This window comes from Notolepis coatsorum, assembly GCF_963971535.1.
Source record: "Notolepis coatsorum genome assembly, chromosome: 8".
NCBI lineage: Eukaryota > Metazoa > Chordata > Actinopteri > Aulopiformes > Paralepididae > Notolepis > Notolepis coatsorum.
Window position 1 is genome coordinate 25,246,743 of NC_140172.1, and position 144,179 is coordinate 25,390,921.

Consider the following 144,179-nt stretch of genomic DNA (forward strand, 5'->3'; position numbering starts at 1 on the left):
GTATCACTGTACATATTAATACTACAACTCTGTACATACATCTGATTAGCACTATTACTCAGTAGTACTCATTTATATATGTTATACCCAGTACATTGTATATTACTATTGCACTTTACTGTTACATTTGCACTCTGATTGGATGCCAAACTTCTTTTTGTACTGTACTTGTGCTGTATAATCACGATGAATTAGAATCTAATCTAGACACAGGACCAGTAGCACTGACAAGTAGCCATTGCAGTCTCATCATCACTGTCACTCACTCACTCACTCACTCACTCACTCACTCACTCACTCACTCACTCACTCACTCACTCACTCACTCACTCACTCACTCATTCACTCACTCACTCACTCACTCACTCACTCACTCACTCACTCACTCACTCACTCACTCAGATTAGCCACCCTGCTATAACCGTAACCGATCCATAATGTGGAATATGTATTTTACTATTGCGTTGAGGGTGAGCAGAGAGGGTCATTTTCTATCATCCCTGGTCATTTGGTTCAGTTGCCACTGGGCGGTTCCCGGTCATGTCTGCAGTGGTGAGGGATTCCCCTCAGCTAAATGGGCGAGGCAGCAGACACACCCCGCTGCCCACTACTGCAGAGAGGGACTATGGGTGACGGGCGGACCTCTCTGACTAGGCATATATGCGAGGGGTGGAGCCAAGCGGCCCCCCTCTGACATTACCACCACCTGAGAGCAGCGGTCACTACAGCCTGGCACACTGACAGGCCTCCAAAACCTTACTTGTTGACTCATTATAGGAGTGGACTCTGTCAGACAGGCTCAGTCAACGTGGCTAACATCGTAGCCTATTTCACTGCATCCCCCTCCAACATTAAACATGTAGCCTCTCCACGTGCAACAAGGCCATGCCTTACATGGTGGGGGGGGGGGGGGGGTAGCACTGGCCTTTCACCAATCACGACACAGGGATGTGAGGAGATTTTGGCCTAGCCAGACAGCATCCATTGAACATATGCAGAGACTACTGTGGTAGCCTATATCAATGATATATATGACAGGCCGACGTAAATCTATCTAAATCTAGTATTAAATGCTGTCTATAAAATGGTGCAATACAGGTAGGCCCGCTGCACACAGTCGGATGCTGCGACACCACGCCTTGTGTGAGAACCTGCTCGCCGGAGGAGGTGGAGGTGGAGGTGGAGGTGGAGGATGAGGTGGAGGTGGAGGATGAGGAGGTGGATGAGGAGGAGGTGGAGGATGAGGTGGAGGTGGAGGTGGAGGATGAGGTGGAGGATGAGGTGGAGGATGAGGTGGAGGATGAGGTGGAGGTGGAGGATGAGGTGGAGGTGGAGGATGAGGTGGAGGATGAGGTGGAGGATGAGGTGGAGGTGGAGGATGAGGTGGAGGATGAGGTGGAGGATGAGGAGGAGGTGGAGGATGAGGTGGAGGATGAGGTGGAGGATGAGGAGGAGGTGGAGGATGAGGTGGAGGATGAGGTGGAGGTGGAGGATGAGGAGGAGGATGAGGAGGAGGTGGAGGATGAGGTGGAGGATGAGGTGGAGGATGAGGAGGAGGTGGAGGATGAGGTGGAGGATGAGGTGGAGGTGGAGGATGAGGTGGAGGATGAGGTGGAGGATGAGGAGGAGGATGAGGAGGAGGTGGAGGATGAGGTGGAGGATGAGGTGGAGGATGGATGAGGAGGTGGAGGAGGAGGATGAGGAGGAGGTGGAGGATGAGGTGGAGGATGAGGAGGAGGTGGAGGATGATGTGGAGGATGGATGAGGAGGAGGAGGTGGAGGATGAGGTGGAGGATGGATGAGGAGGAGGAGGTGGAGGTGGAGGATGAGGTGGAGGATGAGGAGGAGGTGGAGGATGGATGAGGAGGAGGAGGTGGAGGATGGATGAGGAGGAGGAGGTGGAGGTGGAGGTGGAGGATGAGGTGGAGGAGGAGGAGGAGGTGTAGGATGAGGTGGAGGATGAGGAGAAGGTGGAGGATGAGGAGGAGGTGGAGGAGGAGGAGGATGGATGAGGAGGAGGTGGAGGATGAGGAGGAGGAGGTGGAGGAGGAGGAGGATGAGGAGGAGGATGGATGAGGAGGAGGTGGAGGATGAGGAGGTGGAGGAGGAGGTGGAGGATGAGGAGGATGAGGATGAGGTGGAGGATGAGGAGGAGGAGGTGGAGGATGAGGAGGAGGTGGAGGAGGTGGAGGAGGAGGAGGAGGAGGAGGAGGAGGAGGAGGAGGAGGATGCCTCGCTAGCGTTACGCCTGTGGTGGTATCGATGAAACAGCCCGGCCAGACAGCGGCACTCTTTGCACCACACGTATAGGCCTCAGCCGTTCACTGCAATATGACAACCATAGAAGACTCTGGAACGGTTTATAAATAATACCCACGTTTGAGAATTGAATACCTCTTTTTTTTTTTTTTTTTTTTTTTTTTTACACAGACTGATGTTGCGCAAATCGATGCCGCGATCAACCTCGTCAACTTACATGTAACGCACATCGTAACGGATAGCATGGATGACATTAAATATCAGCCTTATAATCCGTCATAAAACATCATATGTGGTATAATAATCATAACCGTACCCTTATAGTACGCTGTCCTTCGCAACATAGCTACTACTATCTATGCGCATCATTTGACGTGATCATGATGTTAGTACAGTAGTCGCCCTCCCGGTATCTTCATCGTTTAATTCGTTTTGCTTCACTTCATTCTGTCAAACAATCTTATCAAATTCTTATCTTGTCGTCACTAAAGAAGATAAGGATTTAACAGGTTATTTATCTCAATCATTTTATTGCCATGCAGCCTGGCTGTGCGCGTAAAGGCACCGCCCCAAGACCAGACCCCCCCAGACAGACAGACAGACAGACAGACACCAAGTCACATCTGCAGTATTAATGTACAATAACTCAGTGTTTCTAGATAGACAAATATATTGAATGTTAATAAACGTGATTTCTTTGAACATCACTAAAGAGGCCGATTGGGCAACATTGTGCTATACGGCCTTATAGAGTTATATCAAATAATGTTGCAGCTGAAATGGCATGTTGTCTGTCAGTCCCTACTACTACCCTGTTCGGGATGATGGCTTTCTCATAATGATGGTCTTTATTAATGATCACTTTCATACACACCACCACATGTGTTCTTCTGGCTCATGCGATTGAACGTGGTATCGCGAGGAAGCAATATCGCGATCTATAGTTGGCCTTTCCATAATAATGTCATCATCATAATCATATTCCGTTACAACACGCATCTCAAACAGTAGGACACCGGCCTACGAAATATACAGTAGGTTGTATGTATGAGGTTGTTTATGGAAAAAGAGAATGGTGATGATTCCAGAGGTATATGAGGCTACTTACCGATTTCATTGCAGCTGCCATATCATCATATCTTTCTGCCTGCTCGGCAAGCCTGGCTTTCTGCACCAGTTGTTCACGGTCTACCATTTTAGATGTCGGTGATACACTGTTATCCTATACTTTTCTTGCTAAATGGTAGGTAATAATAATGTGACTTGCAAACAGTGAATGCAGTGAGACGGTAGTCGCAGGTCTTCTCGCTGCAGCTGCTCTGTGCCCTGTGTGCGCGGTGCCGCTGGTGGAGCCCCCCCCTCAGAGACCCTCTCCTCCTCCCTGCTCGTCACCAGGCAACAAGGCGTGTCTTCTTCACACAGTGACGTAACGCTCCTTGTTGGGACAGGAGGCGAGGCCCAGACAACGCAATGGAGCTAGATGTCTTCTCAAAGTCCCTGCTATAGTCAGCTCGATAAGGATAAGGTTATAATAATGACTCTGCGATTATTATACCGCGTGCTCTCTCATGTAACCAACCGAGGGCCCCTGGTCTGCAGATCGCTGCATGCTCGGCCCCTCTGTCAAGTCAGTGTGCAGGAGATAGTAGATATATGTCCATCAAAAATATGATTTTTTTTTAATAATTAAAAAAACACCAATTATTTCTTGAGATTATGGATTTGGGACATGCACATTTTTTGAACTACAAAAATAATTACCAACCTTCCAGTGGCAGAAAACGGTCTTCCTCCTCGAGCATCTCTTTGGCGGCTGCCCAATAGAGCAGCTAAACGAATAGGGATTTAGAAATGTCAGGCGTTTTCAGTCTATGATTAAAAGCAATACACACCCTATCCTATGGACTTTAACTTCTCTGATCTTCCACATTGCTCTTCTCTGTGTCTTGCCTCGCCGGGTCATAGGCTCATAGGCTAGCCTACCTAGGCCTATACACTAGCCTACTGTTGATGAAGAACAGCAGCAGGTAGACTATGCCTTTGTAAATGCAAAGATAGACTGTTTGTGCAAAACACATGAGAAGACCGCCTGCTGATTTCTATCTGCCTCTAATCATTATTGTTTTATATCTTATGCGTTCTAGCTGCTGTATGACAAGACAATATCTAAATATCTGAGAGACTATTATTGTAATAAATCCACAGCTTCCGGTAGCAGTGATACTCCAATCATGTGAACCACAGCTGTTAGGGGATGAGTGATTTTGTTGACTCTGATAACAGAGGCCACCAAATGGCTACTGGGTTGGTCTGGTAATCCAGGCAAGACAAGACCCGTCAGCTTAGCCCTCAGAGAGTGAGATACACCCTGCACACCCTCAATGATAATGTTCTTAAATATCTACACCAACTCATTGTATAATGAGCTAGTTTTAGCAAAGGTTTTCCTGTCACTTCTGATCAAATCCTTGTCGGTGGACATATACGCTTTTTTCGAACATAATTCTATCCCCTGAATATAGTTACACTGTCTGTATAGGATCAATATAATTAAATGATAAGCAGTTAAGACGTGATTGAGTGCAGTGTACATTTCTATCACAGAATAATATAAACGGAACAATATAATGTGCAAAGAAAAGTCATGGGAGTTCGTCAGACATCTCTCACGAATACCATTAATCATCTACACAAAATCACAGATGAGTTATGCATCATTTCCATTGGAGTGAAATTTATTCCCAGTTAAATATATTAACAGCTCACAGTCACATTGTTTTAACATTCAACTTGACGCAGAAGCTGTTTCGACATCACTTGTGTGGGGATTTCAACAGGGAGATGGAGTCAGTCCTCTGGGATATTGTTTATACAATCTGCACCATTCTAGAACTCTGGGGTTAGTTGTACACATACATTATATCTGGGCCCCAAATAGTCAGAAGCGTTGAGAAGAGTTTTGTTCCAAAACTAAATATCTACCATCTGGGGAAAATAATAATCTGTCATACATAATAAAATGACTTCTACCACAACAATAATACTCATTGAAGTATTTGGTGTCATGGTATTTCCATAATCTTTTTAGTCACTAACATCATGGTACAATGATTTAAATTGGGTTTTGCCGTATTACTATGAATTACTAGGATCCTAGTTGCTGCAGATTTATTCGCCTATATTTTTTTTTAAATATTTGAGCGACATTATATCAGGTAACAATTGTTTTCCCATAATGGATATACAGCAGTTTGGAACTAAACCCTATTTTCTTCTTTTTTTTCCTTTTCAAACCTGAGATTTGTTGTGCCATGAGTGGCCCATACCGAGTAATTCTGTGTTTCACTTCAAAATTAGATTTGCCAGCTCCCATCCCTATCGCCCCATTCATAAGTACAGTACTGAAAACACTATCTCAAAATATTTTTAATCCCTTTTTTTTTTTTTTTTTTAATAGAAGAACTTCCGGTGCGGACCCTGTGTCGTTTAGATGTATATTCTAGCAGTTCACCATACATTATACTGAGTACCAACCATCCATTTAGATTTATATTCTAGCAGTTCACCATACATTATACTGAGTACCAACCATCCATTTAGATTTATATTCTAGCAGTTCACCATACATTATACTGAGTACCAACCATCCATTTAGATTTATATTCTAGCAGTTCACCATACATTATACTGAGTACCAACCATCCATTTAGATGTATATTCTAACAGTTCACCATACATTATACTGAGTACCAACCATCCATTTAGATTTATATTCTAGCAGTTCACCATACATTATACTGAGTACCAACCATCCATTTAGATTTATATTCTAGCAGTTCACCATACATTATACTGAGTACCAACCATCCATTTAGATGTATATTCTAACAGTTCACCTACATTATACTGAGTACCAACCATCCATTTTCACGAGATTGCTAGTTTGAATTGTCTACATAAACTTACAAATACACAATACATTTACATAGATACACATGTACATTCCATTTATCTCACACCGTTGATTAAATGAAATATACACACTGGAAGTAAACACACAAGTATTCGATTCCTAATACAATGGCACAACTTCCAGAACTGCATATAGACACTTTAAAACAGAAATTACTGTATTAGTAAAGGTGGTAAAAGTTTACGTCATCCAACAAACAACCTTTGGAATTAGCAGTCTGTGAGAGGAATCACAACGAATATCAAGCCATCAACAGGTGGCCTGTTGGGATGTTAGATCCTAATGTGAAAAACTGTGATTTTATATTTCTTTATGCTCATTTTATGCCTGTCTTTTTTCTGTTGTGAAGCACTTTGAGCTGCAGTTTCTGTATGAAAGGTGCTATACAAATTAAGTGTATTATTATTATTATTATTATTATTATTATTATATAAAAAATTCAAAATACAGGCCAGAAATTCAGCCAGGGGTTGTGCTCCATGATAGGAAAGATATCAGGCAAACATAACTGCTCTGTATGTAAGTATAGGAATGTGGGTGATGTTGAATGTAATATTAACCCGTTCAAGTGCACAATCACACATGAGATTAGAAATTTGAGAACTAGAAATTGTAATTATTATGTAGCAATGGCTTATTGGCATTTGAAAACTATAGAGAAAACTGAATTTTATTAAACTTTTTTTTGACGCCATTTTCTGTAGGCTTGGAAGTCTGTATGGTCGGAACTATCTTCAGGTCTACTCAGTAATAAATATAAACAACTACAAATACGAGAAAAAAAAACTAAATTTAAATTTGCAAGCACCGGTCTGTCTGCACCCATGGTTCTCACACCTGGTCATGTCCAATCTGTCTAATGCAGCAGACAAAGAACATTGGCTGGCTGCCACAGTGAAATGTGTATTTGCTGTGCTTCCCCACAGCGCTGTGCTGGTTTGTGCTGGAGAGCACGACACGGTAGTGGGCTGACTCTGTTTACCTATACAATGAATAATGAATGGACTTCCTTCAGCGTACCTGACTCAGTCATCAAAGAATTCACTACCATGCCGGCTGGCATGTAAGGGGTATGGTAAATATTTTAGAATTTTGTGAGAAATCCTTTTTAAACAAAAACAACAAAGCAGAGACAGAAAGATGCTTAAAAGCTTTGGTTTCCATTGCTTATATATAAAAAAAAAAAAAAGTGTACATTGTATTTTATATCATATATTTTTAATAAAGTGCTTAATAGGAATAGATAGTTATAGTATGAAATCATATATGGTAGCTGTTGGGAGTCTTCCTCCGGCATTGCGTGAGCTGTTATTTACATAATGTACACAAGTCCCAGGGCTCCACGAAAAAAACCCTGCCCGACCTCCTCGCTCAAGGTCGGAGGTCGGAGGTCAGCGTGGGTTCGTGGCTGAAATCACGACAGCGAGCAGGTGACCCCGGCGTCCTCGGAGTGGTCGCAGTTGTGCACCGGCCAGGAGATATGAGAGCACTCCTGGAGCGAGGGCTCCGCGCCGCTGCACTTGAGATTGTCCAGGAGGATGACGCCCGTGCCGGGCCCGAAGAAGGCCTGCGACCGGGCCGCCGTGGCCTCGCCGCACAGCATCTGGCGACACACCACCTGGGCGTCGGGGTAGTCCCAGGCGTCGTCGCACACCGTGCCCCAGCCGCTCCCCGAGAACATCTCCACCCGGCCCTCGCACCGGTGTACACCCCCCGCCAGCCTCAGCGCTCCTGCACGCACACACACACACATTCAAACACGCACACACATGCAAACACGCACACACGTACACATACACACGCGCGCGCACATATACATTATACACATATACATATACGTACACATACACATGTACACACACACACACACACACACACATGCAAGCACGCACAGACGTACACACACACACACGCGCGCACATATACACATATACATATACATATACACAGACACACACACACACATGTACATACACACACACACACACACACACAGAAGAGACACCTTAGATATAAGGACAGACATACAGTACATACAGTACATACCATACAGCCACAATGCATTATACTGTGTTGTAATGGTGTAGTGTATGGACCTTAGACGTTTAACCCTTTCACTACCACACCGTCTGTAGTGTGGTAGTGAAAGGGTTAACCTTCTGTCGTGTGGTTGTGAAAGGGTTAACCCTTTATCACGTGGAAGTGGAAGGGTTAACCTTCTCGTTCTGTATTGTGGCAGTGAAAGGGATAAGGGACGGAAAAGGTTTGGTATAATGAATTATGATGTGTTAAAAACCATATGGACCACTTGAAGTGCTCCCTGCTTATAGCAGGGAATGCCTCTTTGTGAAGTGGTTTATGATTAATTATGAGCATCCACGTTAGAACTTCATAGATGCACGATTTACAGCCCCAATCTCTGATCGTTGGAGCTCAAAACAAAACGTGAAAAAAAAAACACATGCTCCCAAATCTCAACAATGGTGTTTAGAGCTCATTTATAACTGTTTATTGTCAATACTTTAGTACCAAAAGAAACGACTACTAAACATTGTTATAGTTCTGACCGGATTTTGAAGAAGACATAAACCGGTGCTACTGCATACATTAGAGCCATCTTGAGTACATTGAAGCTAGGTTTGACTGTGTATGTGCAGATTCACAACACATACCTGCACTGGGTGGTCTGGTTGTTGGTATCGTCTCCGTTGCTCCAAATTCAAATGTACGTGGAATGGAATGTTGGAAGACTAGGGGAAAGAGGGGAAAGAGTTCTTCAAACCTTTGTGCATAGTAGAATTCAGCTATATATAATCATAACCCAAGTAATCAACCCAGGGTCCTTATCATTGTCCAGGTGGTCAATATACAGTAGGGGAGAGGGGTGGGGCGTCTCTGACCTTTTTGCTCTGAACACTTTATTTAACCAAGATAGGTCAGTGCCCTGACCGGGACGCGTGAATATTAAAGGCAACCAACTTGTGTTCAGCTTTTCGTTCAGCGTTTCTCTGATTGGCCACACGGCCAATCAATCAATCCACTAGCACGCGGCCTTGCGGCAAGAGAGACAAGAGAGACAAGAGAGTCGCGGCAGAGAGCCGCGCATGCGCATGAGGCTCCCCCAGGTCCTTGTGTTTGAGACAGCCATATTAGACACATAGCCATAATTTAAGATAATAGTTTCCACAGCTCCAGTTAACCTAATTTATACCGTAATGAATCATTAAAAAATATACCGTTAACTGGAATATGTTGTTTCTTTACACATATGTTGGATTATGTAATTGGGTTGTCATGACAAAACAATAAAAATCGCTACTTTACATCAGGGTGAACGCTGAACCGAGTCAAGCCGCGGGCGGCGCACTGAAGCCGGTGAATGAACAACCGCTTTGCCCCGCTGGCTCTAGTTAACCTAATTTATACCGTAATGAATCATTAAAAAATATTCCGTTAACTGGAATATGTTGTTTCTTTACACATATGTTGGATTATGTAATTGGGTTGTCATGACAAAACAATAAAAATCGCTACTTTACATCAGGGTGAACGCTGAACCGAGTCAAGCCGCGGGCGGCGCACTGAAGCCGGTGAATGAACAACCGCATTGCCCCGCTGGCTCTAGTTAACCTAATTTATACCGTAATGAATCATTAAAAAATATTCCGTTAACTGGAATATGTTGTTTCTTTACACATATGTTGGATTATGTAATTGGGTTGTCATGACAAAACAATAAAAATCGCTACTTTACATCAGGGTGAACGCTGAACCGAGTCAAGCCGCGGGCGGCGCACTGAAGCCGGTGAATGAACAACCGCATTGCCCCGCTGGCTCTAGTTAACCTAATTTATACCGTAATGAATCATTAAAAAATATTCCGTTAACTGGAATATGTTGTTTCTTTACACATATGTTGGATTATGTAATTGGGTTGTCATGACAAAACAATAAAAATCGCTACTTTACATCAGGGTGAACGTTGTTACACTGCCACCACCCACTTCAATGACAGAGCTCTCATATTTGCGAATACATAAACTATATCTTAAATTATGGCTATGTGTCTAGTCTAGTCTAGTATATATATAGTCGTAACAGTGTTTATTATTGCGAGTCCTAACAGTGTTTATTATTTCATAACTGTATGGGCTTTGTTTATACATGTACAGTGACGAGTGAATCTACCGTTGGTTGTTAAAAACGCGAAACATAATAATCAGTCAGCAGCGCTCCACGCTCCACTGCTACCACAGCCCAACACAAGTGCGTTGGAACAGCAGCCCAACACTACAGAAGTTGGTTGCCCGCGCTGCCGCGCTGCCGCGCTTGCTCTTTGGATTTCATTTGGGACGTGGGACGGCTGCGCTTGCCTGCGCGTGGGGGCGGGGGGGCGCGGCCAATCAGAGAAAAGCCGAACACAAGTTGGTTGCCTTTAATATTCACGCGACCGGGACACTTCCATTCTTCCTTTTTGCCCTAATGTCACACCAAGGGCCTCTCTGGTCAGCCCAAGTGTTCCTCTGGTCAGCCCAAGTCCCTCTGGTCAGCCCAAGTGCCCCTCTGGTCAGCCCCCCAAGTGCCCCTCTGGTCAGCCCAAGTGTTCCTCTGGTCAGCCCCCCAAGTGCCCCTCTGGTCAGCCCCCCAAGTGCCCCTCTGGTCAGCCCAAGGGCCTCTCTGGTCAGCCCAAGTGTTCCTCTGGTCAGCCCCCCAAGTGCCCCTCTGGTCAGCCCCCCAAGTGCCCCTCTGGTCAGCCCAAGTGTTCCTCTGGTCAGCCCCCCAAGTGCCCCTCTGGTCAGCCCCCCAAGTGCCCCTCTGGTCAGCCCCCCAAGTGCCCCTCTGGTCAGCCCAAGTGTTCTTCTGGTCAGCCCCCCAAGTGCCCCTCTGGTCAGCCCCCCAAGTGCCCCTCTGGTCAGCCCAAGGGCCTCTCTGGTCAGCCCAAGTGTTCCTCTGGTCAGCCCCCCAAGTGCCCCTCTGGTCAGCCCCCCAAGTGCCTCTCTGGTCAGCCCCCCAAGTGCCCCTCTGGTCAGCCCCCCAAGTGCCCCTCTGGTCAGCCCCCCAAGTGCCTCTCTGGTCAGCCCCCCAAGTGCCCCTCTGGTCAGCCCAAGGGCCTCTCTGGTCAGCCCAAGTGTTCCTCTGGTCAGCCCCCCAAGTGCCCCTCTGGTCAGCCCATGTGCCCCTCTGGTCAGCCCCCCAAGTGCCCCTCTGGTCAGCCCAAGTGCCCCTCTGGTCAGCCCATGTGCCCCTCTGGTCAGCCCATGTGCCCCTCTGGTCAGCCCCCCAAGTACCCCTCTGGTCAGCCCAAGTGCCCCTCTGGTCAGCCCAAGTGTTCCTCTGGTCAGCGCCCAAGTGCCTCTCTGGTCAGCCCCCCAAGTGCCCCTCTGGTCAGCCCCCCAAGTGCCCCTCTGGTCAGCCCCCCAAGTGCCCCTCTGGTCAGCGCCCAAGTGCCTCTCTGGTCAGCCCCCCAAGTGCCCCTCTGGTCAGCCCATGTGCCCCTCTGGTCAGCCCAAGTGTTCCTCTGGTCAGCCCCCCAAGTGCCCCTCTGGTCAGCCCAAGTGCCCCTCTGGTCAGCCCAAGTGTTCCTCTGGTCAGCCCAAGTGCCTCTCTGGTCAGCCCCCCCAAGTGCCCCTCTGGTCAGCCCATGTGCCCCTCTGGTCAGCCCATGTGCCCCTCTGGTCAGCCCCCCAAGTACCTCTCTGGTCAGCCCAAGTGCCTCTCTGGTCAGCCCCCCCAAGTGCCCCTCTGGTCAGCCCATGTGCCTCTCTGGTCAGTCCCCCAAGTGCCTCTCTGGTCAGCCCCCCAAGTACCTCTCTGGTCAGCCCAAGTGCCCCTCTGGTCAGCCCAAGTGTTCCTCTGGTCAGCGCCCAAGTGCCCCTCTGGTCAGCCCAAGTGCCCCTCTGGTCAGCCCAAGTGTTCCTCTGGTCAGCGCCCAAGTGCCTCTCTGGTCAGCCCCCCAAGTGCCCCTCTGGTCAGCCCCCCAAGTGCCCCTCTGGTCAGCCCCCCAAGTGCCCCTCTGGTCAGCCCCCCAAGTGCCCCTCTCGTCAGCCCAAGTGCCCCTCTGGTCAGCGCCCAAGTGCCCCTCTGGTCAGCCCAAGTGCCCCTCTGGTCAGCGCCCAAGTGCCCCTCTCGTCAGCCCAAGTGCCCCTCTCGTCAGCCCAAGTGTTCCTCTGGTCAGCCCCCCAAGTGCCCCTCTGGTCAGCCCCCCAAGTGCCCCTCTGGTCAGCGCCCAAGTGCCCCTCTCGTCAGCCCAAGTGCCCCAAAGTGGCCTTGAACTTGGAACTTGTGCTAGTTTTTCGACCATAGAGAGGCACCCTAATAGCTTGGCTGATGCAGACTAGCACCCAGACTCCACCCCTCTGTGCACGCTACTGATCCTCGTGCTATATTCTTCTTAGACCAAGATACACAGACATGATTCTTAGCAATTTCATCAACAATTATGTTGGTGGAATATACCAACCTCTTTTACAAGTAAGTACCTAAGCAGCTCTTTTACAAGTTAAGTTAAGTCATTTATTTATAAATTTTTTACCCAGGGCCCAGGGACGGTGCACATTAATCAACATAATTCCATATCCACATCAATGTAAATGTGCCAGAATTAGCGAATAAGCTAGTTTTCATCTGTAGTCCCTGCCTAACATGCACATCTTTATGGTGTGGGAGGAAACCAGAGTACCTGGAGGAAACCCACACGAACACATGGAGAACATGCTAACTCCACACAGAAAGGCCCCCTGCTGGGGTTTGAACCCAGGACCTTCTTGCTGTGAGGCAGCAGTGCTGACCACTGTACCACTGTGCCGCCCTAGTCTTAGCTAGGTAGCTGTGTTCCTAAATATGCAATATGATGCCGATAGTTCACCTGTCGATAGTTAATAATGTCAGAAATGTCATGATATATATCTGTATGTTGCGCATGTCATTAATGTCATTATGAATTGAAAATGGGGGACCCTGATGTAAACAAGACGAAAGTATTTCTCTGGTCTGCATCGTATTGAGCGGTACTGTACCCATTCTGCAATCTGTTAATAAAGTTTTCAATCAATCAATCAATCAATCAAATCTGACTGACCAATCCCCATTCCTGGTGAGAGTAATGGCAGCCGTTACAATTTAGAGGTACAGTACAGTCACATTTCCCTTTCAACGTTGATTAAATGATATGCAGTCTAAACTGGGGGGGGGGGGGGGGGGGGGTCACTCTTTTTCCTCACTCCTGCGTGATCAAGTGTTTCTGATTTAGCCGTAAAGGAGTTGCAGTTGGGCCTGCAGGGCGCCCAGTGATGCTGATCGCCCCCGACTCTTCCACTCTACGCTCTGCGCTCTCTGGGCTACGTGCTCAGAGCCGCTCTCACACAGACAGCTCAGGAGGGAGGGTAGAGACACTGTTAACTACAAGAGGAGGTGCGTGCGTGCACGTGTGTGTGTGTGTGTGTGTGTGTGTGTGTGTGTGTGTGTGTGTGTGTGTGTGTGTGTGTGTGTACGTGTGTACGTGTGTACGTGTGTACGTGTGTGTGCGATCATACAGATGCACCATTTAAAGTGAATTTATTTATTCATGTGTACATGATTGATTGATTGATATTTTAAATTTTTGTGTCTTACATGCCCAGCCCATTATGGGCTTACAAGACACATAGACAATAAGTATATAGTATTATATACTTAACAATAAGTATATAGACCAAGATGGCCACAAAAAAATAAAACAAAATAAAACATAACAAGCTGTAAACAATGTACTTCAAAGAAACAAGAGGAATTCATATAAAATTATATAGGATATAATGTGTTTTGTCTAGAGTGCCATGCTTTCTCCAAAAATCCTGCAAAACTGAAAATCTCCTCCACAAAAAAACCAACTCAACATACAACTAACTCTCAGACTGCCAAAACAAATGTACATACTGTATATGTAAGCCCATGCTGATGTATTGTATATTTATTATATGTAGGCTATATACTAGGGCTGGGCGATTAATCGAGTTTCAATTTCAATTATGATTTTGGCTTCCCACGATCGATCATGAAAACAAGATAATCAAGATAAAATGATTATTTTGTATTTTGCAGCCGATTGTGGCAGCCAGTGCACTACAACCTAATTGGTGATTTATTATTTTTAGATATTATTATTTGTTTTATTTTCACTTATTTATTTATTTTCATTTATTTCTTGTATTTCAGTATTTAAAATCCAAATGCATTGTGTTAGAAAGAAACACCAGTAGTTAATAAACACATAATGATATTCTCAAATCAATGAGTAATCATGTTTGATAAAATCGTGATTTCAATATCAATAAAAATGATCATGATTATGTTTTTGCCATAATTGAGCAGCCATACTACAGTATATACACTGTATATTTCTCACGAGATGTACTTTTATACTATAATAATAATACACCGTAGCCCTACTTCCTGTCTTACCTGTCTTGTGTTTGTACTTTATTTTTTTTTGTATCCACTTTTTCTCCTATTTTTTTCTTTTTCTCCCATCCCAATTCCATTGTGCCAATTCTTCCCTCCCCTGTCTTGAACGTTGCTCGCATATGCCCCCCACTGGCCGGTTGTAGGGAGGATAGAAGCCTTGCATCACATGTCCCCTCCGATACACGAGGAGGCAGCCTGTCACATCTTTTCACCTGCCAGCGCGGACTCTCATTGGCGAGGTGTAACGCGCGGGAGGCTCACACTACCCCCGCCATTTTTCCTGACTTTGCTGTGCAGGCGTCCCCCAACCGACCTGTAGGAGTCGCTGTCCACAACGTCCAGATTACCACCCATCGACTTCCCACCCGCTAACTCTGCCAATTGAGTTAGTATGACGGCCGGCCCAAGCCGGAGGCAACGCCGACAGCCGGATTCGAACCCGGTGTCTCTTGCGTTGGTGACGAGCGCAATGTCCGCTGCGCCACCCAGCCGCCAATGTGTTTGTACTTTTTTTTATATTATATTGTATTTGTATCTATACTTTAAGTGTACCTATAACTTAGTGTATATAGGGCTGTGAACTATGCATCCCCCACCCTGTACCCCCCCCCCCCCCCCCCCCCCATGCTGCTTTGACACCCGAATGTCCCCAAGGGGATCAATAAGGGATCATATTATCTCACGTTCACAGATGACCCCGGCGTCCTCGTGGTGGCCACAGTTGTGCTGGCCCCAGCCCAGGTGGAAGCAGTCGGCCAGGTCCCGCTCGCTGCCCGCGCAGTCCACGTTGTCCAGGAGCGTGGGCCCCGAGCCGTAGCCGAAGTAGGCCAGGCCCCTGGCGGAGACGGGGGGGCCGCAGCCCAGCTGCCGGCACACCACCAGGGCGTCGGTCATGTCCCAGTCGTCGTCACACACCGTGCCCCACAGGTTGTTGTGGAACACCTCCACGCGGCCCTTACAGCTACTGTTGCCGTTCACCACGCGGATGGTCTGCCGCTCTGCAAACAGGGGGGGAGAAGGAGTTAAGAGGTGATTGATTGATTGAAAACTTTATTAACAGATTGCAGAATGGGTACAATACAGTACGGCTCAATACACACAATTGTTAAGGGGATGCAGACCAGAGAAAGACTTTTGTCTTGTTTACATCAGGGTCCCCCATTTTCAATTCATAGTGACATTTATGACATACGCAACATACAGATATATATCATGACATTTCTGACATACATGACATACAGGTATACAGTACTGTTACATTTGTGACATACACGACCCTCCCCTATCTGCCGTCCAGGTCCCATAACACCCCCTCAACCCCCTACACCTAATGGGAATTACATTTTCGGCTCTCAATGTTATGATTATTTTCTGTTTATCATGGGTATATGAAATTCTCAGACATTAACATTTCTATTTGGCTTAGTCTGTTGGGTAAATTAAGCCTGTCAGTGTTGTGTGTCAAATGAAGGCTTGGGTAGGGTCTAATACATATTTTCTTAAATAAAAGAATGTCTGAATCCAGATCTTTTAATGTTTTACTTTTGAAGTGTGTATAAATTAAACATTACAAAAAGTTAACATTTTCTTTGCTAAAAAAGACACTTTCCCTGTTTATGAAGTGGGGTTACATACCGTGTAGCTCTGCTCAGCGCCATATTGCACATATCTCACTTCAGTACTTGTGCACTGAATAAAAACTTACAATGTACCTTTACATACCAACATCCGTCTGGCCACACCCCCATCCGCTACCTATATAAGCAGGGGTGTGGCCATGCACTCACCTCCTTCTTCACTTTCACCACAAGAAAGTGCCTTGTATACCAATCACTTTAAAACGATGAAGAAAGAAGAAAGAAGAGCAAGGAGATACGTTGACGTTATATCTTTGTTTTCTCTCTCACTTTTTTTCAAGAAAATATGGCGATAATGTCTTTGTCACTGGGGTGTCTGGAAGATGATGATCATTCTGACCTCCACCGGCTTTTTCGTATTAGGGGCTTGCGTCGCTGGTCTAATCCCCACCTGCAGTCCTCTATGCTGCGGCTGGATAGGTATTGAACCTCCGGTTCTACAGCTGGACTGTGCAGGAAGCGTCGGCTGTTGTGAGAAACTGGCTGCCTCTGGGTGAGTGATGTTTTGCTATGCGAGTGCCGGTTGTGTTGCTATGGGGGTTAGCTGCACAATTTTACGAAGGCCGGCCCCAGACTAGTGTCCTTTGTTTGGCCTCTTAGGCGGCGGACGGAGGGTCCTGGTTTGAAGCCCATGATAGTCAAGCTAGTGGGCCGCGACCGAGGTCTGTGGTTGAAACCTGGACTCTCTGGACGAGCGGATTCTTCTCTGTCCCGTGAAGGCCCCATCTTTCAAATGAGTGGAAGTTTAAACCCTAAACACGAGGAAAAGTGGGTTTGGATCTTCGCTATCGGAAGCTCCATGCTCAAGTCGGCTGCAGCCCATAAGGGAATTGTGCCGACTCCGCTGTATGTCTGTTAAATCACTGTTCTGAAAACGGTGTTGACTTTTCTCTTTCTCTTCTCTCTTAGGATGAGGAGGGAGTCAGACGGCGGCCTGTCTGAAGTGTGGCTTATTATGTTCTTGTGTACAGTTCAGGTGATAGCTGCTTAGCTTGCGTGCTAGCTGGGTGGCCTACCTGTTGGCCAGTTAGCTGTTAGCTGCGGCGCTAGCTCGTTGCGTTCACTAGGCTAGGAACGTTAGCTTGTTGCTATCAGTCGGCCTGATTTGGATGTTAGCTTAATGCTACACTGTTGTACATTGCTGTGTGAATAACAAGCCTTAACACTCTGACTACGACGTCATCTTTGACAGAGGATGTTAGTCGACCCTACACCGTGTGCCCTGCCAGCGAGGACTTCGTCAACATGGAGAACGTAGCGGCTGGTTGGCGCAGCGGACATTGCCCTTGTCACCAACGCAAGAGACGCCGGGTTCGACTCCGGCTGTCGCCGTTGACCAGTGTTTGCAGTCCTCTCAGCACTCAGGGTGTAGGTAGGAGTCCTGCTGGATGCTTAACACCTCTTCTTTCCTTCCCTTCTAAATGTTTTGTAATAACGATGTTTCCAAAACGTATGTTGCTGCGCTACATTTGGGGATACGACATGTGTTGTGTGTGAATTGTCTTGTCACTGGTATAGGTTTCTCTCTACCTAGAAAATCGGTGTTGTTTTTTACGTGAGTAAAAATGAACTGGTTTAGTTGTGATGAGAACTTGTGGGTTCATGTAACGTTAGTAACGTGGTTGAGCTCACAACTAAGTGGGTTGTTTACCCTGCAAAGCTATGCTTAGTGACATGTGATCGAGGAGTAAGTCCTTCTCTCAGCCTGTGATGACAATAAACAGGTAGCGTGTTCACATATTAACAGGGCAGTACCTGTTCAACCTGGTCGTATCAAGGGTAAGGTGGGAAGGGGTGATCCCCCCGGTTTCCCTGGTTTGATTGATTGATTGATTGATTGATTGATTGAAAAGTTTATTAACAGATTGCAGAATGGGTACAGTACAGTACAGCTCAATACATACTGTTGTGAAGGGCCAGATTAAAGCTGAGAATCTACATTTATTGTTTTATATACCTTGTATATTATTTATATATACACGTTATATCCCTTTACGCCTGCGTTTGAATCCTAGTAATATTCGCTTTCCTTATTGGATAACGCTATCGGCGCCAGACCGCAAGCCCCCAAAGTCAGGTTCAAAGGCGAGTCCGGGCAATGTCGCAACATGCCCGGAGACAGCGCATTGATTCGAGACGAGAACTGAGGTTCGGCACTAGAAGCCACTTAAGTATATATACGGCGGCAGGTGCGTTCGCTGTTCATCGTTCATCACGCAGTGTGATTCTAATGTAGTGAGAAGCAGTTCGTCTAACAGAGCGTTGAGAACCACGTGCGAAGTGAATAGTAAAAGTGTCAGATTTAATGCAGTAACGTCAAGTTCGACTTAGCTTAATGTGAAGTAAAGAGTCGTTAATTATTGTGTATCGTGCCAACAGCAGTTAGTTTGTGTGCAGCATTACCCAGCAGTTCGTTCGTTTAGCTAGTGGACCTTAGCCAGGGTGCGTGGATTAAATACATTGGTGCCAGTACCCGAGGAGGCCTAGTCGGAGAACCTACTGGACATGTGCACATTGGAACCGACAGCGGCGATTGCAGAACCAGTATTGGTTGGATTATATTGATTGTGGAACGTACCCTTGGAGAAGAGCATCGTTAATCTCCACTGTCGTTTGGATTTAACCACCTTGAGGATCTACATTCGGGCTGGCCTCATGGACCGAGGCTAGCTGGCTATCATCATTGCTATCGTGCAATTGGATTACAGTTATTGCTTTGATGCTGAGCTTTGGATTACAAGGACTGGATTCTGTACGTGAACCCCCTTCTTCTTCAATTGATCAGACTGAGTATCCGAACATTCCTCTCTCCTCCAGAGCTTACAACTCTGGGAGGAACCCATTGTCTCCAGCGGTACCAGCGTTTCCCCCTATAATTGCCATCCTACGCCAGGCGGCGTTAGCCTAGTACCCCATCGTAGGAATTATTCTATTCCCACTGACCTCTGCTACTGACTGACTTATGCATATTCTTCGCCATACAAGCGCGACCCTAATTCTCATATCTGTACATTTACTGCATAATAATAAATACCCTCAATGATATTTCTTTGTCCCGTGCCGTGTTATTATGAGTGTCTGCCATATTTAGATGTACTGTCTGGCCAGTAATACTAAGTACATAACTAGCAGTGGTTTAATCTATCACAATCTTTAATACAGTCAGGGTTTTGTAACCCCTCAGTTACAATTGGTCCTTCGAGCCGGAGGGTATCAGTAATCTTTAATATCATATTAATATTGATATGGCCAGCGGCGGACACTCTCCAGACGGCTCTCCCAAACTAGAGCACCCTAGGCGCAAACGTCAGCCACCTCCACACCTGGAGGACTACGCTTTTGTTTTACCTCCTAGCTTATCTAAAAAGACGTTAAGCACGGATAAAACTGATAGTTTAAGCATGCCCAATCCTATCAACTTGTCGGCCCCACCAGTAGAGACCCCAGTGGGTTCAAACGAAACTGACTTAGCTCACGGGGGGGAACAAGCGGGACATGACGTGACTATACCCCAAGACAGCGCCACCGGGATAGACCCCGGTTTCCGGGGGGATCCAGTCCCTTCTGGGTCTGGGTCCTACTTCGCGCTCCGCTGCTACGGCCTTGCCACAGGGTTGAGCTTTGCTCTTGACCCCGTGATTTTGGGGGTGGTAACGAGGTTTGTTCCTTCCGTTCGTTCCCTGGTGGCATGCGGGTTGTGTGTGTGCGTAGTCGTGGGTACGCCCCACGGTCTGCTCACCCTGTGCGTTAAGTTGCTCAAGTTCCTCTTCGCACGGTCGGATCCGTCTCCCTCCCGTCCTCCAATAGAGAGGGTCGGGGGGGCTCGGGTCCTCCCCGGTTCTGATGGTTGTGGGGGGCCTCAGTGGGGTACATTTGTCGAGCTTAAGCTCTGCTCAGCTCCTGTGGTGCAATATGGCGCTGAGCAGAGCTACACGATATGTAACGTACGGTTATGTATATAACCATAGTTACATGAGTGTAGTGACGCTCAGCGCCAAGACGCCACTGCGGCCCTTGATCTTGCCTTGTGGTGAAAGATTGAGAAGGAGGTGAGTGCATGGCCACACCCCTGCTTATATAGGTAGCGGATGGGGGTGTGGCCAGACGGATGTTGGTATGTAAAGGTACATTGTGAGTTTTTATTCAGTGCACAGGTACTGAATAGCAACACAACCGGCACTCGCATAGCAAAACATCACTCACCCAGAGGCAGCCAGTTTCTCACAACAGCCGACGCCTCCTGCACAGTCCAGCTGTGGAACCGGAGGTTCAATACCTATCCAGCCGCAGCATAGAGGACTGCAGGTGGGGATTAGACCAGCGACACAAGCCCCTAATACGAAAAAGCCGGTGGAGGTCAGAATGATCATCATCTTCCAGACACCCCAGTGACAAAGACATTATCGCCGTATTTTCTCGAAAAAAGTGAGAGAGAAAACAAAGATATAACGTCAACGTATCTCCTTGCTCTTCTTTCTTCTTTCTTCATCGTTTTAAAGTGATTGGTATATAAGGCACTTTCTTGTGGTGAAAGTGAAGAAGGAGGTGAGTGCATGGCCACACCCCTGCTTATATAGGTAGCGGATGGGGGTGTGGCCAGATGGATGTTGGTATGTAAAGGTACATTGTGAGTTTTTATTGAGTGCACAAGTACTGAAGTGAGATATGTGCAATATGGCGCTGAGCGTCACTACACTCATGTAACTATGGTTATATACGTAACCGTACGTTTCTGCATGTAGGCCCCTCTCCAGTCAAGTTGTTGTCCTGATATTAAACTAGCCCCCCCTTTTGTACCTCAGTTTTGTACCTCATTGTCTGCATGTGTACCTCACTGTTTACACATTTTACTCACTGTACTTAGATTGTATTTAGGCTGTACTTTAGATTGTATATTGTATTGTATATTGTATATTCCTCTTTTACTTACTTTTTTACTTACTTATTTACTGTATGAAGCACACTATCAGGGGCTCATACAGAACCAAGCATTTCACCGTACATGTATTTTATTGTGACAACTAATAAACAAACTTGAACTTGAAACCTTTGAGCATGTCAACGCCCCCCTTTCAACAATTCTGCATGCCCCCCGATTCTCTCTGAAGGGGGGAGGGGGGGGGGGGGGGGGGTACCGCCCCCGTTGAGAGACTCTAAGTTAGACTGTAGTGTTTTTTTATTTTTATTTTTTTTAGTAGAAGAAGACAACTTGCTAATAGAGGTTTCACAAGGAATGTTTTCGTAACGGTCTCTCTTCCAACATGGCTGCCTGTAACCATTAGTAATCACTTTCAAAAGAAAATGCCTCATTTCTGGTACAACGTAGGTATATGTTTTATTGGAAAGGAATGATATTACTGTTCCATTGCGACTTGTTTACAATATCCAGTAATAAGACACCAAATTATAAAATTCACGATGATATTATTTCTCGACACATAACAACCGTTGTTTTGCACATAGCAACCGCTGTATCTTCCAATGTGGAGGACAAATGGGCATTACAAACATCCTGTGAAAGGCCTCTATTACTGAAGGGCACATAATCCAATGCTGTATCATAAGAAGAGTGTGCGTACTGTGAGTCAAGTCATAGTATTCACAGAACGTTTCGCCACAGCTCAATGGCCACGTTTGTGATTTAATTAGGCCTGTCCCCGACTAAGGATTTGTATAGTCGACTTTGATTGTGGGGGGTGCTTAATGTCTGAAGGAGTCGACTGAAGGCTTCTTGTCCTGCGAAAGCATGCAATTGGTCCACTGATGGATACATCTTGATATTTGTCTAGTCTAGTGTGTTCATTAGATGGGTGAAATCCTCTTTCAGTGCCTCTGTGACCGTTTTCTTAGGCAGTTAGCCATGGTATGCGCACCATTAGCCTCTTTTGGAAAGAATGATTTAAAAAAATCAATTATATATTATTATTATTATTTTTTTTAAACTTTGACCAGTCAACTGGTTCTTTTCGCGTTTATCGCTTTTTTCCTGGTCAAGTATGACCGACAGAAACAGGTTGAATGGGGGTATAGATGGGGGGAAAGACACTCTGAGAAAGTACGGCTTGTCCGGGAGTCGAACTCGCTACCCCAGATCCGTGACGCGCACGGTTGTCCCCGACGCCGAAATAGCGTTCGAGGTACGCGTGAGCTACTGGAGCTCCCATATATATATATATATATATATATATATATATATATTATTATTATATTATTATACATTCGACTAAGAGGTTGGCAGTCGACTCTGGCTCATTTCGATCGATTAGTTGACTATTCGACTAGTGGAGGTCAGCCCTAGATTTAATGATAATCCCCTGTTATTTGATCACAGTCACCCTGTTGTTTGCCTACCAAGATGTCCGTGATGGAATACTATGAATTGATGATGCGTTTGTAATGGGAAATTGCTGGAATTGCAGGTGATTGTGTGTGTAGGGAAGTAGAAATTGCTTTGTCCATTGACCATATTCACACGGCGACCATTCCCAATCAGAGCATGACATAAGAGCAAAATGGCCACCGTGTGAATAGGTCTATTGTGAGTTTTTCTTACCTCTAGTTGTCATAACAGCCGTGGTGGACACTGCCGTAGTTTCAGTGACTGCCATAGTACCATCTGTTGCTAAAGGGGTAAAGAGAACACATAGTAGAATAACTTTATCACATCATTAATAGTATCTATTAAAGTGACCCTATGTCATTTATCACATCATTAAGTATCTATTAAAGTGACCCTATGTCATTTGGGGAAGGACAATTGACATTTCTGTTTGAAATTTGAAGGCTACTGCCTTGAAAGTTACTGTTTCACTGTAGTTTACATGACATCTTTCTAGGCTGAGTGTATTTTTGCTTCACACACACACCACAAAATACTTAGTTCTGATTCATGATGATGACACAAGGCACATATTTTAAGAACTCTATGAGTAATTTTCCTCCCAAAACTACACATATTGTATACTAATAAGTAATAAAATATACATGTATATCCTGAAGAAGACATTCTTTCTCATCACTATGTACTATTATGGTACTACTATTGAAGGACCCTCACCACCCCAACAATAGCCTGTTCAAGCTGCTGTGGTCAGGCAAGTGCCTCCGCATACATACAGCAAGAACAGAGAGGCTAAGGCTCAGCTTCTTCCCCCAGGCCATCAGAACACTGAACACTGATCTCTCCACACACAAGCACACATGAACACACACACAAGCACACGCACACACACACACACACACACACACACACACACACACACACACACACACACACACACACACACACACACACACACACACACACACACACACACACACACTTTAAAAACTGTATATTTTATAGTATTGTATATAGGACTCACTACCTTTAAATCTTAATTCTTAAGCTTAGCATTGTATTGTATTTTATCTTAGTACTTTTTACCATGTATATTTTATTATCTATTCTATTTTATTATTTGTATTTTTTGCACAATCAAGGCGAGCATGGCCACCTTCATTTCACTACATGTCTTGTGTATGTGACGAATAAATCTCTTGAATCTTGAATATCTGGAACTGTGTGTAGTGTTTCTATTCCACCATGGCCAACAAGATCTCCAGTCTTGCAGTGTGTAATAAAACACTGTGTCTAATACTGAAGATGGTGTTCACCATGATTTCACCATCATTATCTTTTGTGGCAGAGTGAAACACTGGGGGACATTTGGGTAAACCGACGCCCTCTGTTGGCCATAGGGCAGTAGGACAGAATTCCATAGAAATGTAGGATGTGACCAGAGTCATGATGAAGATTGAACCGTTGATCTCTCGACACACACTAGGAGCAGTTTATAACAGCTATAACTATTCATTTTGAACCAGATTTTCTATCATCTGTACAGAGCAGATGGGGGAGTCAGGATCATAGATATTATAAAGACTAGATGGCGCAAGGCGGAGTCTCCCACTTAGTTCACCGGCGGCCATCTTGCTACAGTTAACTACTGCTTTAAAGTGGAGATGAAGCATAGCGATAAATACATATTCATAGCATCACATTAGTATTTAGATAAGCCACAGAAAAAATCACGTTATAAAAATAAGCAGTTTCTAAGAAAAAACGATTTGTTATGTGCATTTTTGAAGCATTTATCATTATGGGCGCGGCCATTTTGTTGCTGACGTCATTGGGCTGGTTTGGTGTATACACTGCTGGTTAGCTGCCTATAGTGAATGGGTCAGTCAGTAAATAAAATGTTGCCTACAAAACAACGGGACCGCGGTGGTTCTGTTTGTATTGCTCCTGGCTGTTCAAACTAATTTTACCATGTGAGAGAGAGGAAAGTTGGTTAATTTCCACAAACTACCAGTGAAAAAAACAGTGTTGTTGGCACGTTGGCTGCACTCAGGCGGCGCGACCAGCCTGTTGGACAGGGAAGGAGGATCTGCAGCGAACACTTCATTGCCTCGGATTATGTTGTTGGGGTGGGATGTTTGTCCAGAAGACCACTAATCAGCTGAAGCCGGACGCGGTTCCCTCGGTCTTCGACAGACAGACCGGCGGAGGCAGTTCAGCGTCGCGGAGCATTCAGCCTGCTGGCTACCTAGATCCACTTCAACCAGCCGAGCGTCGGGAGTTCCAGCAGCTTGTCGATGTGCTAATAGCCTCGGCAAGCTAACGGTAGCTGGCTACACAGCTAGTCGATGTGCTAATAGCCTCGGCAAGCTAACGGTAGCTGGCTACACAGCTAGTCGATGTGCTAATAGCCTCGGCAAGCTAACGGTAGCTGGCTACACAGCTTGTCGATGTGCTAATAGCCTCGGCAAGCTAACGGTAGCTGGCTACACAGCTTGTCGATGTGCTAATAGCCTCGGCAAGCTAACGGTAGCTGGCTACACAGCTTGTCGATGTGCTAATAGCCTCAGCAAGCTAACGGTAGCTGGCTACACAGCTTGTCGGTGTGCTAATAGCCTCGGCAAGCTAACGGTAGCTGGCTCCAGGCTATTAGCACATCGACAAGCTGCTGGAGCTCCAGACGCTCGGCTGGTTGAAGTGGATCTAGGTAGCCAGCAGGCTGAATGCTCCGCGACGCTGAACTGCCTCCGCCGGTCTGTCTGTCGAAGACCAAGGGAACCGCGTCCGGCTTCAGCTGATTAGTGGTCTTCTGGACAAACATCCCACCCCAACAACATAATCCGAGGCAATGAAGTGTTCGCTGCAGATCCTCCTTCCCTGTCCAACAGGCTGGTTGCGCCGCCTGAGTGCAGCCAGCCTGAGCCAACGTGCCAACAACACTGTTTTTTTCACTGGTAGTTTGTGGAAATTAACCAACTTTCCTCTCTTTCAAGTGGTAAAATTAGTTTGAACAGCCAGGAGCAATACAAACAGAACCACCGCGGTCCCGTTGTTTTGTAGGCAACATTTTATTTACTGACTGACCCATTCACTATAGGCAGCTAACCAGCAATGTATACACCAAACCAGCCCCATGACATCAGCCATGACGTCAGCAACAAAATGGCGGCGCCCATGTTGAAAACAGGGATATTATATTTGATTTTTCAGACAAATAAGATAGATTTCACATTTGATTATAGAACCCTGTCTTACACAAGGTACACAACAAACAAACTAGGATCACATTGTTCACTGCTTCATCTCCACTTTAAGGTGAGTGATCTGCACAAACAAAAATACTCTTAACTCGCTGAAATCTTGACGGGTTTATAAACGGTTTGGTTTATTACAAACGTTATTAACGTGGCTGTAATTATTGCTTGGAAGAATTTGTATTACATAAAAAAAAATTCATATGAAAGTCCATTATAACTATGCAGTATGATAACTATATGAATTGAAAATGGGGGACCCTGATGTAAACAAGACGAAAGTCTTTCTCTGGTCTGCATCCCCTTAACAATTGTGTGTATTGAGCTGTACTGTACCCATTCTGCAATCTGTTAATTAAAGTGTTCAATCAATCAATCAATCAATCACTACATCTCTGACGTTTTTAACAAACCAAACGGTTGAAAACTTAGCAAGCTATGGCTATTTCAATAGTACATGCACCATAGACATTCATGTTATGAGTGGGCGTGCTACCCTGTAGCAAGATGGCCGCCATGTGGCAACGTCAGTCTCCGTTGGCCAGCAGGGCGGGTGAGTCATCTAGTCTTTATATATATCTATGGTCAGGATGGCCTAGCGGTAAAGAGGCCGGCTAGGTCGCCAAAAAGTCGCTGGTTCAATCTCCGCCACTGACAGCAGGGTGTATTCCAGCGTGACTGAAGGGTGGCTGGTATTACATCTACGGTGCCCACCATCTTGCCTAAGTGCCCTTGAGCAAGGCACTGAACCCCATACTGCTCCAGGGGTTGTTGCACTGCAGGCAACCCTGCACTCTGACCTCTCTGATGAAATGCATATGTGTGTGTGGGAGACTGTGTGTATGTGTCACTAGGATCGATATGCGAAAATAAAATTTTGAATTGCCTTCTGTACATTGTCAATAAAGTCATCTCCTTCTTCTTCAGATGATGGCTGGTCAATCAAACTACATATTCTTACTAGTAATGCATACCGCAACAGTTCCCACTCCCACCCATGTTAATGTTCTTCTTACCTTGCTGCGTGCTGGCGGTTTGGAAGAAACTTCGTCCACCTATGGTCTCAGTGTTCAGAAGAGGCACGGTGGAGGAGGACCTGCCGGAACCTGGAGCGAACAGGAGGTGGAACTTAAAACATCAGTGACTCAGACAACAGGAGGTAGAACTTAAAACATCAGTGACTCAGACAACAGGAGGCGGAACTTAAAACATCAGTGACTCAGACAACAGGAGGTAGAACTTAAAACATCAGTGACTCAGACAACAGGAGGCAGAACTTAAAACATCAGTGACTCAGACAACAGGAGGCAGAACTTAAAACATCAGTGACTCAGACAACAGGAGGTAGAACTTAAAACATCAGTGACTCAGACAACAGGAGGTAGAACTTAAAACATCAGTGACTCAGACAACAGGAGGTAGAACTTAAAACATCAGTGACTCAGACCACAGGAGGTAGAACTTAAAACATCAGTGACTCAGACAACAGGAGGTAGAACTTAAGGCGAGACAGCCTGGTGAATTGGCAAATATATTTTTTTGTGTTGATTTTGAGGTTATATTTTGCTTCCTAAACATATCTTCTATGAAACTAGTGACGATACAACGTCAATAACACACATTTAGTTGTTTATTTTACTTCATTTTGCCTGATTGCATCCATAAATGTGCACATATTTAATGGGGAAGTGCCTCATTTGCATATATAAACATAAAATTCTGAAAACTTGCAATACATTTTTTCTTAGTTGTTATGTACATAACAAACTGGGAAAGTGTCATAGTGATATCTATTCAAATTATTGTTTTTGCCTATTCACCTGGGCTGTCTCACCTTAAAACATGAGTGACTCAGACAACAGGAGATAGAACTTAAAACATGTCAGTGACTCAGACAACAGGAGATAGAACTTAAAACATGTCAGTGACTCAGACAACAGGAGATATAACTTAAAACATGTCAGTGACTCAGACAACAGGAGATAGAACTTAAAACATGTCAGTGACTCAGACAACAGGAGATAGAACTTAAAACATGTCAGTGACTCAGACAACAGGAGATAGAACTTAAAACATGTCAGTGACTCAGATAACAGTTATTATGAATGCTAATGTTAAAGGGAATTCACATATTTGATATGATACTAATATACATCCGCTCAGCTAAGGAAATCCTTGTCAACGAATCGATTGGTTGATTTAATCGACACATCTGTCAAACTTGACTTCCACATGCAATCATGCAGAAGGACCACTTTAAAGGGACACTTGACTTCACCAAAAAACAATGCTGATTTATTTTGGGGACATTGGATACTTGTGTTGTGTTAATTACAACTCCATGCAATGATAAGGTAGTAGTCCCTATAAGACAAGGTATTGCTATTTTTTCATCTACATAATTTGATGGATCATCTCATCATTACACAAGGATTCAATGACAATTTGCACCAGGACCATGCCCTTGTTTGGAACTGGTAGCATACCCTATTGGTCAATTTCAAAATAGTTTTACACACATTGTTATGCCACATCAATTTTCTTTTGCATTTTAGTGCCCCCTATAAGCACATTTTTATGAAACTTCCAGGGTATAGTTTCAGGTACTAATGTGGACATATCCTGCATGTCTTGCCCAATGGTTGTTAGAGCAGATTTGGTTTCCAAATGTAGAGTGCACTATAAATCGAATTTATTATTATTATTATTATTATTATTATTATTATTATTATTATTATTATTATTATTATTATTATTATTATTATTATAATATATTATTATTATTATTATTATTATTATTATTATTATTATTATTGACTTTGGTCTATATGTGCTGAGTCATGCTCTTTTGAAGTTCATTGGTCAATATCTTTAAAACGCAATAAGATATCAACAAGCTTTTCATTACATTTTATAATCGTGGTCTAGTAATGATCCACAGAAAATCTGGTCGCAATGGGACTTACGGTTTAGGAGATGTGTTTTACCAAAAAATCTAAATGGTGGAAAAATCTTGTCAGACAGACTTTAGTGGTTCTTGAGGGAAATGTGTAGAAGAGTGAGGATAGATGAATAGCTGTATCAAGTAAAGTAAAGTCAAACTGGTTCACAACATAGGTGTAAAAATGTCTACCTTTAATTATAGACCTGTTCGCTGTCCACGTCAGACTCAGAGTGCGCGCGCATCAAGGGCGCAAAAGGAACGTAATCCTGGTCAGAACAACGGGGCAGACTACAATTTATTTGCATTTGTTAGCCATGCTAGCGATCTAAACAATCAAACCATGCCAAAGCTAGATAATGTAAAAGGTGAAAGACTCACACTCACAGCCATGCTGATTTGGCTAAATGACATCCAGCCGTTTTCGTTTGAAACTACTTTTAGTCAGGGGAGCATCATGGTTTCTCCATAGAGCCCAGTCGTACTTTTTTTTTAGCGCAGCAGCTTGCGCAGGTAGGGGGCAACTTACTCACGTGACTCAGTTGGTATTGCTGATTGGCTCGAACACTGTTACGTTTGTATACAGCAAACAGGTCTATAGTGCCCCCATCCGGCCGGTTGAGGTCATTATTTCTTGGGCAGCACTTGCACACAATCTCCAATCAATGGGCCGAATTTCCCGTCTCTACCATTTACCATCTCACGGGAATTGGCGCAAACATTTCTCTAATTTCTTTCAAGTTTAATAATAAACCAGCACAAAAACAAGAGGGTTTCAATAATGATACTACGATGACTACAATCACAGCTATATATTATAACAACAATAATAATTTTGATATATTATTATCTTTAAAAATAACAACATGGCGGGCGGCTACGTGGCGCAGTGGGCAAGGCGCTCGCAACGAATGCTGGAGACTAGGCTCGAACAGGATGCCTCCTGTTCGAGCCCCGCTCTCCACATTGCTTTCAGTTTAGCTGGTCGTCCACAGTAATACACATTGGCCATATTACGGGGAGGGAAACTGAAGGGTGGGGATCGGGCGTTGTGGACAGCGACTCCTACGGGTCGGTTGGTGCGCCTGCGCAGTAGAATCAAGAAGCGACGGGGGCGGGGTCCCTAGTCCAAGCCCAGACCCCCGGCGCTGAAAGATCGAGCCGCGCAGGTGAAAAGATGGGACGGCTGTTACCTCGAGTATCGGAGGGGACTCGTGCTATGTATGACTTAGTCCACATTGCAGCCGGCTTGTGGGAGGCAAGAAACAGCGTTCAAAGACAGGGGAGGGTTGAATTGGACGATATGAAAATTGGGATGGGAGAAAAATAGAAAAATGGGAGAAAAAGTGAAAAAAAAAAAAAATAACAACATGGCTTATCACTTATACAAGTGGTACCCTTGTGTATTGTGTGGCTTGTGATTGGCCTACCGGAGCAGGTGACCCCGGCGTCCTCATGGTGGCCACAGTTGTGCATTTCCCAGCCCAGGCTGTAGCATTTGGACAGCTGCGGCTCGTTGCCATGGCAATTGACGTTGTCCAGTAGGATCCGTCCCGTTCCGTAGCCGAAAAAGGCATTGGTGTGAGCCGCGACGAAGTGGCCGCAGCCGATCTGCTGGCACACCACCTCCGCGTCGCTGTCGCCCCAGTCGTCGTCACACACGGTCCCCCAGCTCCCCTGGTAGAAGACCTCCACTCGGCCCTGGCAGAAGTCCTGTCCGCTCGCTAGACGGATGGTGCCGTCTCCTACACAAACCAAAGCAAATCAAAATTATATAACCTAATCAAATCAATCAAATGTATTTGTAAGGCCCCGGCAACACACGTTAATGTCCCCATGGGCCGGACACGTCTTCTTTAAACGAGTCAAGAAGAAACAATCACAATAAATCAAGAACAAAACAAAAACACCATGAAATCCAAAATAAAATGTAAAATAAATAAATGAATGCAACACTCCCAGACATACTCCACGCGAAGGTAAGGAAAAACTCACTAAAAACCTAGCAATAGGAAAAAAGCACCTCAGGCAATGTGGAGGGGAGACACCTTAGAAGGGCCGTTCAAGGGGGGATCTCTCTTCTTAGATGTCGGTGATAGTAGTGTTGCTATAAAACAGGCGAAACAGTTGGTAAGCATGTACGTATACGTGTAATGAAACACAAATTAAACTCTCTCAAATTAACCCATTAAACTCTCTTTGAAGGTAGAATCTGTAATACCATCAAACAGCGACCTCTAGGCAAAAGAGCCCCGCTTTGATTAAATGTTTTTGGTGTTGGTTTCTGATGTGTGGGTTGGAGTTGAATGAGAATAGGGGATTGGTATTGTATAGAATATATATACTATATTATAGCTGTATAGTAACTCATTCTACTTGAATTTCTTCAACCCTCTCTTGTCAGAACCTGATGTGTGGCCAGCAATAGCAAACCCTCCCTTATACCCATTCAACTCCAACCCACACATAAATCTTTTTTTAAATAAAAGGTGTATTACATATTCTCCCTTTAAATGTCTCTTTAAGTAGATTTCAAAGTGAGAACATTTTCCCCCTCCCCTCTATACCAGATAGGTCCACGCCTGTTCTCTATACAGATTCTATGGCTATAGCATTATGTAAGGACAGACATACAGTACATACTGAAGGATATCATTGGTTTTCAGTATGGTTGTCATAATCAAAGCGAGAGCGTACTTCACCCCTCCTCCTTCTCCCCTCACATTCACCACGCACTCCTCTTCATCCTCTCTTCCATCCACCACGCACTCCTCTTCATCCTCCCTTCCATCCACCACGGAAGCCTCACGCCCTTATGGTCAGCAGCACCCCTTCACCTCCCGTCACTCAACCCAGCTGCACCTCATCCCCTGATGCACACGCTGTCAGGCACCTCACTCCTCACCGTTGTATCCCATCCCCTGTTGATGAAGACCCTATCACCCGACGCTGACCAGAAGTCGTTGTGGTGTTAGTATCATTACCTAGGTACGACGCCTCAGTCCGAAGACCTGCTAGGCATCCCCGTGTGATTATTCCCTGTTCTAACTTTCCTCTCTTGTGCCGAGAACCTCCGTGCCAGCGTGTCCCTGTCTGGACCCCCTGGAGCTTACCAAGGAGTTCCTGCTCTCTCTCTCAACACGGACCTGTGTCTCCCGTCCGCAGTAGCACTGGAGTGCACCTGCTCCCTTTACCCCCCATTCATATCTGTTGTACATTTCTGGATGTAATTCTTGCCTACTTGGGAATACCATTAAAACAACCTGAATCGCTCCATTCTCCTCTCCTGTGTTCAGCGATTGGGCTCTGCTTAAAACCCATTCTCACAGAACACCACGACCAATGATGTCAGAACCAGCTGCACTCGAGATCGAAGATGAGGAGGACACACGTCCATCACGTAAAAGGAAGTTTCAGAGGCAGTCCGTGAGTATTACCGACGACCAGACTGCTCGGGTAGACCAACTCGCTCACTCGTTGGATGAAATCATTGTTACCGCTCTCACACACGGCTCTGCGGAGCGAGACAGACTATATGGCCGTTTCGAGGCATACGTCGCGGCTCAGCAAGCCCCGCCGGACTCCCTACCCACTGCTGCGATTCCCCTGCACAAAGAGCCCCACGTCCCCGCGCCGGAGCGTTATGACGGGAGCGTCTCCAAATGTCGAGCCTTTATCTTTCAGTGTTCGCTAGTTTTCGGGCAACAATCACATACTTTCCAAAGCGAGAGGTCTAAAGTCGCTTACCTGTTGGCCCTGCTCACGGGTGCTGCGCTGGAATGGGCAACCGCTCTCCACTTCAATAATTCTCCCCTCTGCGAGTCATATTCTGCATATATTGACGACATGCGCAAAGTCTTCGACCACCCTCTGGGTGGTTCGGATAGAGCCGCCGGCTTATTCACGATCCGCCAAGGAAGTCGCAGTGTGAGCGAATACGCTATCGATTTTCATATCCTGGCAGCCGGCTCCGACTGGGGTGACACGCCACTGCGAGGGGCTTTCCTGCCAAGGCCTGAGCGACGTTTTGAAAGATGAACTTGCGTCTAAAGAAAAGCCGGATTCCCTAGATGAGCTAATCCATTTAGCCAGGGAACTGGACATGCGCCTCCGCGAACGCCGCCGAGAGAAGGCTAGCGCCGCTCGCCCACCTGTGCCCAGCTCAACTCGCTCTCCCCGTGCCGAAAGTAGTTCCCCCGAGCCCATGAACTTAGATCGCTCGCGCCTTCCCCCCAACGAACGCCATCACAGGCTCGCTACGGGGGCATGTTTATACTGCGGCCAACTCGGTCACTCCGTTGCTTCATGTTCGATTCGCCCCAAACGACGGGGCTCGGCAGTGACGCTGAGCGTCTGTTCGAGCCTTGATATTGCTCCCAGCTCCGGTCCGAACATGCAATTCAGTGCCACGCTGTATCTCAATGGTCAATCACTCCCGCTGTCCGCCCTGGTAGACTCAGGTGCCGACGAGAACCTCATCGACGCTGGGGTTGTTTCCCACTACCACATCGCTACTGATGCTCTGCCAATACCCCGTGACGCTCGCGGGTTAAAGGGGAAGCTGCTCACGCAAATAACTTTTAGCCCCTGCAAGGTGCCACCATCTTCACGAAGCTGGACCTCAGGAATGCCTATCACCTTGTCCGCATCCGGGAAGGAGACGAATGGAAGACAGCCTTTAAGACCCCGCTCGGCCACTTCGAGTACAAGGTAATGCCCTTTGGGCTGACCAATGCCCCTGCTCTCTTTCAGGCCCTCGTCAATGACGTTCTCCGCGATGTACTCAACCGCTCCGTTTTTGTTTATTTGGATGACATTCAGATTTTTTCCCGGTCCATGGAGGAGCACGTCCAGCACGTCCGCCGGGTCCTCCAGCGTCTTCTGGAGAACAAGCTGTTCGTCAAGGCGGAGAAGTGTGAGTTCCATGTCTCCTCCATCGGCTTCCTCGGCTACATCATTGAGGGCGGCAAGATCCGGGCGGACCCCGAGAAGATTAAAGCGGTGTCCGACTGGCCCCGTCCCACCAATGTCAAGCAGCTCCAACGCTTCCTGGGGTTTGCCAACTTCTACCAGCGCTTCATCAGGGACTACAGCCGGGTCGCTGCACCCCTCACCCAACTCACCTCACCTTACGTGCCCTTCGTCTGGTCTGACAGAGTGGACTCCGCCTTTGCCGAGCTGCGCTGGCGCTTCACCACCGCACCCATCCTCGTCCAGCCGGATGTGTCCCGCCAGTTCGTGGTGGAGGTGGATGCCTCCTGTACCGGAGTGGGGGCGGTCCTTTCCCAACGCTCCGTCCTCGACCAGAAACTGCACCCCTGCGCCTTCTTCTCGCGCCGCCTGACCCCAAACGAGGTCAACTATGACATCGGAAACCTGGAGCTCCTGGCAGTCAAACTAGCCCTGGAGGAATGGAGGCACTGGCTGGAAGGCTCAGAGGTCCCCTTCCTGGTTTGGATGGACCACAAGAACCTCGCCTACGTCCAGACGGCCAAGCGCCTGAACTCCCGCCAGGCCCGCTGGGCACTGTTCTTCGCCAGGTTTAACTTCACCCTTACCTACAGGCCTGGCTCCAAGGCCTGGCTCCAGTTTGTCCCCGAAGAGGGTCTTGCACACCCCGACACCATTCTCTCCTCCTCCTGCTTGGTGGCCGCCGCAACCTGGGAGATCCAGTCCATCGTCAGGGAGGCTCAGCGTGCCCAGCCGGACCCAGGTAACGGTCCACCTAACCGGCTTTTTGTCCCCGACCTTGTCCGCTCCCAGGTGCTCCAGTGGGTTCACGCTTCCCGGTTCGCCTGCCACCCTGGGATCGACCATACCCTGTCCCTGCTGAAACGGCACTTCTGGTGGGTCTCCATGAGAGAGGACACCCGCACCATCGTCCTGGCATGCACCGTCTGTGCTCGTGCAAAGGCCTCCCATCGACCGCCCGCCGGGCTCCTTCGTCCGCTCCCTGTTCCTGGTCGGCCCTGGTCGCACGTCGCCCTGGACTTCGTCACCGGCCTTCCTCCCTCACACGGTAACACAGCCATCCTCACTATTGTTGACCGTTTCTCGAAGGCTGTGCACTTTGTTGCTCTCCCCAAACTCCCCTCTGCTGCAGAGACCGCGGATCTGATGGTGCTCCACGTCTTTCGCCTCCACGGGATCCCGGTGGACATCGTCTCCGACAGGGGCCCTCAATTCATCTCCCAGGTCTGGAGGGCCTTCTGTCGGGCCCTGGGGGCCACGGTCAGTCTCTCCTCCGGGTACCACCCACAGACCAACGGCCAGTCGGAGCGGGCCAACCAGGACCTGGGATCCGCCCTCCGCTGCGTGACAGCCCGGGACCCCTCCGGCTGGAGCACCTTCCTGCCGTGGGTCGAATACGCCCACAATTCCCTGTCTTCAGTGGCCACAGGTCAGTCCCCCTTTGAATCCTCTTTGGGCTACCAACCCCCGCTGTTCCCTGCCCAGGAGGAGGAGATTGCTGTTCCATCGGTACAGGACCACCTTCGCCGCTGCAGGAGGATTTGGGAGGACACAAGGGCCGCGCTTCTCCGCTCCACGGACCAGAACCGTCGCTTCGCCGACCGCCACCGGACCCCGGCTCCCGACTATCAACCAGGTCAGATGGTATGGCTCTCGTCTCGGGACCTGCCGCTCAAGTCTGTTTCTCGTAAACTAACCCCCCGTTTCGTTGGTCCCTACAAAATCCTGTCTCTCATCAACCCCTCTGTCGTCAGACTCCAGCTCCCCTCCCATATGCGGATTCACCCCTCCTTCCATGTCTCCCAGCTGAAGCCGGTGGTCTCCAGTCCCCTGTCTCCCCCAGCTCCGGAGCCTCCTTCTCCGCTGGTCATCGACGACCACCCGGCCTACATAGTCCAGGAGTTGCTGGACGTGCGGCGCCGCGGCTACCAGTACCTGGTCGACTGGGAGGGCTACGGCCCCGAGGAGCGTAGCTGGATCTCCCACCAGATGATCCTGGACCCAGACCTCGTCCGGGATTTCCATCGGGCCAACCCTGACAAGCCTGGGCCGCCAGGAGGCGCCCGTAGAGGGGGGGGCCTGTCATAATCACAGCGAGAGCGTACTTCACCCCTCCTCCTTCTCCCCTCACATTCACCACGCACTCCTCTTCATCCTCCCTTCCATCCACCGCGCACTCCTCTTCATCCTCCCTTCCATCCACCACGGAAGCCTCACGCCCTTATATGGTCAGCAGCACCCCTTCACCTCCCGTCACTCAACCCAGCTGCACCTCATCCCCTGATTCACACGCTGTCAGGCACCTCACTCCTCACAGCTGTATCCCATCCCCTGATGATGAAGACCCTACTTCAACCGGACGACGCTGACCAGAAGTCATCGTGGTGTTAGTATCATTACCTAGGTACGACGCCTCAGTCCGAAGACCTGCTAGGCATCCCCGTGTGATTATTCCCTGTTCCAACTTTCCTCTCTTGTGCCCAGGACCTCCGTGCCAGCGTGTCCCTGTCTGGACCCCCTGGAGCTTACCAAGGAGTTCCTGCTCCCTCTCTCAACACGGACCCGTGTCTCCCGTCCGCAGTAGCACTGGAGTGCACCTGCTCCCTTTACCCCCCATTCATATCTGTTCTACATTTCTGGATGTAATTCTTGCCTACTTGGGAATACCATTAAAACAACCTGAAACGCTCCATTCTCCTCTCCTGTGTTCAGCGATTGGGCTCTGCTTAAAACCCATTCTCACAGTTATAATATAACAACATATAGATATTAGTTTAACAGGCCCTGGGTGTGGGTGTGTGTGTGTTATTGAAACTGGGAAACACATTTGTGTGTATATACAGGCTATATAATGCATTATTATCAGGCGTTTTAGGTCTAAACGGGTTATAACATGCGGTACGTACGTAGGTAAAACCCTTTTGATTACGGTAAAGGGGGGTTTAGCCTCTCTCCGACATCAGCATTAGACTGAGGGACACACTGAAAGTGTTCTGTGTAGAAGCAAGCGTTTGAGATAGTGGTCGCCATGGCAATGATAGGAGCCGGCGGCCGAGGTCATCCGCAGAGGCGCTTTAACGTCAACATTCAGAAGAGATGGCACAGTCTGCCCATGACTTGGGAGTTATGGGGCCAGGGCAGAGTGCTAGTGAGGCGAGAGCGAGAGTAGGAGAGAGAGCCGCTGCCTAGGTAATGAAAGTGAGATAAAGAATCTGTCAGTAGACAGTGGTAGAAAGCGAGCAGGACAGAAGAGCGTTGGATAGCGAGCGAGACAGACCGACACCAGGGCCCTCATTCATCAACGTGGCGTAGAAAATGTTCTATTTCCACACGTAAGCACAGAATGTAGAATCAGTGCACGCACAGAAGAAACGGGATTCACCACACGTGCGTACGCAGGTTCTACGCACACCCAGGGCCGGACTGGCCATCGGGAGCACCGGGAGTTCTCCCGGTGGCCTGACCTGGACAGATTAAAAAAAAAATATATATATATATAATTACATTTTTTTTTTTTTTTTTTTTTTTTTATTATTATTATTATTATAATATTTTTTGCCCACAGTCAGGCCACTGAACTTAGACGCCATTGTTTCTAGTTGCGGCGGTGCGATAGTTAGATAATAGGTGGGTGGGGTGGGGGGAACAACCAGGATTTCACTGTCTGCGACAGAGTTGGAGTAGTGTCTGACTCTCCCCCTCTCGCGGAGCATTCTCACACGCACACAAATGGAGCCGTGCTGTGATTGGTGAATGTGATTGGTGGAGGCGGGACCAGGCCATACAACTGATTGACAGCGGAGACGGCGAATGGAATGGCAGAGATGGCACTCTCACGAGATAAAGCTGGGAACGAGGTTACACTGAGCCAGGTAGTGAAGTGGGGACTCGGGAGAGAGATAGAGCGAAAGTAACATTGATGTCAAGATGGACAGTGGAAGAAAGAGAAAGGGTGGATCAGAGAGGGAGAAAGCAAACAAAAGAAAGGCCCTTGCATCAGGAGATGCTGCTAAATCCGGGAACATTTATCAAATGTTTTCTTGCACCAAGCCCAAAGTCAAGGGACCAGCAGGTTAGTCAGTGAGAAAAATAAACACGTGGATGTTAGCTTGATTGATTGATTGATTGATTGAAAAGTGTATTAACAGATTGCAGAATGGGTACAGACAGTACACAGTACAGTACAGCTCAATACATACAATTGTTTATTTGTTTATTGTTATTCGCACTTACAAATATACATTCTGGAATAAAATAAGTAAAAAGAAGAACAGTTAAAATGTGCAGGAAAGGTCAAAAAACCCAAGGGCTTATAAGCGACCTCCCCTCTTAAACCTATATAGGATAACTACACAAAAACAATCCCTCCCGTCCCCCCCGTCCCCACATTATGCACAAACACATGTGCATATCCCTCTCTCATACACACAGATACATACAATACAGCATTATATATTATATTATAATGTTGGGTAAAAGATTTTAAAATACTTTACACAAATACACATGGATACTATAGACTACAATTGTTAAGGGGATGCAGACCAGAGAAAGACTTTCGTCTTGTTTACATCAGGGTCCCCCATTTTCAATTCATCATAACATATAAGACATACATGACATACAGATAGACAGTACTGCTACATCTATACATTTATGACATATCAGATTTGCAAATACAGTACTGTTTGTGATACAAAAGTGTCCAGAAAAAGAGTGTATATACATTTGACGTAGAAACTGTACATTGGAGGAGGTTGGGTGGGTGGGGTGGGGTTGGGTGGCTGGGTGGGGGCTGTACATTGGAGGTGGGGGGGGGGGGTTGGGTAGGGGGGACACACACATTGTACACTGTACATTGGAATACTGACAAAGCCATACTTGGTAATTTACTGTACAACTAGGTTAGGACATTTGTAGGGGCCAGTTTCGAATTGCAGTCTCCCGTAGGTGTTTTTTGAGAGTGTTTTTGAAAGTGGGTAGTGATTCACATTCCTTTACTCTTTTCTGAAAAGAGTTATTATTATTAAGAGTATATATTATTATTTGGTGGATTATATTAATATGTACTGTTGGTCTGTGGTAATTCCATGTACGAATAAATAAATAAATTATGATGATGATGAATATGGTATTGTGCTCTTGCTCTGTTTGAATAGGTGGAGAGAGTGGTTAACTGTATTATAATAGTAAATAGACAAATATGTTGTGCTCTTGCTTTTTTCTTTTTGAAGGTGGAGAGAGTAGCATTGCTAGTGCCACAACAGTTTTATTTGAGGTTCATAACAGTACATTGTACTAAGCAATTGTTGGCTCATTAGTTTGTGATTCACATGCACTAAAATTCACCAGAATGCAGGAAATTAAGTATTTGTAAAAAAAAAAATCCTGGTGGGGGACCCCCAGACCCCCCGCTTAAAAAGTGGCCTGACTGGGGCTATATTTCGCGCTATATCTCCCGGTATGAATTATTTCCCCAGTCCGGCCCTGCGCACACCTGTCATGATGAATATGACTTTGATCCTACGTTTGAGCTTGTGCACTGTTTTAAGTATTTGCATACCAGAACCGCCCCGATTAACCATATACGGTAATGGAATACCCCCATGAAATGTGGAAAAATGGACTAAGCCGAGGGAAGCGTGTTATGAGACAGGCTGACAGATGTGTACACTTACGGTGATGTCGGATATGATATCTATTAACCATTGCTGCCTGGGCAGCGCAAACACTAATAAAGACCGTGCTGGAATATGACTGCCTTTTCCCGTGTTGTTTGATTAATACCCAGGGATTAAAGTTCTCCTCAATTTTATTCCAAATCGCGATGGATCTTCCGTCAATTTTCCACCTGCTGCATATGATTTCTAGAGGCATACTACAATCTATTTTGATGTCAGTATTGGGTAGCCTATATAAACAATAATACGAGAGCATATACAAGAACAATGAATCTCACTGCATGTATGATGTAGCCTGCCTTTCAATACATGAACTTGAATTCCATCATGTTTGTGTGCGGGACTCACAAGGCTGTTGTCACAATGGGTGGTACCGGTACAGTAATAACAGTCTACACAATATCACGATGGACCATGCCATAGCCTATGTTCTATTATGACATGATCTGTGAGACAAATGTTCTCGAATGTTTGATTAAGATATCATACTCTGACAGCATGCCTATGATCAACAAAACGCGAACTTGAATCCCATCATCATATTTACATAGTCTGTCCACTATCTGGTGTCATTGCAATGCGTTTTTTATTCTTTCTTATACAGTAAAAAGGGGGAAGAACACTATATCGTGGGTGTTCATATGACTTGTATTCTGCTTACAGCTTCGAAATTCCACTTGTTTCGTTTAACGTAAAGCCTTTTAAATATAATCAAAACGTTCCCGTGTTTCTGCGGTCTGTGCACAAAATAATAACGAGTTGAGCTACTCGGAGCGCAGTCAGACTCAGTACACCCCGTATATTCCGATAACGCTATATAAACCATGCTGCATTCATTCTGAGAGAAAGATCTATTATTCCAAATGCTATTTATAGGGTTTTGACCATAATTACACTACTGTTGCTATTTTACAATGAACTATAATGAATTACGGTTCATACAGAACATGCCAGTGTTGAAACTAATGCACAGAAGCTCATTTCCTTGTTGTAATAATATATTCTACCACTGGGCGTCAGCTAAGTGTGCTCCGAGCTGTGCGTACACATAAGCACGGAGTCAAGTTCAAGTTGAAATTTATGAATCCCACTCTTTGCTTAGAAATGGTCGTACGCACAGGTTAAGCACATATCTGTGCGTAAGACACGTTGATGAATGAGGGCCCAGGCATCTTCCTCCTCTCAATGGGGGGGGACCACGAGGTAGAGAGATAGCTAGCAGCTAACAGAACAGGCTTCGGCTAACAGATAGGCCGCAGACCCACCGACAAGATCGACGGAGAATCTATTAATCTAGTTTCTGACACCATCAAAGACTATTCATTTTGTACGAGATGCTATGTTTATGAAAATAAACATCCTGCTGATAAAGAGAGACCACGTTTCCAGTACATTATTTTGCATCAACGGGGTGAAACAGTGTTACCGCCAGTAAGATTGCCATCAACAAACAACAAACACAACGCAGAGACTTCACGGAAGGAGATAACAATCAACGAGGACAGACATACAGATACTGTAGCTCTCATAACTGATATACTATCTGGTCAAGAGGAAGGGTGTGACCCTATACAGTGGATAGGTATAGAAAAAGCGATGACAGGTACGTTCTAGGTGGGAGAGTAAACAGCAGCTACTGTTGCACTAACTGCAGCTGATGTCATCTCATTGGTTTGCACTGAGCAGAAAACACGATTAAAATAGACAATAGAGCTTCTCGTGTTTCTACCAGCGACAATGGCCCTCCCCATCTTAAGGAAAACATGGATATATGCGTCCTCCATTCACAGTGGGATTCCTGGCAAGTATTTGTAGGACCAGGCAGACACTGTATGTCAGATTTCAAACCATTTTGGGCTCCAGCAGGGTATCGTATGACCCACTTGGGATTAAAAAGCAAAAACTAAAATGATGCCGCAACAAAAGCCGACCCAGCAAACAATAAAAGTATCCTGGAATCTTAGAGGCCTTCAGAGGGGAACTGTACTCCATGCAGAGAGTCGTACAGACATTTTACACCGGGGACACACAGGACCCGAAGCAACGCCAAACGTCATTTTCCGTGCGAGCAGTAGCCTGGTTTGTTCTGCTCCTCGAGGCTGAACCTGAAAAGCCTTTAATGTCCAGGTTTCAGAGGATTATGTCCCCTGGCTTTTGAGTGAAAATAATTTTATTTTTATTTTGCATCAACTGATTATTCAGTTTTTAACTCAATTTAGTATGGACATTTTATTGCCTTTTCGTTGTTATTGAAGTGCATTTAACACAATCTAAATTGAGTTCTCGGGAGGTGTGTAATGAGTCCTATAATTTGGATTCTTGCCATTTTCTTCCCTTTCCCTCGTCATTCTTGAGATACGTTTCATTCTACGGCATCTCAGGTCAGGTTAGACCAGGCACATTTAGATTTAGAAATGTATAACCCCCTTGAGATAAAGGGGGTCCTTAACACACAGAAAATACAGGACAACACACACACACACACACACTAGTGATGCACGATATAATCTGCCGCCGATATAATATCGGCCGATATGGCAGTTTTTTTACACATCGGCATCGGTCCGATATCAAGATAAAAAGATTTTTCATCTTTTTTTTTCTTTTTTCATGTTTTGGCCTTAAATAGTTTCAAAATATCTGTCATTTCTGAAAATAAACATTTAGGAAAATAGCTCTTTATTTGATTATCATAAAAAAGTGTTTTCTATACAGAGATATCGACATCGGTAAATATCGGTATCGGCCAGAACAGCAATATTAATATCGGTTATCGGTATCGGCCACAATTTTCACATCGGTGCATCACTAACACACACGCACGCGCACACACACACACACACACACACACACACACACACACACACACACACACACACACACACACACACACACACACACACACACACACACACACACACACACACACACACACCTCATTTATTCAAACACTGGTTACATCACACACCATCTGGACCAGCACCACTGAGCTTACATCACACACCATCTGGACCAGCACCACTGAGCTTACATCACACACCATCTGGACCAGCACCACTGAGCTTACATCACAAATAGGTATGTCCGATATTATCGGCCGATATTGGCATGTATGGGTATCGGTTTTCAAATTATATATATATTTTTTTACATTTATTTAACCTTTATTTACCCAGGCAAGCAAGTAAGAACAAATTCTTATTTTATGTATTGTCAAAAGTATGCATAATGTTGTGTTAATTCCACAACAAGAGATATGTAATGTTAATTACCTGAAATTATTCCGTTTTTTGGGGGGGGGGGAAATATATCGGTATCGGTTGATATCGGTATCGGAAATTAAGAGTTGGACAATATCGGTATATCGGATATCGGTAAAAAAGCCAATATCGAACATCCCTAATCACAAACCACCTGGACCAGCATCACTGCCTGAGCTTACATCACACACCACCTGGACCAGCATCACTGCCTGAGCTTACATCACACACCACCTGGACCAGCATCACTGCCTGAGCTTACATCACACACCACCTGGACCAGCATCACTGCCTGAGCTTACATCACACACCACCTGGACCAGCATCACTGCCTGAGCTTACATCACACCTGGACCAGCATCACTGCCTGAGCTTACATCACACACCACCTGGACCAGCATCACTGCCTGAGCTTACATCACACATGCTGAACATCAACTGGCCGTTTTCTTCTAAAGGAGGAGGGGCTACTGTACACATTTAGAGTTATTCAATAAAAATATCAGGATCAATCTGAAGATTTTACTTTGACTTTTTACAATTACAGAGGTATTATTAATAATGTAATTATTAACTATAATATTATTAGTAGTAGGGCCTTTCGTGGATTTATTGGTTAATACTGTTGATTCTGTTCCAAAACAGTTGAGGGTTATTCAAATCATTGGCTAGTCTTTATAATAATTCCATTTAGCATTTCTTGTTTTGGTTGTACATAAAAATAGGGAAACAATGGGTCTCATTCCCGAACGAAGTTACGACAAAAAATTTCGTCTTAGCCAGATTTCGGCCCATTTAAGACATATTAGGGCTGGGAGTGGGAGTCCCCAAATTTTCCTGAGATCAGATTTGATCGTGGCTGAGAGCAGATTTAAGAGTGCTGAGGAGCACACTTAAATCTGCTCTCAGCCACGATCAAATCTCATGATTGATTGACTAATTTAAAATGTCATTATAACTTGACAGACTGTGTTCTCATAGTGATTCCTTCACGTCAACGCTACAGGCCTCCTTGGAATTAATTACTTAATCAAAATTAAAATAAATATGACAATATTTGTATGATAAGAAATTACGCATTTGATGTCGGAAAAATAAATAATATGGATTCATCTGATCACAGGGCAGCTGCTTAACCATATCTGAACCAGCTATTTTGGACAAATGTATAATTACTTTAATTACTCAGATATTCAAACACAATTATGCAATTATTGTGAAGATCTAGACAAGAAGCACAACTCTCTCATGTACAACAAGATCCAACAACTAACAAGGAAGAGGAAAAAAAAAACCAAGGTGTCAGAGACAAAGAAGGAAAACTGCCCCTTGACGAGAAGGAAATAATCAATAGATGGGCAGAGTATGTGGAAACACTATACAAAGACCAGAACAGAACATCAGACACAGGAATTAGTCTAGAAGAGATAGAAAAAGTCCAGATCACGAAAAAAGAAGTTGAAGAGGCTGTGAAGTCACTGGCCACGGACAGATCGCCCGGCGAGGATGAGATCCCTGCTGAACTGATTAAGAACTCTGGTGACAGATGCATCGAGCTCCTTGTGAAACTGGTAAACAACATCTATAACTCAGGAAATATTCCAAATGATTTCCTAAAATCAATGTTCATTCTGATCCCAAAGACCGGAAGAGCCACAGAATGCAACAATTACAGGACTATCAGTTTGATATCTCATGCATCAAAAGTACTCCTGAAAATCATCAAGAACAGAATAGAACCCATAATTGAACATCAGCCAAATGGGTTTTCGCAAAGGAAAAGGAACAAGAGATGCAATCTGCCAACTCAGAATCATTGGTGAAAAATCGATTTCACGAAGGCCTTCGACAGAGTTGAACATACAACATTGATGAGAACAATGGAAGAATTCAAAATACCAGTTTCTGACCGAAGAATAATTGCCAACTTATACTGGAGGCAGAAGGCTAATGTTAGAATAGGAAAGGAGAAATCAAGAGACTTCCCGTGGAGAAGGGTGTAAGACAAGGATGCATCTTGTCCCCTGTACTCTTTAATATGTACAGTGAATCACTGATGAAAAAAGGTCTGAGAAGAGGGAAAGGAGTAAAACTTGGCGAAGAGAACATCACCAATATAAGATACGCGGATGACACTGCTATAGTCTGTAACTGTCAAGAAGATCTACAGGACATGATGAATAAGCTGAATGTCGAATGCAAAAACTATGGAATGTCGCTAAACACAAAGAAAACTAAAGTAATGATCATTGAAAAAACACCAGGAACTGTTTGTAAAAAACTTGAACAAGTGAAGGAGTACATGTACCTTGGAAGCTGGATCAGTGAAGGTGGAAGAGCTAACATGGACATTAAGAGAAGAACCGGAATTGCAAAGGGCGCATTCTGGAACCATAAAGAATTATTGAGAAGAAACATAAGTTGGAAAACGAAGACCAGGATTTTGGAAACGTATGTTATGTCAGTCTTTTCATACGGAGCAGAAGCATGGACGCTGAATGAAGAGGCAAAGAGGATGATAGACTCTTTTGAAATGTGGACGCTGAGGAAGATGCTGAAGATAACATGGCAGGATAAGATCAAGAATGAGGAGGTACTGAGAAGAGCGGATATGCAAGGAGGACAGCTGCTGGAGAGGTTGAAAAAGAGAAAGATGGAGTTGTGCGGGCATGTTCTGAGAGGATCCAGCGGGGAGATGTTCAAGAAGGTGGTGATGGGGAAGGTGGATGGAAAGAGAGGAAGTGGAAGACCAAGAAAAGGCTGGGTAGACGACGTCTGTGATTGGAGCGGAGTGAGAGGCAGAGTCACAGAGTTGGAGAGAAGAAGTGGGGACAGAATGGGTTGGAGAGTGATAGGCAACCTTTGGAACGAAGAAGCCACCTAATGATGATGATGATTGAAAATAATAATAATTGAATGCCTTCTGTGGAATTTGTATTTCTTATTTGTTACACATCTGTTTTAATGATTAATTATATACATTTGAAAGAATGCAGGTCAACATGCAATGTATCCCATTGATTGGTATACAATGGGACAGACCTTTGTTTGATTGATTGATTGATTGATTGAAAACTTTATTAACAGATTGCAGAATGGGTACAGTACAGTACAGCTCAATTACATAAGGGGATGCAGACCAGAGAAAGAATTTCGTCTTGTTTACATCAGGGTCCCCCATTTTCAATTCATCATAACATATATGACACACACGACACAGATAGACAGTACTGCTACATCTATACATTTATGACATACCAGATTTGCAAATACAGTACTGTTTGTGATACAAAAAGAGTCCAGAAAAGAGAGTACATTTGACGTAGAAACTGTTGGAGGAGGTTGGGTAGGAGGGGTGGGTGGGGGATAGACTTACACTGTACAAGCAAAACTGTACATTGGAATATTGACGAAACCATACTTGGTCATTTACTGTACATTGGAGGGGGTTGATATAGCTATAAACATGCATTCCTTCGAACATATCATTAATCAATTAAACTTATATTGAAATACACTATATAGCCTATACACCAACACTGAAATGACAGTGGATAAATAAATAAGAACTAAAGCTAATCGGTGGAAATAGACTGCATTAACATTCCATAACAAGTCTTGTGTGCGCCTACGAATGAACAGTAGCCTATAGGCTTAATTATGGAATAATTAGCCATACTGCGTTCATTCATTACGCCCGCCGTAGGCTATATATATTATATTTCATTCATTCATTCATATACAGTACTGCACGCGCGCGTGTGTGTGTGTGTGTGCGCGTGCTGCGGCAGGTGTACCACAAGCTGTATATGATGCCAATACATTAATCTAATCTAGTTTTGATGGCACGCAAGCATGATTACGAAACCTAGCCACATTTCTCGGAGACGCTCTCTGATTGGCACTGACTGACACTAGGTTTCGTAATCACGCGGCTCGCAAGACTCGCAAAGCACTTCCGCCATTCCATTTGCACACAGCTGCGTCACTAGTTGCCTTATAAGGAGCTCTGGAGGCGTTGTTTTGTATGCAAATGACCTGAACGGGAACGCGTTTTCGAGTTTAAGATAGAATGCCATTCTCCAAGCAGATATCAGATCATATAATTTGTGCGACCTTTTCAGCCACTTAAGACATATTACCAGCACATTCAGGACTTGTCATTGATTATGTCTCAGTGGTTCCAAGATAAGTCTTCCAGAATATATCTTTGAAACATTTTCGGGAGGGAGCTCCAGTAGCTCACCACGTACCGCGAGTGCTATTTCAGCGCCGTGGACAACCGCGCTCGCGCGGATCTGGGGCTGAGCGCGTTCGAATCCCGGACGGCAGCCGTGCCTTTCCCAGAGTGTCTTTCCCCCCCATCTGAACCCTTTCAGCCTGCTTCTGTCGGTCGAACTTGACCAAGTATGAATGCGAAGAAAAAAGCGATAAACGCTAAAAGAACCAGGTGACTGGTCAAAGTTTTAGAAACATTTTCGGGAATGAGACCCAATGTCCAGGCACGCACTCCAGGTTTTTCCAAATTTATTGGCAGCCTGTAATCATGACGTTTCGGTGTGAACACACCTTCTTCAGAATGGCTTGCATGAAGCATGAAGGGTAAGTGTCAGTGACCCTAGTATATACAAGACAAACAGGAAGTGCCAACATACTGTAGGAAGTGACAACACATTCCCACAAGAGATCTACAAAAAAGTACAAAATACCACTTACAAGCACAACCTTTTCAGAATATGTAAATCAAAAAGAAGCGTGTAAATAAAAAAGAAACATGTAAATCACAAAGGGATATATCTATATATATTTATATATATATTATACAGAGTAGGCCTACATCTTAAACTCATGACCCATATAAGCCATCTTTCAATTATAAATATAAAGAATGATAAATGAAAATAAATAATAAACAATTGAATGAAATGAAATAATCAAATGAAACAGGTCAAAACATTTTCCTCATTGAGGCCTCTAGGCTCTAAACAATCCAGATAATGAATATAAAAGCATTCCCTTTGTAGCAAGAGCCTGTCTCTGTCGCTGCCTCTTGGTGGTCTCAAGACCTGCTCTATACCCATGTATTTTAAGCCAGAAATATCATGTCCTAACTTATTAAAGTGCCTTGCAACTGAAGACTTCTCGTCATTTCTTCTTATAGAACATTTGTGCTCAGAAATTCGATTTTTAAAACGACTTCTTGTTTTTCCAACATAGTAAAGGTTGCAAGGACATTTAAGCAAGTAAACCACAAAATCAGAATTACAGGTGATCCGGCCTCTAACAGCGATACTCCTACCTGTACTTGGTTGTAAATAAAATGTCTCTTTAATCATGCCATGACATTGGGTATAAGACAAACATGGAAAATTGCCATTTGGAATATTAGCCATAAAATGGGTAAATTTTTTGGGAAAATCTGTTTTAACTAACTGGTCCCTTAGGTTAGGTTGCCGTTTGTAGAAGTATTTGGGTGGTTCCTGGAACACACCTCCGATCTGACTCTGACTTTAAAATGTACCAGTATTTGTTCACAATATCACGCATATCTCTAGAAATAGGGCTGAAGGTGGACACCAATGCTACTGAGTTGCTTTTTACTTTGTCTTTATGTGTAAAAAGGGATTGTCTGTTTATCTGTTTAGTTTTATTAAGAGAATTCTCAATAAGGGCCTCACTATATCCTCTAGATCTAAAGTTCTGACAAAGCTCCTTGGCTTGTGTATCAAAAATGTCATCTGTATTACAGATACGTTTATATCTCAAAATCTGACTAAATGGAAGGCTCCTCTTGAGCTCTGGTGGGTGATAACTGCTATAATGGAGAAACGAATTTCGATCAGTCTCTTTTTTGAAAACTTCGGTATGGATAATATTGTCTCTCTTTTTCACTAATACATCGAGGAATGCTATGGAATGTGAATCATAATTCATAGTAAACTTAATAGTCTCTCTCTGAGAGTTGAGAAACAAGTGGAACTCTTCCAGAGCCTCTTTAGTGCCTGACCATACAAAAAATAAATCATCAATATACCTCCAATAGGCTTTAATGTGTCCAACATATGGATTATTATTGAAAATACATTCAGACTCAAACTTCGACATAAAACAGTTGGCCATATTAACCGCTACCGGGCTGCCCATATCTAGGCCTCTTTTCTGTAAATAATATTGATCCTGAAAACAAAAATTATTCTTATTAAGGACTTCCTGAGTCAATGATATTAATGCCTCAGTAGAGGGATGTAGCTCTATTCTCTGATCCAAATAATATCTACATGCACTTAACCCATCAATATGTGGGATGCTAGGATATAAACTAGAAACATCCATAGTACACAAAATATCTGTAGCTTCTATACTGCACTCATACAGCTTACTTAGAAAGTCGGTAGTGTCCTTTAAGGCGAGACACTACAGGTGAATAGGGTAAAAAAAATTAACTAATAGATATCACAATGAAACTTCCCCAGTTGATTACTTATATTAGGACAATACTTTTTTGTATTACAAGTTTTCTGAAATTGTATGTTTAAATATGCAAATGAGGCATGATCTACTTAAATATGCAATAATTTGCATATAATTCCAGGACAGAAATCTGAACATTGGATAAAGCCATTTTCAAAATTATAGTTTCATTTTGTTGACATATTAGAGCCAAAGGTTATTACAGAGGGGATTTTGGATATCTCTTTTTATCACTCCATAAATCAGAAAATACTCCATTCAGTCAATTTTTATGGTAAAATTCCATATTTCACCATGTTTTTAGGAATAAAATGTGATATAAATCAGGGTATGAATGCGATATCAACAAACCCTTCTGTAAATACCTTCAGAACATAGATATGAATAGAACTGGAAGGTTTGGTGTATGTGAGTGTTACTGAAGTGGATATTTCTGGCTCAGAGTATGAGGAAAAACTCTTAAAACTCATTTTTGGGAAAACGCCTTCAACGTTCTGTATTGTAAAATGCCACACTTTTTTTTTTAAACAGATATTTACAAACACAATACCTAATCAAACCATTAGTAATAGACAACCTAAACACATGCCTGATAACTGAATAATAATAATAATAATAATAATAATAATAATAATAATGATGTTATTGAACTGAACAGAACTACACACAGGCTACAAACAGTGTAGTACAGTGTAGTACCCCCTAATAGGCAAACAATATTTGAATAGATATCACTATGAAACTTTCCCAGTTTGTTATGTACATATAAACTAAGAAAAAATATATTGCAAGTTTTCAGAATGTTATGTTTATATATGCAAATATATAAAAATATAAAATTTTCAAAATAAGAGTATCGATATGAACTACACGCCAGCTGGCGGGCAGACTATTATTTTTAGCCGCCAGACGGTAAATCTACACGCATTTGGCGAATGGCGTGTAGATATTTTGTTCCCTGGGTGTGAGTCAACAAATTTTGAGGTTCTGTAAGTGACCCGATACCAGCCACAATAGGTCGACCAGGTGGGTTATGAAGATCCTTGTGAATTTTGGGCAAAGTGTAAATAATAGGTCTTACTGGGTTATCATTCACCATGAACTTTAATTCCTTCTCAGAAATATCACCCTCCTTAAGAAGGCGCTTTAGAACGTCTTTGATCTCAAAAGAGAACCGAACAGTTGGATCTGTGCTTAAAGGAATATACACATCTGTGTCTGCTAATTGTCTATTTATTTCAGCAACATAGGAACTCTTATTCTGCACCACTAAGGCAGAGCCTTTATCGGCCTTCCTGTACACCAGATTATCTAACTGCATCAATTCCTTAACTGCTAGTCTCTCTGACTCAAGCAGATTAGGGAATAATCTAGTTTCATTACTTTTCTCACATAGAAGCATAACTTCATCCTCAACTAGTCTACAAAATGTGTCTGTGGAGTGAACGTGCTACAAGGCTTGAACAGTGTTTTAAATGGTCTATCAGCCATGTCCAATGAACTGACTTCTGGCAGCACTGTGCTTCCAGGAGTAGAATAAACAATATTTTTGTCGACATCTCTAGAATAAAAAGCTTTAAGCTTAATGTTCCTAAAAAACTTAAACAATTCAACCTTTGTAGTGAAACCGCCCACCTTACGAGATTTACACGCTTCTTTTTTATTTACATATTCTGAAAAGGTTGTGCTTGTAAGTGGTATTTTGTACTTTTTTGTAGAACTCTTGTGGGAATGTGTTGTCATTTCCTATGTTGTCACTTCCTGTTTGTCTTGTATATACTAGGGTCACTTACCCTTCATGCTTCATGCAAGCCATTCTGAAGAAGGTGTGTTCACACCGAAACGTCATGATTACAGGCTGCCAATAAATTTGGAAAAACCTGGAGTGCGTGCCTGGACATTGTTTCCCTATTTTTATGTATGATATTAGAGGTTACAGCACCCAGTGTCAAGTCTAGTGAGGTGAGCGCGTTCTACTACTTTTTTCACTTGTTACGCGGCTCCCTCTATTATATACTTTTTTATGCCCACAAGGGCGAATTGTTCTGTCCTTTTCGGCCTCTACAAAATGGCTGCCGGCAAGACCTTCGCATTTTCCAATGAGGACTCTACACGGATTTGCGGTCTGTTTCCCCCTTCAGAGACTGGCTCCCATACTACAAGAGGGAGCCTCGCCATGTCCAGTTCTCTGTTGCGCCTGAGACAGAGAGAGACTCGTTCCTTATTGCACGGCACCACACTGTCACAGTACTGGAAGGACAGCATCATTCCTAGAGGTTTGCGTATCATTAAGGAACCCACATTGGGTCGAGAGAACCCTGCTTTTTGTGATACTTGGTGTACTATTCTGAATAAGTGTTCCTTAGATCTGATGCTTTTAATTATCGAAAATGAAAGCACAAAGCTCGACAGTTTACGCAAGGAGATCACTGTACTGGAGGTTGACATGTGTGAGTCGATCCCCACAGAGGAACTGCAGGCCATTAAGGAGGCTTGTGCAGCAAAATTTGTACAATATAAACGTGACATTGAGCAACATAAACAGGCTAAACGCCGGAGAGACACGCAGGACTATGAATCCAATAGGGTTTACCCTTGGCTTTCACAGATTTTCATACACACACGTATGCGCAGGCAAGCACACCAGGCTGGGGCTCGGCCCTATCCTGGCTCTTCCTCCTCTGCTCGGAGCTCAGATGAGACACAACCAGGACCTGAAAGGTTCGGCCCTTACACGAGGAGCCGGAAGGTTTTTCAGCCAGGCTCCTCTCCTCCCCTACCAGGGAGAGGAGGCACAGGAAGACCCGACGAGGCAAGAGAGCTTCCAACCCGAAGACGCAGGGGGAGGTGGCAAACATAGTCAACATTTCAGAGGTAGACCTCATGACTCCCAATGTAAACTACTGTCAAAAGGACTTTCTTTTGTACCATCTCGTAAGGTGAACGGTTTCACTACAAAGGTTAAATTGTTTAAGTTTTTTAGGAACATTAAGCTTAAAGCTTTTTATTCTAGAGATGTCGACAAAAATATTGTTTATTCTACTCCTGGAAGCAGTGCTGCCAGAAGTCAGTTCATTGGACACGGCTGATAGACCATTTAAAACACTGTTCAAGCCTCGTAGCACGTTCACTCCACAGATTAATCATGCATCAGTTGACACATTTTGTAGACTAGTTGAGGATGAAGTTATGCTTCTATGTGAGAAAAGTTATGAAACTAGATTATTCCCTAATCTGCTTGAGTCAGAGAGACTAGCACTTAAGGAATTGATGCAGTTAGATAATCTGGTGTACAGAAAACGATTCATAAATAGGCCGAACAATGACAACGTTCTAGAATATTCCAGTAAAAGGCGATTATCATGCAAACGAGTGATTTTCAAAATGCTAGAAAACTGAAATGAAGCGATAAAAAAACAATCTGCTACGACAATGTTGACTGGAAAATGAGTCTTTGATAAGCGACGGGGAGATTAGACACATAGCCATAATTTAAAACATCGATTAGGCGATATTAACGTTAACATTGAAGTGGCCCTGGGCATTCAAGGAGGTAAAAAGGAATTAAGCTTGGGCAATCAAAGTGTTAAGGAGGATGATATTTCTGAGAAGGAATTTAAGTTCATGGTGAATGATAACCTAGTAAGACCTATTATTTACACTTTGCCCAAAATTCACAAGGATCTTCATAACCCACCAGGTCGACCTATTGTGGCTGGTATCGGGTCACTTACAGAACCTATCTCAAAATTTGTTGACTCACACCTTAAAGAATTGGCTGCAGCACAACCTGGTTATTTAAAGGACACTACCGACTTTCTAAGTAAGCTGTATGTGCAGTATAGAAGCTACCGATATTTTGTGTACTATGGATGTTTCTAGTTTATATCCTAGCATCCCACATATTGATGTATTGAATATTGAAGTGCATGTAGATATTATTTGGATCAGAGAATAGAGCTACATCCCTCTACTGAGGCATTAATATCATTGACTCAGGAAGTCCTTAATAAGAATTATCTTCGTTTTCAGGATCAATATTATTTACAGAAAAGAGGCCTAGCTATGGGCAGCCCGGTAGCGGTTAATATGGCCAACTGTTTTATGTCGAAGTTTGAGTCTGAATGTATTTTCAATAATAATCCATATGTTGGACACATTAAAGCCTATTGGAGGTATATTGATGATTTATTTTTTGTATGGTCAGGCACTAAAGAGGCTCTGGAAGAGTTCCACTTGTTTCTCAACTCTCAGAGAGAAACTATTAAGTTTACTATGAATTATGATGTATTCCTCTATGTATTGGTGAAAAAGAGAGACAATATTGTCCATACCGAAGTTTTCAAAAAAGAGACTGATCGAAATTCGTTTCTCCATTATAGCAGTTATCACCCACCAGAGCTCAAGAGGAGCCTTCCATTTAGTCAGATTTTGAGATATAAACGTATCTGTAATACAGATGACATTTTTGATACACAAGCCAAGGAGCTTTGTCAGAACTTTAGATCTAGAGGATATAGTGAGGCCCTTATTGAGAATTCTCTTATTAAAACTAAACAGATAAACAGACAATCCATTTTTACACATAAAGACAAAGTAAAAAGCAACTCAGTAGCATTGGTGTCCACCTTCAGCCCTATTTCTAGAGATATGCGTGATATTGTGAACAAATACTGGTACATTTTAAAGTCAGATCCTAAGATCGGAGGTGTGTTCCAGGAACCACCCAAATACTTCTACAAACGGCAACCTAACTTAAGGGACCAGTTAGTTAAAACAGATTTTCCCAAAAGATTTACCCATTTTATGGCTAATATTCCAAATGGCAATTTTCCATGTTTGTCTTATACCCAATGTCATGGCATGATTAAAGAGACATTTTATTTACAACCAAGTACTAGGAGTATCGCTGTTAGAGGCCGGATTACCTGTCATTCTGATTTTGTGGTTTACTTGCTTAAATGTCCTTGCAACCTTTACTATGTTGGAAAAACAAGAAGACGTTTTAAAAATAGAATTTCTGAGCGCAAATGTTCTATAAGAAGAAATTACGAGAAGTCTTCAGTTGCAAGGCACTTTAATAAGTTAGGACATGATATTTCTGGCTTAAAATACATGGGTATAGAGCAGGTCTTGAGACCACCAAGAGGCGGCGACAGAGACAGGCTCTTGCTACAAAGGGAATGCTTTTATATTCATTATCTGGATTGTTTAGAGCCTAGAGGCCTCAATGAGGAAAATGTTTTGACCTGTTTCATTTGATTATTTCATTTCATTCGATTGTTTATTATTTATTTTCATTTATCATTCTTTATATTTATAATTGAAAGATGGCTTATATGGGTCATGAGTTTAAGATGTAGGCCTACTCTGTATAAAATATATATAAATATATATAGATATATACCTTTGTGATTTACTTGTTTTTTTTTTTATTTACACGCTTCTTTTTGATTTACATATTCTGAAAAGGTTGTGCTTGTAAGTGGTATTTTGTACTTTTTTGTAGATCTCTTGTGGGAATGTGTTGTCACTTCCTATGTTGTCACTTCCTGTTTGTCTTGTATATACTAGGGTCACTTACCCTTCATGCTTCATGCAAGCCATTCTGAAGAAGGTGTGTTCACACCGAAACGTCATGATTACAGGCTGCCAATACATTTTGAAAAACCTGGAGTGCGTGCCTGGACATTGTTTCACTATTTTTATGTATGATATTATTAGAGGTTACAGCACCCAGTGTCAAGTCTAGTGAGGTGAGCGCGTTCTACTACTTTTTTCACTTGTTTTGGTTGTACAATGTACATATATTCCTTAAACGCTTATATTCATTCCAATCAACAGAGTCCTTTGTCAATCTACATTTCCCCCAGGCTTTATCTGTTCAAAGAGACTTCCAAGATCACCATTAATCCAAAGTAAATGTCTACCCTTAACCTTAATTGTTGTCCAGGGGGCATGTTGGTCTATAACACAATTAATAAACTCTGTCAAAGAAGTCCCATGCATCCTCAAAAAAGGTATTAGTCCCAATTTATGGCAGTTAAATCTTGAATGAAATGTTCAGTATTAATATTTTTTACATTTGTCTCAAAACCCAGATGCATCTTGGCGGAAGATGAGGTACTTTAACCCTTTCACTACCACACACTACCAAAGGGTTAACCCTTTCACTGTGACAATACAGAAGGTTAACACTTTCACTACCACAATACAGAAGGTTAACCCTTTCACTGTCACACGACAAAGGGTTAACCCTTTCACAACCACAATACAGAAGGTTAACCTTTCACTACCACAATACAGAAGGTTAACCCTTTCACTGTCACACGACAAAGGGTTAACCCTTTCACAACCACAATACATAAGGTTAACCCTTTCACTACCACACTACAGATGGTTAACCGTCTGTAGTGTGGTAGTGAAAGGGTTAATCTTCCAAATACCGAAAATAATGCAATGGCCACTGAAACAGTCAGATAATACCCCAGAATTATTTTTTTATCCACTTTTTCTCCTTCTTTTTCAGTTTTTCTCCCATCCCAATTTAGTCATGCCAATGGACCTATCTCAAACCCTGCCCTCTTTACTTGATCCTCCAATCACAAGTGTTTGTTTGTCCGAGGTAAGTGACACTTGTGATTGGAGGATCAAGAAAAGAGGGCAGGGTTTGAGATAGGTCTATTCCCCCCTCGCCTGTCTTGATCGTTGCTCGCATGTGCCCCCCACTGGTCGGTCGTAGGGAGGGTTGAAGAATCTATCGCATGTCCCCTCTGATACATGCAGAGTCAGCCAGCCACTTCTTTTCACCTGCCAGCACGGACTCTCATTGGTGAGGTGTAACGTGTGGAAGGTCACACTACCCTCGACATCTCCTGTCCTTGCTGTGTAGGCGCCCCTGACCGACCTGTAGGAGTCGCTGTTTTTTACAACGACGAGATTACCACCCATCGACCCCCGGCCCAAGCCGGAGGCAACGCTGACAGCCGGATTCGATACCGGTGTCTCACGCGTTGGTGACGAGCGCTTAGACCGCTGCGCCACCCAGCCGCCCATTATACCCCAGAATTAATAATTATATGGGGATGGATAAAAAGTTGTGATGACTTACTTAGACCTGAGTTTCTCTTGGATGGTGTGGTAGGCTCCCCTCTTGAATGTGGCACAGCTGTGCCTGCCAGCAGGAGAGAAATAACACAGGAGTTTTAATCATTTACTTTACACTTTACTATTGTGATCTATTGGACATGAAGAAGGCAGGCTGGAGATACTCAATTCAAAGTACAAAGAAGGAAAGATCGAGGTGCAGGCTCAACATTATGCAAATTATTTTTAATCACATTCCATCTGTAAGTCACACTCTTCAAGACATACACTACAAGTTTAGATGGTGAATAAATTAGTAGGTATTTTCTTATTCCAGTGTGTATATTACTGTAAAATGATGTAAATCTGGTGTATGGTGATAATGATGTCAGTCCTTGTATGAAAGGCTCAGGCAATAAGTGCATTTTAGATTGGAAATAAGTCTTCAGCCCAATAAATGACTATGGTTTGTAAACTAGGGCTGCGCCCTCATAATGATTAGGTCACTTTCGTCTTAGTTGACCAAGGTCCATTAGTCCTTTTCTATTCTTTCTTCCATCCTGAATGAGTCATTTCCTGAAGAACGATAACATAGCTGGTAAACGCAACGTGTGAAGAGGTCTTTCTGCACGACTGCATCATGTGGGAAACATAATTGTACAGATTTGTTGATTCAAGTCGACAACGGTTTCCCGACCTTGTGCGGTGATTGATTGATTGAACATTTTATTAACAGATTGCAGAATGGGTACAATACAGTACGGCTCAATACACACAATTGTTAAGGGGATGCAGACCAGAGAAAGACTTTCGTCTTGTTTACATCAGGGTCCCCCATTTTCAATTCATAATGCATTTTAAGGGTGCAACTTGTTCGGTGCAATCCATTCTTTGTGGATCCCGCTCTAACACTCATAGCCATGCTGATTTGGCAAAAATGACATCCAGACGTTTTAATTTTCACCCTTTCACTACCACACACTACAGAAGGTTAACCTGTTCATCAAAGTGCCGAGTGCTACAGTGTAGGTTAGTATTAGGACATCATTGATGTCTCTATTCAACAGTCATCATTGAATAGAGAGACACCGTTATTCCCTTTTTCATAGACTGTGGCTATTCCTCCCGGCGGCCGACTCAGTAGTCCTCCTAGTAGCCTGTTTACCTTTACAGGTGACGGCCACGTCCTCGTAGTGGTAGCAGTTGTGGACCCCCCAGCCCAGACTGCCACACTGGCCCAGCTCCGTCTCCACGCCCCTGCAGTCCACGTTGTCCAGCAGGATGGGCCCGGAGCCCTGGCCGAACCGGGAGCTGCTGCCCACCGCCTCGGCCAGGCCGCAGTCCAGCTGCCGGCACACCACGTTGGCGTCCACCATGTCCCAGTCGTCGTCGCACACCGTGCCCCACGTGTCGTTGTGGCGCACCTCCACGCGCCCCTCGCACCTGGTGCGGCCGTTCACCAGTTGCACTGGTTTGGGGATGAATTTGTTAAAAGTCAAACTCTGAAATTTTAAGATTTGGTTAAATTCAAAACTGCACAATTCATGCTTAAAGTAACACAAAATATAGTCCCGGGCAACATACAAAAAATCTTCATGGGCAGAGATGGGGGTTATAATCTAAGAGGGGAATTGAATTTAAAACAACCTATTGTCCGTACTACTCTCAAAAGCAAGTGCATCTCAGTTTGTGGTTATCCATTTGGAATGGCCTTGATGTAGCAATAAAAACAAGTACTATTGAAATGTTTAAATGCAGATATAAACAGGAATTCTTGGACAAGTATAAGTTAGAGGAGCTTGAAAATAATGTGAACTAGTATTTTTGTAATTATTTATTTATCTTTTGCTGTAGTGGATAGGTATATTATAATTTTTTTATTATATTTTTGTTTCTTTTCCAATCCCTCCCGGTGTTCTTACCTAAATAATTTTTTCAAATGTTAGACAAAACTATTTCTACTTTTATCTGGGCGGGCAAGAGTCCAAGGGCACACAGAGCGCTTCTCCAGAAAAACAAAAGTGAAGGTGGTCTTGCACTGCCCAACCTTCTACACTACTACTGGGCAGCAAACCTTCAGAGAATTCAAAAATGGTACAATTTCCCTAATCTCAACTGGTGTATAATGGAGAGCCACTCTGCATGTCCGTCATCTTTGATGGCGCTTGTCTGTGCCCCCCTGACCTCTCGTTGTCCTGATCACATAAAAAACCCGGTAGTACTTTCCACACTGAAAATCTGGAACCAGTTTAGAAAACACTTTAGGCTTAAGACAGCTTCCCCGCACAGCCCCATCTGCAACAATCACCTATTTAAACCTTCCAGCTCAGATACAGCTTTTAACCTATGGAGAGAGAGAGGTTTGACCCGTTTTTTTAGACTTATATCTAGAGGGCTCATTTGCCTCTTTCGAAGATCTCCAAGCTAAGTTTAACTTACCCCATTCTCACCTATTCCGTTATGTTCAGGCCCGCGACTACGCTCGTACCCACCTTGTACCTTTTCCTGAGTCCCCAACAGGCTCAGTGATTAACAAGATACTCTCTCTTCCCAAGGCACAAGGCGAGATCTCGACTCTATATGATCTCATATCATCACTGGAAGTGTTCTCGCTTGCAGGAGTTAGAGGTAAATGGGAAGCGGAGCTTGAGCTTGACCTGGCTGATGGACAGTGGGACGAGGCAGTCTTTACGGTCAATAATACATCATCGTGTGCTTGTCTAAGTCTAATTCAGTTCAAGATCTTGCACAGGGTCCATTTGACAAAAGCTAGACTTAGCAACCTTTTTCCAGACACGATCTGTGACAGGTGTGGCCTGTCACCTGCCAATCGCACCCATATGTTCTTCTCCTGCCCCAAGCTGGCTGAGTTCTGGTCTTGTTTTTTCGACACGCTAGGCAAAGCCCTAAACATCAACCTAGAGCCATGCCCCTTGGTAGCCATCGTTGGGGTGCCCCTCACACCTGCTGGTTTCTCCAGGAAGGAACTAGACGTTGTAGCCTTCGCCTCACTCATAGCCCGTAGACCAGGGGTGGGCAATTATTTTTCCCGGGGGGCCGAATGAGCAACTGAAAATATGTTGGGGGGCCGGGCCAAAATTCCAAACTCAATTATGCATAATATAAATTTTATTTCTATATAAAAAGCAGTAAATGGCATTGTTTTGACCCCTGGTAAGAGTGTATGTTATTATTTGGCAATTAAAAGGTGAGGTTAGCTTTCAAAAATATAATTAATTCAAATAGAATTTATTTCCAAAATGATAAACAAAATGTGAAACATTAATAACAAAGGGCATTTTGAGTTTCATATACTATTGAAACAAGGATTTTCTTAGCTTTCTAAAGACATCACATCATCTTATAGCAAAAATAAACAAGACATGTCACTGAACTGTGTAAAGAAAAGTGTCCCCGTTTTGTAGCCTTTTTTACTTTACATGCCTATATTAAACATTTAATGTTTTCAGAACTGTGCAAAAAAAAGAAAAGAAAATATCAAGTGTCCCATTTCACTTGTTATATTTCCACATTTTAGTGTTCTTCAGTTCTTTTTTTTTCATTCAGTGTGAGAAATCCAGTCTCTGTTGAGCTTTAACAAGTCCATCAAAGTCAGGTTGCATGTCTGAGGTGGAGATGCGAAGCACAGCTGCCAGATGTTCATCAGTGAGAGAGGATCTGTACCTGGACTTGGTAAACGTCATGACTGAGAATGTCTGTTCACATATGTAGGTGGATCCAAAGAGAACCAACATCTTCTGAGCATGTCTCCTAAGCGTATACTGTGCGTGTGAACGTTGACATGAAAAAAAAAAAGTAAAAAAAAAAAAAAAAAAAATATATTAAAAAATAATATTTTTTTTTATTTATTTTTTTATTTTTTTTTATTATCATGTAATCTTTCGCGGGCCGGTCAGAATCATCCCGCGGGCCGGATCTGGCCCGCGGGCCGTACAATGCCCAGGTCTGCCGTAGACGTATCCTCCTGCACTGGAAAAGCCCAAGCCCACCGTCCACCACCTCCTGGCTCAAGGACTTGATGTCATATCTTTCATCAGAAAAGGTAAAGTACTCTCTCTAAGAGGCTCAATTGCCAATTTTTACGATAGATGGCAACCTCTAATCACATTCATAAACACTATCACATCCCTTGACCCTGACTGATCCTAAAGAAATATTGATCCTAAAGAAATACTCCTTCTCTGAGGTGAGCACTTTAGATACTCTGTTGTAAACTCCGCCCCACTGTATATTTTATCCTGGTTATTTATTATTATTATCACTATTATTATTTTTATTTTATTTTATTTATTTGCTTTCTTTTTGCCTGTTTTCGATCCTGTCCGTGTTTCGTCATGTCCCATAAAAGCAAAAAAGAATCATGGTGATATGTTATATATTGATAATCAACCTTTGCTTCTCTGTACCACCTATGTTTCACCAATAAAAGATATATAAAAAAAGTATATTATTTTTTGATATTGATAGATAACTTATTATATATTAATATGATATTGTAAGGAAGGGGCAGGACCAGATAAGCTTTGCTTCTTACTGTCCATTCTCGAACAAAACCATTTGTCTTGAGCTATGTTTACAATTGCTTCCATGTCTAGGAAGATATATTTTATTTTATTTGTATTTTATTTTATTTTTATTTTTTTTTCAAGTTTGTGCGTTTATGGTTGTTCGAGATAAATAAAGATCAAATCAAATCAAATGCGGAGAGAGAGAGAGAGAGAGAGACCTGTGAGAGGCCACATTTCCTTTGAAAACATCATGAAATACGATCCTTGATCGGGGATCTCTGAGAAAGATCACGTTTTCATTTCAACGGGGAGATAAGAGAGAAGATGTGTCGTCGTGCCAACATTTCTCATGCTTTACTCTGTAAAGTTAGAGCCTCTTTGGTTCCCGGCTTGTCGTGCACTTGCCACGAAACAGCCAAACGGAAATTAATAAATCAAAGCCCAACAAAGGCACATAAAAGACCCACTGTTTCAGGAACATCACGGTCGCATGTGTTACTGTCTGGAGAATAATGAGATGAGGAGACTAGATTAACATTAGCTCTGAACATAATGATAGTTGATAGCGAGAAGAATCCTTTTGGAATGGGTCTAATCCTTTCAAATTTAAGGAACCAAATAAGCCATGTGACTCCTTGGATCAGAGAGAGAGAGAGAGAGAGAGAGAGAGAGAGAGAGAGAGAGAGAGAGAGAGAGAGAGAGAGAGAGAGAGAGAGAGAGAGAGAGAGAGAGAGCATAGCATATAAGTAATTGAGGGGATTAGGGAAATGGAGAGCTGTGGAAGTGACCTTGTTTAGAAAAGCCCCAGGCACACACCGCTCTCTCTTCCTCTGTCCCAGACACTTGGCCGGCTGCTGAGAATTGCCTTGGATGTAGGTGTGTTTTTGCTGGACATGGGTGTCTGTGCAGGAGGTGTGTGATAGAGGTGGTAATAGCTGGCAGGGACACCATCGCATGCCTACCTTGAGAATGTGTCTTGTTGGAGGCCTGCACGCTATTGGCTGAAACTGGAAGGAGGGGGGAGTCTGAGGGAGAGGGAGAGAGAGAGAGAGAGAGAGAGAGAGAGAGAGAGAGAGAGAGAGAGAGAGAGAGAGAGAGAGAGAGAGAGACAGACTTTGGTCAAATTATTTGTTGAAAGGAGGTTCTTGGCCCTCCCTCCATGGTTACTGTACTCTATATCTACTATATCTATTTTCCTGTAACCCTAGACCCAGCTTGAAACGCAACAGGAAGCCTATTTAGCCCATGTAGCGCAGCCGCAAGGCAGTCATAACAGAAATATGTTTGCACATTCCTGTGAGAACATTTTGAGTTGTTATTTTGAGAGCAAATGACCAGGTAACCATACAGATTCTGATCATTAAAATAACGCCATGGGTGTGATTCAATCTCCAATACAGTTTTACTTTGAATCAAAGTATTATTTATTTTGTATCTACTTTTTCTCCCCCTTTTTCTGTGATTTTTCTCCCATCCCAATTTCCTCTCGTGCCAATTCTCCCTCCCCTGTCCTGATCGTTGCTCGCATGTGCCCCCCACTGGCCGGTCGTAGGGAGGATAGAAGCCTTGCATCACATGTCCCCTCCGATATATGTGGAGGCAGCCAGTCACATCTTTTCACCTGCCAGCGCGGACTCTCATTGGTGAGGAGTAACGTGTGGGAGGCTCACACTGCCCCCGCCATTTTCCTGTCTTTGCTGTGCAGGCGCCCTGACCGACCTGTAGGAGTCGCTGTTTACAACGACCAGACTACCACCCTTCGACTCCCCTCCCGATGGCTCTGCAAAATGAGCTAGTATGACGGCCGGCCCAAGCCGGAGGCAATGCTGACAGCCGGATTCGAGACCGGTGTCTCTTGCGTTGGTGACAAGCACAGTGTCCGCTGCGCCACCCAGCCGCCCGAATCAAAGTATTCTATGCTTTTGTGTCGATTATGTTTTTTGCTGGACCTGTCCGTTTCCGGCCTAGTTCACTCTATGCCACTCAGACTGATAGATTGACGTAGTGAGCTGCGTTGGGTACAATGTTTAAAGGTCTCCTCCACACATAAATGAGTCAACTCCTCTTGGAGGCATGACTTTGACTATACAGCACGTTATTTGTGCAGAACTTGTCTCCAGAGTGCCCTTTTTTCATTCTTCCACTGGAGGGTGAGAGCTTCTCTGTACTTCCTCAAAATCTGAGCCACTTGTGTGACGCAAAGGGATGCAAACCACACGTGTCATCCAGGAACAGCTAACATGAAATGCTAACGTGAACCTTTTATAAGTTGATACATCTAGTGATATAAGCATGAAAACATTATATTTGAAGCAAATCCCTTGGTTATAACAAGGTTGTGTGAGCTAAGAAGTGTTGTATTTGGGTGAAACACATGTTTGGTGAATTGTTTAGGTGTAAAAGAGAAAGTTTGAGGGGGTGCTGGCTGCTGTGTGCTATATTGGTGTGGAACACCAGACCAATTGATCTATCTCAAACCCCACCCTCTTTTCTTAATTCCTCCAATCACAACTGTTGCTTTCCTCTCTTTCCTCTGAGGTTATCACGTGGGCTCCTCCCGTCACAGATTCCATTGAGTTAGCTCCACAACACCTCCAGAAGGTTCAACAATAGAGCTTGTCCCAGGTCTGCCCCTTCTACTACCCCCAGTCCAAGCAGCACCACCAAGATACACCACCATACACTACTATGCTATGCTCAGCCTTCCAACAAAAGTCATCTATGCTTAACAAACCCATCTGTCCCTCACCAGCCACACCCAGGATTTCACCCTAAATATTGATGGTACCATTGTCACCCCCTCCACTCACGTCCGTAACCTTGGCATCATCCTGGACTCCACCCTTTCTTTCCTCCCCCATGTGAACCACATAACCAAATCTGCCTTCTATCACCTCCGGAACGTTGCTCGTCTTCGCCCCTCCCTATCACTCTCCGCTGCTGAAACACTGGTTCATGCATTCATATCATCAAGACTAGATTACTGCAACAGCATCCTCTACGGCTCACCAAACACTATTCTCAATAAACTCCAATATGTCCAAAACTGCCGAATGCTCACCTCCACCCGTCGCTCTGATCACATCACCCCTGTCCTCCACGACCTCCACTGGCTTCCAATCAAATACAGGATACATTTTACAATACTACTCATCACATTTAAAGCCCTCAACAACCTTGCCCCTCCCTACCTGTCCGACCTCCTCCACCGTCACACGCCCACCCGTCGCCTTAGGTCTGCAGATGCCAACCTCCTAACACCTCCCACGACCAAGCTCCGGACCTGGGGCGACAGGGCCTTTGCTGCTGCTGCCCCCTCCCTCTGGAATGCCCTCCCCAGCCATATCCGTGATGCAAACACCCTGACATCTTTTAAATCAGCCCTCAAAACCCACCTTTTCAATCTTGCTTTTGACCTCTAATTCTGTCGGTTTTATTTTATTTTGTCATGTATTATTTTTGTTCTGTTTTGTTCTGTTTTTTTGTTTTGCCATAGTTTGTCTCTCCTGCCCATGTGAAGCGTCTTTGAGCACCTGGAAAAGCGCTATATAAAATAGATGTATTATTATTATTATTATTATTATTATTATTATTATTATTATTATTATTATTATTATTATTATTATTATTATTATTATTATTATTATTATTATTATTATTATTATTATTATTATTATTATTATTATTATTATTATTATTATTATTATTATTATTATTATTATCTGTCCCTAAAATTAATTATTGGGTAACTCTAGGGCTAGGACCGAGGCCGGCAGTAGCTACAGTATGGCCAGGGGTGGGCTCAGCCCAAGTGTTCAGCCAATGAAAAAATAGCACAGAAAATACCAGTACTAGTTCTAACTTCTGGTCATGAATGCAATTGTGGTCCTGAAAGCCAACATGCTAACAGTACTGTTCTCCAAATGAGAGCGGGTGCTAGTGTAATTGTGGTGCTGAAAGGACAGCGCCAACATGCTAACAGTACTGTTCTCCAAATGAGAGCGGGTGCTAGTGTAATTGTGGTGATGAAAGGACAGTGCCAACATGCTAACAGTACTGTTCTGAGAGAGGGTGCTAGTGTAATTGTGGTGATGAAAGGACAGTGCCAACATGCTAACAGTACTGTTCTCCAAATGAGAGAGGGTGCTAGTGTAATTGTGGTGCTGAAAGGAGAGCGCAGACACTGAGAGAGGGTGCAATGTGTGTAAGAGCAATAGGTTGTTTGCAGATGACATCACGTCACTGTGCAGCTGTGACGCAAACTGCAGCTGGTGGTCAGGCAGTGATCACGGTACTGCAACACACACGGAAAAAACATAATTTTCTTGCTGGCTGTAATTAAACTCCATCTGCCTCTTGACCAGGGGTGTAAAGTACTTGAGTAATTGTACTTGAGTAATTGTACAATACTTAAGTACTGTTTTTGGGGATTTGTACTTTACTCGAGTATTATTATGTTTGTGTACTTGTACTTTTACTCCTTACATTTAAAATGCAGACCTACAAAGTACAAATCTCACAGGTCCAACAATTTGAATTAGTATATTTGTTTCTCTGGCCGAACTAACATTAACGTTATTAATCCTGTGGCCGCACTTTATTTAAAAACAGCCAATCAAATCCCCATCAATGGAAAATGAACCCGCCCATACCCTTGCTGATTGGTCCTTGTGCAAGACTAGAAAGCGGGGATCTTTGATTAAACACCTGCTATCAGAAGAATAGACGGTCAGAACAAAAGTTTTTACTTTTACTTTTTAATACTTAAGTGCATTTAAAAGTAGAAACTTTTTTACTTTTACTCAAGTGTGTTTTTAGCCAGATACTCTGACTTTTACTTGAGTATGATTTTGAGACGGTACCCATACTTTCACTTAAGTATAATTTCTGGGTGGGCGGCTACGTGGTGCAGTGAGCAAGGCGCTCGCAACGAATGCTAGAGACTGGGCTCGAACAGGATGCCTCCTGTTCGAGCCCCGCTCTCCACATTGCTTTCAGTTTAGCTGGTTGTCCACAGTAATACACATTGGCCGTATTACGGGGAGGGAAACTGAAGGGTGGGGATCGGGCGTTGTGGACAGCGACTCCTACAGGTCGGTTGGTGCGCCTGCGCAGTAGAATCAAGAAGCGACGGGGGCGGGGCCCCTCCAAAGCCCAGACCCCCGACGCTGAAAGATCGAGCCGCGCAGGTGAAAAGATGCGACGGCTGTTACCTCGAGTATCGGAGGGGACTCGTGCTACAGTATGTACTGTATGACTTAGTCCACATTGCAGCCGGCTTGTGGGAGGCAAGAAACAACGTTCGAAAACAGGGGAGGGTTGAATTGGACGATATGAAAATTGGGATGGGAGAAACATAGAAAATGGGAGAAAAAGTGGATAAAAAAAAAAAAAAAAAATCTGGGTACTTTTTACACCCCTGCTCTTGACTTTACCAAAACGTTATACTGTCATCATATGTGTGGTGGCAATGAGCCAAAGTGCATCGTTGGTGTAAAGCCGAGCCCGTTCATCATCCAGCCTCCAAAGATGATATGCCAGTGAGTGGTATTGACCGCAGACCCAGGCATCTCACCGGGCCTTGAGAGTGGTTAGCTTAGTAACGTTAAGTAAACCACCCTAACTTAACGTTGAGAGTAGGAATGGGCGCGAGTAATGTTTTCCCAGATTGAGTAGCCTACTTGCATGAATTACTAGTGCTTGAGTAAATGTTTAGGGGACTCGTTTTTTATAACGCATCATAACTCTTTCACTACCACACTACCAAAGGGTTAACCCATTCTCTGCGACAATACAGAAGGTTAACCCTTTCACTGCCACACGACAAAGGGTTAACACTTTCACTACCACACTACAGAAGGTTAACCGTTTCACTACCACACTACAGAAGGTTAACCCTTTCACTACCACGCTACAGACGGTTAACCTTTCACTACCACACTACAGACGGTTAACCCTTTCATTACCACACTACAGATGGTTAACCTTTCACTACCACTACAGACGGTTAACTCTTTCACTACCACACTACAGACGGTTAACCCTTTCACTTCCACACTACAGACGGTTAACCTTTCACTACCACACTGCAGAAGGTTAACCCTTTCACTACGTGTGGTAGTGAAAGGGTTAACCTTCTGTAGTGTGGTAGTTAAAGTGCATGCCAGCAGCAATAACGAGATAGGAGTAAGGCATAAATAACATTAATATAAACAGGGGGGTGTAAAAGATAATTATAATTGCACTATCCCTTAATGTTGTGTGTGCGTGGGGGGGGGGGGGGGGGGGGGGTGCAAGGGAGACTGTTGTTTTAAAATTTAGCTGAGTTTAGTGCACATATGGCCCTGGGATTAAAATTAAACTTCAGTCTGTTTGTCCGGGTGGGCATGACGCTGAAACGCCTGCCCGAGCGCAGCCGTACAAAGTGTTTGTTGCCCGGGTGGTGTGGGTCCTTTAGTATTTTCACTGCTTTTCCAAGGCAGCGGGAGCCGTATAGTCCCTCCAGTGAGGGGAGGGGGCAGCCGATAATCTTCGGGGCCGAGTTGACGACCCTCTGGAGCGCCCTCCTCTCTGCGGCTGTGCAGCTGAGGAACCACACATTGATGCAGTAGGTGAGGATGCTTTCCACGGAGCAGCAGTAAAAAGACACAAGCAGGTCTTGTCTGAGGTGGTAGTTTCTCAGTACTCTCAGGAAGTAGAGTCTCTGCTGTGCCTTTTTCACTATCGCCGTGGTGTTGGTTCTCCAGGTCAGGTCATCCTCCAGGTGGACACCCAGGAACTTGATGACCGAGACTCTCTCCACACATCCCCCGTCGATGTACAGGGGCTGTATGTCGGTCTTCTTCCTCCTGTAGTCCACGATCATCTCCTGGGTCTTTAGCTTATTCAGCTGTAGGTCGTTATCTTTGCACAGGGCTAACAGCTGCTCTACTTCATCGCGGTACGCGGTCTTGTCGCCTTTTGTGATGCAGCCCACCACGGTGGTGTCGTCAGCGAACTTGATGATGGTGTTGCTGGGGTGGACTGCGGTGAAGTCGTGTGTGTAAATAGAGTAGAAAAGGGGACTCAGCATGCAGCCCTGGGGGGATCCAGTGCTGAGGCTGATGGCTGTGGAGGTGTGGGGGCCTATCCTGACCCTCTGGGGGCGGTCAGAGAGGAAGTCCTTGGACCACCGGCAGAGGGGATGGTTTAGTCCAAGATCCATGAGTTTGGGCACTAGTCTGTCAGGCAGGATGGTATTAAATGCAGAGCTAAAGTCCACGAAGACCAGCCGTGCGTAGCCCCCCGCTCTCTCCAGATGGGACAGGGTAGAGTGGAGAGTCGTGGCGATGGCATCCTCCGTGGACCTGTTGGCTCTGTAGGCGAACTGGTGGGGGTCTAGTCCGGGTGGGAGGCTAGAGATGATGTGTCTTTTCAAAGACCTTCATAGGTAGGGAGGTGAGTGCGACTGGGCGGTAGTCGTTCAGGCAACTGATGGAGTTCTTCTTTGGGACTGGGATAATTATGGAGGTTTTCAGGCAGGGTGGGACGATGGTCTGGGACAGGGACTGGTTGAAGATCTTAGTGAAGACCCCTGTCAGCTGGTCAGCGCAGTCTTTCAGCACCCGTCCCACGACCCCGTCCGGCCCCGCCGCTTTCCTAGGGTTCACTCCCTTCAGTGTGCGTCTCACCTCGTGCTCCGTGAGGATGATGCTGCTGAGGGCTGGTGAGTGTGGTGAGGCTGCTTCTGTCGGCACCGCCTCGGGGGTGGCGTTGATGTGCAGTGTGGATGTTTTTGTCGGCCTCGCCTCGAATCGTGCGAAGAAGGAGTTCAGCTCCTCTGCCAGCTGAGGGTCACCCTCGTTGGCTGAGGAGTGGCTGGGTTTGTAGTTGGTCATCTGTTGGACCCCCTGCCATACCTGTCTGGTGTTGTTGCTCTGGAAGCAGTCCTCGATCTTCCCCTTGTAGTCGGTCTTGGACCTCTTGATACCTCGCTTCAGGTTGGCTCTGGCAGTGCTGTATAGCTCCTTATCACCAGACCTGAAGGCAGTGTCCCTCTCTCTGAGCAGATGCTGCACCTCTCCCGTCATCCACGGCTTCGTATTGGGATAGACCCGGATACGTTTGTCCACGGTGACAGAGTCTATGCAGTGCTTGATATATCCCAGCACTGATGAACCTAATCTAATCTAAACTAACTAATGGGGAAAAGCCTTGGTGAAGAGGTGTGTTTTGAGAGCAGTTTTGAAGGTGTCCAGGGTTGGGGCGTTGCAGATTTCAGGGGGGAGAGAGTTCCAGAGGGTAGGGGACGCCACACTGAAGGCTCTGTCACCGAAAGTCCGCAACCTGGTGCGAGGGATGAAGAGGAGACCCAGATCAGAGGATCGTAGGTTCCGGGATGGAGTGTGCTGGTGGAGGAGATCAGACAGGTATTGGGGGGCGAGGGCATGGAGGGACTTTTTATGTTGTGACTTTCTGTTTATACATTTTGTCTCGTAATATTGTCTAAACTAGCACAGTTAGGGCTTTTCCGCGCTTCGTCTCCATCTCATCTCGTCTGCTTTTCACTTCCTGCCCGCTATCTGAATTTTGCGCGTAATCTAAATCACGTGACAAGCTAGGGAAGAATAGCACAGACAATACCAGTATAGTTTCTAACTTCTGATCAATTGTGGTGCTGAAAGGACAGCGCAGACATGCTAATGGTACTGCTTTTCGTAATGGGAGAGGAAGTGAGTGCAATTGTGGTGCTGAAAGGACAGCACCAACACTGGCTGTGATTAAGTGTGGAAAAAGCTAATCCATATCTGATATGGGAAAATTATATCTGGGAAAATAACTTTACATTAAGTGGTTTAAACAGCTTTGAAAACAAAGCTATGATGCTTTAATTACCTCAAATATACCCCATACACAAACACACAAGCTGGAGAGGCATGAGGGCACAATGGCAGGAACTTGCATCTGATCTTGACAACCCAGGGCTCAACAGTGAGAGAAAGGTTAAGTATCAGACAGCACAGCAAAACACAGTACACCCAAATAACTTTTTTGTGCCGACCTCTTATTTCTACCAGCCCACCCAAATATAGCAGGCTATAACCGGCCCTGCCTAGGACAGCACAATTAATATTTGTTATGTATTGATATGGACCGAGTGTATGTGTTCCTTAGCCATTATGTGTTGATGTGGACCGAGTCCGAGTATATGTTCCTTTGTATCCATTATGTATTGATATGGACCGAGTGTATATGTTCCTTTGTATACATTATGTGTTGATGTGGACCGAGTGTATGTGTTCCTTTGTATCCATTATGTATTGATATGGACCGAGTGTATGTGGACCTTTGTATACATTATGTGTTGATGTGGACCGAGTGTATATATTCCTTTGTATACATTATGTGTTGATGTGGACCGAGTGTATATATTCCTTTGTATCCATTATGTGTTGATGTGGACCGAGTGTATATATTCCTTTGTATACATTATGTGTTGATGTGGACCGAGTGTATATATTCCTTTGTATACATTATGTGTTGATATGGACCGAGTGTATATGTTCCTTTGTATACATTATGTGTTGATATGGACCGAGTGTATATATTCCTTTGTATACATTATGTGTTGATATGGACCGAGTGTTTGTGTTCCTTTGTATCCATTATGTGTTGATATGGACCGAGTGTATATATTCCTTTGTATCCATTATGTGTTGATGTGGACCGAGTGTATATGTTCCTTTGTATCCATTATGTGTTGATATGGACCGAGTGTATGTGTTCCTTTGTATACATTATGTGTTGATGTGGACCGAGTGTATGTGTTCCTTTGTATACATTATGTGTTGATGTGGACCGAGTGTATGTGTTCCTTTGTATCCATTATGTGTTGATGTGGACCGAGTGTATGTGTTCCTTTGTATCCGTTATGTGTTGATGTGGACCAAGCTTATATGTTCCTTTGTAATATCTATGTTGTGTTACTGTAACTATGAAGCTGTGTCTTCAACATAATGCATCGAAACCAAATACCACCAGTCGGTTGTGTGGCAATTCAAGTTCTATTATATTCTATTATATTCTGAGTGACCAAACAAATCAAAAACAAATTGGTCCGTGAATAAGACCCCTGACAGAGCCTCTTCATTGATAAACATAGAGGCGATTCAGGATGGAGTACATTGTTGAGTTGTGAATGTTGTGATGCTACACGTTTACCGTAACTCCATGCAAACTCCATGAAGACAACACTCGTAGCCTCTAGCAGGGACTGTAATACGTCCATGGTGTTGGGTTTCAATAACTCACAAAGACAACAGAGCAGCTCTTCTCAACATCACACACCCAATATGGGTCAATTCGTCGATTCCCACGCAGATGCCGGATGATAGTATGTGAGCTATGTGGGTTAAGATGTTTATAGTATCATGTTGAGGTTATTTTCTAATCTGTATCCAGTAGGACGGCACCTTCAGTACAGCATTTGAAACCATTTCCTCTTTCGGAAAATTTGAGTGTTGAGTGCGATTATACTTACTGGATATGGCTCGTCTGCTTATCTTCACATCACCTGAAATCAAGATAAGATAAGATAAGATAAGATAACATATTCCTTTATTGATCCCCTTGGGGAAATTCAGGCATCATAGCAGCATGGGGGAGGGGGGAGGGGAGGTACAGTTACATGGTAAAGGTAATAGTAGAAGACATGATACCGGTCATAAAATTATAGTACAGTAGAAAAGTACAAATAAAAATAGGCAGTGTAAACAATATAACAATATAATTAACTCTGAGTATACGCATATGAGCAAGTAGGCAGTGTAAATCAAGGTGCAGATGAGGGTCTGTATGCCCTATCAGTTACATTTGCATTACAATAAATATAGTTACAATAGACACTATAATCTAACATGTTATATAGCTATCGTGAGCTAATCCAACAACAAAACAAACGGCAACAAGCCTGCAATCTGCACTATAGTAAACATGCTCTAGTTATGTGTACAGTGATCCAGATATGGTCCAAACCAGTGGCATCGATCTCGACTATCACTGCAAAATGTCTGCAGGGCTTTTTTGCAGCCGGCTGCGACTGGTTTAACGCAGACCAGACAGGCCGGGCCAGACGTGACAAAGGCACTCATCTTCTGGGAGTTCCCTCGCAGGTACACCTGCTTCTGCAGCTCCAGTGAGAGGCTTCGCACGCGCGCTGTTTCACAGACACACGAGAAATCATCTCATGTGTCACCTTCACTCTTTTAACCCTTTCACTACCACACTACAGAAGGTTAACCCTTTCACTACAACACTACAGAAGGTTAACCTTTCACTACCACACTACAGACGGTTAACCTTTCACTACCACACTACAGACGGTTAACCTTTCACTACCACACTACAGTCTGTTAACCTTTCACTACCACACTACAGACGGTTAACCTTTCACTACAACACTACAGAAGGTTAACCTTTCACTACCACACTACAGAAGGTTAACCTTTCACTACCACACTACAGAAGGTTAACCTTTCACTACCACACTACAGACGGTTAACCTTTCACTACCACACTACAGACGGTTAACCTTTCACTACCACACTACAGACGGTTAACCTTTCACTACCACACTACAGACGGTTAACCTTTCACTACCACACTACAGACGGTTAACCGTCTGTAGTGTGGTAGTGAAAGGGTTAACCTTCTGTAGTGTGGTTGTGAAAGGGTTAACCCTTTGTCGTGTGGTAGTGAAAGGGTTCAAAGTAGATTTTAACGTTGTTCTGACCACGTTTTAAGAAAAAGTATTATTGTTATTTTTGCAGGTCAGAAACATTTATACTGTTTTATATGATAAAAAATACTAGTTCTACTTGCCCATTCACGTTATCAATTTACCTCACTGTCTGCCATGGAGTGTTTGAATAAATTAACTTTAATGTGTTAATCCTTTCTGAATCTGATGATTTAGGTCTTGTGAAATGCAGGGTGTAGGCTACTCATGTAAGGCTTAGAAAAGCTGCTTTGGGATTATTTGGGATGTGGTTCCAAATAATGCCTCATTGACAGGCATTGTAATCTTGAATCACAACAATTATGTTAATAAATAATGGTAAATAGCCAAAATAAATAGAACCAACATTTTCTTTGTGACATAACATTACACTATAGGTAACTTACATTTACTCTCTCTCTGTCTCTCAAGCTTTGACGGTTAGGCCAAAGGTGCTTCGGTACCTTTGGTTAACATAACCACTGTACAACATAACCACTGTAACATAAGCGGTGAATAATAGTTTGTACCGTGTTGAGTATTGCTAGCTGACAGCCACCGTGGCCACATTTCTATCCAGGAAAATCCCATATATTCATAGCCTATTTAACTACAAATGCTCAGATAATATTAGATTTTATACTACTATAATTGATTCTACATAACAATAAGCACTCTATAGTGTACTTATTCTATAGAGTTCTAATTTGTATGCCCACTAAAAACAGAGGAATGCCTTTTCGCCATTTTGATGATGTTTAGCAGAATAGCAATTTCTTTAGTGTAGTGACTGATCTTTTTGTCTTCAAGTTTCAAGTTTCAATGAGACACATCCCTGTGCAGTTTCTCGGATCCTTGACCGAGCAGCAACATCAACACAATACTACAATAAGAACAGTGTTGTAAACAATCAAAATTATTTAAAATAGCAGCATAGTAATAACAAATAATAGCAGATATAGCAAATAGCAAATATAAATTGTAAGTGTACTGTGTGCAAATCAGTGGTATGTGCAAATCAATATTGTGTGCAAGTCAGATTGTTATTTATATTATGTTTATTATTAGCAGGTACATGTAATTCATGTTTCCAATTTGTAGGCCTATAGTCATCCCTAGGCTGCTGACAGGGTTATAGGCTAACATTCATTCTAGTTTGTCTAGTTTGTTTGTTCTAATTTAGGAGCCAAAGAACCACTTTTAGTGCTATTTAGCACAATTTAAGTGTAGAGGTTGCTGTTTGATGGCATTTAATGACCACGAAGGTTGTTTGGAAACATCTAGTCTAAAAGTACAAAAAAATACATTTAAAATATTTTATTTTAATCACCACTTCCAGCAACCATTTTCTTTTCTTTTTAGAATTTTCTTTAAAAGAAATTCAAATTTCACTTAGCCTATGTTTAAATGCAGGGACCTGGAAAGACTACAGCCACTATAGCTTTAGATATCAATTTCCTCTGAATAATTTGGGGACCCATTTTATTCTTCTCATAACCCACCTTTGGGTCCTGGCCCAGTTTCTACAAAGTACTGGTCTGGGAATAGACCAAGGCCGTCTCTATCTGATAGAGGATGTACAACCTGTTTACCGTAATAGTTACACTTCTCTACCAAATTCCATGCACTGGTTGTTGAGGTCAAAGTCTTTTTCATTAAAAATCAAAGGTGAAATTGTTATATTATATTGTTTCCTAGTCCTGTCCATATGAGTGTGCACCACATGTAGTAATATCAAAGAGATAAATAGGAAGAGGGATATCAGCCACTAAATTTAATAGTTGAAAACTCAACGCACAATCAACTGCTTAAATATCAGGAATGTCAATTTCAGTATTGTAAATTAAATATTTCCTCAATTTGATTTTCTCAAAACTAGCCAAATCGTTAGCCCACTTACCCTCGTTGTTTGTAAATGGTTAGAAAATATAAACAAAAATGTAAATCTTCATAAAAAGATCCGCTGAATGACATTCCAAGTTTAAAATGTCCAAAATGTCCTTAAGCATGGCAAAATCTGTTGCTCAATCAAATACGCCTCCTCCACTTTTACTGGTATAAGCAGTTTTACATCTCACTCTGGTGAGGACGTATAGCGAGGGAGGTTCCACGTCTCGGTTCCTTCACTTCTCTGGTCATATTTGAGATATGGACTATTTCCCTCTGAAATCATATATATATATACTACCACAGCACACACGGTGATATAACCTCATGAAAGCCCAGTGACAGACGGACAGCTTGGAGGGAGCTGTTGTAGTCTTGGACAGACCCCCCAAGCCCCCCCCCCCCCCCCCCCCCCCCCCCCCACCGCACCACCTCAACCTTCCCACTCCCCCCCCCATCACCACCACCCTCACCCAACACCCACTCACCGAGTTTCAGCAGCACATTGACGGTCACCAACAAGATCAGGGACACCAGCAGGCAGAGGGCCCAGCACCTGCGCACACTCTCCACCGCACGCTGGCCTCGCATGGCTGCCTGGCTGACCAACCGCCTGGAACACACACACACACACACGCACGCACAAGCACACACACACACACATAGACACTCAGCAGTCAATCTCTCCTCCCTCTCCCTCTCTCTCTCTTTTCTCTCCCCGTTTTTGACTATACGCTAATATATTCTCCTAAACACTTAGACACTACTACTACAGCTAGTAGTAGTAACAGCTCCCCCCAGTTCTAATCATAGTATTGGATTGTCTTCTCTGATGGACCCTGCAGCCAGATGGCTATTGTGGTTGGTAGTAGGTATTGATGCCAGTCTGAGGTCAGGCAAGTGAAATTTGTGGCTCAAGAATAAATCGTTTCCATAGACCACGTGATGCCCATGGCTGAAAGTGGTGTTTGTGTGTGTGTGTGTGTGTGTGTGTGTGTGTGTGTGTGTGTGTGTGTGTGTGTGTGTGTGTGTGTGTGTGTGTGTGTGTGTGTGCGTGCGTGCGTGCGTGTGTGTGCGTGCGTGTGTGTGTCAGTGAGAGGTGGTGTAGGGCAGGGGGGGATAACATGCTGTGACTTTGTGGCAGAGGAAGGAAACATTCGCCCTGATTTGGAGAACACACTCCCCCCCAACGATTAAATCACTGGAGTTGAGTGCATCTGTTCGTCTGATCTCGGTGGGCAAGTTGGCACAAAATGGCCACCACGCACCATATCGTTTTGAACAGTGGGCACTCCCGACTGAACTACGCGGTAGTCATCATAGACGATGTATCCAATCAGAAATCTTCCACGAGAGAGGGAGTGACAAGTGATATTTGTTGCTTATCGCTGAATGTCACCAATAAACGTCATGAAACAGGAAGATTGGATCAGGCGGTACAGTGAAAGTAGAGGACGCGGGAACCCCTGATAACATTTGGAAACGTCCCAATGTCAAAGTCAGGTGGGGAAGGTTCTGTTCTCTGCGTGAAGATAAACAGCTGTGTTGTAGTGCTGGAGCGTCAGGGGACTTTCCTTTAGCCACCGGACCCTGAGATTCATTTGTCAGTAATCAGACACCTGTTACTATCACTACATCCTTCTTGAGTGAGAACCTGGGGGAATCTGCTGCAGCTGATACTGATACACTTGTATACAGCAGCAGCGGCACTGTGAGTGAATGTCATAGTGTACCGATATGAAACGGAGATTGAGAAAATGGAACAATGTTACACTTCACCATTAAAGTGGTAGTACCCATCCCTATACTTGGGATATTTGTGAGATTGGCAATGGCAAGCCGAAAACGGTCGCAAGTGTGGTTACTGGTTACGGATTCTGATTGTGATTTTAGTTATTTATATTGTCTTGCGTGGTTCGTTTAATCATTTTATACTTGTTATTTTGTAAAATACAATACCTTTATTTATTTAATAGATAGATCTGTACCTTTTAGTTCCACAGAATACCGGTAGTTCATTGCTGCTAGAGTGGTTTGTTTAATCGTTTTATACTTGTTATTTTGTAAAATATTATTTTTTATTTAAAGATATGTGTGTGTGTATGTTTAAAATATATATATTAACAAATTGTTCTAAATAAATAATAATGATAATAAATAATTAGAAGTTTGGATTTTTTTTTACAACTGAGGTAGGTAGATTACATTTTTAGAGAGTAAAGTACAGAAAAAAGGTACCGTTGGGTACCGGTATAGATTCAAATGTGAACGGTACCCAACCCTAATCCCAAGGCTCTAAACTGTGTGCGCACATTGACAATTATTGTTAATGTTTGAATATGTTAATGTTTGAATATGTTTGAGTTAATGAGTTTGAATGTCTCCCGTGATGTCATCAGAGGACACTGAATCCTTGTGTTGAAAAAATGTAGATACTGTATGATTGCAATAGGGATTAGTATTTTTTCATCTACATGAAATAGCAATCCATATTGCAATCCTCATCTCTTTTTAGAGCCTTGGGATATTTGTGAGATTATGTGCAAAATAAATCACTGAGTATATAAAACATCAGCAACACCTGCTCTTCTGGGGGATTTGGATTGGTGGTTATTCTTTCCCTCCTGACTATGTAAAACGTTAGGTTATGGCTATAACCAAGTTCTGTGAGTATTGGTGACGCTCGGCGTCACTACTGCACTGTACCTCGCTCGTGCACGCGCACTGAATAAAAAATTCCACAATGTACCTTTACATCCCAACATCCGTCTGACCACACCCCTATCAGCTTACCTTCATAAGCAGGTGTGTGGCCACCTACTCGCCTCCTTCCCAAGCTTTCACCACAAGGTGAGATCAAGGGCAGCAGCGGCGTCTGACACCGAGCGTCACCAATACTCACAGAACTTGGTTATAGCCATAACTTAACGTTCTGTATCGTATGGCTCCGCTCGGCGTCACTACTGCACAAGGGAGGCCTAGCGAGAGCCATCGCCCGACAAATGTACCCCGCTGAGGCCCCCCACAACCATCAGATCGGGGAGGACCGAGCCCCCCCGACCCCTCCTAATGGAGGGCACCCCCCCTATTAGAGGTTCCCGGGAGGGCGACGGACCCGACCGTGCGAAGAGGCACTCAAGCAACTCAACGCACAGGGTGAGCAGACCGTGGCTTGACCCCACGACTACACACACGCACAACCCGCATGCCACCCGGGAACGAACGGAAGGAACAACCTCGTTACTGCCCCCAGAATCACGGGGTCAAGAGCAAACCCAACCCTGTGGCAAGGCCGTAGCAGCGGAGCGCGAAGGAAGACCCAGACCCACCGAAGGGACTGGATCCCCTGGAAAACAGGGGCCCGGAGAGGTCAATGACGCCAGGCATCAAGACCCCACCAGGCGGTCACTTAGTGACACCGCCCCCCACATCGCCAGCGTATTCGGATCAGGCCCCTCCAAGAGCGGGCCCTTTCCCCCCAATAACACACCGCCTGGCATACTGACCCTGCAGAACAGGCAGTCAGCACGGCCGTAAGGACTCAAAGGTTAACCAACGGAAGCAGGCAGCGTACCGGGGAAACAAGGCAACAGGCTGTAACCCGAGCCTGGAGCACTGCGGACGAGACAGGCGCCAAAGGAGTCAGTTGAAACAGCCGCACTGGCGGAAGGGGCGTATGCTGGCGTTGTTGATCACCATGACAAAGCCTCCTTTAACACTTTAAGTGCCGAAAACGTGTTTAGGCGTCTTTCCTAGCCATGCTAAAGTTGCAGAGGACGCCCTAACTCGTCTTTAATATCAATATTTCAAAAATCTGTGATCGAAATCATATTTTTCCTCCGCAGCCCTGAGACACAGTGCTGGCCTCCTCTCAACCCTCTAGCGGTTCAAGAGCGCCATCTGGTGGCCGATCGGCAGAAGCGCCAAACAGGAAGTCATGTGGATGAAGTGCTGATCACCCATATTACTTCCGGCCACTCTCTATAGCTCCCGCGACTCCATCTTGAAACACTCGATAATAGATTGCTCGCCCTAACTCAATAAACAACGTTATTTGGACGTATATACTATTATACAACCTGGAAATGGACCGGGTATTTCGACATCCCATAATGGAAAACTGTCTACCCCACGCTGATCGCCCAACGGCCCGCGGAGACTGGGGTGAGTTTTAGCGTGTAGTATTACCGTGTTCGACACTAACTGCTATGATGAACATTTGACCCACATTAGATGAATGGTATAACGTTGCCCACGGAATTATAAACGATCCCCCGCCCATCCGGTCATCATCAGATGATACGTAGAAACTTCTAGAAGCACGTCCATTTGAAATTTTTCATCTGGCACCGATCGCTACCAAACTGTATTTGATCATCAATATAATGCATTTGGGGCTATAAATCAAGTTCTGGAGAAAGCTGCAGAAAGAGATGAAAACATACTTATACTTTAGATCATATTTTAGTATGAATATGTGAATGAAAAAGTTTAACGTTCATACACCCTGAACAATACATATAGGACATTGAAGGGGCGGCTAGGTGGTGTAGTGGACAAGTCACTCGCCACCAGTGTGGAGACGCTAGGATTCGCGTGTTCGAATCCAGCTCTCCACATTGTTTTTCAGTTTGGCTGGTCGTCCGCAGTAATACACATTGGCCGTATTACGGGGAGGGAAAACTGAAGGGTGGGGATCGAACGTTGTGAACAAGCGACTCCTACAAGTCGGTTGGTGCGCCTGCGCAGTAAAATCAGGAAGTGTCGGGGGCAGCGTGAGCCTCCCACGCGTCACTCCTCGACACTGAGAGGTCGAGCTGCGCAGGTGAAAAGATGCGACTGCTGTTACCTCAAGTACCGGAGGGGACTTGTGCTATGTATGACTTAGTCCACATTACAGCCGGCTTGTGGGAGGCAAGAAACAGCGTTCGTGACAGGGGAGGGTTGAATTGGATGATACGAAATTGGGATGGGAGAAAATATGGAAAAATGGGAGAAAAAGTGGATCAAAAAAAAACATATAGGACATTGAATGGGCCCTAATAATGGCAATCTAGCAATAGAATTTAAAAAGTTATAGCCCTGCAAAGAAGGGGAACTTCTCCATAGACAAATAGAGCTGGCAAGGGATGGTATATCATGAATTTAACCTTCGGCAGTTAAAGTGTTAAAAACCCCCACCCAGAGGGATTGAGGCAGAGAAAGCTGACATGATTGGCAGACGTCATGAACGTGCAGGGGCACACTCAACCGGACAACCCGGGAGTTGACACTGCTCCAACACACCAGGGAACCAACCACCATGTCGTTACCCTATGCGGTGGTTGTTCCTATAACCCCTCAGGAAAAACTCCAAAACACACCTGCGGGTATCATACCGCAGTACAAGTGTTGCAGTTTTTCAAAAAAGGGTTATTCCAGGCCTACGGGTCGACGAAACATTACTTCGGACCGGGCCCGGCGGCACGGGAAACACAGAGTTACCAGAGGAGGTCCAATTCCCAGGCGGTCTCCCAACCAAGTACTAACCAGGACCAAACCAGCGTAGCGGCTGAGATCGAACGAGATCGGGCGTGTACAGGTTGGCATGGCCGTAAGCCATTACGACAGTGCAGAGTACAATATGTACCCAACAAGGGTCTCCATAGCGCCTAACCCTGCGACACCCGGACCGACCTGGCATTTTTCCCCCCGAAGTCCCTCAGGGTACCAGAACAGCAGATCTGCATCCCCGGCGGACAACGGGTTTAACTGACCTGGACCAGCGTGACCAGAACCAGTCCCGTGCCCTAACCACGCCGATATGCCTACTCCAGGAGAAGGGGCAGATATGCGTGTTGATCTTAAAACATGAAAAGAAGGCGCCACCCAGACGATCGGTGCGAACCGCGCCTGGTGGCCCACCCCAAGGGCGTGAGACCCCTCTACATATGTTCAGATCCATTCCGTCATCATCCCCCAGATATGAACGAGAATCCGTCGATAACCAATACAGGTCGTCGGAAGAGGAAAAAACCTCCATCCCAGTTGCTTTATAAAAACGCTGTTTTAACCACAAGCAACCAAGGCATGCTAGTCACCCGCCTGATCTTCAACAGAACACCCCGAGCTAGCACTTAACGTGCGTCGGGACGCAACCACATCAATGAACAGGCTATTTAGACCTTTCAGTGAATCCCCAAGGCGCCCAGGGGAACGACATGAGGGGTGTGGTGCTTCCTAAACTCCAACTCTTTTTAATAAAAAAGAAGGAAGCACCAACAGTATGAATCCCAGTCTACACAGCCGAGGGTAAAAACTGTTTATATTTTTACATCCAGTCACCCCTTCCACAGAGGATTTAGACCGAAATTCCCCAGAAAGCCTTCCCACGTGAGTCGTAGAATGAAAAAGCCATGGCAACTGCGAGTCACGTGACCAACTGACTCAAGTTACACATAAAATCGAGCGTAGCGGACCCGTAAGTCCTACGCTCTAACCCGACACTTTGACACAACAGACCTTACGTAAAGATCTAACTCACGGAAGCCATCGTCATAGCAACGTGTTGTAATAGGAGCATAGTCAGGACAACCCCCCCCCCAGCCAAGGCGTTTAACGGCTTGGCCCTGACTGGCACAGGAGATGAGAAAACCCATTTGACCAATCAAGTGGGAAGGAGGGGTTTATTCGGCACCCCCTCACAAAACCCTTCCCCCTGCACACAATAACAACTGTAGCATATGAAACCTTTGGTAGAATGCCAATGAATAGCGCAAGCTAATACAATGCATGCTACCCACAGAATGTGAACAGTGTTTACAATAAAACCAAGTCGTGTGCGTGTGTGAATCCTACACCCGCATTCCATGTTGTACATAGAAAAACACTGATAGAGAGTATAACGGCTAGGCCGTGGAACGTGTGTATACGAGCATTACTGCAACTAACACAACAGTGTTGTAGTTCAACATTACTTTGTGTGTAAGCAACAGACCATACAACCAGCTTCTTCCTGCATGTGGAGTGTCAGGCCGAGATAGAAACCCTTCTATAACCGAGTGAAAGCTGCAGACCTTGCTTTAATCTCATAACACGAACGTAACTCATCCATCAATGTATACCAATGTAGATTCACACTTTTCAACCTCATCATATTTTGGTGAAGAAACACACAGTTTGTTTAACCAAAAAATACAGTCCCCCTTTTTAGGGGACTTTTTATTTAATCAACAAATAATATGAGAGGGCCGGGGAGGGGTAAACAGTGGGGACCGCATGGGGGAAAAAGTCACTGTCTAGCGGCGTCTGCTGCCTCGAGCCGCTCGGGCTTTGCCACCCCGAGAAGCCCCGGAGGGACGGTAGGCAATCGGTTGCTGGTCTCGTCGATCCCTACCGTCACCTCCGGTCGTAGATGGGCCGGCTACAGCAGCAGCACCGTCTCTCCTCCTGGCCTTCGTCGACTGGCCAGCAGTGGCGATGGAGGCATTGGCAGCCACGGCGGAGGAACCTCGACGACGTGGAAGCCTTCTGACTCCACCGGCGATGACGGGAGGTGGAAAATGGGGTTGGAGCACGGATCTCTCCTCTGCCATCTCTCTGCATGTTGAGGTCATCAATTGCAGGGCCTTCCCGAACAGTCCAGCATCGGAGAGGGTGGCCGTCAGAAGAGGAGACCTCTTCTTCTCCGGCACACGGGCCTGCTCCAGCCAAAGGTGGCGCTGGATCAGAGTTGCCAGGGCGCACACTTTCCCAGAGGCTATGGCCTGCACCTGGGTCAGATGCAGGACAGCTCCTGCCGCCTGGGTGAGCTTATCATGTTGTACCTCCGACCGCTCCGTGCCGCCCGTCATTATCCCGGATACAAATCTAGCCAGCTGTGCGATGTTAGATGCAGCAGCCAGCGATTGTGTACCCGCGATGAACGACTGGTCACTCCAATACGCCAACCGCCTAGCCGATCTTCCTTGGAGAACCGGCTTGCATAACGGCTCCCACACCACATCCGGACAGAGGAGAGCGGCCATCGGCCTATCAAGCCGTGGCACACCCTCTCTCATACCTTCAACCAAACCCACCACCCGCGTAACTGGTACGTAGGCAGGAGTGAGGCCCATGATGTGGGACACCACCTGGCCCCAACGAACATAGGCCCCCATTGAGGGGAAAAATGGGTAGACAACGTCCACCCCTCTCACCGGGCGACGCTGCCAGAGATGACCTATTAGATCATCGGGGACAGGAGCAGGCAGTGGCTGCGGCAGCGGCACGCCGTTTGCAGCGGCCGCCACCGCCATAAGCTCGGGGAACAAAGCCCGCAGTTCCCCCTGCAGACTTTCCCCCACCGAACCCGCATCCCTCACATGCAGCAGGCTGCGACTGGTTAAGGAGCCACAGTCTGATGTGGCTGATAGTAGGGCATCCTGCCGAAGAGTCCGAGGGTCTTCCCCGACATCCTTGAACAAGGCGCCCCAAGGAGACATATCACCCCCCTCCAGTGTTACCTGGACGGGTGGGATATTCGTCTCTACTGGGCCTTCAAACAAGAACCCGTCCGCCTCTACCATGCAATCCTCTGTTTCCATTGGGCAGCTAGAGACCGACGCATCCTCGCTGGTCTCCAGCAATTCCCCAAACCCAGGCCGTTCACGTCTGCAGGACACCATCTTGCGACGGGACCGAGCAGACGCAAAAAGCTTGTGCCTCAAATCCTCCGGAACCAACGGAACCGGCCGTTCAACAACGGACGATTCCCCGGAACCAGAGGAACCAGAGCCAGGACCAGGCCATCGCAGAGTCGACGGCACCGGTGTACTGGCTCCTCGGAGAGGCAAACTACCCATCGGATGCCTACCGGGCGTGGCTGCCGACCACGAACGCGGCAACAGCCCCGCACCAGAACGCACGACGGAGGCGGGAATGGAGAACCGCTGGTGAAGAGTGGTTCTATGACTCTCCGAAGTAGACATTATGACTTAGATTTTTCTCTTGAATATTTATGAGAGAAGAAAAAAATAAGCATAATGTAAACTCGTCTCAACTTTCTTCAACTAGCAACCTCGTCAAGTGGGGATCTACCGAAGGCACTTCCTTGTGGTGAAAGCGAAGAAGGAGGCGAGTAGGTGGCCACACACCTGCTTATGAAGGTAAGCTGATAGGGGTGTGGTCAGACGGATGTTGGGATGTAAAGGTACATTGTGGAATTTTTTATTTAGTGCGCGTGCACGAGCGAGGTACAGTGCAATAGTGACGCCGAGCGGAGCCATACGATACAGAACATTGTTTATTACACTTTTCAAGCAGGGGCCCAAATGAGGTATTCTATTCTTGTTGTTTGACCCAGACTCATTGGAACATATGAGACTCATTGGAACATATCATAAAAATCTTATTACTGTCATCAAGTGAGTCCTGACTCCTGAGCCGTAGTTTGCTCAACAATAACTTTGTTTTTATTTTGTTTTGCCCACATCTATTGGCGATAAGCACTGATCAGTGATGGAGTAGCTAAATAAAATGTTCACGATTTTTTACTTTTGAAAACCAGAATGTTAAGGATTCTTAGGGTGAGTTGCACCAACAAAGGAAAATATTTTAAACTGGATTACATCATGGTTTATAATTTAATTATGTTGCACCAAACCTTAACATTGGTTTAAAACTAAGCATTATTAAATGTAAACTTCTCTTTAAATCTCAGTTCATGTTTACTCCAAACCGTAAGGTCCCCCAATTGGGGGACCCTGCTTTTCTTTATCATAAATCGATCAATAGAGACCGTATTAGATCCCCAATTACCATATCATTGGGTATCATTGGAAAGCCACACTCATTGGCTACAACCCTGTCCAACATTTTTCGAGATCGCCAAATGATTGACGGAGCTAGAGCCCCCGGAGGTCGAGGTGGTAATGTGTACTTTGGCGCACGCCTCACATATCTATGTAACTCGAGAACCGCTGAACGGATTTTGTCACCTGAAAGGGCAATTGACAGGCAACAAATAGGGCTTTAATTCTATCTATATATTGTATTAAAATAAATGCACACTGAGCCACTAGAGGTCGGGCAAAGTGGCGCGTCGCGAATCGTCCTCATGAGGGCCCACATGTTGGATGTTAAGAGGTAATGGGTTTTTTTTCTTTCTTTTTTTAGCTAAGAGTAAAGACCATAACCCTATCAAAACAGCAGTCAAAGTGTATATTTTCATTTTTACTGATGTTTTGTAAGATTTACCGAAAATAAGAATTTATCGGAAAAATGCTAATTATTTCTCTTTTATCGTAAAACCGTGAGGAAATGACTAAATCCAGATTCAACCCTGCCATTGGAAAGAGGAGCCTTTTCCCTATCCATAGATGTATGATTTGGCCATAATAAGGTCAAGGTCAAGTTCAAGGTCAAATATGAATTTATAATTTAAATCGATTATCATTTATTACTGTATCTACAAATCCTTCTATTTAATCATCTTCCCTTTATTAATTTGCTTAGATTTTTTGTGCACTTGATCTCAATAAGGTGGTGAATGAGCTCATGGAGCAAAATCTCTTTATTACAATGTAACATGGTGTTATTCACCGGCACAGATGCAAAACAATATCATCATTTATATTCTCCTTTTTTTCATTACAATTTACTCAAGCCTAGTAACAGACACAATATTTCTGACACTGGGAATATATACCCCCAGGTCCCTAGATGTTCCTAGATACCAAGAACATGCAAATTAACATTGTAGAAGTGGAGCAATCTTCCATTTACTTAGGCATGTACCTTTAGGCGAAATTTCTGAAAATAGGGCTACAGCTTAACAGGTTAAATTATGTTGCTCCAAAACATTCAACTCCAATTTAAACGTTGTTCAGGGATTAACTTTAAACTGGCAGTTGAGGTGGTTTAACTTTTGTAATGGGTTGCATTTTCTTTAGGTGGATAGAGCGAAATGAGAGAGGTCCTCTGAGAAAGATGAGGGACAGAGTGCAATTTTATTTTACAATGATGGTGAAAGATATTTCTCAAAATAGGAGACATTGACAAATTAGCATTAGCTAGCTAACACCAGGCAGCAGAGCACAACAACGTCACTAGTTAGCTACTGTAGGTCATACCAACTGTAACAAAGTAACATATTTATTTATTTATTTATTTATTTATTTATTTATTTATTTATTTATTTATTTATTTATTTATTTATTTATTTATTTTTATTTATTTATTTATTTATTTATTTATTTATTTATTTATTTATTTATTTATTTATTTATTTATTTATTTATTTATTTATTTATTTATTTATTTATTTATTTATTTATTTTTTATTTTTAATGGCACAGTTTTTCTTTGTCAAGAAAATACTATCATCTTCATTTAAACTGGTTAAAATGGGTTTAGTATGGGTTTCAATCATAAAAACTAAGTTTACTAAACAAGGCTTACATTTGAATTGTGCGAAATAGCTGCATCTGTTATCTGGATTTACTCATTTAACTACAAACAAAACAAAACTAGTTTAACTAATCTCTGATGACAACAAATCTTTGATTAAATTAAACCTAGTTGGTGCAACCCACCCTTAAATGCTAGGTTTATGTCTTGCTTTCCATCTTGAAAATGCATGGTAATTACTGAGGTAGTCGTCTATTAATTACAAGCAAACTCCTGTGGCTGCCGGTAACATGAAACACATCCCTTCCTGTGTCTTCATGGATGAAGTGCATCATGGTTTATAACAGCCAAGAACAACAAATGCAAAAGCATTCATGAACTGGTTATAGGTAGAATCACCGTGTTCTCAGGTGGAGATAGAAAGTGGGAAAATATATATTTATTTATATGAAAATGTTAGAGATTACTAATTGAGTGGTACCAGTATATATAAACATTTGTAGTTTTGATGAAATAAGCTGACTAGGTGAAAACGACAATCCCTTATTTGATTGTTTCCTATTAAATCCACTTCAATCATGAAGGGAGATGTTAAAGATGGTTTATTTTCTTTCTATATTTGAGACATGGGCTATGGAAAAGGTGGTGTAACCCAATACTAGGAACAGGCAATGTTCTGTAGTATGGCACAGTCTGTACCTGACTATAATAACTATATATATATATTATATATAACTATATAATAATGTATATTAGAGGGTGAAAGAAAAAAATAATTATTGATGAAAACATTTATAATCAAAACAGCACATTTAAAAATGTCCAGGGGGTCTTAAGATGTCGGTCAAGTTCTGTTTAAGAAAAAAAATTAATAACACAATAACACACGAAGTCACAGAAAACTCTCAGAGCGATGTCTTAATATTCACAGTAGATTATCTTTAAGAGAATGCCTGATATGTCTCACCGTGTGTGACCAGACTTAGGGTTGTTTGTCTTTTTCGCTCAACCAAGAGCCCCCTTGACCTTACACTGGAATGTGTATTAGGCCGGGACGATGAGGGGAGAATATGATATTGGCCCCTGGAGAGATAGTGGCATTCCGAGCCCGGGGGGCACAAAAAGACATCTCTGCTTCCTGCGGTCCCCATCGTTGGGCCTAAACGCCTGCTTCCTGCAATCTGTCACTGGAACCCTCCAAAACGCTTAGGCACCTGATGACATGGTGGGGGCGCCTTTCGTCTCCTTGGGAGAGTTGGAGAACAGGAGGGGGGGGGTCATGCCCAAATTCACCTGTCTTCGTGTTCTGTACTGTATATTATGTACAGTTCTCCACAGCTTGCGTGTTCTGGTCAGTCAGATACAATACATGTTTACATAGACTCAGGTTCCAAAAAACATATCTTAGAATCTAAGAATTCTTATCTTGGAATTCTAGAACACCATAGGTTTCAATGACCAGCAGCCACTGTTGCATCGTCATTGGAATGCTCCGTTCCCAAGATTCTATCTCTCAGAATGCCTGCGAGGTCATCAGAGCCATCAATGACACCACGACATACAGTACAACCAACACCAGCAAACACATGTTGGACATTAGCCAGTCCTGTCTTACTGCCTGATATTAAATAGCTGTTGCCATGGCTTTATATGTGAGGAGCAAGGGGGACCCAAGGCCATCAGAGAGATCATTGTACATTCCAATTAGGGCGTCGGGGATTTTCAATACCGGCCGAGCACTCCAGAACCACGGCTGTCCCATTTTTGCACCCTGCGCTAACAAACTACTCGAAGGTCCGGGACAAATGGTTCAGTTATGAGGCATGAAAAGTAATCTCGTCCCCAATGTTGTGTTTTTCAATACTCCATTCATAGTGGGATGTAGCGCAGATCCGCCGGGGAATAATGTTGCCTTTTGTGTCGGCTGTGCTTCCCCTCCCTTCTCTCTCCCCTGCGCTGAGACTCAGCTGAAAGATCTCAGCCCCACAGAGAAAATACCCCCGAACGTCCCGTATCGACTCATCAGCACCGTCACTCACTTCAATGGGAAGCATTTTTAAGCCATTTAAATCCAGATTCATTGCATCTGTCAGCGAGTGTCTCTGACCCTCGTCCTTCTCCGTGAGCGACGTCGTCATTTCCAACCACATATTCCACCTTTTATTGTTTTATTTTCCATTATGGGATATGAAAAATACACTAGAAAAACAGACGTCTGGAAAAATTATTGAAATAATGGAACATATTTATATCCATAAATTCGTAAACCACACTGTTTTCTGCTGAGGTGTTAAGTTGTTTGAATTGAGACTATGTGTGACATTTGAATGTCAATGGTTTGCTATATTTACAGTCCAGAAGTTAATGTCTAAAGAAAATAAAAAATACGTTTTGTTTTGTCCCCTATGACTGGAAGCTTATCATAAAAACTAAAAACCAACTCAAACATGCCACAAAAAGAATCAATTGGAAGAGGTTCCCAGTCATTAGAATCTAGGTAAGAGATTACTCAGTAAAAAAAGAAAATCGTTAAATCACAACTTTTTAAAACCAAAATGTTTTATGGAATATACATACCTGTTGTGAAGGTATGTCTCTTCACCCGTAAAAAAAATTATAAATAAAATAGGTTTCCTTCAAAGTCGGCCTGAAAAAAAATCGTCCTTCAGAATTCAAATGGCAGGTCGCTCAATTCCAAAAAGTCACACAGATAAAAGACGTGAACTTGGCAAAGAAGAAGAAAAAGAAGTAAAAGGAGGAGATAAAAAAATGACTCATCCGGCGCTACGCGTACTAAATATTTCATCTCCTTTAACCCTCCGTGACTATATGTACCTGGCATCAGTGACAAACATTACGTAAAGCAATAAAGACTACAGCATTGTATGTTAATATCCTGACGCCCGGCCCTGTAGCTACCTGTCTACGCTTAGAAGAAGAGGCAGGGGGAGGAAATAAAAGACAATGCTGAAAGCCAACCCTTCACAGGTACCCCAGCATCTCCAGTTTCAGCAAGCGCTCACGGAAGGTGCGGTCCTACTCATCCAAAGGAGTGTCCAAACTCCTAGCTGGAGACAGGGCAGCAGCGGTGCTTTCTGTGTGTGTGTGTGTATGAGAGAAAGAGAGAGAGAGAGATTTTCCCAAGTAGACTCACTACCCTTTAACACCTAAGCCTGAAACAGTCAATTTGGGTATATGTAGTTGTTATTGCTGTGTAATTGTCAGATAATGTGCTCTGAGTAAGTGCTTTTCAAGATTTTTTCAGAACTTCTTCAGCTTTCAATGTCTGTTATTGTTTGAACGTACTGTATGTTTTGAGTGTATATCAAACTGTTATTAGACAAGGAAAACAAAAATCGGAATGGGATTTTTACAGGTTTTTAGTGAAGTAGCAATTTGGAGAGAACAGCTCAAGACAGAGATGCTTGGAGATCACTTGTTGACGGCCTATGCCCCAGAAGGGGTAGCAGGCATAAGTAAGTAAGTAAAGTAGACACTGCAATTGCCCATGCATTTAGATTATCACATGTAAATGTTGAACGTGCAATAATATTTTTTTAACCCTGGCCTTTTAGATTATGCTTTTTAGGCAAATTTTAACAAACTTTTTTCTAGGCGGAATTTTGACCTTAGTGGTTGACCTTGAAGCAGGTAGAATTCTAGTTGTGTTTTTTATCTTCACCAGAGATAATATGAAAAGCACACCTGAGGGGAGGTCTGAGTTGACCTTTCTGTGTCTCTCCAGTTCCTCCAAAACCATTATCACACCATATAAGTGTAGCCGGGCTCATATTGCCATCTCATATTGCGTTGTGTTAAACTTCGATGCCCCGAGTGAGTTTCGAACATGGGTCGGCCACACCGCGGGCGACATCGCAGACCACTATACCAAGAGGGGAATTCACTTCTTGGTAACGTGTCTGCATGCCTTTTATGGGTGGATGAGTTTACTTGCAGTACCGCTACGTGCCACAGTCACTTCACAACACTTGAAGTCCATCGTGACTATTATTCACTCATATTACTTCATATTACTCACGGACCTCCGTTACATAAGCTACTTTACTGACCGCTGCATGAACAATAGATTGACCGTTGCATGAACAATAGATTCATTTTTGTGGCTTTTTCGAAGACCTTTGTTACTGATGGGTTACCACCAGTGTCATCGGAATTGGATAAAATGTTGGTGTTTACAGCATATCCACTTTAAAGAAATGTCACCAACGTCAAAGCCATGCAAAATGGCCGGAGTTATGAACCGTTTCAAATCCTAGAGACAGAGCCTGCCTTCTATTGAGTCATTCTATTTCTATTATACAAACACTGCCTTTGTCCTTCCTGTTTTCTTAGGACAGGAGTCAAGAGGCTTTGTGCGACTCAAAGTAGCAACATTACAGACATACAAGATACAACATAGGGCCTTCAATTGCACGTCTCCTCTCGAGAAAAAGCCCTGGGCTTCTCTGAATTGTGCAGTGGGGTAATAGTGATTGCCCTGAAAACGCTAATCCTCCTTGAGCCGCGGAGAAACGCGTGGGCTGCTCATGCCCATTGTAAGGGTTTTAAAGGGCCAACTCCAGGGCTCCCTTCTGCAGTGTCACCCAAATCATAGGAGGAGTTATAATATGGGGATTCTGTTACACTACACTAATCCTCTATACCTTCAGGATAGACTCTTGAAATAAATAACCTTCCTAGGAAGAAACGTCTTTGTTTCTTTGTTTGTAAGCACATCTTGTTATTACACAAGCTAATTTTGAGTCTTGTAATATTGGAATAGAATAATGGGAAAGAATGGCTATCTACTTACTTATCCTTTACTCACGTACATATCTACAAGAATGCATTCAGTAGAGTGCAGACCTCTGCCAAGGTCTAACAATCTCCCAACTTTGCCGTTACTTTCACACACAACTTTCACATGCAACATTTTACTTGGTAGATGACAGAAACAAGAGTTGCCGATATTGCCAATCTCAACAGACCCAGGCTATAAATCCATATGGTGGCGCTAGAGCAGCGGTTCTCAAACTACGGGTCGCGACCCAAAGTGGGGTCGTGGGTAGGTGTCAGTGGGGTCGCGCATTGGCAAGTACATTTTTTTCCCTTAATGTTCTGGTAACATATTTTGGCTACATTTTATAAACGTGTATTGATAACATAGTGCTGTAATTAAAATTTCTAATAAATATGCATGATCAAGTTCAACAACATATGCCTTAAAATAAAATGGGGTTGTGGTATAAAAGAGTTTGAGAACTCCTGCGCTAGAGGAAAGCTCACGTGGTCACGAAAAATCAACAGGGTCCTCCCTCCCCACTCATTTGAGATAGAAAGTTTGGCCTGATGCGGGTGCTAGTGGAATGGTCATGGGGTGACCAAAATCAACAGGTGTCTTTCCACTAGCGATCACGAATGTCCACAGCAGATTTTGTGCGTCTAACGCATCAGGAAATCACTACTTTTCGGGATATGTCGTTCACAGGCCTACTTGCAGACTTACTTGATGGAATAGATGGAACCTATCACATAACCTCCCCTGGCGAAGGCAATTAGAATGTTGAACTTCCTTTTTTACCACAAGTGAGTAAGCACGCTTGGCCTATTTATTAACAAACAATTTGCTTCTGCCTGCTTCTCATACAGTTACACACATTCACACCTGGGAGTTACTCGGGTCAACCACAGTCTTTTATTGTTGGCCACTGAACACGGGGGGTACGTTGTTCTAGAGCAAAGATACAGCTTTACTCACAGGACTCAGGAGGGCCACAACATGTATTTACTCACAGGACTCAGGAAGGCCACAACATGTATTGTGTGTCGGGGCCTATAGGACTCAGGAGGGCCACAACATGTATTTACTCACAGGACTCAGGAGGGCCACAACATGTATTGTGTGTCGGGGCCTATAGGACTCAGGAGGGCCACAACATGTATTGTGTGTCGGGGCCTATAGCATAGACAGGTTTCTTGTTTATGAATGTACCGTGTTCGAGACAATCAGCAATACACACTGAATTACATGACTGAGTTCCCCCCTACCTGTGCAAGCTGCAGCGCTAAAAAGGTACAACGGGGCTCTATGGCTCTATGGAGCCATAGATGTTGCGGGTTCCGGTCCCAGTACGCAGCGGCCTCCACTGAAACCCTGTCTTCCTGTCCTTGTGATTGGCGACTCCATCACCCGGCATATTAAGCTAGACAAGCCAGCCGAGATCAAATGTTTTGGGGGAGCCAGAGCTACCGACATTGAAGCCAACCTGAGATTTCTGGCAAATAGCATAGTCAAGGGAAAAGTTACCCCACATCTCGCACCCACTGAAGATAAATTTGACCATATTGTTATACACGTCGGAAATAATGACTGTAGGATGAAAGTCTCTGAGGTCACAAAGATCAACATAGTTAGGCTTTCTGACCTCGCCAGAAAGAGGAGTCGGCATCGAGTAATCTTCTCTGGCCCCCTGCCTGTAAACCGGCATGATGATGAGTTCATGAGTAGGACAGCTTCTCTACACCGATGGCTGGAAAAATACTGTAAAGAACAGGGCTTAGGGTTCGTGGATAACTGGTCCTCTTTCTGGGGGCGCCCTGGCTTGCTGAGAAAGGACGGCGTGCATCCTAACATGCTAGGCGCCTCTCTCTTATCTAGCAATATAGACAAGATTATAGCTTCGGGCTGACAGCCACCCCACAAGCATGCCAGGGTGCAGGCTCTTAGCGAGCCTGCTAGTCATGCTAAACCGATGGAGCCTGCCAATCCCTATACCTTTCCTAACCATGCTGGGTCCCTCCTCCACCAGGCTCCCCACTCCTCTCTTTCTATCTCTATCCTTAACCCGGTATATCCAATCAAAACTAGAATATCTCGTTACGCTCCGCTTTACCCAGCTCGTCCTTGTGCGATAAACCATGCCAACTTAATTGCGATTAAACCTACCCGCATGGCTGAAAATCGTGCTGTTAAATATACAGAGTGCGTGAAGGTTGGCCTTATCAACATTCGCTCTCTGCCAACCAAAGCTCTTTTGGTAAATGAACTGATAACAGACCATAGTCTCGACTTATTGGGCCTCACTGAGACATGGCTTAAACCTAATGACTTTCTGCCCTTAAACGAGGCTTCGCCCCCTAATTTTTGTAGCTCCCATATCGCACGCACCTCCAAGAAAGGAGGCGGAGTTGCTCTAATTTACGACTCTAAGCACAACTTTACATCCGTCACAAACTGTACGTTTTCCTCGTTTGAGGTGATCCTGTTGCGTCCCTCTCCACCCAACAGAAAGTGTGGCGGTCTGATCCCTACCTCCACTGCATCCTTTGTAATGGCTGTCCTTTACCGCCCCCCAGGCCCTTACACCCTCTTCCTAGATGAGTTTTCAACTTTCATCTCTGAGCTTGTTACGCGCTCAGATAACATTTTAATTTTGGTGATTTTAACATTCATTCCAACAAAACTCTAGATCCCCTAAATAAGGCTTTTACCGACATCATTGACTCTGTCGGTCTCATTCAAATCGTTGACCAACCCACTCACAGTGGTGGGAACACCCTTGACCTAGTCCTAGCCCGCGGTCTCACTGTGTCAAATTTGACCGTTTCCCCCTATGTTCCTGCTCTCTCAGACCACTACCTCATCAAATTTCGAATTGATCTGACGGTTTCTCGCCCAGACAGTGTAGAATCCTACATGAGCCGTCGTATTAACGCCTCAACTGTCCCAACTCTAGTTAACTGCCTACCAGACACCCTCTCTCCCTTCCTCTCTTACTCTGGCCCCCTTGATCTCTTTACAGACAAACCTAACGTCGCCCTTCGTAGCACGCTCGACATTGTCGCTCCCCTTAAGCCTAAAATTAAACGTGCTCCGCAAAAACAAACTCCCTGGTTTACGGAGGAAACGCGCTCCTTTAAAAAGGCTTGTCGCAAACGTGAACATAAATGGCGTTCGACCAAACTCGAAGTATTCCGCCTTGCCTGGAATGATAGTTTACGTAACTAAAAAAAGGTACTCTCACTTGCCAAAACCTCATATTTTTCCAGGCTCATTAATGAAAATAAAAACGACTCAAAGTTTCTGTTTGACACAGTTGCAAAACTTACTCAGAAACAATCATTAGAGATTAAATTGTTGCCTTACTCAACAATCAGAGTCCCTCCCAACCTCTGATGGGCCTTCCCCCTGACTTTGAATCCAGCCATACGCTATGCTGCCTTGAAAACGTCTCACTTGGTGCCCTCTCTAAATTGGTTGGCGCGGCTAAACCCTCAACCTGTCTGTTTGACCCTCTTCCAGCAACTCTCATCAAAAAACTCTTCCCAACTCTAGGCCCTGCCCTACTCAATATCTTCAACACCTCCTTGTCTACTGGCGTGGTGCCCCTGGCCTTTAAATCAGCCGTCATTAAACCACTACTTAAAAAACCGAACCTCGACCCTGTAATCTTGAAAAATTACAGACCCATCTCCAATCTTCCGTTCCTATCCAAAGTGTTAGAACGGATCGTCGCAACGCAACTTACTGACCATTTATCAAACAATAATCTTAATGAATCTTTTCAATCTGGCTTTAGAGCCTTACACTCCACCGAAACGGCGGTTACCAAAGTCACAAATGACTTACTGCTCTCTCTTGACTCAAACCTCACTTCTGTGCTCTTATTGCTTGATCTCAGTGCAGCCTTTGACACTATCGATCACTCGATTCTTCTAGGTCGGCTTGAGAATCATGTTGGCATTCGGGGTCACGCACTAGCTTGGTTTAAATCCTATTTAACTGATAGAACACACTGCGTGGTCTATAATGATTTAACATCTGAGGCCCTCCCAGTGCAATGCGGTGTCCCACAAGGCTCTGTCCTGGGCCCTTTGCTATTTTCGATTTACATGCTACCCCTCGGCAATATCATACGCAAATTTGGCATAAACTTTCAATTTTACGCTGATGACACCCAATTATATATACCTATTAAGCCAAATGATTCCTCCCAATTACAAAACCTTGAGGCCTGCTTGCTTGCCGTCAAAAAGTGGATGTCGCAAAACGTTCTACTCCTTAATGCAGATAAAACTGAGATGTTAATTGTTGGCCCCCCAAACCACAGAGGCCTGTTTCAGGACATCTCCCTCAACTTTGATACTTGTATCCCAGAGCTCCACCATAAAAAACATCTGAGTAATTTTTTATTCCTCCCTCTCATTCAATGCTTGCTTGCTTACTTGCTTACGCCTTTTACCCCGTTTGGGGCATAGGCCGTCAACAAGGGTTCTCCAAGCATCCCGATCCTGAGCCAACCTCTCAAGCTGGCCCCAGGTGTGTCCCATCTTCTTGGCATCGTCTTCCAAGTCTCTGCGCCAGGTGTTTCGTGGTCGGCCTCGCTTTCTTTTCCCTTGGGGGTTCCACCTGAGAGATTGTCTTGTGATGCTCAGGGATGGTTTACGGAGTGTATGGCTAATCCATCTCCAACGCCGTTGGAGAATCTCTTTCTCTGCTGGCTGTTGTTGTGTTCGTTGCCACAGGTCTTTATTGCTGATGGTGTTAGGCCAGCGAATCTGGAGGATTCGGCGCAGACAGGTGTTTAGGAAAACTTGTAATTTATTGGTTGTTGTGACAGTGGTCCTCCAGGTCTCAGCGCCATAGAGTAGGACTGACTTCACGTTGGTTGTCATTCAATGCACATATAAGAAATGTCACCAAAATTGCCTTCTTCCATCTTCGTAATATCGAAAAAATTCGCCCCATTTTAACTCTGGCTGATGCTGAAACCCTGATTCATGCTTTTGTCTCATCATGTCTGGACTACTGTTATGCACTTTTTTCAGGCCTACCTAATTGAAGCATCAAAAATCTTCAACTTGTGCAAAATGCGGCTGCACGGATACTAACTAGAACTAGACAATTTGATCACATCACACCAGTTTTGTCCGCCCTACACTGGCTTCCTATTCAAGCCCGATCTGACTTTAAAGTGCTACTCCTCACCTACAGAATTGTTTATGGGCTTGCACCGATCTATCTATCCGATCTCATCTCCCGATACTCGCCCGCTCGTGCTCTGCGCTCAAAAAATGCGGGGCTTCTATCGATTCCTAGGGTTAAAAAGAAATCCGCCGGCCACAGAGCCTTTGTCTACCGCGCTCCCTACCTGTGGAACAAATTACCTGCCGTCGTCAGGGGCGCCTGCTCTGTCGAAGCTTTTAAATCCCTGCTTAAGACCCATCTTTTCTCTCTCTCCTTCAACCTACCCTGATCTCACCTGGTCGGGGACTGACCTTTAGATTAATCTGTCTAGTTTAGTTAGGATGTCTATTTTCTCCCATGTCTGCTTTTCTGCAGCACTACAAACATGGGAACTCTCTAACCCCTGTCCCAACCTCCCCCCCCCCTTTCCCAACCCCCCCCCCCCCCCCCCCCATCTCTCTGAGTGCCTGTCTCGTAGTGCTGACCAAGGTGATGGATGCCTCGGCGTCTTGACCAAGATTGCAGTGACTGCTCTACATGCACCACCGAGGCCATGGATCAGCTCCTTACAGTCTTCTGTCCTTGGTCTGTCAACATGTTTTGTGGTCTGTCAACGTGGTTTCATTGCTGGGTTAAGTACTTCTATTCTATTCACATAATATGCTTACTTCATATATCGATATCGACCCCTGTGCCTCAAATAGATTCGCTATCAGCTCTATCTTTAATCTTTCAAAATGTTCAGTTGCTATCGCTATCAGCTCTATCTTTAATTTTTCAAAATGTTCAGTTGCTATTGCATGCACTCATCTGTGTTTCACTACACACATGAGTGCACTGTGCATGCTTACCAACTGTCAGTCTGCAACACTACTATCACCAACATCTAAGAAGGGAGATCCCCCCTTGAATGGCCCTTCTAAGGTTTCTCTCCTCCACACTGCCTGTGGTGCATTTTTCCCTATTGTTAGGTTTTAGTGAGTTTTTCCTTACCTTCGTGTGGGGTATGTCTGGGAGTGTTTGCATTCATTCATTTATTTGCATTTATTTTAAATTTGTTGGACCTTATGGTGTTCTTGTTTTGTTCTTGACTTATTGTTATGTTTCTTCTTGACTTGTTTAAAGAAGACGTGTCCGGCCCATGGGGACATTAACGTGTGTTGTCGGGCCTTACAAATACATTTTATTTGATTTGATTTAACCATGGCACTCCCCTGACTAACAACAGGGCTCTATGGATAAACCATGGCACTCCCCTGACTAACAACGGGGCTCTATGGATAAACCATGGCACTCCCCTGACTAAAAGTATAATGGAGCTCTATGGAGAATGTCAAGTTAGACCGCGCTCTCAAGCTATAACACTGAAGAAGGAATACATAATTCCGAAACATGTTTGTTTCAGGCTGCCATTAAATTTTGAACCTGAGAGTGCTGGTCTGGCTTCACTGCTTCTTTTATATAGCTCTATGGAGAAACCATGGCACTCCCCTGACTAAAAGTACAATGGAGCTCTATGGAGAAACCATGGCACTCCCCTGACTAAAAGTATAATAGAGCTCTATGGAGAAACCATGGCACTCCCCTGACTAAAAGTACAATGGGGCTCTATGGAGAAACCATGGCACTCCCCTGACTAAAAGTACAATGGAGCTCTATGGAGAAACCATGGCACTCCCCTGACTAAAAGTACAATGGAGCTCTATGGAGAAACCATGGCACTCCCCTGACTAAAAGTACAATGGGGCTCTATGGAGAAACCATGGCACTCCCCTGACTAAAAGTACAATGGAGCTCTATGGAGAAACCATGGCACTTCCCTGACTAAAAGTACAATGGAGCTCTATGGAGAATCCACGGCACTCCTCTGACTAAAAGTACAATGGAGCTCTATGGAGAAACCACGGCACTCCCCTGACTAAAAGTACATCGGGGCTCTATGGAGAAACCACGGCACTCCCCTGACTAAAAGTACATCGGGGCTCTATGGAGAAACCACGGCACTCCCCTGACTAAAGGTTGTTTCAAACTAAAACAGCTGGATGTCATTTAGCCAAATCAGCATGGCTCTGAGTGTGAGTCTTTCACCTTTTACATATCTAGCTTTGGCATGGTTTGATTGTTTAGATCGCTAGCATGGCTAACAAATGCGAATATATTGTAGTCTTCCCCGTATTCTGACCAGGATTACCTTCCTTTTTGCCTCCTTGATGCGTACGCCCAGTCTGACGTGGATGAGAAACCCATCTATAGTGACATGGGGGTCTCTTTACATCTCTTTAAATTTAGCCAAACACTTCACTTTGGTGCTGCTGACTGACGTCACCACAGACGTACCACCGTGTATTAGGCGACAGCACTGTAACTTTATTTCAACCAAAAATGCTTAAATAATAATGTTAGTGATAGAAGGGAACTAATTTTGTGCAAAAATGGAAAGCTTGCCAATGTTCATGAGGCAGCATTATTACAATAGCCGTTAATACATTTACCCAATGATAAATCCCTATACGGGTGGACCGCGCAGGAAACTAAAGTGACGTCAGGGTCAGACTACACCTCCCTATTATGTATGTGATCCTGTATGTAGGGATGGGTATCGAATTCGGTACTTTTGAGGTACCGAACCGAAACACGTCGGTACTACCGAGTATCGATTCAAGTGAGATACCAAAAAAAAAAAAAAAAAAAAATTACCTTTTTTCTTTTCATGTCAACGTTCACACGCACAATATATGCTTACCTAGGATTTGACTTGATTCAACAACAAAGCAGTCGGAGCAATGGCAAGCCGAAAACTGTCGAAATTGTAGTTATTTGAAGTTTGGATTTAATTTTTTTGACTGAGGTAGGTAAATTTAATTTTTTGAGACTAAAGTACAGAAAAAAGGTACCGTTGGGTACCGGTATCGATTCACAGGTACCGGTACCGTATCGGTTCAAATGTGAAAGGTACCCATCCCTACCTGTATGTAATTGATATGGACATTGTTATGTAGATTGATTGGACTGGAATGTCTTCCGTGGCTCCTCATTGGAGGACTACTGAATGTTGATTGTAAACCGGTGTCTGTGATGTGAACCTTATCCGTCTTGAGAATCTGAATTTCCAATAAATATCTGTTAACTGCAGGAGAGAAGTGTCCAGTGACAGTCTTTCTTTACATGTTTTATTCTATCCTTGGCAACAACAGCAGGGTTTATTCCAGTTGGTATTAGGTGACCGTAGGGTGGCTCGTTTTACGGAGCCCGCCATTTATGACAAAGCGCCCGCGAGTATGTTTTTTTCGTCTCTCATTCATTCACTATAAAGGAAGGAATCTGTCCATCTTGCGTGTGTGCGTGTTATTGATTGATTGATTGAAAACTTTATTAACAGATTGCAGAATGGGTACAATACAGTATAGCTCAATACACACAATTGTTAAGGGGATGCAGACCAGAGAAAGACTTTCGTCTTGTTTACATCAGGGTGTGAGGATTGGTTCATTCCCCGCCACACGCTCCGCTCCTTTAAGGTACTGTGTTGATTGATGCATTCCCCGCCACACGCTCCGCTCCTTTAAGGTGTTGATTGGTGCATTCCCCGCCACACGCTTTTGGAGCAAGTATCAATTCCAGCGCGCACCTGTCATAGTTTTTGATTAGCGCCCCAGAGGCTTTTTATACTGAGACTTCCCTTCAATCGATGTCGGGTCGTTTTGAATACTTCTGTTTCTGCCTGTTGTTCCCCGTTGCTGTGCCTCGTCTACTCTCCCTCCAGGACATCTGTGGATTGCCGCTGGTGAAGACCTTGTCCCCCGTTTTGAGCTGCGCCTCGTTTACCCGCCTTACTCTTGCGCTTTGGTGAGTTTGAACCAAACCCTTTTTTGGACGATTCTGTTTTGTGTGTTTTGAAGAACACTGAAGAGTTCTATTTTTGCTTACACTTGACTCAGCTAAGTTGTGTGTTAAAGGAGACACTGAAGATTATCATTTGCTTGCACTGGACTCAGCTGGGGTGTGTGTTTAGAAGAGACACAGAAGTTTATCGTTTTTGTTTTGCACTGACCCTCAGCTAAATTGTGTGTTGTGGTGAAGATATCGTTTTGTTTGTTCTGGACTCAGCTAAGAGAGGAGGAGACCGCACTGCCTCTGTGTGATGTGGACTGTTATTTACCTCTCTCTCTCTCTCTCTCTCTCTCTTTTCCACCTCGAGTTGAAGCTGGGAGTATCTGCAGAGCCGCTTCAGCGTCAATACCGTTTCCCCACCTCGAACACCAAGAGGATCTGCAGAGCCGCAGATAACTCTGCTGAAGGCAGTCTCCCTTTGTTTCAAGATTGTTACTTGCTCCTTTTTTGACTCTGAAAATAAATACGCCCTAGTATTTGGCTAACTCTGAACTACCTGTCTGTGACGTGGGTTTGAGGTCGGTTTCAAACCCTAACACAGGGTCCCCCATTTTCAATTCATCATAACATACATGACATACACGACATACAGATAGACAGTACTGCTACATCTAGAGATTTATGACATACCAGATTTGCAAATACAGTACTGTTTGTGATACAAAAAGAGTCTAAAAAAGAGAGTATATACATTTGACGTAGAAACTGTACATTGGAGGAGGTTGGGTAGGTGGGGTGGGGGGGGGAACTGTACATTGGAGATGGTTGGGTGTAGGGCTGACCTTAGAATTTTTTTTTGGAATACGGAGCTTCTGGGCCGAGATTCGATTTTAATTCGAAGCTTCGAGATAAAAAAAAAAAAGAAAGAAAAAAAGTTTTTTTTTATGTTGTGGGACTTGTACAGCACGTTGTTCAACTTTGTCAGTGCTGTAAAGTTTAAACCCTTTTAAATCTTAGACAAACAAAACACTTTGCTTTCATGAAATATTGTAAGCCGTCATTTGAGGCTTTATAAAAGCAGCACAATGAACACAAATCTGTCAGTGCAGAGTCCGACCTCATCTTAAATAACAAACAACATTGCTTGTTGTAGTTAACAAAGAGAGGCAGAGTTGATTTTGCACCAAAAAAAATATATATATATTTTTATTTTATTTTCATATTCGAATCCCATGCCCATCGAATGAAGCTTCGAAGTATTTAAGACAGCCCTAGTTGGGTGGGTGGGGTGGGGGGTGGGGGGTTGGGTAGGTGGGGTGGGGGAAACTGTACCATACTTGGTTCTAAGAAGAGGGTCTCGTCGTGTATTCTTGGGTTAGGTCATTTACTGTACATTGGAGGGGGTTGGGTTAGGACATTTACAGGGGCCAGTTTCGAATTAAAGTCTCCCGTAGGTGCTCTTTGAGAGTGGTTTTGAAAGTGGGTAGTGATTCACATTCCTTTACAGCTTTGGGTAGGGCGTTCCACATTGATGTGGCATAATTGCTAAATGTGTTTAGTCCCTTGTTTGAGCCGAATCTGGGTTTAACATGATTTGTGGAGCTCTCTCTGGTGTTGTGGTTGTGGTATTCACTGACCTTTGGGAAGTATTTTGACATGTACATGGGTATCTTAGTGGTGTAGTGTATCTTGTAGACCAGGCCCATTGCAAGTTGCTGTACTCTATCGTCTACTCTAAGCCATCCTAGGTTGTCAAAGTGGGCAGGGGTGAGGTGGGTTCTAGGAGTAAGGTCAAGCGGTAGTCTGACCAGTTTGTTTTGAGATGTTTGTAATTTTGTTTTTAGCGCCTTTGAGGTGCTTTGGTACCATGAGGTGCAAGCATAGTCGTGGTACCCTTGAATTATAATGAGTGCTCCTGCCAGAGTCTTCAGGGTATTCTTGTTTACCAGAGAGGAGATCCGGTACAAGAATCGAGTTCGTTGGTTGACTTTTTTTTATTACATTGGATGCCATTTTGTCACAGGAAAGATTTGCCTCTAGGATGGAACCTAGGTATCTTTCCTTGTGACAATATTGTCACCCACTGTAACTGAGAAGCAGTCGGTCTTGCTGAGTTTGTTATTTGAACCGAAGAGAATGGACTCTGTTTTGCCCATTCCCGTGTCTGACTGTCCTTCACTTATCTTGAGAACCATTCATCTGTTCAACTTCAAGCACGGCGAGTGTATTGCTGAGGAATCGGAGGGGGGGGGGGGGGTATCGAATTCGGTGTCATTTGGCCAAAAGGTGGCGCTATAGTGCATGACTGTCCTTCACATATCTCGAGAAATGTTTGTCCGATCGACTTCATGCTTATCACGTGTATTGCTGAGGAGCCAGGCAAGTACCGTGTCGAATTTGGTGCCATTTGGCCAGACGGTGACACTATAGAGCAAGTTTCAAGTTTCTTTAATAGTTGTCATACAGAAGTACAGAATACTTTCATACAAAATGCTTCTTACTGTTACGCTCCAGAGACTGTGCTAGACAAGATAGTATCAAATAACATAGTATAGCATGTAATTTAGAAGAAGAAAATGAGGTCACAGTGTTCGGTATAGACATATGTACAATGTTCTGAGTTACCATATAATATACAATACTATGCAGTGTACTAATGTACAGTACTATCTAGTGCAAAGCAGAAATGGGATGAGGTACAATTTAGGTACAATTTACAGTAAGGTGTACGAGTTGTAGTGCAATCCTTCATCAATAAATATAAAGTGTGGGGAGTGGGTGCTACAGTGTGTTTGTTTAAAGTGGGTGTGTGCTATAAAGTGTGTGGAGTGGGTGCTACAGTGTGTTTGTTTAAAGTGAGTGTGTGCGTGTGGATGTGTGTGCTATGTGCATTTGGTGGTTGTTGTTGTGTAGTGTTCATTCATTGTTCGTTTAGCAGCCTGATGGCCTGGGGATAGAAGCTTCTTCTGAGTCTTTCTGTGCTCGCCTTGAGACTCCGGTATCGCTTGCCTGACCGCAGCAGTTCAAAGAGGCAGTTGTTCGGGTAAAAAAAATGTCTGTCCTTTGTATATATCTCGAGAACCGTTCATCCGATCGACTTCATGCTTATCACGTGTATTGCTGAGCACCCAGGGGAGTGCAGTGTCGAGTGTGGATGAACGATCGGATAACCGGTTCTCCACAAAGCTGCAAGCAGCCATACCGTGGGTCTCCACAAAGCTGCAAGCAGCCATACCGTGGGTCTCCACGAAGCTGCAAGCAGCACTTTATGGTTAACCGTCTGTAGTGTGGTAGTGAAAGGGTTAACATTCTGTAGTTTGGTAGTGAAAGGGTTAAGTTTTAGGTCACTTTGCAAGAGGTTCCACGAGTCTGCTGCACTAAAACGAAAAAGTAGTCTTTCCCAGATCAGTCCTGGCATGAGGTACTTGAAGAACCAGCCAAGTGTCTCCAAGGAGGCAGTGACAGCATAGCTTGTGCCGGAGGCCTAATGTGTCACCGAACGCATTCAGTCCAAAGCCTCTCCGATTTCACGCCGAGATGCCCCACACAATGATAGAGATGGTCAATGATTAGCTGCTCGCGTGATCTGAACCTCAATCTATGGTTGTGAGTGAGCAGACGCCCCATGTTATGTCATACAATCCTGTCACCAACAAACAGTGGCGCTGCCGGGGGGACTTAGGCCACGCCACCACCCCGCCACCTGGCACAGGCCACGCCAAAACCATGCGCAATTGCTGTAACCACGCCTCCAGAATCCAATCAACCCATTCAAACCTTTGAAGAACTCTACTCTCTTGTAGTCCAATACTGTACTGTACTGTACTCAGGGGCGGAGCTTCCTATAGGCAACATAGGTGGTTGCCTGGGGGTGCCAAAAACTGCATCCAGCTAAATAAATATATATATATATTATTAATATTGTTTTTTTTTTTTTCTGGGCAGACATTGTTGCGCCCCCTTCTATATCTGCAACCAATATTTTGACATTTAAAAAAAAGTATCTAACATAACATTTATTGGGGTGGGGGGGGGGGAGCTTGCCTAGGGCACCAAATGTGCTAAGTCCGGCCCTGCTGTACTGTACTGACAGTGAGCTGTGAAAACACAACACTGTGCAGATTGCAGACATGCATGATGCAACATTCCTGCATACAGTGGAATTCACTATCCACTATTATTTGATACAAGACAAGATGGGATGCCCTCTATACGAAATCAGCTAGGAGCACCACAGTATATATCCTATAATATAATATAATAACAGCATAACCTAAACTTAATTTACTACCATTTTGTTGACTTAATACAGACTGCATCCAGTAACAATCATGTGGAAAGATTATTTGTGTGTGGATTCTTATATTCTTTCTTTTTTTCATAATAATAAAATAAATAGATTCCCTGCAATTATGTCATTCAACACAATGCTGCTCACCTCCTTTAGTTGGGAGTAGGGCTGGTTCATTGAGGGGACGCAGGGCTGCTCAACCAGAAGCTGCATCTGTTGGTCGTGCATGGCACCAGCCACCAGGGACAACTGATTTAGTATGAATATATCTTTCTAAAAGTTGACCTGCATTGACTAAATGTCGCCTAAAAGAGGAGCGAAATGTAAACAGTGCACTCTGTGCATATAATAACTAATGTTAGGGGAGCAACGGTAGCCTATTTCACAATGGACTAAGCTGATTGATTGATTGATTGATTGAAAACGTTATTAACAGATTGCAGAATGGGTACAATACTGTACAGCTCAATACACACAATTGTTAAGGGTGTGCAGACCAGAGAAAGACTTTCGTCTTGTTTACATCAGGGTCCCCCCACAGCTACTGTAACAGGTTAATTTCCATCACTCACGGTCTACACCCACCTTTCTTTGTGACAAATTGGGTGACATACTGTCGCCCCTTTTCTCTCTCTCTTGTCTGTCTTTTCGTTTTAGGAGATGCTGAGCTACGATGCTCCACATCACTCACTCACAAGTCACTACTAGTAGCAACAAGCTACCGTTAGAGCCTGGTTTGGGGGCAGGACCGAACCATTTCATGTAAATGAGGGGGGGGGGTCTTGCCAGAAACAAGAAAAGAAAAAGAAACAGTTCGCTTTGAAGCTTTTTCTAAATGGTGGTGCATCTCAAGGAGGTTAGTAGTGGTGGCCTCATAACGACCCCAGCTGGTAACTAAACCTACTAGTAGGATTAGATCTGCCCTAATTGATTGGATCTTTTTCAAATAGAAAAGTGACGTTTTCCATAACGTTTCCCAAGGAATTTCTTTCTAGTCACTCTGTTTTAACAAGTATGATCTTAGTAAGTCAGCCTTTTGTTTTCGTCCACCAACCTCTTGGAATGATCTGATATATGTATTCTCTGCTGACCTATGGACAATTTAGGGCCATGATCTTAAACCTCCCTGGTATATCATGTACATGTTTTAACTGATTTGTATCTGTGTTTTGTTTGTATTTGAGTGTTTTAATAGATCTGTAACTGTTTTACTGATCATTATTCTTACCATATTCATCTGTTTTAATTCTTTATTTTAATTGGCATGCAACTTGACATAGTTTAAAATGAGGGCAACCTCACCCAATCCTTCAAGTTTAACTCTTATGCCCCCTAACGATTTTGCAGAGTTGTCACCTTAGTGCATGAAAAGATTGCATCACGTTCAAGGTCATAAAAAACTCAATTTGTAATATTTCGTTCCAATTCTTTTTTATGAATACCACTATGAACCTAACTCAACATTATCTATCAAAGATTCCAAATATTTCCGTTTGTAGGGTTATGGTTAGGGTTGGGGTTAGGGTTAGGGTTAGGTTAGGGGACTGTTGAGCAAGTGTTGGGGTGGGCACGGGCACAGGGATGAGATTTTACCTTCTCCTAATCTTTCTGTCTGGGTAACCCTAACCCTAACCCTAACCCTAACCCTAATGGCAAGAAATAAACCACTATGGACGGTTTGAAAGCTAATATTGTTCACTTTTGTGTTAGATGGTTTCAAAATCTAATCTTTTCAAATTCTGTGAATATATGGAAAATAAGCAAACGGACACAATTTCATGACATAATAATCAACACAGCCATCGTTGTACACAGAAACACAAAAAAATATAGGCAAAAAACACTAAATAGTCGCTAAGGGGGCAGAAGAGTTAAATAAAGGTTTGAATATATGGTAACATTATTTGTGTCCATGCAGTGTCCACTGCACTCAAACCCATTTCCCAGCTTCTAGAATAGCTTGGTAATCTGATACATATCACAAACAAGTGCAATACAGACTAAATGTTCTTACCAACCAACGTCTGCATTGGTCTGACTACAATGACTACCTTGATAGCAGCAAATAAATAGTTTTCATCAAGGAACAGGGACACAGGGACACAATATGAGTGAATGGACTCATTTGAATGGTGAATTATGACACTTTTAGTGTAGACTTTGCTCACATTCTTTAATATTATTTGTTGAAGGCAGAGGTTCTGTGTAAGATTTTTAGTAACTGTCTAACTGCATATATAACTGTTTACACTAGTAACTGTCTAACTGCATATATAACTGTTTCCACTAGAGGGCGCTCTAGGCGGAGACACTCAGGAACACTGCCAGGTGGCGAGTATAAATAGTGGTGTCTCCTCCCACTTCTTTATCTTTCCCCCAGTCTCTCAGTGAGAGAAGACCTGTAGTGTTACTGCTCTGGCATGTGAATAATAAACCACGGCAGTTAAGGCTCAAAATAGAAACCATGGCCCTCATTTATCAACGTGGCGTACGCACAGATATGTGCTTAACCCGTGCGTACAACCATTTCTAAGCAAAGTGTGGGATTTATCAATTTGAACGTGAACTTGACTTTGTGCTTATGTCTACGCACAGCTCTGAGCATGCTTAGCTGACACCCAGTGGTAGAATATCGTTACTACGGCATATGCGCTCCTCAGTTCATGCATTCGTTTCAACGCGGAAATAAGCTTTCGTGCATTACTCCTGACACTGGCACGTGTTCTGTATGAACCGTAATTCATTATAGTTCATTGTGAAATAGCGACAGTAGTGTAATTATAATGGGCTCATGCGCGAACAAGAGGTTGGCTTGCTTGTTTGGCAGGGGGGGCAGACGCAGAACACCTAGTGTAACTGCCGCCGTGTCATAGTGTAATTCAAGTTAAGCTTCAGTATGATGTCATATAGTAGAACCGGTTAGAACAGGCTAGAACCTTCCAGAACTGCGCTCCACAGTGTATAAATAGAGAGAACTTACAAGGGTTCTCTCTCTCATTTCTCAACCACCATCAACCACCTAGCCCCTTTCGTGACTGTGATGCACCGAGTGAATCCACAGTCACTTGCTCCTCAATAGGAAACCAACCTAGATTTACCCTGAATGACTGGTTCTGACCGAACCGTTCGTTATACAAGAATCACAGAGACGTTTCAAAGGTACTCACAGTTGCAGGAGGGTTTCGGACAGAGATACGGGATGGTTTGAAAGCTCGGCGTTGCTAATAAACATTTTAAATATTTTTTATAAACTGGTCAACACTGCATTATTTCCGGCGTTGTGTGCATGATGCGCATGCGCTGTGATCACACCAGGCAGCCAACGCCGGAAATAATGCCGTGTTGACCAGATTATAAAAAATATTTAAAATGTTTATTAGCAACAGAACGCCCACCTCCACCAAACGCGATTAAATATTGTTTCAAATAAAAAGCGACATACTATTATTTTGTGTCATGTTTCCAAATATGATTGGCCACAACGAAATGCTTTCTACTTCAATGTGTTGGTTAGAATAGATTACCTCGCTCCGTTGAAACTTCACTGAGACTAACAAAAGACAGTATTTTAATAATAATAATAATAACAATAATGATAATAGAGCTTCATTTTATATAGCGTCTTTCAAGAGACCCATGCAAGGTCGCTTTACATAGATAGGGGGGGGGGAATAACAAAGTAATAAACATAGTGGACAGACTATGTAAATATGATGATGGGATTCAAGTTCATGTTTGTATTTATCACATAGGCAGGCTACACATGGCGTATAGGCTACATCATACATGGCAGTGAGATTCATTGTTCTTGTATATGCTCTCGTATTATTGTTTATATAGGCTACCCAATACTGACATCAAAATAGATTGTATGCCTCTAGAAATCATATGCAGCAGGTAGAAAATGTACGGAAAATCCGTCCGCGATTTGGAATACAATTGAGGAGAACTTTAATCCCTGGGTATTAATCAAACAAAACGGAAAAAGGCAGTCATATTCCAGCATGGGCTTTATTAGTTAATAATATGGTCTTTCCGTAACACTTTCCGTGCCACTCACGAGATTTCTCGGTTTTTTTTTATAGGTGGTTGCTAGCCACTCACGAGATTTCTCGGATTTTTTTTTATTTATTTTTTTTAGCGATCTGAAAAATTATTGCATCACCCGAGCCTACCCGAGTATAGCCGAGCGGCGCCGGCGACCACTGTGGAAAAAAGCGCCCCCTGTCGTCTCCCAGATGACATAAGTGATTTTGGAATGGACTCAATGAAAATGAATGGGGAAAAAAATCAGGTACTCCACATTTTCCAGTTCACTGATCCAGCCGGGGTTACCAGAGTTCATTCTGGATCCTCAGATCCCCGCGGATCATGGAGATCTACAGTATCGCGTTGGATCCATACACGTATCGATTTTTTCGAATGGTGATCAGGAATTGGAATATACCAGTTGGATACCATCTGATGTCAGGTAAGGACTCTATGTTATCAGTGTTAGGATAATCAGAGTAAGTTTGATGAAGTTATAAGCTGTTTTGTGAAATGTCTTCTTTCGGTTTCACTGTAAAAGTCTGTGAGGAAATCAACGGAGCGATTATCCGTGCGCGGCCGTAATGTGCTTGCGTGCACGTATAATATTGATCATCTAGCGTTTATTTGAAAACGATTCATAAAAAGGCAGACGAATATCAACGTTGTGGAATATTCCACTAAAAGACGATTTTCATAGAATGCTCCAGAATGAGCTGTTTTTTATATCAAAACGGGGGCTTTTCTAACTGCTCTGAAACGGAAACGACGCGATAAAAAAACAATCTGCCTTGACAGCACTGACTGGAAAATAGTCTTTGATAATGCGATGGGCAGATTAGACACATAGCCATAATTTAAAACATAGATTAGGCGATATTAACGTTAACATTGGCGCCGATGGTGGCATTCAGCCGGTAAAACGGAAAACCAGGCGTGGCGCTCAAAGTGTTTAAGAGATATCATATCCGACATCACCGTACGTGTACATGTCTGTCAGCCTGTCTCGTATTTCTCCATAACACGCAATTCCCTCGGGTCAGTCCATTATTTCACATCCCATGGGGGTGTTTCATGACCATATATGGATAATCGGGGCAGTTCTGGTATGCAAATACTTAAAATCATGCATGAGCTCAAGCTTAGGAGCAAGGTGATATTTATGAAGACAGGTGTGCGTATGAAGACACCTGTGTACGCACGTGTGATAAATCCCGTTTCTTTTGTGCGTGCACACATTCTAAATTCTGTGCTTAAGAACGAAAATAGAATACTTTCTAAGAGAACTTGATAAATGAGGGCCATGCCTCTTGACCACATTATTGTCGAATTCTGCCGAATTCTGTTAACAGGTTATGGGCCCAGATAACGCCGGGGCGAAATAATAAGGGTACTGTAGCAAGCTTAGCTAAAGTATAGGCTAGGTTAGCGCCGGGAGCACCGCGTGGCTAGACGCTAGGCCAACAAGAGCTAAAGCTAAGCCTACCACCAACGAAGAGGATGGAAAACAAGGGAAGGGGCAAATGGCCATCATTCAATGGAAAAGCAGAGGACTATGAGCTCTGGGAAAAGCGCATGCTATGCTGCATGCACGGTGCGGGGCTGAAGGAGACGATCCTGGCAGCCCCCACGGGAGAACTGACGGCGGAAGAGCAAGCCCTGGACGACCAGCGTAACGCAGACGCGTACTGTGAGTTAGCGCCGCTGCTCGACGACACCAGCCTGGGGCTGATATTCCGTGACACTAAAGACCGAGGCCGAGAAAGCCTGGAGGTGTTGAGAGCAGGGGTGCAGTCGTGCAACACACGCGGTTACACGGCGTGTTATTAGTAGGTCACTCAGGGCAGAAGTGCGCGCAATGATAAGTACCCGGCCGTTGTAGAAAGCTACCCGGCCGGCGGCCGGCACTTCTCACCTAGACTTTGCATAATAATAGGAACCTACGAGAAGGTGGGGGGCTGCTTGATCTCCATTGTTATGCATAATAATCATCTGTTCTGTGCGCAACTGAGGGAACATGTATGCGCGTGGATTGCACGTGGCGTGTAACCAGTTCCCATATTACGACTGCACCACTGGTTGAGAGCATTGCACGTGGCGTGTAACCAATTCCCATATTACGACTGCACCACTGGTTGAGAGAGCATTACATCGGGCGAGGAAGACCCAGAGTCGTGGCCATCTACATAGCACTAACGGCCCTGAGGAAGGGGCCCACCGAGACTGTGACCGAATACGTCAACAGAGCGGAGCAGATCACGACGCCATTGAGGAGTGCCGGAGAAGCACCAATCGATGGGCTAATGATGGCGATGATGATGAGAAGACTACCGGAGCTGTACAAACAGTTCACACTCCTGGTAACACACGGTTCAACGGACATGACGTTGGGACAGTTCAAGGCTAAGTTAAGGAACTTCGAGGCCTCAGAAGATACCCACCCAGCCGCCGCGGAGGCGGGAGAGAGGGTGCTAAAGGCCCGAGCGACGCCAAGGGAGAGGACCAGGATCACGACGGAACTGGCGTGTTGGCGATGCGGAGAGAAAGTCCATCGGAGAAGCGACTGCACAAAGACTGTCTGGTGTAGCTTCTGCAAATCCACGGGGCACACAGACAGAGCATGCATGAAGAAACACGACCAGAGCGAGCGATACGCGCATGGGCAAGATGACGGCCATGGACGAGACGGCGGCCAAGGACGAGACAGAGGCCACGGACACAATGGCTGCTACGGACAAGATGGCGGCTACGGACAAGAAGACGGCTGTGGACAGGATGACAACAGCGGACAGGATGACAACAGCGGACACGATGGCGGCGACGGTCGACGTGAGACGGATCGAGACGACGCCCAGAGAATATCGGGACAAGAAGACTGCGCTTTCGGGGCACGGACGCTGTGCACCGCCGGACCGGCCCAGCTGCAGCGAGCCCAGAGAAGGGGACTGATCGTGGACACAGGTGCGTCGTCCCATGTCATCAACGACAAGTTTCAAGTTCAAGTTTCTTTAATAGTTGTCATACAGAAGTACAGAATACTTTTATACAAAATGCTTCTTACTGTTTCGCTCCAGAGACTGTGTTAGACAAGATAGTATGAAATAAAATAGTATAGCATGTAAAATAGAAGTAAAAATAGAGGTCACAGTGTTCAGTATAGACATATGTACAATGTTCGATGCAGAATAGAAGTAACTGAGTTACCATACAATATACAATATACTATGCAATGTACTAATATACAATACTATATAGTGCAGAGCAGAAATGGGATGAGGTACAATTTAGGTACAATTTACAGTAAGGTGTGTGAGTTGTAGTGCAAATCCTTTACCAATAAATATAAAGTGTAAAGTGTGTTTAGGTGTTCTAAAGTGTGTAAAGTGGGTGCTGCAGTGAGTTGCCCGTTTAAAGTGAGTGTGTGCGTGTGGATGTGTGTGCTGTGTGCATTTGATGGTTGCTGCATAGTGTTTATTGTTCGTTGAGCAGCCTGATGGCCTGGGGATAGAAGCTCCTTCTGAGTCTTTCTGTGCTCGCCTTAAGACTCCGGTATCGCTTGCCTGACCGCAGCAGTTCAAAGAGGCAGTTGTTCGGGTGGCTGGAGTCCTTGATGATTCTCTTAGCCTTCCCCCTGCACCGCTTGTTGTAAATGTTCTGGAGGGTGGGAAGCCCCCCTCCAATTGTGCGTTCGGCTGAACGTGTCACTCTTTGTAGTCTGCTACGGTCTTGTGCAGTGCTATTCCCAAACCAGGAGGTGATGTTGCCAGTCAGGATGCTCTCGATTGTACATGAGTAGAAGTTCCTAAGGATCTTCTGACTGACTTGGAACTTCCTTAGGCGCCTGAGGAAGTAGAGGCGTTGTCGTGCCTTCTTCACAACACTCAGAAAAAATAAAATAAATAACGCACATCCTCCGTTTGTTGGTGCTGAGCCAAACTGTAAAAACAGTAATACATAAGATAAAGCAGGGCTCGCAACTCATTCGTAGTTCCAAGTTGTTTATTTGACAAAAAAAGGCAGATGCGATGTTTCGACCCTTCTGGTCTTCTTCAAGCATGAAGACAACACAACACTGACATCTTTTTATACAGGAAGTGAACTAAATTGATTATCAGCCCCACCTGGTGATCAGGGGCTTCTTCACAACACTGTCAATGTGTGTGGTCCATGTCAAGTCCTCGGATATGTGGGCTCCGAGGTACTTGAAACTGTTCACTCTCTCAACCGGTGCCCCGTCGATGCTGAGGGGGCTGTAGTCCTTGACCCCCGACCTCCTGAAGTCCACAATCATCTCAGGAGTTGGTTCAAGAACTTTGACGACACTTTCCACCCGGAGAGGCACAGCATGGAGCTGGCAGACGGGAGACGCACCTACGGATTGGCGCAAGAGAGAGGAGACGCACAGGTATGCCTCACGGACAGTAAGGGGTGCCGGCGTACGGTGACGTTAAAGAACGCTCTCTACGTACCATCGTTCCCACAAGGACTATTCTCTGTAATAGCTGCTACTGCAAGCGGTGCCAAGGTATTCTTCGATAAAGGTAAACATTTTCTTGTAGAACCTGACGGTACACGGTTTGACATAAAGATGTACCAGAGAGTATATTATCTGCAAACGGAGTGTAATGACAACAACAAGTGTAATGATAATAATGATATGTGTAGCGTGACGGCCAGTCACGATATTCAGACATGGCACGAGCTTATGGGTCATTGTAATTACGAGGATTTACTGAAACTGCAAGTAGTATCAGAAGGCATGCACATTGAAGGAGAAAAGCGTAGACCTGACAAAAATTGTGCAGAGTGCAAAACGGGGAAGTTTACTCAACCAAGATACAGAAATCCTACAGACAGAGTAAGGGTACCACTTGCATTAGTTGACACGGACCTAGCCGGCCCAGTAAGCAACGAGTCCATAGGAGGCTTTGGATATGTACTGTCTTTTACAGATGTGTGCACAGGGGCAGTGTTTGTTTACTTTCTCAAAGCAAAGAGTGACACGCCCCAGGCCATGGAGAGATTCCTGGCAGACGTAGCCCCTTATGGTAACGTAGGATGCTTGAGGTCCGACAACGAAACTGAGTTCACAAACAGAGAGTTCCAATCACTGTTGAGAAGGTATAAGATAAGACACGAGACGTCACGTCCATATCCCCCACACCAGAACGGGGTGGCAGAGAGGGAATGGCATAACCTTTTCGAAATGGCTAGGAGTAAGCTAGCAGATAGTAACTTACCTAAGAGCCTATGGCATTATGCGGTGCAAGAAGCCGCTTACACCAGAAACAGGTGCTTTAATAAGCACTCAGGCACCACCCCGTATACAGCACTGACAGGAAAGAAGTGTAATCTAGCCAGAATGCACCGATTTGGATCAGTGTGTTATGCGTACCTGCAGGACAGGGGAAAGCCCAAGTCCAGAGGGGTAAAAGGATTTTTCGTAGGACACGACAAGCGAAGCCCCGCTTTCCTAGTTTATCATCCCGGTAACGGGAGAGTACAGAAACACATGCTAGTCGAGTTTGTCACGAAGGCAACAGGTGAGAGCGAGACACCGACAGAGGAGCCAGAGCTGGACTCCAGAGTAAGGTGTGTAGAAACAGAGACACATCAACCCAGTGTACTTAGTACGGTCGTGCAGGCAGACAGTCAGCAACCCCCAGAGGGAGATGATGAGGAGCACCCGAGGGTGACGTCAAGTGCCCCAAGCAGTGGGAGGTATCCCTCAAGGGAACACAAACCCCCGAAGTATCTGACAGACTATGCCCGGAAAGGGAGTGACAAGGAGGACAGTACACCTACCCCCGTTGATTACTACTACAGGGTAGTCAGTGGGGTAACCCCGACCTTTAAAGAGGTCACATTGTCCCCCGAAGAGGGCCGACAGACAGTGGGAGGGAAATGGGTGTATTCAACCAAGTTACCAGAGGGCAGACAGACAGTGGGAGGGAAATGGGTGAATTCAATCCAGGAGGGTATTGAAGGCCACGACAAATACAAAGGGTGGTTCGTAGCAAATTGCTTAAAGGCTGAAGGAGGGTACTCCATGTTTAAATAAAGAAGGAGGGTGGCTACACTGCTTAAAGGCAGGAGGAGGATACTCTAGGTTTAAATACGGGAGGAGTAGAATTCAGGTTTAAATACCTGATTAGAGTCCATGTCTAAATACTGAAATGGATCCTATGTTTAATCCCAGGTTTAAGTACAGAGGTGGGTGATTGTTTAATTCCATGTTTAAGTACAGAGGTGGATGACTTACCATGTTCTCAATGATGTAACTATGTGGGAAAGACCCTGAAACGTTTAGACATGTAAGAATGTAGATCAAGGGAAACACCATGTGATCAAAGACTAGACTATCAGTAGGATGCTCAGCAACTGAAAAATGTACAGAGATGCTGTGGGTAGCCTAATTTATTTAACAATGTGTACCCGCCCTGACCAATGGTTTGTAGAGAGTGGATTGTCACAGCATTTGGCTGACCCCATAGAGGAGCATTTGGATTACAGCCAAACATGTTTTTTTTGTTATCTTAAAGGTACAGGATATTGTGTGAGTTTGAATACAGACAGCTCACTGGTTTCGTGGGAAAACAAAGAAGCAGCCCACAATGGTACTATCAACTAGTGAAGCCGAATATACGGCTCTAGCTCTGATCATACATGAGTGTGTTTATCAAGAACAACTGTTAGAAGTGATGGAGATACAATTACGAGTATATTGTTTAATATGTAATAGGTAATTGGAATGTACTCTCTATACCAGATAAGGTGGTTTTTGAAAATGAGGGGCATTTTGTCAACATCAGTTAAAAATGATGGACACTGTTGTTTATGAGGGCAACCAGGGAACCATTGTGATTGCTAGGAACCCAGTGTGTCAACATAGATGTAAACATGCCAATATAGAAAATATCATCTCATCAGATCTGTCATCAGAGAAGAAAGGATGACACCGGTTTACTGTCCAACGGACGACAGAGTAGCAGACACTATGAGGAAACCTGTTTTCTTTGTAAAATGTTTTTCCAAGAAGTTATCCAGTATGCTAAACCCTAAGTGGGAGTGTTGAAGGCAGAGGTTCTGTGTAGGATTGTTAGTAACTGTCTAACTGCATATATAACTGTTTACACTAGTAACTGTCTAACTGCATATATAACTGTTTCCACTAGAGGGCGCTCTAGGCGGAGACACTCAGGAACACCGCCAGGTGGCAAGTATAAATAGTGGTGTCTCCTCCCACTTCTTTCTCTTTCCCCCAGTCTCTCAGTGAGAGAAGACCTGTAGTGTTACTGCTCTGCCATGTGAATAAATAAACCACGCCAGTTAAGGCTCAAGATAGAAACCATGCCTCTTGACCACATTATTGTCGCCCTATAGCCGAATTCTGTTAACATTATTGTTTATATGAAACAGACCTGCGTCAATCAATAGTATTTTTAACCTGCTTGGGAATCACAGATGTTTGGGACAATTCCGGAAAGGTTTCACAATTGCAGAAAAAATATTCTCCGTGCATTGACCATGACCATAATTCACACGGCGGCCATGTTGCTCTTATGTCACGCTCAGGAGGAGACATAAGATTTCTATCCACCCTAGGAACAGGGTGTATGACATAAGAGCAGACATGTGCCGTGTGAATAATGGTCAATGGTTGTACGCCTACAAGTTGAAGGACACCAAAAACAAACCATAAAACGTGTTGTTGTACTATTGTGGAAGCATAGTTCTACTGATCGACTGATAAATAACCGATAGCCTGGTAAGATAATACATTGCAACACTCTGTCCACAGCGAGCGTTTTATATAACCCTTGAGAGCGCCTTAACAACAGGGCTGGTCTGGTAAGGGGCCCCGCAGCCCACCATGTATTATGTCACAGCATCGCAGAAATGGGTCGAAGTGTCACCTCCATACTTTTGTTCTTAAAGGTTATTTGAATCTGAACTTGACTCAAATCCACCCTGACACCATTGTCAGATACTGTCATTACAGTATCTATGTTCAGAGATGTTTTCTCAAACCATCTTAGTAAAATAATACTATTTATACTCAAATGTATTACTCAAGTGTCTATTTGCTTAATTGGCAAGTAGGCCTAAAGGCAGTTTGATGTATTTCATAGGATTTGTATTTGGTGCTATATTTGGTAACACAAAACATATTTTGAGTACCAATAATAATATAATATATAATATCAAATAATATCAGTATTGTTTGACATATATAGATATCAAAATAGATATATTATACCCTCCTATGTTACATCCTCCCTAATAGTATTTGTTAAAACAAAACAAATGAAACCTCAAACTCTATGGATGCCTCTACTTAGTCTACTCTACTACAATCAAATATTAGGCATATTTTGCACCTTGGCAACATTTTGATGGCAAATTGAGTAACAAAATAAAGAAACCATACGTTTAACATATTAGTTCCTGATCAATTCTGCTTTCTAGTGAGAAACCATCTGTTCCCATACTGGTCATCATTTATTACATGGCCTATGTGTGGATAGCCTACTTTATTGAGGATAAAGGAAGATGATCAAGTAGGTCCTTATGTCTCAGCCACAAGAGGAAGGTCCCTCCAGAATGGCTTCTACTTGCTTCTTACATTATCAATGACATGTTGTAAAGCACTAATACCATTTGCTCTCAAACAACCACTTTCTACCCGATCACCTCTAATTCTAAAAGTCAACCGAGTTAGTTTACAGAGTACCTCAGATGAAGAAGATGGGATATTTCAATGTTTATGATCTAATAGTTAATAGACAATAGAGGTTGAGAACATTCTTGTAATGTATCACGTTAACCCTCTAAGGCTACGTTCAAACTGCAGGAAAAAGTGTCCCAAATCTGATTTATTTAGCTTTTGTTTAATTCATGTTTTTTTTATGCGACTCAGATCTGTGTGAACAGCACAAATCACATGGAATCTAATCTTTTCAATTCTGATTAGGGCCACTTTTGTATGTGTTCCTAAATCAGATACAGTTCTGTTTTTTATTTTTTATTAGCTGGCCTCCACTGACCTTCAACTTATAAATTAAACCATAAACTGTAACTTCAGTGTCCTCCATGTTTACGACGTCCATCTTTGTTATTGTTCACACTGGAATCTGATATAGGCCACATTTTTTAAATAATGTGAACAGCCAAACAAAGAAATCAGATTTGAGAAATAAATCAGAAGTGAGCACTCAGACTTGCAGTTTGAACGTAGCCCAAGTGATTTGGATTAACTTTACAACTGCAAACACATGGGCTGTTGTGTGGTTAGCCACAGTATTATGGTTCCTCGTCTCAAGGGTAATAGCTCCTTGACACTTAACCATTAATTGTGCCTCCTAAAGTGTTACCCTACTTTCGAAAGCCACGTCGTGATTGGAGGATCAAGAAAAGAGGGCGGGTCTGAGATAGGTCAGTTGCTGGAACACAATAGCCGTGTATGACAAGGCACACAATGAGAAAATAAAGGAAAAATAAAATCCTGAGACTCAAATATCTTAGTGAAGAAAAAGATCAAAAGAGGGCCATTATACAGTATATCTGCAGCCCCTGGTCATTTGGCTCTGGTGAATGAGAAGGTTTTGGGAATCCGAGAAGACTTATGTATCGATACAAATGACTGAGGTTGATGCACCATACATACAGTACAATGTCACTGTCACTGTCATACTAAGTACAATATGCTGCAGGCTTAAATAGCTCCCAGTACTGTGTAGGGATTTCATGAATACAAGTGGATATGTTTCACATTTGTATTATTTAAGCTACATTTTATTGTTCGTTTCTAGGTCGGAGCACAGTGTCACCCGCCGTGCTGTAAGCCCCGAAGCAGTTTGGGGTTTCAGTGCCTTGCTCAAGGTCAAGGTCAACTTTATTTATATAGCACATTTAAAACCAACCGAAGTTGCACCAAAGTGCTTTACAACATAAAAACTGAGAAATACTAAAAATACAAAATACAGTATACACAAAGTCAAACACTACAATACATTAGACAATCATGACACTACCAGGGATGTATGGCTTACCAAGCCTCAAAACACAGATGAAAACAGGTGAGTCTTTAGCTGAGCTTTAAAATTCTTTAGGGTCTGGGGCAGACCTAATTTGTAGTGGAAGACTGTTCCACAATTTAGGGGCAGCCACCGCAAAAGCTCGGTCACCTTTTGTTTTTAGCCTAGACCTTGGGACGTCTAAAAGTAGTTTGTTTGATGACCTCAGAGCTCTAGCTGGGGTGCAAGCATGGAGAAGTTCAGCTGCTAGGTACTGAGGGGCCAGACCATTCAATTCAATGAAATCAAACATCCCAATTTTAAAATCAAACCTGAAGCGAACAGGGAGCCAGTGCAGGGAAGCCAGCACTGGTTTGATATGTTCACGCTTCTTTGTGCCGGTCAAGAGCACTTAGGCAGATATGGTGGGCACCATAGATGGAGTAACACCAACCACCCTTCCGTTACCGACTCACAGCTGGAATTATGCCCCTCCTTGCAATGCCGGGGATCGAACCAGCAACGTTTCACTTACTGATGTGAAACTTTATCAGTCTAGGGCTCTAGGCCACCCTGCCTCACATGTGGCAGACTGTTGGCAAGACAGGGAAAGAAAGTAACATATTACATATTATTTACTTAGTAATCATGATGGGCGATAGTACTTATGATGACTCTATTGGCTGTGGAGGATTGTGTACTACTTAGCGACTGTGACACAGTAGGATGAACAGTGTAACAGTAGGATGAACAGTGTAGCAGTAGGATGATTCCGACAGTGATTTTTGCTACCAAGTTAAATGGCATCAGGAATGCTTCCTGGTGATGGCCAAGATTTTTCTTTTTTTATTATTGAAACTGAACATTAGGGTGGTCCCAAGTTAGGATATCGTGTCCAGCATTTGGAGATCAGGCCTAATAGTTATATGCAAATATGAATAGAAAAAGTATAGTTGACTAGACATGAATAGACTACAAAAAAAATTCTCATATCCAAAAGTAGTAGATAGATAAATAGGTCATACATGTAGGTATGCATTTGGTTATGTGGGTGGGTAGGTTTGTAGGCAGGTGGGTGGGTGGTTATATATTATTATGTACGCAGTATACAGTATATGCATGTATGTACTGTGTGTATGTATGTTTGTATTAACACGTATCTTTTGAATGTATTCTGGTATTTTATAACATGTATATTTTTGTATTTTTGTATGTTTGATTTTACAAAACAGGGGAAGTTCTCGATAAGCCTCTAGGCTTCTAACTTCTCCTTCACAATATGGTTATAACTTATTATGTATTGTTTTTACTTTTGTTTAACTGTGTTAATAAATAAATAGAAATAGACTTCATGAATGGACTCATTGAATGTGTGAGATTTACTAGTAAGTAAGTAAGTAAGTAGTAAATAAAGTTTATTTGTATAACACCATTCACAGATACAAAATTGCAAGGTGCTTCACAGAATTAAAAGCAAAAAGCAATATAACAGACAACACAGTAGCTAACAGTATCAAGTAAGAGCAGATTAAAACGAGCTGAAACAGGACAGAAAGACATGGCCACATATAATAAAAGATACAAGAATGATCAAGAATAATAAATGGCGACGTTTAATTAAAAGCCTGTCTGAATAAGAAGGTTTTTAGCTGACTTTTAATAGAATGACTGCAGATTGCAGCGCTAAGGGGAGGGTGTGGAAAGCACGGTCACCTCTGGTGTTTAGACAGGTTGGAGGGATGGATAATAGTTGTTGTTGAGATGAGCTGAGACTGAGAGCCCGACTGACTGAATATGTGACCTCTTGTTGGTTATATAGTTAAAAACCGCGCAGCTGCATTTTGGACAGTTTGCAGGCGGTCCAAAGAGGTTTTGCTCAAATTGGTAAAAAAAAAGAGTGCTGCAGTTATGTAACTGGGAGGGAACAAAAGCATGGATTACCATCTCCGTATCACCCTTGGACACAGAGCGTAGTTTAGCTACATTTCTAAGCTGGAAAAAACGTGATGGTGTTCATAGCATACATACTCTGTCTACTGGTGTACCATTCATGATTAGTAGAAAAGACATATAACGGTATGACGTCTTCAAGATTCAAGATTCAAGATTGTTTATTGTCATATGCACAGTTAAATGGCAACAGTTCATTGCCATACAATGAAAATCTTACTTTGCTAGTCCACCCTTCACAAAAAAATCACACAGTACTTAACTTAAAACATATTTTTAAATACAAGCGAGTGCTAGAAAATAAGGTAAAATAGATCAAAATATATATACAAGGCACAGTGAGTTACATTGCACGTTCCGATCATGTGAATGGAGGTGACAGTGGTCACAGCAGCAGTTAAAAGTGTCTTTAGTGATTCATAGTTCATAGTAGAAGGTGTGTGTGGAGGGGGGGGGGGGCTAGGCATTCCAGAGTCTGCTGGCCTGTGGGTAGAAACTGTTTGTCAGTCTCGTAGTTCTGGCTTTCAGACTCCTATATCGCCTGCCTGATGGCAGGAGGTTGGAGAGTCTGTGTTGGGGGTGTGTGCTCTCCTGGTGGCCCTGGTAGAGTATAATGTCCTGTAGTGAGGGGAAGGCTGCTCCAGAGATGTACTGAGCAGTTTTAATCACTCGCTGGAGTGCCTTCCTCTCCTTAGCAGTGCAGTTTCCATACCAGACTGTGATTGAGCTGGTGAGGACACACTCAACCGTACTTCTATAGAAGTTGCTGAGAATCTTGGGTGGCATGCCAAATTTTCTCTCTTGGTTCTTTGGTTATTCGTTTTGGTCCTGGGCCAAAAGAACAATCCCTGTTATTCCTCATAAATTATACTGTAGAATTCTGATCATGGATAGAGTTTTACCTACATGTAGGCCTACAGATCTAGACCAAGGTATAGGTAAGGACATGTTAGGTAAATGTGCTGTAAGTGTTATAATTGAGGTAGGGAATCGAGTTTTCCCCATAATATGCCAAGACCCTGGCAAAAATAAACAAAAAAAGCAGATTACTTACTTACTTACTTAATTACTTACGCCTATCGCTCCTTTTGGGGGAGCATAGGCCGTCGACAACAGTTTGCCAGGGTCCTCTGTCCTGTGCTTTGCTTTCCAGCTGTTTCCATGTCAGTCCGCTCTGTGTGATGTCTGTCTCCAAGTCCCTGCGCCAGGTGTTCTTGGGCCGGCCTCTCTTCCTTTTGCCTTGGGGGTTCCATCTAAGGGCCTGTCTGGTGGTGCTGGTGTTTGGTTTGCGTAGTGTGTGGCCGATCCATCCCCACTTGCCTTCTCTTGATTTGTTCTTCCACTGGTTGTTCGCCCGTTCTCTGCCAGAGATCGTTGTTACTGATGGTATCTGGCCAGTGGATGTTCAGGATCCGCCTCAGGCATCTGTTGATGAATGACTGCACTCTATAGTCATTGTGATCTTGGTTTTCCTCCACGTCTCTGATCCGTATAAAAGTACTGGCTTGATGTTGGATTTGAAGAGTCTGATCTTTGTCTGCTGACTGATTACCTTGGAGCTCCAGATGTTCTTTAGTTGGATGTATGAGGCCCTTGCCTTGCTGATTCTTGCTCTGACATCTGCCTCCGTGCCACCCTTCTTGTCTATGATGCTACCTAAAAAAGCAGATTAAAATGAACAATTGTCAAGGTATGCAATTGAAGATTTATTATCATCATTATTATTGTTGTTGTCATTTCTATTCTGCAGATTATTGACCCTCAACCATAAAATAAACCCTGTATCACAATTTTCAATTGGGCATCTTCACTTGTCAGGACAGACAGCAACAATAACAACAAAGCAATATAAAGACTAAAGGTGTATTATGAAACCGTGACTGTGACAGAAGTCTCTATGGTAGATCAGGTGGGAAAAGCTCTGTGAAACTGTGTGTCTAAGTGTGGAAATGAAAACGAGGGCAAGAAACCAGTTTAGGAAATTGGAGAATAGGCCACTATGAAAAAAGACATATCTGACACCACAGAGCAGTATGTGGAGGGGAAGATATGTCAACATAGTTGTAGCTAGTTCAGTAAAATAGTCAGTGAAAATGTAATCGGATGTTTTCTGCTTGTATATTGAGAGGAGGTGCATACAAGCTAGGATACAATAGAACAGTAGAATGATTCTGTCACAATAACTAGGCATAAATATAAAGGAGATGTGATTCCCAATGTAAAAAAAAAAAGAAAAGGGGGGGGCTCATGTTTATTTTGAAATGGATGTGAAATTATGCTGACGGAGCTAGTTAACTTATGTGGTGTTAGGGTCTCCAGCGACCCGTTTCAAGGTTATAATATGTAATAAGAACAAGGCTTTATGATATCCTCCACAACACATATAAGCACAGCAAAACTATGTTTCACGATTTTGAAAATTCTGAAAGTATCTGCAGAAAAAAAGGTACGTCTGTGGTGTTAGGGTCATTCTTGACCCGGCAAGGTAAAACTATACTATAAAAATACTAAATATAAATAAATAAAATAATAATAAATATACTAAACTTTTGTTCAGAAGTTATATTCTAATATTGTTCTATTATAGTCAGAACACATTATTATCTATGGGTTTCACATTTAGTATATTATGATTGAACAACCTCATTTTCATTTTAAGAATAAGGGACATTATCTCGGGGGCCATAAAATCAAATTACAATGGGATTATATGGTTATGAATGCATATAATGTTAGTTAGGATGTAATATTAACTATATTGAGTGATACTCCTTTCTTTTTAGTGGTCAGGACTGAGTTAGACCCCGGGTCAACATTGACCCGCTAGCAACGGTCAGTGGTGCGAATTCCTAATGTAATGACACAACAACATGATGGTTAATGTAGGTCAAGTTTAACAACTAATTAAAAAGATATCCTCTCTTCCTGTTTATCGCAACTCTGCACTTGCGACCTTTAGCCACTAGCGGTCCTCAACTCCACACAGGTCGGTCGGCTCCAATAGGGGGTATCTGCAGAGCCGCAGAGCCAGGCTGGACGGGTATAAGTGGTCTGGACAAGTATAAGTGGTCTGGACAAGTAGTTTTTCTTTTTGTGGAGACGAAGATGATGAGTACCGGTCTTCTCCTCAGACATAAAATCAGTTTTTCAATACAAGTACGACTCAAGACACAGAACATTAGTATGCAAAATAAAAAATGAACACAGATTTTGAGTGTGAATGAAAACTTTATTGCAACAAGATTGCAGAATGGGTACAATATACAGTACGGCTCAATACACACAATTGTTAAGGGGATGCAGACCAGAGAAAGAAGTTTTGTCTTGTCTTCTCGTACTGAAAACGTGACTGTTAGCACAGAGACGGCTGCAGTTACACACAGGGCCATTTTCGTTTCGTTTTCAGGGTCAGTTTCGCTTTTCAGAACGAAACGTAATGGCAGGCAAGTTGCCCAGTCCACACGAGCGCTGGATTTAATATAACCATGATTGTATGTGCGCAGTTGCACTGTTCGGCCACACACAACCGGGGATTTGCTACACTGCAACCCCGGTCTTTGAAAACCGGAGTCCAGGGTGAAGTTTTGCGGTTTTGTGTGGGCATAGCAACCAAGGTTCCCAGTGTACAGCAGAGCTGTCGCAATTATTTCCCATGTTCACGGCAGACTGTAAAAAAACATTAAGTTAGCAACCGAGCGCGGGGTAGAGAGATTAGTGTCTCGTTTACATCAGGGTCATATCGACCCTGTACCCGTTGCTCTTGAAGGGCTATTAGACAAGTACAGTACAATGAGAGAGGTAGTGCGACCTTCCACACGTTACTCTCCCAGTGAGAATCTGCGCTGCCAGGCTGGCCGCACATGCGTCGGAGGAAAGCATGAGACAGTCTCCGGAGTTTCTTTCCAGCGATACGCGTCCGGCGTAGATGACAACATATTTAGTATGATTACAAATCCTGAAAATTAAGAAGTTGTCCTTTAGGTGGTCAGAGACTAAACCATTTAGGCGGGATGACTAACAGCTATAGTCAGAGAACACCCTGGAGTGTGTGTGTGTGTGTGTGTGTCCACCCATGTACATGCAGGTGAGTTAAAGGAGAAATGTAGGTGTCATGGGGGGGGGGGGGGGGGTACAGGTATGGACAGGGTAATAGTAGAAAGACATAAATACAGGCAATAAAATGTCATCTGAATATAAAAAATATGAGAAAAATAAACAGTATTATTCAGGCGAGGGTCTGTACCCTAACTGGCATGATATACATTATAGGTGCTGCAGGTTTTGGTGGTTAAGAGTCAGACACAGTTAGCAGTCAGACATTCCTAATAGTCGTGCAGCCATTAGTTCTCCAGCTGCTGGCAGCAGCATCTTTGAGGGAACAAAGTGACAACTAAACACACATCCTCCAACTGTTGACACACTGACTCTATTATTACATGTCTAGATGTAACATTACTGTCTATGTATAATGTAATAATAATAATAATAATGTAAACGAGACGAACCCCGCCCCCCCCCCCCCCCCCCCCCCCCCCCCCCCCCGTTCGCAACTACTTGTCCAGACCACTTATACTTGTCCAGACCACTTATACCCGTCCAGCCTGGCTCTGCGGCTCTGCAGATACCCCCTACTCGAGGGACAGCGATGAGGCAGCGAGGAGACAGCAATGAGGCAGCGATGAGGCAGCGAGGAGACGGTCTGGAGAGATGAGGGGGACCACGTCCAGACGGCTGGCTCCTCGGATAAATAAACAAACCCAGCCGTGCTTGTCACTCGGGACAAGAAGTGGTACCACGGCAACGTTTCCCTAACTGTGTGTTGATTGAATAATTCGGAAGTAGTAACCTACAGTACTTTATTAATAAGAGAGTACTGAAAAGTGTATCATATTATTAAGTCTGCAGAGAGAGAGAGAGAGAGAGAGAGAGAGAGGTGAGTTGAGTTGATGGAAGTTATGGGGCTTTATAAATGGACTTAGCTAGCTAGCTAACGTTAGCAAGTTCCATGACGTTAGGACTGGTGGTGAAGTATGTGCTCTTAATATAGGTTTATTATCTTATTAGTATTGTCATCTTAATTCATTTGGGTTCAGTATTATGCCACTCCTTGTTCGTGTGTGTGAGGTTATAGTCGCGTCGGGGACCGTTATCTTTAGCTAACTCTGTTATTAGCTAACCTACTATTATTAACATAATGTGATCCTCGTCGATCTGGGTTCAACATATCATGGAAATGCATGTAACGTTAGCGAACGTATAGTTTCACCAAACTCGGGGATTCGTTACCGTTAGTTAGTTAGTTAGTTAGTTAAATGTTTGGGTGTTATTACTGTTAGTTATAAACGACTGTTTACCCCGGAGACGATTCAAAGTAGGCAACATTTCAATGCAACACGTTTGTCAGCTGGTTACTTGTTGCATCCTCTTCCCTTGCAGTGGGTTTCTGCTGCAGGACCTACAAGCCACTCGGTTTGACTCTTTGTTCAGTTCTTCTAGTCTCTGTCTGCCATGAATGAATGAATGATTGAAAACTTTATTTACAGATTGCAGAATGGGTACAATACAGTACAGCTTAATACACACAATTGTTAAGGGGATGCAGACCAGAGAAAGACTTTCGTCTTGTTTACATCAGGGTCCCCCATTTTCAATTCATAGTGACATACATGACATATATGACATCATGACATTTATGGCATAGGGACACATGACATACAGGTATATAGTACTGTTACATTTGTGACATATACACAGTCAGAGTAAATTGTACTCAAACCTACTGTGTACGTGTACGATATGCAAATATACAGTACTGTTACCCATAGATCCTAACAGAGAATATATATATACATATGATGGGGAGGAGACTGTACATTAGGAGGGGGTGGGTGGGTGGGAGAGAAATATACATAGATACATACATGCGAGAGGAGACTGTCTGACACACACAGCATAGCCTCATTGGATACGGATAACGGGGTTGGCTGATAATTGCTGCATTTATTCTGATGTTGAATTTGACACTAGCTCTATGTAAATTAGCTACTATAACAGTACATTTTGCAGAGTACATTTTACTCAAACTGAGCACATTTTACTCAAACTGAGTACAATTTTACTCAGTTTGAGTTAAATGTACTCAGTTTGAGTAAAGTTTACTCTGCGAAATGTACTGTAGGTAGATGTATTGTTAATATAATATTGAAGGTAGTTGAACTTAGTGTAAGAGAGTCTTGCCTCAAAGCCTCTCGTATGCACGGCACCCGGGCATGCAGCTTTTATGATATGATAATCGTGATTGCATATTAACCAAATATCCAGTTAATTGGCCTTTAAAAAAATAATACTAGACTTCTTATGGAGACTGAGAGTTGGGACTGAAACCAATTTCTAATATTTCAGTTAAATGATCTATCAATCTATATCACAAAGGCAGCAACGTGGTAGCCCCTTTTCTCATAGGCTTTATACTACAATCAATTAATAATTGGATTGCCTTATTAAAGAGTGAAATAGCCTTAGATGTAGTGACACAACTGTCTGGTAAGCCTCCAAATTCAAAATGCTATAAAATAGGCTGTCGGTCAAATAGTCCAATTGGAGATAATATTCAACAAACACACCTGTCTCACAATATTTTGTCCAAATCGTACAGCCCAACGCTGTCCCAAATACCCCTCTCATAATAACATGCTTGCCTTTGTTGAGGATCTTGCTCTTTCTTTAGTCAAGAGTGATGAAATTATCATTACAGTGCTGACAATTAGGTTTTATTCTTGTTATTAGGCCCTGTGCATTTTGAAGGGGGAGCTTATCCTCAAAAAACAAGTCACATTTTGACACAGTGGATAAAGGCGCAGGACATTTTCACAGTCACCCCTAGAGGGCTTGCAGTTCATTCTTTTTGACGACTACTATCCTGAACTGTCCCTAACTATCTGTCCCAAACTGAAGAAGAGCTTACCCTAATCCAAAGAATGTGGTTGTACACAATTTAAGCCATTTCTCATCCTGGAACCGTCTTCAAATGTATCTTGTACTGTCCCAGACACACTTGTTTGTCATTGCGGGCTGACGTACAGCTCAGTGAAATTATGAAAATTAAGAAATAGACCTATATATCAAAAACTTTGTATATGCCTTTTTTCCCAGTCACTAAGACCAGGGTAGTTTTCATTTTCATAATTTCACAATTTCACAGAGATGTAGGCTATTTATTACGTAAAAGTATGTCGTTTTGGGGCATACGTTTTCAAGTCAAGAGAGAAAAAGTCTATGGTAGATGAAAATACACATTATAATAAACCATGCTCAGGGAAAACTGGGTCTCTGCCTGGAACATTTGTACAATTGTGGGGCCATACATTTTGTTTACAAATATATTTACTATCCAAAGAAGCATCTGCTAGGCCTCTGTTTGATTTGCAGTGCTTCAAAAGAATTTTTTGAATGACGATACTATGTGCCCGAATTAGAAGTTATGATAACGAGATAGACTCTAATTCAAACATTACATTATAGTAGCAGGCTTTGCAGATGTAAACAATGATCTTTCTCAAAACGACATAGTGCACCTTTAATGGAATAATATAGGCTACATCATCATAATGACATCACACATCTTAACTCAATATAACTCTTAAACCAATTCATTTTTAAAACAATTTCGAGTTTTGCTATATGTGTATAGGCTGGCAAGTCTTATTTCTGACATCTAACCACTCAAATGTTTTGTGTGAAAGTAACATTGGATGGTTCTTCAGCCTCTGTGTAGTAAGTCCATTAAAATCATAACGTACACATCAAAGGGAATGGGCCTATCCCTTACACAGAATCACGTTTTAATTTGGGATTTTTGATTGTTTTTAATATTCAACAGACCTAGGTTATGCAAATGTTGTTTTAGGGCTCATTCTCATCTAATCCGACAATGTGGCACCTCTGGTGTGTATGGGCCATTTGTGCGACATCATGTTGTGAGCTTTATAACCCCCCCCCCCCTAATCCCTTGTCTTCAAGTCGAGTGAAAGTGTTCCTTTATTAATCCCCTTTGGGAAATTCAAGTGTCATAGCAGCATAGTGGGGACTGGAGGATAGGTAGTAAGTAATAGTATTAGAACATAGAACTAAGTGCAAAGTAATAATGATACTAGTGACAGTAGTAGTAGTGAACAGTAGTGAGTGGCAGGATTCAATCAGATGTTGGTAGTGATCATGATGGTATACATGATCCAAACCATACACGTAATACACTGTGCCAGAGTCCTTGCAGGCTTGCAGTGTTTGTTATTAAGAGTCAGATATTCCTAACAGTGTTTGTTATTAAGAGTCAGATAGTCCTAACAGTGTTTATTATTAAGAGTCAGATAGTCCTAACAGTGTTTATTATTAAGAGTCAGACAGTCCTAACAGTGTTTATTATTAAGAGTCAGATAGTCCTAACAGTGTTTGTTATTAAGAGTCAGATAGTCCTAACAGTGTTTATTATTAAGAGTCAGACAGTCCTAACAGTGTTTATTATTAAGAGTCAGACAGTCCTAACAGTGTTTATTATTAAGAGTCAGACAGTCCTAACAGTGTTTATTATTAAGAGTCAGATAGTCCTAACAGTGTTTGTTATTAAGAGTCAGATAGTCCTAACAGTGTTTATTATTAAGAGTCAGACAGTCCTAACAGTGTTTATTATTAAGAGTCAGACAGTCCTAACAGTGTTTATTATTAAGAGTCAGATAGTCCTAACAGTGTTTATTATTAAGAGTCAGATAGTCCTAACAGTGTTTATTATTAAGAGTCAGATAGTCCTAACAGTGTTTATCATTAAGAGTCAGATAGTCCTAACAGTGTTTATCATTAAGAGTCAGATAGTCCTAACAGTGTTTATTATTAAGAGTCAGATAGTCCTAACAGTGTTTATTATTAAGAGTCAGATAGTCCTAACACTTACTAGCCGTTAGCTCTCCAGTCATTGGCAGCAGTCTGTGCCCACGGTTGTGGAGCCTGACGGCTACTGGGGGATAAAGTCTATGGCTGAACGTGCTCCTCATCTTGGCTAGCTTTCCCCGCATTTTCTGATTAGATGTGAATGAGAGGTTTCCATGATAGTACCATGATAGTAAGGAGCTCACCTCACCTCATCACGCCACACATGACTTCCATCAATGCCACCAGAGGTCCAGATTCTGTTAATTAATGCAACATCAACAACCTTCAATGGGGAGGCTCTACAAGCTTCTAGCTGTCGGAGTGAATTTTATTTAAAACGTATGCCTCACATTCACTCACCGACGGCGGAGGTGACCACGCAAGGTGCCGGCCTGCTCATCGGGAGCAGTTAAAGGTGCGACGCGCTAACAGGAGGTGCCGGGATCCAAACAGGAACCTTCAGATTATCAGACGACTGCTCTACCTCCTGAGCCACTGTTGTTCTGTAGCCCCAGGCCCTTTACCTGTTAGATGCCAGTTGTTAATGTTAACTGCAGGCCCATATCCCTTCCTGTTAGGGCTGAACGAGTTAGAGAAAAAGTCATAATGGAAATCGTTTTGAAAATGTTTTCCTTTTCATTGAAAAAAGTACATCCAATAAGCCAAATTTGGTACTTTTATCCACGAGTTACACCCACCCCCCTCTAGATAAGTTCCCCAACTAATTGTCAATATTACCTGATATTGCCTCTAAAACTATCCTGCTCTGACATCCTCAATCATCTCATCTTTTCAGTGACCTGGTGTGACAAAGTTGCATGCTGCATGTCTGATAACCTCATCATCATCCTATAGACTGCATGTGCCCAGTAATCACCCCTCTCAGTTCAGCTGCATGAAGCCTTGCTTACAACTGAATAGGCATCTCCATCACCGGCGTGCTGTGAATCCGCCCGCTATGGGGAAAGACGGGGGTCTCACACTGCCATTGTCATCCAAAAAACAGTGCCAGGGCCGGACGGACCACGGGAGAGAGCTGGAGCAGTTGCGTGCCGAACTGGAGGTAGAGAAGAACCGACGGCAGCAAGCCCACCGGCAGTTCTCCGTGGAACTGAGGCACCTGCGCCGCGAGGCGGAGTGGGAGCAGCAGAGGGCCCTGAGGGAGCTGACGGCCAGACATGAGCGACAGAAGGCCCTGGAGCTGCTCCGGCTCGGGGAGGACCTGAGCAGGGAGTGGGCTGCGGAGATCTGCCGTCTGCTACAGTGGAAAGGGCGGGAGCCGCGGGTCATCGACGCCGGGTGGGAGACACGCAGCGGCGACGGCGGCCCTACTAGGCAGCACACTAAACCACAGCGGCGGATAACCGAGGAGGTGAGCGTTAAAGTCAACAGGCGAGCGAGCGAGGGAGAGGCTGCGGGAAGAGAGGCTTCTCGTCTGGGCTGCGGGCGGGCGACCTATCGGAGGCTGGAGCAGCTGTTGCTGAGGCTCCACGAGCAGGCGGATGGAGAGCAGGCGGCCTTCCTCCTACATCTCAGACGGGACCTGGAGCTGGAGAAGGCCTTCTTCCTCTGCCACCTGCTAGAGGCCCACGGGAGATTAGGGCCGGGGAGGCACAGAGTCGGCCCACTACTGAACTGCAGAGTAAGGAGCTGTGGCCACCCCTTCAGGGGCCGCCACGCTCAGGGAGACGGCTCTCAGTGCCGCCAGACGGCGCCCCCTTTAACCCCCGTGTGCAGGTCCTTGAGTGCACCCCTACCGTCTAACGAGAGAACGAGACGAGAGTGGCGGAAATTGCCTCCAGGGGGGGATCTGTCTGCAGCTGAACGCTGCCTCACTGCTGCGGAGGGGAACACCTGTCGCAGCGGCTCGCCAGAGATATGCCACCCTCAGACCTGGGACCCCCCGCCGCCATCATGCCAATCTGATTCTCCTGGGTCGGAGAAGCCATCTGCCTCCAAATGCTTGGACGAAAACATGGAGAATATGGTACGTTTCTGAATTCTTTTTCATTATTTCCTACATGGTCACACTTTACTTTATTGGCAAAATTGCTCCCTACTGCTTCCAGTCCTTGTGCTAAGCTAGGCTAGCTGCTCCCTACTGCTTCCAGTCCTTGTGCTAAGCTAGGCTAGCTGCTCCCTACTGCTTCCAGTCCTTGTGCTAAGCTAGGCTAGCTGCTCCCTACTGCCTCCAGTCCTTGTGCTAAGCTAGGCTAGCTGCTCCCTACTGCTTCCAGTCCTTGTGCTAAGCTAGGCTAGCTGCTCCCTACTGCATCCAGTCCTTGTGCTAAGCTAGGCTAGCTGCTCCCTACTGCCTCCAGTCCTTGTGCTAAGCTAGGCTAGCTTCTCCCTACTGCTTTCAGTCCTTGTGCTAAGCTAGGCTAGCTGCTCCCTACTGCCTCCAGTCCTTGTGCTAAGCTAGGCTAGCTGCTCCCTACTGCTTCCAGTCCTTGTGCTAAGCTAGGCTAGCTGCTCCCTACTGCTTCCAGTCCTTGTGCTAAGCTAGGCTAGCTGCTCCCTACTGCCTCCAGTCCTTGTGCTAAGCTAGGCTAGCTGCTCCCTACTGCCTCCAGTCCTTGTGCTAAGCTAGGCTAGCTGCTCCCTACTGCCTTCAGTCCTTGTGCTAAGCTAGGCTAGCTGCTCCCTACTGCCTTCAGTCCTTGTGCTAAGCTAGGCTAGCTGCTCCCTACTGCTTCCTTTGTAGAAAATGTATAAAAGAATTAAAATGACCGAAAAGGTGTAGGCTGAAGCCGAGGCTTATAATTGCCTAACCTTTTTACATTATTTACAAAAAAACAAACAAAGAAATACATAATTCAGTACATAATTTTTCAAAAACAAAAGGTTACAAAAGTTTCATAGTTTTATATACAAAACGTATACACATTTATTTATTCGTTTTTTATATATATTTTGTCACGATTTTAATAGTTATATTATAATAAAATATAATTATGATAATAAAATTTTATATTTATGTATCACCTTATATTTGAATAATCTCTTAAATGTATGTATCGAACTACACATTTTTACTTCTTTGTCACAGTTATTCCATAGTGCTTCTGTGCACTAAGCAATACAAGTATGCCCTTCGTTCTCAAGATGCTCTAAAACTGGATGTTCCCCATATGAGAACTGAATTGGGAAAAAGGGCTTTTAAATATGCTGCTCCTTCATCCTGGAACAAGCTACAAGAGGACCTAAAATTGCCAGGACTGGTCACCCTCTGAGAATTCAAAGCCATTTTAAAATCCTACGAATTCAGTTCCCTCGGACAGTGGAGTGCAACTGTGTTTGATAACTTGCCTGTTTGATAACTTGCCTGAAATTAGAGCTTGCTGTGAATGTTTTATCTGTATTTTATTGTGATGTTCTTTTTTATGTTGAAACTTTCTGCTGCCTTGCTTGGCCATATCGCTCTTGAAAAACAGATTTTTAATCTCAATGATGCTTATCTGGTTAAATAAAGGATTTGATTGATTGATTGATAGTTTTACCCCTTTACCCCAGATATACATATACTTTTTATATTTGTCCTTGCTTTTGCGATATTGAATACACAAGTTCCCCTAAATTTATACCGACTCTCTCTAGTTTGGAACAACTCCTGATTGCAACTTGGAAGTGAGTGGTTATGTGCTTTGTACATTATTATTATCTGTGCGTCTAAGGGCTTGTGTCCATAGGGGACGTTTTATGAGTTGTCAGCTCCTTTCTGTCATTCATTTCTATGCTACAGGCGTGACAGGCGCGCTCCTCTTCCCAGAGCCGCGCCTCGCGGTTTATGAGCTCTCGACGGCAGCGTTTTTTTGGCGGAGCGCTCCCAGCTCATAAAGTTGAAAGTAGTTCAACTTTTTTGGAAAGGAGCGCGCTCATCAATGTAACTCATCGAGGAAGGGGCGGAGCCGCGAGCTCTGGGGAGACCCAGAAAAACGCTTGGAACTTTTTTTTCTTCTTTTTTCAAAGCTGTCCGCCTCGAAAAAAAAGGCTATTAGTGGACACATAGCCGTAGGCATCTTTGTATGCTGATAGTGCTCATCCACAATCCACATACAAATAAACCCAAGACACGTTGTTGTCAAATAGCGATGCAGTCACACACCCAGTAGGAGGAGGTCAAAGACTCACTGGGAGTGAAATTTAAGTGTTTCCAATCTCCATACAACTACTGTATGTATTTATGAAAATCACTTGTGTTATGTTGTGTATTTTGCTGTATTGCCTAGTATTTTTTATTTTATTATTATAATTTTTTTTGCCTTGTAACTCTATCCAGAAAGACATGCTATATGAGCATTTGACAAGAATAATCTGATTTCAATGTGGATACTGTGGAGACACATTTTTAATACCAGGCATACATGATATTGTGTATATACTAGGGGTGTAAAGGTACTCGTATCCGTACCGTACCGAACCGTACTGAACGGCTGTGTAGTGTACCGAACGAATACAACGGTATGTTAACCACTATTATTTACAAGTCGATTATTAATTTCAATATAGAATATTTGTTGACAGCCCTACAAGTACAATTAGTTACTGCACACTACATCCCCCCTGAGTGGAACATGGAAAGCCAAACTTTCCCCCACTGTACCGAAAACCCGTACCGAACCGTGACTTCAAAACGAGGTAAACTTGTTAAACTTGAGAGAGAAGACGCCTGTTCTCGGTCCCCGCTCCACAACGGTGGAACGAACTTCCCACCACAGTTAGGACAGCCGAAACCCGATCAATCAATATCTGACTAGAAGACTAGAAACACACTTCTTCAATCAATACAAAAAAAATAAAAAAGATATATTCTCAAAAGATATTACTGTCTTATACTATCATGCATTCTTCCTACTATACTAATATGTCTTTACTACTATAATGCACTCAACACTGCATCACCCAAGTTTCAGCACTGTTTGATGAACATTGTTACTCAGCTGAAAGTGTCGTACCCTTCCTGTTGACTTGTCGTACAGAACTTGTATGAATGAATGAATGAAATTAGATTTTCGTGTCATGTCTGACGACCCATACCTTGCGGGATTAAGACACTAAAAACAACAATTGAACATAACAACAATCACTTCCCATGGTTTCTACACCATGCACACCATCAGAGGCCAAAATACATCACATATATGTTATTTTCAGATACGCTCCTCTTCTGTGACCCCCCCGGTAATGTCCGGTCTCGAGGTGCAGCAGGGGCAAGTCGCTTTGGATAAAAGTGTCAGCTAAATGACTAAATGTAAATAATCACATGTGAATACACACTCGTATGCGGACACTTGTTGGCTACAGGTTTGGGGGAAATAAATAAGAGACACAGGAACTTCTCGGGTTTGGACACTATAGGGGTGGGGGAAATATTGATACAGTATAGTATCGCGATACTGTATCGAATCGATACAAGGACGCAAAGTATCGATATTTTATTATTTATTAAAAAAATTAAATAAAGAATTATTTTTTTTCTTTTTTAATTTCTTTTGTATAAGAAAGTTGCATTGTTCATTTCAATACCTGTAATAGTACAATAGTCCACAAACACACACATGTGCATTCAGTTAAGTTGGAATATGACTGTAATACAAACAGTTCAGTTTGTCAGGTACATGCAACACAGATTACAGTGTTGACATCTGTCTGCTTGAGAAAATCCCATTTGCTGCAATAAAAATGATTGAAGTGAGATGAACAGACTGAAAACTTTATTTTATTAGATAAAACATGTTGACAAAGTTTTACTTTGCAGTTGAAAAAAGGTAATAAATCGCAATATATCGCAATATTAACATCGCAATACTCAGCATATCGCAATATATTTTGAATCGCAAGACTATTGTATCGTGACTTAAGTATCGCAAGGCCTCTGGTGATTCCCACCCCTATTGGACACGCTACCTTGCAGATCACTTTAGAATTCACGGGGAGCTTCAACAGCCAGTGATGTTTAATAAACCTGTAGCAGACACATAATGGATTCTGGCAGTAATTAACAGGCAGAATAAGGTGCGTTGTCATTGTCAATTAGGACCCCCCCCCCCCCCCTCCCAAACGGTGTTTAGAGCTGCTTTAGGTCTTGTTTAATTTCTCAGCATTGGTTTGATGAGCAAAATGCTGATATATATATATATAAGCATTTAATATATTGGCTAAGGATAGTGATTTTTATTTATCAGCATCAGTTTGATGAGCAGAACTGGGCAGATCAAGAACAACCAATGTTAGCTGTTTAGCTTGCACTGAAATAGACTGCAGAACGTTTTTGATGCGAGCAACGTTCAAGACGGGGAGGGGAGAATTGGAAACAGCGAAATTGGGATGGGAGAAAAATAGGAAAAAGTGGATACATTTTTTTTTTGAACGGTAACGTCACTAACTCACTCACGCAGTAACTCACTCACAGTTAGGCGCTCTGCCCCTCACGGTGGCTCACGCTTTGTGTGAAGCGATTTGCATCCGTTACACCACGTGTCCTTGTTTTAATACACACCACACCGTATCGATATTGGTAAATATTGTTTTGATCAGATAGAATTGTGGGAACATCAGCCTGTCTTGATGATCTTGATGTTAAACACTGTTGTGTGGAGGCCCTCAGCCCTGCTCCTGGACGTCTTGATGTTAAACACTGTTGTGTGGAGGCCCTCAGCCCTGCTCCTGGACGTCTTGATGTTAAACACTGTTGTGTGGAGGCCCTCAGCCGTGCTCCTGGACGTCTTGATGTTAAACACTGTTGTGTGGAGGCCCTCAGCCCTGCTCCTGGACGTCTTGATGTTAAACACTGTTGTGTGGAGGCCCGACTCGGCTCTTTGCTTGTTTTTCCCGTCAGCACCTTTCACTCCCTGTCAGGGATTTAAATGAAACTCAGAGGAGCAAAGCAGGAGCAGGCAGAATGGAGATCGGGCTCAGTGGAGCGCGCGTTGCAATCTGTTTCATTCAATGCCACGGTCGTGCTCTAGTGAGTAGTACTTGGTAATTAAAGTGGTAGAGTTCAAAACAAACTCTTGCGGTGAGAGACTTGGGAGTGTGTGTGTGTGTGTGTGTGTGTGTGTGTGTGTGTGTGTGTGTGTGTGTGTGTGTGTGTTCTCGCTGTCTGATAGGCACACTTCTGTTTGACCTTTTGACCCAAGAGTGTTCAAATGCACTCATAATGTAGGGGCTTCTGTGATCCGCTAAACAAATAATCATAATTGCGACTGTTCTCCTTTTTATTAGTCAAACAAATAATGGGAACCAAATCCAATTTGTTAAATAATTTAAAGATGCTATAGATAACATTCAGCCACTTGATGTAGCACTAGAACGCCAGCATGTAATTGATCCAATCAGGTGCATTCCATGTGGGGAAATGATGAAAGTAGGGACTGGGAGGGGATACACACATGCAACATGTTGTACAAAAATACATGTTGTACCCGCCAACATCAATAATCTTTTTTGGGGAAAAGCAATAGTTTTTTCTTCAAGCAATACTTGAATTGTGACTTTTTGTGGTCGGCATTGGTGAACAATAGCAAATTAATATTTATAGTACAGTGTTTCCAGCCAGATGATAAAAAATTTAAATTAAAAATATTTCCAATTTATTTATTTTAATTTTCTTTTATGCAGTCAGGCCTCTGAACTTAGAAGCAGGCCAGGCCAGTGTTTCTAGTTGCAGCGGCACAATAGTTAGAAAACCTAGGTGGGGAACAACCAGGAGATCACTGCAACTCACACACGTTGGAGAACTATCTCTCTCTCTCTCTCTCTCTCTCTCTTGCGCACTAACCTCGTTCCCAGTTTTATCTCCTCCATGAGATAAAGACTGGTAAAGCACTACGGCCAAAAGTGTGTATGGGGTAGAATGTACTTCCCCTGGAAGCTGCCTCCGAACGGACCAATCACGACACAGTGTTCATGAAAATGCATTCCCCAGGAACAACCTCGTTATCAATACATGTACAAAAGGCTGGGAGATTTAGGAGACTGTCCCTTTAGACACACTCGTTGAAAGTGAACGTTTTAACTTGAATAATTTCCCGAATCCTGTCGGCAAACAAGCGAGAACGTCCCGGTCGCGTCTATTCGTTTCCTAACGTATTTTATGCTTCCGCATTCGCGTTTTGCGCTCTGATTGGCCACTGATGTTTCTGGTCGCACCAATCGTGTGACGGCAAGTTCTTTCGCCGGTTAAGCTTAGGCACTCTTTCGAAGTTGGTTAAGGTTAGAGTTTGTCTTAGAGCAGGGCGATAGAACACCAGCCCTGATTCCAAACTCTAACCTTAACCAACTTCGAAAGAGTCGCCAAGCTTAACCAGTGATAGAACTAGGCGTTTGGTAGTTTGCTGCTGGTCGAGGCGGAAATGGGCGCGTCACACGATTGGGCGCACATGTCACATGACCAGAAACATCAGTGGCCAATCAGATCGCACCAGAAACGGCAGTGGCCAATCAGATTCGCAAAACGCGAACGCGGAAGCATAAATGCGTTAGGAAACGAATAGACGCATCCCGGTCATGTAGCAAATTCTTCAGGCCGCATGTGATTGGTGGAGGCGGGACCCTTACAAAAAACAAAAAATCCATCAAAATCAGTGTTGTTGCTAATCATTGACACATGCTATCCTGTAATAATCCCCCCCCAGAAAATAATCTACTTTGCATTTGATATATTGCAAATATATGCCATCACACACACTGGCATTTAAAGGGTTAGAATTATAAAATGAGTATGTGGTGTTATGATCAGGGCTGAAGTTGAATAAAAGATTTATGAAAGAAAAAGTGGTATTTCAACATATAGTAATATTTGTATGGCGTTTTTGAAGAGGACAATTTAGTCCCTTATGGTAAGAGTGAGTATTCTTTTCAATCTGACATTACAAAAAAACAGAAAATCCATCAAAATCAGTGTTGTTGCTAATCATACATATGCTAGCCTGTTTTTTAACAATAATTTGTGATGCCGTCACAAACACTGGCATTTAAAGGGTACAAATAAAAAAAATGCCTACACCAGAATGCAGGAAATTAAGTCTTTGTAACAAAACATTTCCTGGTGGGGGACCCCCAGACCCCCGCTTAAAAAGTGGCCTTACTGGGGCTATATTTCGCACTATATTTCCTGGCCTGAATGGTTTCTCCAGTCCGGCCCTGGTTAAAAGCCTCCAATGCTTATTAGTGTGTGTGCGTTTGAACGTTTGCGCAGGTTATGGAACCTTTCCATTGAATCAACAGATATGTACTTAAAAAAAAGAAAACATTAAAAACGACTAATCGATTAAAAAGGCTTGGTCGACCAAGACCAAATCGAGCGATTAATGGACTAAGAGGGGACAGCCCTACTACTTGTATAAGCTAACTGGAAGAGCTGAGTTGGAGAGAGGCAGGGAAGACCAATAGAGCCATGCTGAGTGACAGCATGCGTGGGAGCTGCCAACATTGCACCTGGGCTTGCATACTGTAGACCACCGCAACACTTCCGGTGTTCTGAAACCATGGGAGAGAGAGAGCGGCGGGGGGAGAAAATTAATGAATGTGGATGAGAGCCTTGACATTAAGTGGTTGTAGCTACGGCTGTGGGGGTGCTGGAGACATGATCCAATAGACTTTTATACGCATGAGTCTCCTGAACACGGAGAGACCAATGATCCCAAGTCGATCGGCACTTTCTCAGCCGAGCTATAGTCGCTTTTCTGCACCTACTCCCAAACTCTGCATGCGCATCTGTAAGGCCTAACAAAAATAATGGTTGGTTTCAGGTTGCCGACCGACCCTGCCGATTTAGGTGCGACCCAATATATTTTATGAGTTTTAAAAAAAAATTATATATTAAAAAAAAAAAAAAAAAAAAAAACGTTTTTTTTTTTTTTTTTTTTTAGAATAAAGTTTCATAGAAATCTTAGTCAAACATTTAGTATTATGGATATTAAACATGCTGGCAGAGTACATGCATCCATGTTGTTGTGAACATTTTAATTAAATAAAGAAATTCCCTATCCATAGTCGCCGTGGGAAAGAATAAAATAAAAAAATAAAATAAAATAAATTCCCTACCTACCCATGGCCAAACTGACAACCAACCTGAAACCAACTATTATTTTTGTTAGGCCTAATGGGAATTTATAATATAATGTGAGCAAAATAACAATTCTGAGTCCAAAGTTGAATACAAATTGAGGATAGATTTATTTCCTTACTTGATCATAACAAGGAAATGCTCAGTTAGAAATCAGACCAGTGTAAACAATGGCTGACCACAAAGTGAGACAGAAGTCTCGTTTGAAAACACAGTTAATACACAGTTGATACATGCATATGACGTAGAAGGAGCTGGAAAATCACCAGGAGGGTTGGTTAAAATGACTGTTATGGCTGTCTTACTGTACAAGTAAACAGAGTGGTTCCCACAAACTATGTGACTTATGGCCTATATAGCATAGTTTAATACACCCTTGCAAGGATACTGAAAAGGCAAACATGGTTCATAACAATATTGTTTTGGCTGGCTATCGTGTGTGTCTCTTAAAGAGAGACACACACATTACGCTGATCTCAATGTATCAGTCTGATAAATGATAGAACGATATCTCAACACAGATCCATAATGATATGATAATATATTCCACGACAACACCCCCCTTTGATAATTAATCACAATCATTATCACTTCATAAAGACAACTAAAAATATTATCATTCCACACCACACCATCAACGCTATCAACCCTAAATATACGGGTAGACTACTGTCTATAAATTAATATCAAACGGGGAGAAAAAACATTAATAACTTTATTACAACAACCAACCCCAAAATAAGGTGTGGAATAATATATTGATGAACATTCTTCTTCAGGATATCCACGAATATCCTGAAGAAGAATGTTCTCAGTCAACCGAGGTTCAGTTAATAACAAAGGTTTATTAACCAAACAGATAGAAATATACATAGTACATAGAGAGAATGGCTGAGGGGCTCTCCCCAGGTGATCAGCTGAAATGACCCAGGTAAAGAGACCCGGAATGTTGTTGGGAGGAGTATTATATAGTTAAAAGGGGGGGGGGGGGGGGGGGGGGGGGGGGGCACAGGATTGGGGAGAAAGGGGAGGGGAATGTCTTTACATGAGGGTAATATTATTCCACAAAGGGAAACCCTTGAAAACTCCACAGCACAGAAAGGCCTAGGAGATACCCCACCTGGGTACCATGGCAACACGGAAACCTGGTCCCCAAGTGGGAATCGAACCCTGGACCTTCTAGCTGTGAGGTGTGTTAAACCACTACACCACGTGCCTCTTCTATCAATTAATACAAACAATTTAAAATAAACGTGAAAACAATACAAATAATATCAATATGACTACTACTAATTATAATATTAATTCCAAAATGGATCAAATACAGTGTTGCCTGTGTCTAAACGAAAAGGTGTGCATTCCCTAGTCGTCTTACTTTATTTTGGTGAGCGGACAAGTTGATTGATGCAGAGGGAGATGTAGGCTAATTGGAAAGCTGCAGTGGATGTCAAATGATTATGAATGTCAGTTCATGGCTACCGAATAGAAGCTGGACACCAGCTTATTTCTCCGGATTATATACCACAAAACTGAACGTTATTGGCATATATTGGAGTGCAGTTAGTTTGTCTCCCCTATTGTGAACATTTACGGAACCATCCGTGTTGAAATCAGTTTCAAAATGGCGGAGCTGTCGCAAGAATAAAAAACCTACCATTCTCTGTTCTTCATGAACGCCTGGTGATACTAAATCCAAATTGAACTAATTTGAAAGAGAACATTCGGGCTCAATCCATAGATGTGCGAGTTGGCTATAATAAAGTCTTTTATAGGCCTGCTATTCTATAATAATATTTCAAATAGCATGGGACCGGATGGCAGAGCACCTACGGGAGGCTGCAATTCGAAACTGGCCACGTAAAGGTCCAACCCCCCCCCCCAAATAGACAGTCTCCTCCCCACCGTATGTATATATTTTCTCCCCACCGTATGTATATAATCTCTGTTAGGATCTATGGGTAACAGTACTGTATATTTGCATATCGTATATGTCACAAATGTAACAGTACTATATACCTGTATGTCATGTATGTCCCTATGTCATGATGTCATGTATGTTGTGTATGTCATAAATGTCACTATGAATTGAAAATGGGGGACCCTGATGTAAACAAGACGAAAGTCTTTCTCTGGTCTGCATCCCCTTAACAATTGTGTGTATTGAGCCGTACTGTATTGTACCCATTCTGCAATCTGTTAAATAAAGTTTTCATTAATTCATTAATTCATTCATTCATTCAGCCAATAGAATGTTTCCCCTTATTCTCGAAAATGTGAAGGAAGATTGGGATCCCATGGCCAGTTAATTCGTAAGCCACCATAGTGTGTGTGTTTGAATGAATCATTTGCAAGATTAGGCCTATTACGCGGCCACATATAACATAAATAGATAATGACATAAATATTTAAATGTATATACGGTATATATATATATATAATAAATATATTCATACATAATGTATAATAATATATATGGAATTCTAGCACCCTTATTGCACATACATGAATCAACTTTGCCAGCAAGGAGCTTGAAAATAATGTGAACTAGTATTCTTGTAATTATTTATTTATCTTTTTCTGTAGTGGATAGGTATATTATTTTTTTATATTGATAAATAACTTATTACATATTAATATGACATTGTAAGGAAGGGGCAGGACCAGATAAGCTTTTCTTCTTTCTGTCCCTTCTCGAACAAAACCATTTGTCTTGAGATGTTGATTATTGCTTCCATGTCTAGGAAGATATATTTTATTAAATTTAATAAAAAAAAAATTATTTAGTTTTTGTTACTTTTTGTTATTACAAATGTGTGTGTTTATGGTTGTTTGAGATAAACAAAGATCAAATCAAATCTAGGGTAACCCCCCCACTGCTTTTCTTTTGTCATGTATCTGGTGTTTATGCCGGTGCATAATGGCAGGAAAAGAGAGAGCACCAGTCGACACACCCGGGGTCCTCTGCTTGCCGTCTGCAGCCTCCCCGTGTTGCAGGGCGCACTGCCTCTTGGACAATCAATAGGCAAACCAACCATCATTCCAGCGTCATCTCCATGGAAACCGGCTCTAGCCGCAGTCATGATTGGCCCCCTCCCAGAACCTGCTTTTTTGTGATAGGACGACAGAAGCCATTCTCCCCACCCCCTCCTCCTCTCACAAATACAAGTGCACACACACACACACACACACACACACAGTCTCACACACCGTCTCACACACCGTCTCTCACACACACACACACACACATTTCTCCTTCATCCCGTTCCTTCACGTTTATGATTTATAGCACCGATCGTGATTAGATTGCTCATCACGTCAGATTGCGCCTGGGAGAAGGTCTTTCCCCAGACAGCGGCATCAGTGAGGAGGACACAGCTGAAGACTGACTGCCCACAGACCACCTGCATCCCACCCACCGGAGAGAGAGAGAGAGAGAGAGAGAGAGAGAGAGAGAGAGAGAGAGAGAGAGAGAGAGAGAGAGAACGGGCGACAGCAGCAGTGTAGACCTTGTTTTGGTGAAAATCACTCTTGACACTCGTTTCTCACTTGCCCCGTCCGCATAATATGCCAGGAAGTCAGGACAGCCTATATACGCGACGTTTCGAACATCAGCCGGAAAAAAGAAGCGGACTGCTGCTGATTCCGTGGTTGGTCTTTTGCCGTTTTTTTTTTTTGTTGGATGAGTGGCAATGCCATCCTTCTACAGAAGACAACGGAGTGGGTAGTATGTAGGGCTCTGTATCTGCACGCTACACAGTACGCTGATGCAGGGAGGCTGATATACTCGTTGCAAGAATGTCATTTTGCAGTTAAAGTCACTGATGTCGCCATATTATATCCAAAAACGAACGTCCTCTTTTTGTCAGAAGTCAGTGGGGAGGAAGGGGGGGGGCTGAGTTCTCCAACCTCTGGATTATCATTGTTTTGTCATGGAAACGGCTCGAGCCCTTTTGTCGTCGTAATGGAATATTTCTCACACGGAACGAGCGCCCCGCTAGTGCGCCGCTTTCTGTCACTTTGAATTCCTCCTGCTCTGGAACTGACAAACTTACACAAGGCTCTGTATTTTGGTTTCTGATAAACGTGGTAATTATTACACGTTGGAACTGAGTGATCCCACCGCTTTGATTCCAGACCCTTAATCTCTCTGCCTGGGAGAATTACTCGCTCCCTCTTGAAAACTCTCGGGGAGTAAGGGTGGCATCTTTCTGTTCTTTGAAGTGAGCCTCGCCGCAGTCGTTGGTGATTCTCCTTCGGCAAATGAAAAGCCTACTCTGGCCCTGGCCTTGACCGTGACCCGATTGATCCCCGACTGCGCCGTTTGACCGGGACACACACAGAGTGATGTATGACCTGTGCACTCGACCCGAGTCCGCAGACGGAGAGATGAAGAGCCGCGAGGAGGCTGAAGCAGCCCTGGGATCACAGCGACAGGAAGACCACCAGAAGGTCCACGTCGTCAAACCCCCGGACAACAACGTAGACCCCCCGGCCACCACCAGGACTCTCACCCCTGCGGCCATGTTGGGCAAGAGGCACCACTCTCTTTACGCCAATCTCAATGGCCTCGAGATGGAAGGGATACGCAAGGTAGGTCTGAGCGCGTGTTCCGTCTACCTCCACCAACCCTGTTTTAGTTAACTGAGCCTAAGACTACACAGGAGGGTTGGGTACCGGTACTTGTGAATCGATACCGAAATGTGCCACCGGTGGATCTCACATGATTCGGTCGATACCCTTAAAAGTACCGGATTCGGTACCCATCCCTACTTAATACACACAGGGTGGTCGGGACATTCTTGTGACGCCCTACCGAGGTTATTTCACTTGCATGATTGGATCTTCGTTGCCTTATGTAGCTCTGAACTACTTGTTTTGTTCAGGCAAAGTGTGTTAGTAATATAGATGGCATTACGACATGATTACAATCCGCTGATTTAACAAACACGGCCAGGAATCCTGCTGTAGCCGGACCCATGGCCCATTAGAAGTAGGCTGTCCTACATGTCTTGAGTGCTGTTTATCAGTAAGTTCTTCGTAGGTCACATGAGCGTGGAGGAAAAGAACACATGCATGAGCCGCAGCTCTTCTGGAGAGATTTTAAACCGCTTTGGCCACCAGCTAGTAGTGGCTGTAGTGCATGATAGCGGTGGCAATCAGGCTCCACAACCAGGCAGGGCCAGGACGGGCTAACTGCCGTGGACTGGAGGAGCTGGGTTGTGGACTGTAACCAATTAATTTAATTATTTAA

At 43.9% G+C, this 144,179-nt stretch overlaps 3 protein-coding genes across 3 annotated transcripts in view; 1 reads left to right on the forward strand and 2 right to left on the reverse strand.

The window, feature by feature from the left end:
• ywhag1 (3-monooxygenase/tryptophan 5-monooxygenase activation protein, gamma polypeptide 1) overlaps positions 1-3,454 on the reverse strand; it is a gene marked incomplete at both ends in the record, with an annotated part of 47,777 nt that extends 44,323 nt beyond the window's left edge. The window contains one exon of the mRNA XM_084320912.1: positions 3,368-3,454. Coding sequence (XP_084177038.1) covers positions 3,368-3,454 — 87 coding nt within the window. The remainder of the gene's footprint in view (positions 1-3,367) is intronic.
• A 4,192-nt stretch (positions 3,455-7,646) lies between these two features.
• LOC311233362 (scavenger receptor cysteine-rich domain-containing group B protein) lies at positions 7,647-68,913 on the reverse strand (the record flags this gene model as incomplete). Its single annotated transcript, XM_084320338.1, has 10 exons — positions 7,647-7,963; positions 8,905-8,982; positions 15,358-15,672; positions 22,865-22,933; positions 26,922-27,011; positions 30,277-30,591; positions 56,341-56,403; positions 57,481-57,817; positions 67,704-68,221; positions 68,316-68,913. 10 exons carry the CDS (start codon positions 68,911-68,913, stop codon positions 7,647-7,649), a joined length of 2,700 nt encoding a protein of 899 aa, XP_084176464.1.
• Positions 68,914-129,817: 60,904 nt separating this feature from the next.
• Positions 129,818-144,179, forward strand: part of tspoap1 (TSPO associated protein 1) — a gene marked incomplete at both ends in the record, with an annotated part of 203,051 nt that continues 188,689 nt past the window's right edge. Inside the window, 2 exons of the mRNA XM_084320339.1 lie at positions 129,818-130,846; positions 143,300-143,518. Of these exons, the coding sequence (XP_084176465.1) occupies positions 129,818-130,846; positions 143,300-143,518 (1,248 nt within the window). The remainder of the gene's footprint in view (positions 130,847-143,299; positions 143,519-144,179) is intronic.